The sequence below is a fragment of the Cololabis saira genome, chromosome 15, assembly GCF_033807715.1.
Source record: "Cololabis saira isolate AMF1-May2022 chromosome 15, fColSai1.1, whole genome shotgun sequence".
NCBI lineage: Eukaryota > Metazoa > Chordata > Actinopteri > Beloniformes > Belonidae > Cololabis > Cololabis saira.
In genome coordinates this window covers 7,411,305-7,533,189 of record NC_084601.1, presented here as the reverse complement: position 1 = coordinate 7,533,189, position 121,885 = coordinate 7,411,305, and the positions used below count along the sequence as shown (strand labels likewise).

Here is a 121,885-nt window from a genome sequence, read left to right as displayed (position 1 = left end):
CGACGCACAGCAGAAACAGGCTGCAGGAAGCCGCTGCGCATGCTCAGCAGGCTCATTTATATACTTTGCATTGCCCATTCATGGTAAAAAGTGGGCGTGTAGAGGGCGGGATATGAGGCAAATTCACGTGCGCAACCTGGACTGTGATTTATAAAGGGAACATTGCGTGCAGATGTGCGTGCACACGGTTTTATAAATCAGGATTTTTTTGTGCGCACGCCATTTTCGGCTTTTGAGTGCACGTACACTTTTATTATGAATCCTACGCACTCTTTTATAAATGAGGCCATAAAGCTCTTTTCGAGCTTTGTTCGAAGCACTTCTACGTTACTATCCATGTTGTCCTATCCTATTCTATGGTCTTATAGCAATTCTAATTTTATACAGTTTTTTTAAAAGATCTATGCATCCTGATGTGTGTGTACAATACACATTGCCCATCAGGAGCAATGTGAAGTTTGGTGTCTTACCCAAGCTCTGTTTGACATAAGGACGGTGGATAATTGCTTGTTTAGTTTCATTTACACTGACATTTCACATACTTTACCTCTATTACAATTATAATGCAGTGACTGATACCAGTAAACAATAATGAAGCAACCAGCCTTTTGAAAGGGTAGGCCTGTATTGCTATTTTCTAATGTCATATTGCTGGTGGTTGGAGAAGCTAATATTTTCTGAGATGGTGTCAAATGTTGTGTCACCTTTTAGTCTTGCAAAATAACAACAAAAATCAAAATTGACACTTTGTCTTTATAAATTATTAATTCAGCCTAATTCAAAAAATAATAATCAATTTCTAATAATGTACACGGTATGTATAAAGTTTATGGGTCAAACCATAACAAATGGGATGTGCTTTGTAACCTGTTATACTAGATGGAAAAAGCAAAACATTTGCGACACAGACATTCACAGAGCCTAAGGACATTCAGTCACACACTTAGATCCCACAGGATAGCAGCTTTCTACATGTCTGGTCATTTCCAGGACACTGACAATTAAGTGGTGTAACTACCCTTTAATTAGAGGAAGGAATAAATAGTGCCCTCATTAAGAACATAATTAACTCAGTCAATGAATGCTAAAGAGCAGTGAAACAGCAATTAAACTCCATATACAGTATATGAGCAGGACCAGGATGAGTTATGCTGGTGTGTGTGTGTGTGTGTGTGTGTGTGTGTGTGTGTGTGTGTGTGTGTGTGTGTGTGTGTGTGTGTGTGTGTGTCTGTGTGTGTGTGTGTGTGTGTGTGTGTGTGTGCGTGCGTGCGTGCGTGTGTGTTTTCTGAGGTAAAAGAGGCAATACTGGCCTTGCACATCAGGATTTATATAGTAAATTAATTAATAGAGGGACATGTATGTACCATGTACCATACACTTGTTTTTTTGTTCTCCCCATAGTTTCCATTCCCCAGAGCTGTGGCAAGAAAGTACAGGTTGTCTCATAAATTGGACAGAAAAGGTTTTGATACAATAACTTAGAGAGGAAATGTTTAAGATCTCCAGCATCATTATTACAACCAATCTGTTGTGTTTTCAAAAAATCTTCAAAAAGATATTCCTCAAATATTTATGAGGCTCAGTAGCAACATTCAAACATGCTATGGATGAGACTCTTCTCTGTTATGTGTGCATCTTTGCGAGGCCTACAGTTACAGCCAAACTGCCCGAGTAGCCTAAAAATAAGACAAAAAGCAGTTGCCTTATTGCTCTTTGTGTCTGGACAGCTATCACGTGTACAAGATGAGGATGGCAAGACTTCTGTCCTACCTACTGCTTTAAAATCTAACATGTGAAGATGAATTAAAGAGAGAAACAGGTTGTATCAGAAAGGTAAGATTATTCCTGATCTCTTGTCTTTTTTTGCTCTTTTCTCGTGGCTCCCTTATTGTCACACCATAGGAACGATGTATAGCTTTGTGGGAAATTGTCTTGGGAGATTAGCGTTGTGCACGTGTCCATGCGTGTGCGCGCCAGTGTGTGTGTGGAGATTAGCAGTGTTTGGCATTAACTTCCATAACTCCAGAAAGCTTTGTTTGACTTTTTCACAACAGGAGGTCTTGCTTCAATCACATACCCCCCGTGTATGTGTGTGTACATGTTTATTGTTATATTATTATATGTGTGTGTCTTTTAGCACTTTTTTGCCTGCAGTTACGTTTGTGTGCCTCTTATTGTGCTCAGACTGCACTTGCAACATGTGTTATTATTTGCTATCTTGTATCTTGAGTATGTTTGTGCACACACACACATTATATACTTAAACGTGTATGCGTGTGTGTGTGTATGTGTATGTGTGTGTGCTTCTACTTGCACGCTAAGCATTCAAGTGTGTGTGTGCGTCTATATATATGGGTGTGTATGTGTGTCGTCCAGGGAACATGTAAATGGATTAGCCGTCATGCTTTTATTTCTGTAATGGAAACATCAGCCTCAGAGAGAAGTGGGGCTGAGACCAGGCAGCGAGCGTGTACCAGACAGAGGGGGGGGGTGCACTTTGAGAGGGTAATCTTCCTTTGCTTTAGATCACAGTGTTAAACTGAAACTCTTTTGTTAAAGGATCTCTCCAGGATCACACATTTTACAAACCATAAGTGAGTAAAATGGTCATCTTTCCACTTGACATTTTTCTCTTATTATTATTATCATTAATAGGGCCCGAGCACTGACTGCGAAGGCCCTATTGTATCTGTAGGAGTTCTCGATTTTATTTTTATCTTTCTTCTGATGAAATGAGGGCCTTTTTGCCCCCCTAAATGTGCCCCAAAAGTCACCAAATTTTGCAGGCAAGCCAGGCCTGGCGATAAATTTGATATTTCATGGTTTGCATTAATGTGCGTGGCCTAATGGCTCAACAACGCCCCCTAGAAAACTTCGTGCCTCAAGCCCCACAATACGGTTTGACGTACATGCACGAAAATCGGTACACACCTGTATCATGTTGCAACCTAAAGAAAAGTCTCTTGGCGCCATGGCCGAAACCCAACAGGAAGTCGGCCATTTTGAATTCAGTGTCATTTTGGCGCAAGTTATGCTATTTCTTCGGCAGTTTCTCTGCCCGAACCGTAACGTGTACCCAGGTGTGTTATACATCAAAATGTGCGTCTCCATCCTGCAATGATCCGCATTACTTTTCTCAGTCAATAGCGTTACCGGGGCGATGATAGACGCCAAAAAGCACGCCCCCCCTTCATCTGATTGGTCCATATTTAATAGTTCCTACTTTCTGCAATAACTTTTGAATGGTTTGACATAAAGACTCGTGGGTGGTGTCATCAGACTCGGTTTCGAGTCCTTGACCTTTATTGTTGAAAATTGCACGCGCAAGGGCCCGTTCATCGCTGCTTGCAGCTTTAAATATTATTGTTTCACTCTGTCCAAGCATTTGAGATTGGAAAACATAAAAAGAATATTCTGACGCAAACTTGCATCCATGATCTTTTTAATCCAACTGAGATGAGCTCATGATGTTTCCACACACAGTTGAGATACTCCTCCTGTTTTGTGTAATAACACAGTTTCAGGTGCAGCGGCATCCACAAGTGTAACCTTTTAAAACCATTGTGTGAATGACAGAGGTATTCCAGGTTCCTCCCAAACCCTTGTGGCTTTTATTGATTGCAGTGGCATGACAGTTTCTCACGCAGCGGCACCTGAAGGGCTCAAAGGTCACAAATATCCAACACCAACAGGGGTTTCTGGCCACGGCCTTTACACACTAACAATACCCCTTGGTCTTACACAATGTAGTGCATTGTAGATCTTTGCTAATTTAAAGAGAGTTTTTTTTTAACTAATGACTATGTGATTAATTGTGGCAGAAAGTGATTAGCCAAAATCGCAGTAAAGAGCGGCAGGCCGGGACTTGAGCCTGCGCCGCCTGCACGAGGTCTAAAGCCTCTGTAAACGGTGCCTGCTCAACCCCCTGAGATATCCAGGGTCAGATATTCTATTATACCCAGTTCTGAGACCCTCATCTATTCATTTCATTTGATTATTGTACACTGCAAAAACTCAAAATCTTAACAAGAATATTTGTCTTATTTCTAATTAAAATGTCTCATTTTTAGTCAAAAAAATCTCATTACACTTAAAACAAGACTCGTCACTGGAAAAAACAACAATTTTAACCTGTTTCAAGTAGATTTTCACTTAAAATAAGTAGAAAAATCTGCCAGTGGAACAAGATTGTTTTGCTTGTAATGAGAAAATAAAGAAGGAGATTTTTCTACTTATTTCAAGTGAAAATTTACTTGAAACAGGTCAAAATTGTCAAATAAGTTATTTTTCTGGGGATGACTCTTGTTTTAAGTGTAATGAGATTTTTTGAATAAAAATGAGACATTTTAACCAGAAATAGATTTTGAGTTTTTGCAGTGTACGGTATATATTTACTATTGTACATAAAATCTTCCAGAACAATGTTAATTGTTTGTTTTATTAACTTACCCAGCCTTTGTCCTCATAATTATTTTATTTTGAGAGAACCACAGAGCTTTTTTGCAATGCATGGAGATATTACTGGAGTGTGTGTATCTCTTAAGTCATGTAAAAACAGCAATGGGTGAGTGAGTGTGTGCACTATCACAGTGTTTGACTTGATGAACGTGTGCGTTGAGAACATCTACAGGTTTGTTTGACAGACAACATGACAGTAAGCGACATGACAGCGTGACGGCAGGGGGTGTGATAACAGGTCACTGGACAATGTGTCTTTAGTCTCAGACTCCTGTTTTATTTGTGCGCAGGGCCAGATGTCCAGGGTCCCATGCTACAGTCAAGCTCATGCATGTGTGTGTACGCAAGACTGTGTGTTCATGTGTGTGAAACGATGTGCGGCAATCAACTCAATATCCTTCCCTTCACTGATTTGTGACATCAACATTGAGTGACTGTTGACATGATTTCAGTCCTTGTTTAAAAAGTGATGCAACAACCTGACAAGCCAGAATTAGTGAATCTCATTGCACATAAAGTGGAAAGATAATAGTCATATCAGCAAAGATCAAATTAGTGCAGGATAAAAAAAAAAATAATCCCACATGACCCCTGTAGTTCTCTAAATCCTCATGATTTCACTCCAAACAAAAACAGCAGGAGTCAACAGGTATAAAGTCCTTTTGAACGCAACAAAATACATATGTAATCCCCTGCGGACCTTATCAGGAAACTCGGTGGCGCTGAAGTCCAAAACACCAGAACTTCAAGCAAAACACGATGACAAAATGATTGTTTAGTTGTTTTGTGTTTCATCTGTTCTTCTATCAGCTCAGCCACAATGGATATGATGAGATAATATAACCAAAGTAGCAAAACTTAACTTCTCAGGGGAAATTCATATTTCACACTTTATTTCACACTATATTAACTTATATTATTAATAGTAGTAATATAAGTGACATTTCATTCTACAAGTATTCGTATCAAATATAATTGGCCCAACATTAGCAGTGACAAGAATGATAAAAACCAAGCAGTCATGTTTTGTAGTGGTCGCAGATATTTCTGATTTAATTGCATAAAGCAGCTGCGCCACCTTGTGGTAAATCTAGGATACTGCACAAATGGTGGTATGCAAAAGGGTTCACTTTATCAATTCAGTATTCTCCCACACATGGAGTCCGAGTCCGTTATCAGTGATGGTTATGCTTAACTTGTCATCAAAATAACATGATTGAATGTGAGCAATTTTATGTTTTAAAAACGAGACTTTATCTTTGTATTTTTCTTTGAATAAGACGTTTTAGTTTGTATTTTTCACTTCTGCTGAATCTTTGTTTTTTTCAGATTAAACGTTTCACGAATGTTCAGCACAAATATCACTATGCAAATATAGAACAATGGACAGAGTCAATATCAAAGTCCGGGCACAAACAGAGAGTGAAGTTATTTTGTTGAGATTATGTGATTAATTATTGCCGTTTAGAACAACAACTGAATGTCCTGACATTTACTGCTGCAGGAGGAACTACATTCATCTGGGAGGAAAAGGCAACGACTCAACATTATGTGAGGATTATTCACGCATTGATATAGTCTCATAATGATTGTATTGTTTTGCCGTTCCTGTAAAATAACTATTAGTCAAAGCCAGTGAGTCAGTGATATTAAAGTTTATCATCAGCCTGGGACAGAATATGAGGACTTTGTTTATAGCAGAATGTCTTGAAAACTATGTATAAAACATTAAAAAATAAAAAACATGAACTCAAACAGGAACCAAAGTCAAAAGCTGTTCGACTACAGGACTGTCTCAGAAAATTTGAATATTGTGATAAAGTCCTTTATTTTCTGTAATGCAAAAATGACATACAGTCTGGATTCATTACAAATCAACTGAAATATTGCAAGCCTTTTATTATTTTAATATTGCTGATCATGGCTTACAGCTTAAGAAAACTCAAATATCCTATCTCAAAAAATTTGAATATTCTGCGAATCTTAATCTTAAACTGTAAACCATAATCAGCAATATTAAAATAATAAAAGGCTTGCAATATTTCAGTTGATTTGTAATGAATCCAGAATGTATGACATTTTTGTTTTTTTAATTGCATTACAGAAAATTCAATTTAGACTTTATTTTAGAAAATAAAGAACTTTATCACAATATTCTAATTTTCTGAGACAGAATCCTGTATATCAGAAACTAAACAAAATCAATTTCCTCTATTTGTTAACCCATTCATCACCCACATACCTGTGCATAAACGCTGTAAGTTAGTCACATGGCTCCCTAGAACCCCTAGACAATCCCATGTGGAGTCCTATTTACAGCTCATATATATCTCAAATAGGCCTCACATTCAAGTGAAGGCTGGCGTGTCAACAGAACAGTTTAGAGTCAGTGAACTTTGTACAAAGTTCTTTCCCTTAAGACGTTGCCAGTAAAAAGACAAAGAACATATTCAGATCATGTTCCAGGAAGTGATGGGTTACAAGGAAATTGACAAAGTGGTGGGAAACAGCTGACAGTTTCCAGCATTTGAGATCCATCTCATCTGTTTGTTTGTCTGCAGACTTTATAATAGGTTAACCATAGGTTAACCAACAATGGGGGGTCTATTGCAGGTTAAATACACTTTTAAAAGGGATCTATCTTTTATTTGTCCCTGAAAAGGCCAGCAAAAGCAGCATGATATGCGTTTTTTCAGAGGGGAGGAGTTTGTTTTTGTGTTTTAACCCTATATTCTGCAGCCAAGTCATCACCTGGCCAACATGTTAAAATGTTGAAGAATGTTGATGTGTGTTGGGGGGGCAGCCTAGCTTAGATCTTAGGTGCCAACATCTGACAGATCCCCTGCTCTGTTGTTCTATTTATCTATTTTATCTATGGTCTTTTTGCTTTGTTCTGCTGTTTTACTTATATTTTCTTTTTTCTATACTAATTTTTATGCAGTATTCCATCAAACTGCCCAGGGACTACAGGTGGAAAATAGCAAGTTGCTACAACCTGGCACAATGCATATTCTCTTGCAAAAGATTCATGTTTTATTGTGCACTGTTCCTGTTTTGAAATAAATAAATAAATTACAAAAAAATAAAATTACGTATGTTGACTTTATGTTTCAATTTGGCACCCAAAGTAAAGCTGACACGTTCTTATTCTCCTTTTCCTTAGCCGTGCAACATAACGCCATAAAACTGGTTGGAGTACGAGTCAGTTTTACAAGTTGAATAAGCTCTTCAGGTTTATGATCTTGGCTTTATCATCCCACGTTTCACATTGGTGAGACAGCCAGGTTACGTAAAAAGGTTACATACGTTACGTAAAATAATTGAAAATATAAACAATATCTTTTAAATATATTTCCACACTCTGTGGCTTATGCAGTACTTGTTTTTGTTCATCATTATCCTTACATCTTAATGTTAGAACCTTTTTTTTCCCTTTTTAGCTGTCAGTGCACTCTTGTAAGTAGTAACCCAAATGACACTTATGTGGAACGCAACGCGTATTCACTAGAATATAAAAATAAATGCATTGCACCAGAGTGTCTTGTTTGTGAGGGTTGTGTTGTTGTTTTTTTTGGATCCCCATTAGCGGACACAAAATGCCAGCTAGTCTTCCTGGGGTCCATGAAGATTAAAAGTACATTCATATAAAAGCACAATTATATATATACTTCATATAGTACTTTATATTTTAAATGTATGAATACATAACTAAATACATAAGTAAATACAATTTCATCACTCCATTAACCCCCCACCCACATCATTGCACTAGCAACATCACCGTAATGGTAACCAGTGCTGGAGTTAAGGGGGGATGGCATCCCCCCCTGAAATAAAAATGGTCAAAATCATCCCCCCTGTAAAACTGCCATCCCCCCTTTCCATCCCTTATGTCATTTCGTCAATGAATGTGGTTTTACTGCTATTTCAACATTTAGAGTCATCACCAGAAAAATAACTTATTTGACAATTTTCACCTGTTTCAAGTAAATTTTCACTTAAGTAGATAAATAAGTAGGAAAATCTGCCAGGGACAAGATTTATCTTCTTATTACAAGCAAAAAAATCTTGTTCCACTGGCAGATTTTTCTACTTATTTCAAGTGAAAATGTACTTGAAACAGGTGAAAATTGTTGTTTTTTCCAGTGATGAGTCTTGTTTTAAATGTAATGAGATTTTTTTGACTAAAATGAGACATTTTAACTAGAAATAAGACAAATATTGTTGTTAAGATTGAGTTTTTGCAGTGATCCATTTTACTTATCCTGTGAAGGACAGAGGCATATTGATAAGTTCAGAAAACTTTTTTATAGTTGTGTTTTGATGTATTTGATGTAAGCCCAGTGGATATTTAAAGCTTACAGAAGGCTGCATTTAACTACTACTATGTTATTCCTGCAGTATTTGTGTTTTGGTCAGTGCTATTATTTGTAATATATTATATTATTTGTAATCAGCACAAATTATCTGTCCCCATATGATAAAATCCACCATCCCCCCTGATTTTTCTTTACAACTCGAGTACTGGTGGTAACCATCACAACCTGCAAGTACATTGAGCTGTATATTCCAAACAATAAATCACAAAATGTATATCAAACATATATATTAACCATTGTTTATGACTGTGCCCAAAAGTAACCTTTTTAGTTGCTTTGTGCTGTGTGTTGCTCCAGTGCTGCAGAAAGCCCAGCAGGCTGCAGGTGAGCGCTTTTAACCTACACAGGTGTAAAGCGCGAGCCACGTGTCAGCCAATCACCATCCAGACTCCAGACTTTTCTCAAACTTATAATAACTGAGACCAGAGCTTACAGCTCAATGTCACTTCAGACATACATTGAGACTGCACCAACCTCTTCCCTTTTTTTACTTTAATCGTTCACAATTCTTTAGAGAGGTTTTTACGGAGGTCTTTAAGATGTTCTCGCTGCTTCTCCTTGTTTCCCTGTGCTCCGGCCGGGGTGTGTTGGCTTCAGCACCGGCTCCGGCCGCCGTGGAGGCGGTGGAGGCGGCGTACCTGGCGGTGGTCGGCGTCGTGTCTCCGGGGCAGACGCATCTGACCGGGGACTCCCTGCGCTCCCTCTTTAATACACTCGGGAACCGTGTGCAGTGTGGCGGAGAAGTGCCGTGTGGAAAGGTAGGTTTTATGAGGGGAGCAGGGCCCGGCCGGAGAGCGAGGTGCCGGGCTGCAGGTGAGAGGAGGGCGAGGTTCAAGAACTGATAAAGACCTGTACCTGTTCCAACAAACCCCTGATAAACCGCTTTAACTCTTCTTTTTTTATGTGATAAAAAAAATGTATAACAGCTGTTTGACACAAACTTTTAAGACATGTTTACACTGAATCAGATTAAGTGTTTCTCTGTAGGTTATTATGAAAACCAATACCATGCACTGCAAAAACTCAAAATCTTACCAGGAATATTTGTCTTATTTCTAGTTAAAATGTCTAATTTTTAGTCAAAAAATCTCATTACACTTAAAACAACACTCATTACCAGAAAAATACCTTGTTATTTGACATTTTTCACCTGTTTCAAGTAGATTTTCACTTGAAATAAGTAGATGGAACAAGATTTATCTTCTCATTACAAGCAAAAAAATCTTGTTCCATTGGTAGATTTTTTTCTACTTATTTTAAGTGAAAATTTACTAAATCTAAATCTACTACCTATTTCTAATTAAAATGTGTAATTTTTAGTCAGAAAAATCTCTTTACACTTAAAACAAGACTCATTGCTGGAAAAAACAACAATTTTCACCTGTTTCAAGTAGATTTTTACTTAAAATAAGTAGAAAAATCTGCCAGTGGAACAATATTTTTTTGCTTGTAATGAGAAGATAAAGCTTGTCCCACTGGCAGATTATTCTACTTATTTGAAGTAAAAATTTACTTGAAACAGGTGGAAATTGTCAAATAACAAGTTATTTTTCTGGTAATGACTCTTGTTTTAAGTGTAATGAGATTTTTTGAATAAAAATGAGACATTTTAACTAGAAATAAGACAAATATTCCTGGTAAGATTTTGAGTTTTTGCAGTGCACCGTTTCTCCAGGATTCGCATACTGCAGTCATGGGCCTTTTTATTTGTTACAAATTACTAGATAAATTGTAAACTTTTTTTAAAAAACATAAGGTTAAAGGTAGGGAGGTTGTAAGTTGTCATTTGTTCATTTCTTTATTACCTTTATGTCCTGTTACTTTTTACCAACGGGACATAAAGTAAGTTTTCTTGTGAAAAACTAAGAAAGTAACTATTCATAAAAGCATAACAGAACTGGCATTAAATTAATACATAAATACATACATACATCGTAGGTCTGCATAAAAATGTAATAAACAAAAAGAAAGAAAGAAAATGGGTATACAAAGTTCAAATTGTGACCATTCCATCAGAAGTTTAATATTGCACATTAAACTAAAGATACAATTGCGTGCAAAGCCTCTGGGCATTTTTTGTTTGTTTGTTTTGAAATGATGTCTTTGCAAAACCATATAGAAAGAAACCATATATATATATATATATATATATATATATATATATATATATATATATATATATATATATATATATATATATTTATTTTTGTCAGAACTAATGTAAAGTCCAAATGAAATGATTTAAATCAAAGAACAAGATAAGAACCATCCTGATCTCTTTATTTATCTATAGATTTAATTACTTTTCTCCTTTTCAGTGTGGTCATTTCATTAGCACCTCAGACAAAACCTCTATCAAGTGGACGGATGTAAATTACTAGAACATATAGTGTGACTGATGAGTATCCTTCACTGGCTGCAGGTGGACAAAAAAAGGAAATAGAGATGGAAATGTGTTTTAATGTTTACTTGATCCCATGAGCTTCATATACTATTGTTGATCTAGAACTAAAAAAACTTTAGAAATGTTCAGAAAGGTAAAAGCAAATCATAGCCTACAAAGGTAGATACCGGTATGGCAGAATGAAAGTGAAATGTATCTCTTTATCTTTCATTATTATCGTCTACCATCATCCCAGCACAAAAGAGCAGAATGGAATTTAATTAACTGTAATTAAATTCCTTGAAAAGTTTAAAACATTTTTTCCGGACAAAAGTGTGTTAAACATGCTGTTCAGTTTTCACGGGAACTATAGAGATTCAGGGAATATCTGCTTGGTTGCAAGTACAGTTTAAAGTCAGATTAAAAAAACAGATAGAGGTATTTACAAAAACATCATCATCACAATAAAGTAAACTCTCTTGCATCTTAATTGTACGTGGAAGTCAAATCTGACATTAATTCCTGGAAAATGCTACTAAAACTATCAATATGAATGCAATCACATGAATATAAGTGTATCTTTTTGTTGAGCCAAACCAAAGTTGATAAAAAGTCTGCTCGGGTTCTCTTTGCTCTCAGTCACAGGTTGTGGATCACGATAAATGATCAGTATTTTAGGATGGTTTCCTCCTTTTATATTACAGTACAACTTCTTCTCTGCATGTTCTTTGAGAATGTTGCGTCTAATGAACAAGAAATAAAAGGTTTCATATTCATGAGATTATAGATTAGACTGTGGGTTGCCATTTATTCTGTTATTTTCAACATATGCAAGCAATGGTGAATAACAATTGCGCATTCTTGATGTAAAAAAAAAAACTATCAAAGAAATGTGTGAACTTTGATTTGTGTAATTCAGACCTCCAAGCAGTAGAATCTGCTGTTTTATGTTCCTGTAGATGGAATTAAGGGACCAAATTAGTTTGTGTAACTGATCTATGCTCCCCGTTTTTGTCTTTTTTTATGTTGCACAGTGCGATCTGGCAGGTGCTGTTCATCAGCTCATCGGAAATCACTCGGACCATGGGTTGGAAGAAAGCGTGAAAATCGGAGACAACGTAACCGTCAGCGTGTCTCAGTTCTCTCCTCTTGCCTCCGGGAGCGTCCTGTACCTTTCTTCTCCTGGCCCAGTCTGTGTTGCCTTAAGCCAGGGAAAGTGGGCAGAAGAGACCGAACATTTCCTACACAAATTCACACATCACGACCACGTTAGAGAGTCGCACGATGACCACGGACACAACCACATGGACGTGCATGGGTTGGAGAGTGTGCTTCGAGAACTGCACCACCATTATAAGCCCTCAGACAATCAGGTAAGAGTCAGACATTAAATCCAACAATAAATGTCAATTTCCTGACCTGTGGTTAAACATGAAGCCATGACATTACCATACTGAACTTTGAATTTGTTGGTACATTAAATCCAACAATAAATGTCTATTTCCTGACCTATGGTTATACATGAAGCCGTGACTCTACCATACATACTCAATATTTGGGTATTTTACTGTCATATAGTGTAGTACTCTAACCTTTACTTAAACTGGAAAAGTAGTTTTGCGAGCATGCCTTACTAACATCAAATACTTTTAACCCATTTATTGACAAACTCTTTTTTAACAAGTATATGTACTATGGAGGTAGATTTGTGTCTTAATTATTCAATCAAAAAATATATTTTCAATTAAAAAAAATTCACTTCAATCAAAAAAATTATTTCAATCAAAGAAAAAAAGTGTTTGAATGCAAACAAATATTTGAGACTCAAAAAATTGCATTTGAACACTGTTTTTCTTTTATTGGAAATAAAAGGTTTTCTTTGATAGAAGTGAAGTTTTTTTTGCAACTTTTTTGATTGAAGTAGTGTTTTTTTGTGTTTGCGCCATATTATGGGTTATTTGTGTCTTTATCATTTAATCAAAAAAGAAGTTGCTTCAAAAACAAAAAAATATTTTCAATGGAAAAAAATCACTTCAATAGAAAAAAACGTTTTTAATCAAAGAAAAAACATATTTGAGACCCAAAAAATTGCATTTGAACACTTTTTTTTGGATTGAAAATATTTTTTCAATCAAAGAATCAAAGAAAAACAGTGTTCAAATGCATTTTTTTGAGTGTCAAATATTTGTTTGCATTCAAACACTTTTTTTCTTTGATTGAAGTGAATTTTTTTTTAATTGAAAATATATTGAATTGAAGCCATCTTTTTTTTGATTGAATAATTAAGACACAAATCTACCTCCATAATGTACCTTTTTAATTATAGCCAATATGAAGCTTCTTCAGGAAGACTCAGAAAGCTTTAAGATTTTTAAGATTTAAGTGGCTGCACACGCACACCTTGTATTTGTCACTTAAACCATAATCATTTTTACTTTTTGGAAGCAACAATAAAGTATAAGACCTTACATATGCATTTGGCAGGAGGTATCCTTGTCCCTGCAGGTCCTGGTACATCTGCAGTGGTTTCACTTTTCAGTCCCAGAAACTGTTGTTTGAAGGGAACAACCCAACGTCTCCTGTTTAACCCCATTGTAAAGACATATAAGTGGGAGAAGTGGAGGTCATATTTCATTACAGCCTACTTAAATTAGAGAGTGCCAAAAGATTAGTTCAGATTTTTCAAGACAGCCTGTTCCAATTTTAGACAAAACCTGCTTTTGAAAATGTAAAACAAGCTAAAACAAGCTAATATTTACTTAAACTGAAAAAGTACTTTTGCGAGTATGCCGTGTATGAAACCAGGTACAGTAGCTTAGCTGGTTCAGCAAGTTCCCCAAGTACAGACGCTTAACAATGCAGCCAATTTACCTTTGAAACATCCCCCTTCTTCCCCATCTACTGTACTTCTACATTTTAGTCATTGAGTATTGCCAGATACAATAGATGTATTCACTAACCTCTAAATCCTGCTCTGTTTATAAAACTCAGTATGCTGTTGAATGACAGCAGCTTTCATGGGAGCGTTTTGAAATGTGGACTCTTTATTGCTCTGCCCCTTCTCATTATTTTTTTTTATTATTTTGTATTTTTGTCGATGGTTATCAGAGCTGTGTTACAGCGAGCAGCATCATGAAAGAGGTTGATCCGACTTCAGCAGACCAGATACAGGAAGTGGGAGCAGTGTTGGGCCGGGTCCTGTACCACGCTCTGCTGGGTCACTGCTTCAGTCCGGCCCTGCCGGAGAAGAGCTTCTTCCTCGACTACATCATGCACCATCTGGGCTCAGAAAATGTCACTGTTAAAGGTACAAAGTGACACGTGTATATACTTCCCTTAAAGTTCAGAATCTGTAAATTCTGTAAATTGATTAAAACATTGTAAGCTATTCACATTCACTGCAAAAACTCAAAATCTTAACAAGAATATTTGTCTTATTTCTAGTTAAAATGTCTCATTTTTAAGTCAAAAAATCTCATTACACTTAATACAAGACTCATTACCAGAAAAATAACTTGTTATTTGACAATTTTCACCTGTTTCAAGTAGATTTTCACTTGAAATAAGTAGAAAAAATCTGCCAATGGAACAAGATTTATCTTCTCATTACAAGCAAAAAAATCTTGTTCCATTGGCAGATTTTTCTACTTATTTTAAGTGAAAATCTACTTGAAACAGGTAAAAATTGTCAAATAAGTTATTTTTCTGGTAATGACACTTGTTTTAAGTGTAATGTGATTTTTAAAAATTAGACATTTTAACTAGAAATAAGAAGTCATCTTTAGGATTTTGTTTTTGTGTTCATCAGCACATCATATAATGACTGTTTTGCTGTACAGAACTGGAGGTTCTCATGAGCAGCTTGAAGATTGGACCAGCACACGATCACGATGACGGACATGGTCATGAACACGGACACAGCCATGAAGAAGATGGACATGATGGACATGATGACAGAAGACTGAGACGGAGGAAGAGGAGCATCCATGAACGTCATGAGGGACATGAGAGCAACAACACCTGGGAGCATGTATGAAACAGAACAGAACACACACGAGAAAATACCTTTCAGGTTTATCTGGTCTCTCATGATGTGCCTGCAACACAGATGATAACCTGAGGAAACAGAGCTCACATACATTTCATTAAATTGGTTTTCAGGTTTATTTTATTTTATTCATACATTTGTATGCATTGTTTAATTTCTTGTTGTGCATCATCGCTGTCGTATTGGCTGATAACCTTAATTTATATTTCACTTGATATTAGTGTGTGATATTAGTGTCTGTAACATTAGATTGACAAGTTCTCTATAAAAACTAGAGAATTGGCTAGTAAGGGCTATGACTACGTTTACATGCAGTTCAAAATCCGGGTTATTGCTAATATTCTGGTTACTGAAACATTTGGAATATTCCGGTAATTAATCATTTGGGATATCTCGATCAAACCAGCGATGCACGGAAAACGTCTTGACGCAATTCCTGTCATTTCCGCTTCTTCTTCCTGTATCCAAATTCAAAACAAATGCTGCTTCGCGCAACTTTTCACTTACCTTCTTGTAAATCTCGCTATCTCCGTACTTTCTACCGTCTACAAATGCAAAAATGTTCATATCCTTCATTACATTTATGAAGTGATTAGTCTCCTCCTGGTCTTGCGTTTCTCCGTGTTTATAAGAACTTCCTGGACTCAAAAGACCAGGATTCATTGTGAACAGAGCATGTGCAGAAAACAAATTCATGTTCCGTTTGATGGGGATATTACGTTTGGCGTTTACATGACCCAATATTCAGGTTTTAAAAGGAGTAACCCAGGGGTCATATTCAGGTTTTTAAAAACTGGAATATGAGCAAATTTGGGTTATTCAAAGGGGTTATTGCTAACAATCTGGTTTTAAAAGGGTTATTGACTGCATGTAAACGCAGTCTATGTGTACATATGTAATTAGTTTGCCATCTTTGAGTTCTACTTTTATATTATTCACAAAGGATAGGTGAAAAAAAACTCAGACAAAGTTCTTGAAGGCTTTGTTTTGTGTGTTTTTTCCTCTCCCAGCACTGTTTCTCTGCTGACGAGCTGGTCCTTATATACGGTGTGAGTGACAGCAGCAACTCCACTCTGGGCCGGTCTGAACTGGGTCAGCTCAGTCCTGCACTGGTGCAGCAGATCCTGAGTGGGGCCTGTGCAGAAACCCCAGAGGAAGTAGCACAGGACGGACTCACCAGGACTGAGAGTAAGTCTGTTTTATACTACAGTGACAAATGTTTGACCGTCATGAAAATGAACAATGTTAGTCCCTCCACCGGGCATTAGGAACAAGTTATACGCTTGTTGTTACTGTAGCTTCAGTCAGAAGATGGTGTTTGCAGTATTGAATTCTCATTTCTTTCATATTTTTTTTAATTAACAATGTCCTGAGGTCTTAATGAAATGTATGTGGCATTCTTTTTTAAAAATACCCCAGATCCAAAGTACAACAGCTCTTCTTTAAATCTTGGTTTATAACAGTTGATCAGAAGGAGATGAAGTGACTCCACCCTCATCTTCTGTGGGAGAGGTTTTACTGTTTTACTTCTCCATGGAGATACATCATAACCTTTTAATCACATTGTAATTGTTTGACAGAGAGCAAACAGTATCTCCTTAGAGCGCATACACAGCAAATCTAGCCCACTCTGCTTTACAGTATATGTAAGCAGGCTGATAAACTGGAAAATACTAGACTTGCAGTTTTATTCTCAAATACTTACACTGCAGTTCAAACATGAACAGTCATTACTGATCTCTGTTTTAGACGCACGTCTTCATGAGTCATGCCTTGCACCGGTCCAGATTGTTAAAAGCTGCACCAGAGATAAGAATACTGAAATGACTTAGACTAACAGCAAACTTGCAGTTCAAAATCATATAAATCCTCTGTAACATGTGAGTTTGATGAACTCTGACCTTTAATCTCAGTCTGTTCTTCTGTGCTGTGTTGAAGTTTTCAGAGCCTACTGTATCTGAAATAATTATTCACCAATTTATAAATGTTTTGAAATTGATTTTGGGTTTAGATCAGGGGTCGGCAACCCAAAATGTTGAAAGAGCCATATTGGACCAAAAACACAAAAAACAAATGTCTGGAGCCGCAAAAAATGAAAAATCTTGTATAAGCCTTAGAATGAAGACAACACATGCTGCATGTTTCTATATTAGTTATAACTGGGGGAAGATTTTTTTTTTTTCATTATGCACTTCAAGAAAAAAGTCGAAATGTCAAAAAAAGTTGAAATTTCGAGAAAAAAGTTGAAATGTCAAGATTAATGTTGAAGTACAATCTTGAGAAAAAAGTCGAAATGTCGAGGAAAAAAGTCAAAAGGTCGAGAAAAAAGTCGAAATGTCGAGGAAAAAAGTCAAAAATGTCGAGATTAAAAAGGAAAGGAAAAAGAGGAAAAAAAGAAGAAAAAAAGGTCAAACATTTTATAAAAAGCTCCAGGGAGCCACTAGGGCGGCGCTAAAGAGCCGCATGCAGCTCTGGACCCGCGGGTTGCCGACTCCTGGTTTAGGTGCTACAAAGTAATGAGGCAACAAATGAGAACTCAGACTTTAAATGACTGGACTGGACAGGATGCTTTAACCATCCTTTAACTTCCATCCTTTTCCTTCCTCTCCTCCGTGTGTAGGATACCTTTATGCCACCCTGGCCAACGTGGTAATAACCCTGGCAGCCATGTTCGGCATCGTGGTGCTGCTCTGCACCTCGTGCACTCAGGTCTTCCAGATGAGTATCCAGTTTTGCGTGAGCATGGCAGTCGGTTCACTGACCGGAGACGCGTTACTGCACCTGCTACCCATGGTGAGGGATCTCCACATTTAACACCTGACAGGAATTTTTCTAAATTGAATTTAATCATTTCTGGCTTCGTAAACAGTCTTGAAAATAGCTCAAAAGACTTGACATTTTGTCTTCGTCTTGTCCAGTTTCTGGGTTTGCATGTGCACGTACCTGGCAGCAGCCACAGTCACGATCACGACGAAGGACTTCCTGATTACTTATTAAAGATGCTGGCAACTATCGGTGGGATCTACTTCTTTTACCTGATGGAAGCAATTTTCTCTCTGATCACACATAAAAATAAGCATCATCATCATCAGCATCACCATGGGGTAAGATAAAACGCCAAAACATAATATTTGTACTGCATCTCTGTGGATTTTAACATGTATAAATCCAATTCGTCTTGATCTTAAGGCTGAATTCATGAATTATTGTGTCCATTTCTCCTTTCAGGAAGAATCTGATCCTCACCACTGTGACCACGGTAGAGTATTAGAGATGTATCAACAGGAAGAGAAACAGAAAAAAAAGATTAAGTCATCATCCAAAGCAGACTTGGTAAGAATCACATGACACAACTTAAAAGGTTTTAAAGAAACACTCTAGAGTTAAATTACTCCTAAGGTCTATAATTTGATACTATGGAGTTTAAACTTTCATTAGGGAACAAACATTGTGAATCAAAGACGCTTTGAGTGCGAAGGGAATATGTATTTTCAGGTCACTGGTGATTAATATTAGCATCTGGAGGAGATAATAGCTCCATCAAGATACATATAATAAAAAGAAAAGTCATTTTAAGTCTCTGACAAGACTCAAAACTATAATTCCACTTATCGTGGAGTCTGTTGACAGAAAACTGCTGTCAACAGACTCCAGGGGAGGAGAGTTCACGCCTCTGCTTAGTATTAAGTGTTGTGCTAACATCAACTGCCATTTTACTGCAAACATGTTCTGTTTTCACTCAAAACTTATTTGATTAACATACTGTAGTTAATAGATCAATAATGATATATTTTACTTCTTACTGTAAAAGGCCAGGCAAGTTTATTTATGTAGCACAATTCAACAACAGAGGGATTCACAGTGCTTTACAGAGACATTAAAACATATATAAGATGCATGATTTGAAGTTTAAACAAAAATAAATTAATAATAAAATAAAACATAATAGGATTCACAGGATTCAAACCTGAGGACTCTAACCCAAACATAATTTACAGGATTTAAAACTTGATTACGTTTTTAAACTCAAATTTAAAAGTACCAGTGTAGAAAAAAAAGCAAAACAGACATCACTTAAAAATAATTAACATATGAGATGCAAGAAATAAAGGTTTCAGTGTATTATGGTGCATGACTGAAATGCAGCAGTAAATACAAAGGTTTTCAACCTGGATTTAAAGCAACTGAAAGTTTCCGTAGCTCTGATGTATTCTGGGAGTTTGTTTCTATGTAAAAGACATAGTTTTCTTAAAACTCATGAATGTTCCTTTAAGCTGAATCAGTTGAAGCGAAAGGTAAACAGATATTATTCACCTGCACAGAAAACACATTCAGCATTTCAGTACAGTCACTATTATAACACCAGTCGAATCTGCTACTGTATCTGACCGAAACATGAGCAGGATAGCAACAACTACCAAGTCACTTGCTAAGCAAATAATTTCAGAGAAGACTTGGCAACAGATAGAAGATTTAAGGCATAATCTTAGTGTCACTTGGAAGTGGAGCAGGTAATGTGACTGAGGAAATGAAGCTGCACCGATCACAACATACATAACATACACAATGCGAGCTGGATTTTGTCAAGTAAAAATCTTCAGGTGATTTGAAATCTAAGAATGACCGTGACTCTTAGTCTCCTAGACAACATATGTATTTAAACTAATAGCAGGTGTGAGACAATTGAATCCAGTCAAAATAACCAAGACCTTCAGACATGACTGCAGCTTGTTTATGTTTGTTCTAAAATGATGGAACTGCATTACATCACTAGTTTCATTCAACCTCTAGTGCACTGCAGCTACTATTTCCTGTTTCCTGACTGTTTCAACTTGTTAAACAGTCACTTCTCACTATTTCAGCCAATATCTTAGAGGCTGTAAATCTCTTCAAAATCAAACACACTTGATACAATTGCTTGCTGTATTTATGCATGCATTTCAGTTTCTTTCTGTATTTAATTATTATGCAAATCTGCATTTCAGGTTGACAGTGATGACAAAGAAAATACTTTATCAGAGATGAATGCGAGCAAAAGAGGTGAGCAATGTTATCTCCAACACAAAACAAGCATATCATCACCAAATTGGGACAATTACCACGGCTGCTCCTGCACACGCTATAATCTTCACTCTTCTTGCGTCTACAGAGCTGCGTCTGCTGCCTTATATGATTACCATTGGCGATGGGATTCACAACTTTGCGGACGGATTAGCGATAGGTGCAGCTTTCTCCTTGTCGTGGAGGTCTGGGCTTTCCACATCGCTGGCGGTTCTCTGCCACGAACTGCCACATGAACTTGGTAATTATCACACACAATGTCTGAGTTTATCTCTATTCAGGGAAGGGCCATGAACATAATGGTGTTGCTGTTGTTTCTCTGCAGGGGATTTTGCCATTCTGCTCCACAGCGGCATGTCTGTTTGCAAAGCATTGCTTCTCAATGTTGGCAGTGCCTTGACCTCGTTCATCGGCCTCTATATTGCTCTGTCAGTTGCCACTGACATTGCAACCCAGCAGTGGATAGCTGCTGTTGCCGGGGGACTCTTTCTGTACGTGGGACTGGCTGATATGGTGAGTGTTATTGTTCATGGTAAACTACAGGACTGTCTCAGAAAATTAGAATATTGTGATAAAGTCCTTTATTTTCTGTAATGCAAAAATGTCATACATTCTGGATTCATTACAAATCAACTGAAATATGGCAAGCCTTTTATTATTTTAATATTGCTGATCATGGCTTACAGCTTAAAGGAGCTTGAGGCAGGATTTATGAAAAAAATGTGTATACGTTTTTAAGTTTTCTAGTAATAATGTCAGATGAAGCAGGCTGTGTGCTGCAAAATGTGCTGCAATTGTGGGGGCCGAATTTCCCGCGCTGTCCTGCGGATGTGACGTCACATGACGCTGCATGCACGTTCTCCCCGTTCTCCCGTGCCGGCTTCGCTGTTGGCTGCAGTACCCCTGACGGCCGTCGTGGCGAAGGGTGGCGCTAGAGAGTCTCATTTCTTAAAAGGAGCCTCATGCTCCTTTAAGAAAACTCAAATATCCTATCTCAAAAAATTAGAATATTCTGGGAATCTTAATCTTAAACTGTAAATCATAATCAGCAATATTAAAATAATAAAAAGCTTGCAATATTTCAGTTGATTTGTAATGAATCCAGAATGTATGACATTTGTTTTTTTTAATTGCATTACAGAAAATAAAGAACTTTATCACAATATTCTAATTTTCTGATACAGACCTGTATACCTGGTAAACAAGACAAACAATGTAGCTTGCATTAAAACAGGACAAACCGTTTCACTCCATCTTTGTTCTTCCAGCTGCCTACGTTGATCCATGTGAACAGCAAGAGGCCGTGGCTGATGTTTGCTCTGCAGAACCTTGGACTTCTTACTGGGTGGAGTGCTTTGCTGTTGCTGTCAATTTATGAAGAACAAATCAGCTTTTAACAGTTTTCATCTTACACCGCTGCCTGCCGAGTTGGTTCATCTTGTTTCTGGGGTAAAGCCTTTGGGCAACAATCACAGACATGACTAGGAGTTTGGACATCTATTCTGTGGCCAAAAGGATGAGGCAGGTCCTCCAGACTAAACATAAAACTTCACTAACAAGTCAAGTAATGTTTTGGAAAAGAGATTAAAGTGGACTTTTAAAGTGATACAAATACTTTATAAACTCAGTGCACTCATGTACATTTTTGACTGTGTGTAACAGTGAAACCACAACGAGCTGGAGTGTTTTGTAATAAGTTTTAGATGTACCAAAGAATAATGTGAATTTGCAATCTTATTGTTGTATTTAAAATAATTATTGTCTGAATGTTGAGAAATAAATGTAAATATAATGCAAAATTAACATTTTACCAATGCCTATGTCTGTCTTTACTGTTTCGATGGTCTTCATTAACCCTTTTCCTTGAAAACACTGTTTGTTAAACACTGATGTTTCTAAAAGCAGAGACTGTTATCAGAACCTGACAGCCTTCAAGTGGCAATAAATTCTTATAATAATATTATCAGTTAATATTCTTGACATTCATAGATTCATAGGTACTATGCTAACTGAATTGAAAAGAGAAAATGATAAATATTCTTAACACATCACCAATTTGTTCCTCAAACAGTAAAATATCAGATTTATATTCAATACAGTGCTGGGACTACAAGGCATGTCACCGACCACATTTAACTTGGTTTCAAAATACCAAGTTGAAATCATTTGAGTTAATTAAAGATAACTAACTAATGTTGCAGGGTATAGATTGTACAAATACCCATCTGTGTTTGAAAGCACATATTTTGGTGTTTAAAGTGAATATCCTCTCAAAAATTCAAACATACTACAGTTGTGCATTTACTGTATCCTTAAAATAAGTAGTGGAAACACTTAATCCACCCCTCAAACTTCTCGGTATAAACAAAAGGTGTACGGACATGGTTTAAAATGTGGCTTTGCACTGCATTCTTTTGGTATTTTTTCCCAGGAAATGTCACTGATATTTTGTCAGGAAATTGTGCTGCACCTTGAAAAAAAACATGTAATGGGATCGTATGCATCAAAATAAGTAAGTTTCTGAGCAGCAGTAAGAGGCTGCTTTGCATTACTGGGAGAGGAAAAAAATACATACATCATTTTTCTTTATTTCCTGCATTTCTTTATTTCCTGAAATGCCCACTGTGTAAAATGTAAATAAAAACAGAATGCAAATCTCATATTTTATCCCCAATAAAACATAAACAAGATAACTTGTTGAAACAGACATTTTGCCATTTCGTAGTGCTCACTTTGAATTTGACTTCTAAGAAAGTTAGAACAGGGGCAAAAAAAGACTGGAAAAGCAATCGGCACTAATCAAACATAACTGGTGGAGCATTTGATAACTAACTAGATTAGCTGCCAACAGGTCAGTAACATGACTGGGTATAAAAGGGGGATTTCAGAGAGGCATAGTCTCTTAGATGAAAAGATTGGTTAAAGTTAATCAATCTAAACACAGAATGTGGCAGAAAAAAAAACGAACAATTTCAGGAAAATGTTCCCAATGTACAATTGCAAAGAATTTCAAGATCCCACAATTAAAATAGATGTGTGCTGTCGCTCTGATGTATCCATTTCTGAACCTACCATCGTCCTCACTCCCACAGAAACCCTCAACATTAAAACCTGCTACTTCCAACTCTGCCCCGTCTTTTCCTCAGTGCCACAGTCTCTAAACCAGGACTGTCAAACTCCAGTCCTCAAGGCCCGCTGTCCTGCCTCTTTTAAATGTTTCCCTGCTTCAACATGCCCTGATACAAATGACCGTCATTTACAGACTTGTGCAGACCTTGATGACATGCTGAGGATGCACATTCATTTGAATCAGGTGTATAAATGCAAGCAGACATCTAAAACATGCAGGATAGCCGCCCTTGAGGACTGGAATCAGGCCTGTGCTCCAAACCATTAATTAGGGCCCGAGCACTTACAGTGCGAAAGCCCTATTGTATCTGTAGGAATTGTTCTCGTTCTCATTTTTATTTTTATTCTGGTTTTTCTTCCGACGAAATGAGGGCCTTTTTGCCCCCCTAAACGTGCCCCAAAAGTCACCAAATTTTGCACGCAAGCCAAGCCTTGCAGAAAATTTGATATTTAATGGTTTGCATTAATGGGCGTGGCCTAATGGCTCAACAGCGCCCTCTAGAAAACTTTGTGCCTCAAGCCCCACAATACGGTTAGACGTACATGCACGAAAATCAGTACACACCTATATCATGTCGCAACTTAAAGAAAAGTCTCTTGGAGCCATGGCCGAAACCGAACAGGAAGTTGGCCATTTTGAATTAATCGTGTTATTTTGGCGCAATTTATACTACTTCGGCCGCTTCTTCGCCTGAACCGTAACGTGCAGCCAGTTGTGTTATACATCAAAATGTGTGTCTCCATCCTGCGACGATGTGCATTACTTTTAAAATCGTCCACCTTCTTTATCTCTGCTCCCTGCAGCCTCACCGTTCCACTTGGGTTCCTCTCATTCACACACCTGTATTCTGTTTTACATAAACACAGATGACACAAAACCAGGACTACTAGAGTCCAATGACGCCTCGCCTGCAGAAATAAAAACACAAACAAGTTTGTTTAGCCTTGCAAGCCACCAGCCAAATCTAACGCCAGCTTATCAAACCTTAGCTGCATTTGATTAATATTCTACAGACTATCTACAATCTATACAGACAATCACTAATGTAAACAAGGCTTTCTCGTTAAACCAAAGAGTAAATAGATAACCTTACCTGATACAAAGTGGGCCCTGCAGACGCTAGCATTTTCTGGTGTTGGTGTCTCCCTGCAGCTTAGGTCTGTAGCAGCGGATCTACAATGAAGCTCTGTTTAAGACCAGCTGCTCTAGTCGTGTCCTGTAGTTGCAGCTATGACTACTGGCCCTAAAACACTAGAGTTTACACTAACTATAGGCATTAATAAAGAGAAACATTTTAAGTTTGGTTTTAAAGGTGAAGGTGGTGTCAGCCTCCTTAACCCAGATTGGAAGTTGGTTCCATGTTATGGTGCCTGATACTGTAGCAGAACGCCTGTCCTCCAAATCTACATTTCGGTACTCTAGGGAGAGCTCTATTAGGAATATAAGATACTATTAGGTCTTGCAAATATCATGGTGCTAGGCCGTTTCGGCTTCATACGCAAGTAATACAATTTAAGATTTTAAGTTTTAAGCCTATGGAGGGCCGTTAACACTGTAAGACAGTGGTCCTCAACCTTTTTTCAGTGATGTTCCCCCTGTGAAATATTTTTTCAGCCAAGTACCCCCTAACCAGTGCAAAGCACTTTTGGTTGTAAAAAAAAGATCTAAAACTGATCACTGTGCCATCAGTAACTGATTTATTAAACATAAAAATATTGCTGCTACGCTTCAACCACGACTCCATCGTTGGTCCAAGTGATTGACAGGTGAAGCCAGGTGATTGACAGGTTAGGTGGAACCATCCTGGTGTGGGGGATACTCTGCGGTTTTAAGATAATAAGTTGAATAGCCTACTCCTGAAGATAAAATTCATTTTATGAATTTCGACTTATATTTTCCTCAATTATTTATGAAACATTTATTTTTAAAGGATTTTTGCATGGATGCTACTTTTTAAATATATGTATATTTTAAAATCTCACGTACCCCCTGGAGTGTCTTCACGTACCCCCATTTGAGAACCACTGCTGTAAGACATAGTCTCTTTTGTTGATTCCTTTTTTTTCAGTAAATTACTTGGACATCCTGCTAATAACACATTGCAGTAATCTAGTCTAAAAGATACAAACGTGTGAATTAGTTTTTCAGCATGATTCTGGGAGAGGATGTTCTTAATCTTTGCAATAATATGGAGATGGGAAAAAGCTGTTTTACAAACCTGATTAATATTTGGTTTAAACGACAAATCCTGATCGAAAGTAACACCAAGGTTTCGCACAGTAGCACTGGAGCCCATCACTACACTACCTAATCTCTTCCTAAAGTGTTTGGAACCAAAAATAATAATCTCTTTTTATCGGAATTTAGAGGCAAAAAATCAGGTTCTGTTTCACCCGGCTTCATACACAAATACAGCTGAGTATCATCAGCATAACAATGAAAATGTATGCCGTGATTCTGGATTATACTTCCCAATGGCTGCATGTATAAACTGAACAAGATTGGCCCTAGCACTGAACCCTGCGGAACACCATCGCAAACTACAATGTTATAGGGGTATTTTTGGTAAGATTCATATCTATCCATCCATCAACTTCTACTTATCCACGGTTGGGTCACAGGGGTAGCCTAAGCAAAGAGGCCCAGGCCTTCCCCCCGTACAGCTCCAGCTGCTCTGGGGTAATACCGAGGCGTTCCCTGGCCAGTTGACAGATATAATGATATAATCTATCCAGAGTGTCCTGGATTTATGTGGCCTCCTACCGGTTGAACATCCTTGAAACACCTCACAAGGGAGGTTTCCAGGGGGCATCCTCACCAGATGCACAAACCAGCTCAAATGGCTCCTTTCTATGTGGAGCACCACAGCACAACACAAATTAAAAATGTTTAAAGAGGACCTATTATGAAAAACAGGTTTTTTCTTGCTTTAACATATATAAAGTGGTCTCCCCTCAGCCTGCCAACTCAGAGAAGGAGGAAAGCAACCAAATTCTGCAGTGTCTGTACAGCCGCCCGGATGAGCCATCCAGTGTCATGTGCCTTCTATGAGCCAATAAGATTCTGCTCCCGTTGTGAGTCACGACGGGAGCGGATTTTCATAGGTCGGCCTCCGCTGCGTGAAACCACGCCCACAACTAACTCCCCCGGGACAAGAACTCCGCCATTGTTTTGAACTGTGGTTTACCTGTTTAGAATTCAATCAAAACTTCCTGTGTGAATTAGTGTGAAGACGAGGTGACCCGGTTCCCCCTTCAGGGAACTAAAGGCTGATTTATGGTTCCGCGTTTCACCAACGCAGAGCCTACGGCCTAGGGTACGTGTCGGTTTAACACAGAACCGTAATTCAGGCTTAACATCCCAGGGAGTCGTTTGCACTGTGTAACTGCACGCAAGCGTCCAACTATCGCGTTGAGCTGCGTGACATCAGACGCTCTCTGTCCACACTGAAACTGTTAAACTCACGGCCAGTTAGGACAGTCCAATAGAAAATAAATAAAGCAATGGAATTGATTTTGTCGCTGACGCTCGCTCGCATGGGACACGCTTTAATAGTGTACGCAGCCGGCTGCTCTTCTGCCCAGAGAGGCTTTGTGCCTCCCCTGCTACGCATCATTCAGGCACCCAATCAGCACAGAGCCTCATTATCATAGCCCCCCCTCCCCTCAGGATCCAGCATAGAGAAGGTTAAAAGCGGTGAAACTAGAGACATGGCCCACAGGCTGAATTTCTAATTTATGTAGAAAAAACAATCAAAAGATTGTTTTTAGGACATTCAAGGCCTGTTTAAAATATACATTAAATGCCATAATAGGTCCCCTTTAAAGTTATATCAGACAAGTTACAAAATGATTTACAAATGTGTTAATGCAGTATCTGATGAACAGTTATATTGGACAGGTTCTTATCAGAATATACACTATATAAAATCGCCTTCCCTAAACTTTGAACAGTTATTTCTTTTTTTATATTTTTATTGTACATCAGTGTCTCTGTGCTCCAGTTGTCAAGTACCGCGGCCCTGCATGTTTAAGGCGTTTCCCAACACACCTGATTCAAATGAGTGGAAACACTGTTTAACCCTCCTGTTGTCCTCGGGTCACCATGACCTGCCACTGTGTTTAAAAAACAAAACAACTAAATCGTTTAATTGATATTTTTTTAACTTGAAATTTGACTTCCCCAGCTAGGGCAAGTAAGAGGAAGAGATGTCAGTTCTGCACTCAAAAGAAAGACTATACTGTGTGCTGCAGGTGTAATAAATATCTGCAAAAGGCTGCACACTTGCATACTGCCCTATACGTCATAATTAGATGAATGGGATGTTATATTTCATATTATACATTATCAAAAATTGAGTCATTGGGATGAATAAAAATGCATTCAAAACTCCCTTTTGCACATTTCTTTCTTTACCTATAGAAATAAAGAAGATGAAAAAGAGGGAAAACTTAAGCATTCTCACATTTTGTGATGAATGACAAGTTGTTTCTTCAAGCAAGATGAAATTTGGTGTTTAAAAGTCAATTAAGCTGCTTATAATGGGGGTTTACTGAAGACTGGTCATTTTGACCCAGAGGACACGGATGTATTCAGAAAATGAGGACAACAGGAGGGTTAACATGTTTCTAAAACAATACACTTATTTAAAATAAACAAATCACCTCAGGTTGTCATCAAACTCATCTGATAACTGATGTATTTGAGCCTGGTGCGTTTGAGTAGAGGAACATCTAAAGCATGAAGGATAATGGGTGTGAGAACCAGGATTGAGGAACACAAACAATACGTATAATTACATGAACATCCTGACTAAGGACAGAGTCCGATGACAACTCACCACACGCACGCACGCACACGCACACGCACGCACACAGGTGGTTATCACTTTGGGTAAGACTGTGCATTCCTACAACGACTATTTGCTGCATGAGTGACATCAAGGATGACCTGTTAAACTCACCCATTTAATGACATCAGTTAAAGCGTCTACTGAGCCTTTTGTGCCAGAATAATTACAGAGATAAGAGTGCATAAATGCTGACATGGAAAACAAATGTTCCAAAGGTCAGTTTAAAAAGCTGTCCAAAAAGAATTAATCTCCCATATATATATATATATATATATATATATATATATATATATATATATATATATACACAGGACTGTCTCAGAAAATTTGAATATTGTGATTTTCTGTAATATTAAAATAATAAAAGGCTTGCAATATTTCAGTTGATTTGTAATGAATCCAGAATGTATGACATTTTTGTTTTTTTAATTGCATTACAGAAAAATAAAGAACTTTATCACAATATTCTAATTTTCTGAGACAGTCCTGTGTGTGTGTGTGTGTGTGTGTGTGTGTGTGTGTGTGTGTGTGTGTGTGTGTGTATATATATATATATATATATATATATATATATATATATATATATATATATATATATATATATATATATATATATATATATATATATAAGCCTTTTGCAGATATTTATTACACCTCCAGCACACAGTATAGTCCTTCTTTTGAGGGCAGAACTGACATCTCTTCCTCTTACTTGCCCTAGCTGGGGAAGTTAAATTTCAAATTAAAAAAATATCAATTAAATGATTTAGGTTTTTTTTTTAATATATATATATTACACGTTTATGGAAACATTTAAGACATTTTTATGAGTTTCAAGAACCCATTGACTTACTGTGCCAATAAAACATGTTGGTGGCGACGGACAGGAGGAAAAGAAAAAGAGAGCATTGTAATGTAAATGAATGTCATAATAAACGCCAATAAAAGCAGCCCATTAAAACATGCAGCCAGGTCTTATACAATAAACTGTTATTAAGTCACAGACATGGTCTTTAGTAAATGAAGTGGGGACTTCTCAACCATCCGTAATGTAGTTTTCAATATAGGTGACACTTAGATGAAGTTATGTTGTGGGAGAGTTGAAACTCAATGACCGTTATCAAGTGAACTTAATGAGAGATGGATGTCCAGGAAAGACTATAACTGTTACTGTAAGGGCTCCGGCGGTAATATGAGTCACACCAAGTGTGAGTTACGACACGAATGATAAGCACAAAAGCTCTTAAGATTGAGCAAAAACATATATACATATTTCTTTTAACTATTGATGCTGAAAAGGTATTTATAGTGCCTTGTGGGTAGGAGGAATGAAATGGCTTAACTAATGAAACAAAGTGAAAAAAAAGTTTTGTTATGGAAAGAGAGAGAGAAAAAAAAAGGATTTTTTTAAAAAATAAACCATTAAATCAGTGCTGCATCTTCCACATGGCTAAAATACTCACCAAAAAATAAATAAAAACCTTCAGTTAAAGTCAGCTTGTAGCAAGACAAGAAACTTGCTGGATGAAATGTCACTGAATATTTTTTTTCAAGTATACCATTTATAATCTGTCATACCAACTTTAAATATGTTCAAATAATGAGAGACAAAACAAGTATAATTAAGTGTGAGTTACAGCTCCTCATTTCTCGGTTTAGCCCTGAACAATCAACCTTTGTCAAAACAGAATGCGAAATATAATACTGTTGGAAGACATTTACCAGAAATATGATGAGGTACATCAGATTACACAATCTCAACTCAAAGTGAATGTCATAAATAGTTTTGTTTTGTTTTTAAAATCATTCGAACCATAAAAGAAAGTGCAAATTTCCATTCACAATTTAACAGATCAGTTTTAACTGTTTTACTTGCTGTATGTGGGATAACTTTTGCAGTTCAAAATAAGAATGAGTAGTTTCCAGTGTAACAAATAATGGCAATCCAAAATGACTAATAGGTATGACATTATCAGCCGGCCGGTGTCCTCGTGAAGCGCAGAGATAGAGGATGGGCGTTCACTCGGTCATGAGTACAAGCTGCAAAGACAAGTTGACATAATGCCGGTCACAGATTAACAAGTTTACAAGGTGAAATAAGTCTCTGCCTCTGCTGCAGTTTATTTGAAACTGGAAGTGGTTCCTTTATGGCATTTCTCAAGTTTACAGCCTTTTTGTGGCAGTTTCATCTCTAGAAACCTTTAACATTTCAAATGAAGCAGGACTCTGTGGTTCAGATTCTCACCGCTCACAGATTCATTCAACCATCGGCGACTGGTGAAGAACAAGAATTATAAAGCTTTAGAGCGGCCAAGTCTAAAGAAAAGTGCTAAGAAACTGTGGAGGGCCTCTCAAATATGTCCTTTGAGCTTGATTTGGGGGAATTAAAAAGGTGTCAAATTCAAACAGTTGAGCAACAATGTTTTAATATCCATAGATATTCCCACTGAGGAGGCCGAATGAGAAAAATAAAAAGTTGGGCCAGTTACAACTAAAAATACTAATTTCTCACTAAAATCTCCTGGTGTCTTGTTATTGATCCTCTAAGCACCAAAAGAAAAGGGTAAAACTTATCCGGGAATGTCTATTAAAGGAGCTTGAGGCTCCTTTTAAGAAATGAGACTCTCTAGCGCCACCCTTCACCACGACGGCCGTCGGGGGTACTGCAGCCAACAGTGAAGCCGGCACGGGAGAACGGGGAGAACGTGCATGCAGCGTCATGTGTCACATCCGCAGCCCAGCGCGGGAAATTCGGGACCGAATTGCAGCACATTTTGCAGCACACAGCCTGTTCAAGGCAACGGAGAGATACACTAGAGGGCTCATTATTTTGGGTTTGGAACGCTTCATCTGACATTATTACTAGAAAACTTAAAATGTATACGCATTTTTTTCATAAATCTTGCCACAATCCAGCCTCAAGCTCCTTTAACTGTAGAATTATGACTCCAATTACATTGTAAATTAATTGATCTTATATAACACATCAACCTTATCCCAGTCCTTCAAAACCATGCATTGGCCATTCACACTACAACAACTCTAATCACAGAATTTACAGATTTTTACAATCACAGCCCGATTTGCACACAAAGGAACAATGTGGGGTTTCCTACATAACATCTGACAAATCGAGGAATTAGTATGACTTAATCAAGAGAGGACAATCACCACTGTCCACTGAGCCACACCTACGCCTCCACAATTAGACTTTTTCCCGGAAAATGCTGACGTGATGACCTAGTTTACACCACTTTCAGAGAAGTGTGATGTCATGTTTCTGCTGCGTGAGGCTGAACACTCACTGCAAGTCTTTCATTAACCAGGATTACGTTTTTATCTGGTAAGGGTTAACCTCTATTATGCAGCAGTTTCTTTTTTTAAAGGACATATTCTATACTTTTTTTCTTTTTTACAAGTTCACATAAATTCACATGGTCTTCATAAAATATCTGTAACATGTTTTTGTTAAAGTACGACAATTAAAAAAGACCGTGAATGAAAACCTTGAATTTCATGCCTTTTTTCCTCTTCTGGTTTTATGGGGTGCAGCGAGCCACCCGACTCCATACCACCTTCACGATGGTATGCTTTATTTAGGACCGAATGTCTTCCAGATACCATTCAATTGCAAATTTGGACAAAAGTAACACTCATTAATCCTTTGATTGCATTATTACTACAACAGTCTACAGTTCCTATCCTGTAGGAACAGTGAAAACCAAGCTCACACTATCACACACCAAACTGATTAAAAAAAGAATACTGAAAAAAAACAATACGTGAGATAAATATACTCCTCATGTATTAAAAGTGAACTGTTCACTCATTTCATTACCTCCAGTGCAACATAATGTTTGCTAAAATTAAGTAGATGTAAAATAAATTAAAGCTGCAAGCAGCGATGAACGGGCCCTCGCACTCACGGCCACCGCCCCCCATAAGTATCAGAAATGACACCACCCACGACTTCCTATGTCAAACCATTGAAAAGTTATAGCAGAAAAAAGGGACAACCAATCAGAAGAAGGGGCGGGGCTAATTCAGGCCAATGAAGGTCAAGGACTCCATACAGAGTCTGATGACACCACCCACGACTCTCCATGTCAAACCATTCAAAAGTTATAGCAGGAAATAGGGACAACCAATCAAAAGAAGGGGCGGGGCTAATTTTCACCAATTATGGTCAAGGACTCAATACCGAGTCCCATGACACCACCCATGACTCTTTATGTCAAACCATTCAAAAGTTATGGCAGAGAAAAGTTTTCCGGGGGGTGCTGTTGAGCCATTTTGCCACGCCCATTAATGCAAACCATGAAATATCAAATTTATCACCAGGCCTGGCTTGCGTGCAAAATTTGGTGACTTTTGGAGAACTATCAAATATGGACCAATCAGATTAAGGGGGCACGCTTTTTGGCGTCTAGCATCGCCACGGTAACACTTTTGAAAGAGAAAAGTAATGCGCGTAGTCGCAAGATGGAGACGCACATTTTAAGGTATAAGTCACCTGGATGCACGTTACGGTTCGGGCCGTATTAATTGCCGAAGGAATGGCATTAATTGCGCCAAAATTACACAATTAATTCAAAATGGCCGACTTCCTGTTCAATTTCGGCCATGGCGCCAAGAGACTTTTCTTTAAGTTGCGACATGATACAGGTGTGTACCGATTTTCGTTCATGTACGTCAAACCGTATTATGGGGCTTGAGGCTCAAAGTTTTTTCCCTCTGAACCAATCAGATGAAGGGTGGGCGCACTTTTTGGTGTCTAGCGTTGCCGCGGTAACGCTTTTAAATGAGAAAAGTAATGTGCGTCGTTGCAGGACAGGGACGCACATATTGATGTAGAAAAAAAAAAATTGCTGACAAAAAAGTGTGGATACTGCGGGAATCGAACTCTGATCTCTGACTCCAAAGACGGGAACACTCTGGCTGAGCTAAGACTCAGCTTGTCATTTCTATTTGACCTACTGACTTATGAGAGACCAACATATCGATATTTAGTAATGTAAGTCTGGAGCTGTTTTTTCTAATTTTTTTAAATATTTGTAAGTTATAAATATTAGTAAAACCCTACTATTTTAATTATTACTTTTTCTGTAACCATTCTGCCAAGGTTGTAACCGGGCTGAGCGGGGAATATTTCTGACGTCACCACATTACAGGGAGCTGATTGGTCGGGGGGCGGGGCCGTCATCACCCTACTCGCCACCGATTGGTCGGGGGGCGGGGCCGTCATCACCCTACTCGCCACTGATTGGTCGGGGGGCGGGGCCGTCATCACCCTACTCGCCACCGATTGGTCGGGGGGCGGGGCCGTCATCACCCTACTCGCCACCGATTGGTCGGGGGGCGGGGCCGGCAGACGTTTGAATCAGGAAGCGGGAGTCAGCGCGAGAGCGACTGGCGGCTCGTGGCGATTTTATTATAAAAAAGGGACAACCAATCAGAAGAAGGGGCGGGGCTAATTCAGGCCAAAGAAGCTCAAGGACTCATTGCAGAGTCCCTTGACACCACCTACGACTTCCTATGTCAAACCATTCCAAAGTTATAGCAGAAAATCGGGACAACCAATCAGAAGAAGGGGCGGGGCTAATTAAGCCCAACGAAGCTTAAGAACTCATTACAGAGTCCCATGACACCAACCACGACTTCCTATGTCAAACCATTCAAAAGTTATGGCAGATAAAAGTATTCTAGGGGGCGCTGTTGAGCCGTTAGGCCACGCCCATTAATGCAAACCATGAAATATCAAAGTTATCACCAAGTCTGGCTTGCATGCAAAATTTGGTGACTTTTGGAGAACTATCAAATATGGACCAATCACATGAAGGGGGGGCGCGCCTTTTGGCGTCTAGCGTCGCCACGGTAACACTTTTGAAAGAGAAAAGTAATGCGTGGTGTCGCAGGATGTAGACGCACATTTTGATGTATAACACACCTGGGTGCACGTTACGGTTCGGGCTGAATTAACTGCCGAAGGAATGGCATAAATTTCGCCAAAATGACACAATTTATTCAAAATGGCCGACATCCTGTTCGGTTTCGGCCATGGCTCCAAGAGACTTTTCTTTAAGTTGTGCCATGATACAGGTGTGTAGCGATTTTCGTGCATGTACGTCAAACCGTATTGTGGGGCTTGAGGCACAAAGTTTTCCGGGGGGCGCTGTTGAGCCATTTTGCCACGCCCATTAATGCAAACCATGAAATATCAAATTTATCGCCAGGCCTGGCTTGCATGTCAAATTTGGTGCCTTTTGGGGAACTATCAAATATGGACCAATCAGATGAAGGGGGGGTGCGCTTGTTGGCGTCTAGCGTCGCCACGGTAACACTTTTCAAAGAGAAAAGTAATGCGTGTAGTCGCAGGATGGAGACGCACATTTTGATGTATAACACATCTGGGTTCACAATACGGTTCGGGCTGAATTAATTCTCGAAGGAATGGCATATATTGCTCCAAAATTACGCAATTAATTCAGAATGTTCAAAATGGCCGACTTCCTGTTCGGTTTCGGCCATGGCGCCAAGAGACTTTTCTTTTAGTTGCGACATGATACAGGAGTGTACCGATTTTCGTTCAGGTACGTCAAACCGTATTATGGGGCTTGAGGCTCAAAGTTTTTTCTGTCTGAAGCAACGAGATGAAGGGTGGGCGCGCTTTTTGGCGTCTAGCGTCGCCACGGTAACGCTTTTGAAAGAGAAAAGTAATGCGTGTGGTCGCAGGAGGGAGACGCACATTTTCATGTATAACACACCTGGGGGCACGTTACGGTTCGGGCTGAATTAACTTTCGAAGGAATGGCATAAATTTCGCCAAAATGACACGATTAATTCAAAATGGCCGACTTCCTGTTCGGTTTCGGCCATGTCGCCAAGAGACTTTTGTTTAAGTTGTCCCATGATACAGGTGTGTACCGATTTTCGTGCATGTACGTCAAACCGTATCGTGGGGCTTGAGGCACAAAGTTTTCAAGGGGGCGCTGTTGAGCCATTTTACCACGCCCATTAATGCAAACAATTAAATATCAAATTTTTCGCCAGGCCTGACTTGGGTGCAAAATTTGGTGACTTTTTGGGCATGTTAAGGGGGGCAAAAGGGCCATCACTTTGTCAGAAGAAAAATAATAATAATTAAAGCTGCAAGCAGCGATGAACGGGCCCTCGCACTCACGGCCACCGCCCCCATAAGCATATCAGAAACGATACCACCCACGACTTCCTATGTCAACCCATTCAAAAGTTATAGCAGAAAAAAGGGACAACCAATCAGAAGAAGGGGCGGGGCTAGTTCAGGCCAATGAAGGTCAAGGACTCATTACAGAGTCCCATGACACCACCCACGACTCTTTATGCCAAACCATTCAAAAGTTATGGCAGAGAAAAGTATTCTAGGGGGCGCTGTTAAGCCGTTAGGCCACGCCCATTAATGCAAACTATGAAATATCAAATTTATCGCCAAGCCTGGCTTGCATGTACAATTTGGTTACTTTTGGAGAACTATCAAATATGGACCAATCAGATGAAGGGGACGCGCGCTTTTTCGCGTCTAGCGTTGCCACGGTAACACTTTTGAAGGAGTAAAGTAATGCGCGTAGTCGCAAGATGAACACGCACATTTTGAAGTATGACACACCTGGGTGCACGTTACGGTTCGGGCCGTATTAATTGTCGAAGGAATGGCATAAATTGCGCCAAAATTACACAATAAATTAAAAATGGCTGACTTCCTGTTCGGTTTCGGCCATGGCGCCAAGAGACTTTTCTTTAAGTTGCAACATGATGCAAGTGTGTACCGATTTTCATGCATGTACGTCAAACCATATTGTGGGGCTTGAGGCACAAAGTTTTCCGGGGGGCGCTGTTGAGCCATTTTGCCACACCCATTAATGTAAACCATAAAATATCAAATTTATCGCCAGGCCTGGCTGGCATGCCAAATTTGGTGCCTTTTGGGGAACTATCAAATATGGACCAATCAGATGAAGGGGGGCGCGCTTTTTGCCGTCTAGCGTCGCCACGTTAACACTTTTGAAAGAGAAAAGTAATGCGCGTAGTCGCAGGATGGAGACGCACATTTTGATGTATAACACACCTTGGTGCACGTTACGGTTCGGGCCGTATTAATTCTCGAAGGAATGGCTCATATTGCTCCAAAATTACGCGATTAATTCAGAATGTTTAAAATGGCCGACTTCCTGTTCGGTTTCGGCCATGGCGCCAAGAGACTTTTCTTTAAGTTGCGACATGATACAGGTGTGTACCGATTTTCGTTCATGTACGTCACACCGTATTCTGGGGCTTGAGGCGCAAAGTTTTTTCGGTCTGAACAGACCAGATGAAGAGTGGGCGCGCTTTTTGGCGTCTAGCGTCGCCACGGTAACGCTTTTGAAAGAGAAAAGTAATGCGTGTTGTCGCAGGATGGAGACGCACATTTTGATGTATAACACACTTGGGGGCACGTTACGGTTCGGGCCGTATTAACTGCCGAAGGAATGGCATAAATTGCGCCAAAGTGACACGATTAATTCAAAATGGCTGACTTCCTGTTCGGTTTCGGCCATGTCGCTAAGAGACTTTTCTTTAAGTTGTGTACTGATACAGGTGTGTAGCGATTTTCGTGCATGTACGTCAAACCGTATTGTGGGGCTTGAGTCACACAGTTTTCCCGGGGGCGCTGTTGAGCCATTTTGCCACGCCCATTAATGCAAACCATTAAATATCAAATTTTTCGGCAGGCCTGACTTGCATGCAAAATTTGGTGACTTTTTGGGCACGTTTAGGGGGGCAAAAAGGCCTTCCTTTTGTCAGAAGAAAAAGAAAAAGAAAAAAAATTCCTACAGATACAATAGGGCCTTCGCACTGAAGGTGCTCGGGCCCTAATTAAAGCTGCAAGCAGCGATGAACGGGCCCTCGCACTCACGGCCACCGCCCCCCATAAGCATATCAGAAATGACACCACCCACGACTTCCTATGTCAAACCATTGAAAATTTATAGCAGAAAAAAGGGACAACCAATCAGAAGAAGGGGCGGGGCTAATTCAGGCCAATGAAGGTCAAGGACTCCATACAGAATCTGATGACACCAACCACGAATCTCTATGTCAAACCATTCCAAAGTTATAGCAGAAAATCGGGACAACCAATCAGAAGAAGGGGCGGGGCTAATTAAGGCCAACGAAGCTTAAGGACTCATTACAGAGTCCCATGACACCACCCACGACTTCCTACGTCAAACCATTCAAAAGTTATAGCAGAAAAAAGGGACAACCAATCAGAAGAAGGGGCGGGGCTAATTCAGGCCAATGAAGGTCAAGGACTCCATACAGAATCTGATGACACCACCCACAACTATCTATGTCAAACCATTCAAAAGTTATAGCAGAAAATCGGGACAACCAATCAGAAGAAGAAGGGGCGGGGCTAATTAAGGCCAACGAAGCTTAAGGACTCATTACAGAGTCCCATGACACCACCCACAACTTCCTATGTCAAACCATTCAAAAGTTATGGCAGAGAAAAGGGACAACCAATCAGAAGAAGGGGCGGGGCTAATTCAGGCCAATGAAGGTCAAGGGCTCCATAAAGAATCTGATGACACCACCCACGACTCTCTATGTCAAACCATTCCAAAGTTATAGCAGAAAATCGGGACAACCAATCAGAAGAAGGGGCGGGGCTAATTAAGGCCAACGAAGCTTGAGGACTCATTACAGAGTCCCATGACACCACCCACGACTCTCTATGTCAAACCATTCAAAAGTTATGGCAGAGAAAAGTATTCTAGGGGGTGCTGTTGAGCCGTTATGCCACGCCCATTAATGCAAGCCATGAAATATCAAATTTATCGCCAGGCCTGGCTTGCATGCAAAATTTGGTGACTTTTGGAGAACTATCAAATATTGACCAATCACATGAAGGGGGGGCGCGCCTTTTGGTGTCTAGCGTCGCCATGGTAATGCTTTTGAAAGAGAAAAGTAATGCGTGGGGTCGGAGGATGGAGACGCACATTTTGATGTATAACACACTTGGGGGAACGTTACGGTTCGGGCTGAATTAACTGCCGAAGGAAGGCATAAATTTCGCCAAAATGACACGATTAATTCAAAATGGCCGACTTCCTGTTCGGTTTCTCGACATGACGTCCAGAGACTTTTCTTTAAGTTGCGCCATGATACAGGTGTGTACCGATTTTCGTGCATGTACGTCAAACCGTATCGTGGGGCTTGAGGCACAAAGTTTTCAAGGGGGCGCTGTTGAGCCATTTTGCCACGCCCATTAATGCAAACCATTAAATATCAAATTTTTCGCCAGGCCTGACTTGGGTGCAAAATTTGGTGACTTTTTGGGCATGTTAAGGGGGGCAAAAAGGCCATCACTTTGTCAGAAGAAAAATAATAATAAGAAGAAAAATTCCTGCAAATACAATAGGGCCTTCGCACTGAAGGTGCTCGGGCCCTAATAATAATAATAATAAAAATTCCTGCAAATACAATAGGGCCTTCGCACTGCAAGTGCTCGGGCCCTAATAATGACAAAACCAAAAAATTACAAACTACTTCATGAGTAATCCTTTGCCATTTTTTTTTCCAAACAATTGGCCGACATTAAAAGAAATTCCAGTCAGCACAAGTCATTATTAGCTTTCTTATCAACTTACCTAAGTCAACAGTTATAATGATATGAATGAAGGCCAGAGTGATAATTCCCGCTCTGCTTTCACTCTCTTTCTACTTCTGCATTCAGGTTTATCTCAGATCAAACGTCTTCTTTGTGGGGGTTGAGTGCTGGGTCATTGTAGCCTTCCAACCCAATCTCTTTTATCTTTTAAAATCAAAACAAGATGACTCATAAAAGTATTAAAAATAGAAAAAAAATCATCATCATCATATGCTCTCAAGGTCTGAAGATACAAAGCAGCTCCCTCCAATCCCAGAAAACCATAATGCTGCTCTCAAATGCTCCTTAGCCGAGCTTAATAATAATAATTAGCTTCCACTCTTTCCCATAACTTCTGGTACGGCTCATCAACTTTATTTCTCTGTAGTTGCCACAACTCTGCACGTCTCCCTTATTCTTAAAAAAAATTGGCAGCAGCACACATCTCAATTCTTCAGATATCCTCTCACTCATCACCCAGCTCTTTTTCTGATCAGATGTTCCAGAACTTGTTTTAAAAATAATGCCACTTTTTAAAAAGGTTAAATTAGAAAAATATACGTTTTTATTGAATTGGGGTCGACATACAATTGACAAAAATGTATAAAACAAAATGAAACCTCACATGGACTGCTATGACAAAAGCAAACATTTGAAGAGCCTGTTTTGTGTGCGAGCTGTGCACACAGATTATTGTGGGTGGATTGTTTAGTATGTGTGCACGGTTTGGACGGATCACTTGAAGCGAATGATTTCCTGAGTTGCCAGTCTGATGAGTTCGTTGAAGTCAAACTGGATGTATTTCCTCCAGTAACGTCTGTCTCTGCCGTATATTTGAGGAGGATAACACGGACTGCCTGCAACACAGATTCCTTTCATTTAACATCCAAAATTGATGAATACACTTTAGCTTGTTGCACGGGGAAAAAAAAGGAGAAAAGTTAGTTTCTGTGTTTTCCCTTTGGCTGATGAGTCATAAAAACAAGCTATAAAATATGTAGTGTAACAATTAGAAGTAAATACAAAACAAAATATGCCTGTTTCAAAGATAAAAACAATCCTAGGTTTATTATAAAATAATGAGAAGTGTAAACCTTCAACTCAAAAACGTCTTTTCACTTGAGGATGTCAGTACAGGTTTTGTGTTTCAGATGTTTCTTTGCTTCAACACAGGTGTGTTGGAGTATCAAACGTCATAACGTTTCGAGCGCATTTTGCTCTTCTTCAGACTGAAGAAGAGCAAAATGCGCTTGAAACGTTACAACGTTTGATGTGCTAAATAAATCTGCACTAGGGAGCAAAAGTGTGCGGTCTCCTCTCTTGTTTTTTCCTGCATCTATGTTTTGGGACCAGCACCTGTTGAGATATTGGATGTGCGCGACCTGTTTTACCATTTGTTCCTGGAACATTGACTTGGGAAAGTCTAAACGGGATCCCTACAGACAAACTAAAGTGACTTTAAATTAACCATTGACCATTAAATTACCATTTGACTGCAATCATATACAGGACTGTCTCAGAAAATTAGAATATTGTGATAAAGTACTTTTTTTTCTGTAATGCAAAAAAGTCATACATTCTGGATTCATGACAAATCAACTGAAATATTGCAAGCCTTTTATTATTTTAATATTGCTGATCATGGCTTACAGCTTAAGAAAACTCAAATAATTAAACTGTAAGCCTTAATCAGAAATATTAAAATAATAAAAGGCTTGCAATATTTCAGTTGATTTGTAATGAATCCAAAATGTATAACATTTGTTTTTTTAAATTGCATTACAGAAAATAAAGAACTTTATCAAAATATTTTAATTTTCTGAGACAGTCCTGTACTCAGTTCTAACTCAAAACTTTCAAATGCTCCACAAGGCAAGTTTATTTCTTTACAATTAAACAACAAAGTGATTCAAAGTGCTTAACAAGAGATATTAAAACATTGCATAAAAATAAAAAAGCATGATTTAAAATGTAATCAAAAAAAGAACCATAGATCAAATCAGTAGTTTAAATATGATGAAGTTTTGGAGCTGCAGATTTGGAGCTTTATTCAGATGCAGCTGAGAACAGGTGAGTCTTCAACCTGGTGAGTCTTCAGCTGATCTGAGGTTTCTGGGAGTTTGTTCCAGACATGTGGGGCATAGAAGCTGAACGCAGCTTCTCCATGTCTGGTTCTGACTATAGGAACTGATAAAAAACCAGATCCAGACGACCTGAGGGGTCTGAAGGTTCATACTGGGTCTTTGGTCCTGAACATTCAGAGCTTTATAGACCAGCATCAGAACTTTGCACACAAAACATCTGCCAATAGATAAGAGCCATACGTCTATATTGGATTGCTAATCACAGTGCCGTGCTACCGTGGCAACAACACACCTGTTTTCTGGGCAATAAACCTACTCAGCAAGAAGTAATACATTGGTAATAAAAATAATAACTGTGAATGTGAGAGGGGAGGACTTTTAAACTAGAGAGTTGGAGTAGACAATAGTTCTGCTTGGATATGATCTGTTAACAGTAACACACCTTTAAAAACTATTTACAACTATTCAGTGAGTGAATTGAAAAGATCAGTGCACGTGATTGTGTCAGACAAGATCAAACTGAAGGGAAAAAAATTACCATGTTTAAGATGCAATGCTTTTCATAATTCACTGATGTACAGGACTGTCTCAGAAAATTAGAATATTGTGATAAAGTTTTTTATTTTCTGTAATGCAATTAAAAAAACAAAAATGTCATACATTCTGGATTCATTACAAATCAACTGAAATATTGCAAGCCTTTTATTATTTTAATATTGCTGATTATGGCTTACAGTTTAAGATTAAGATTCCCAGAATATTCTAATTTTTTGAGATAGGATATTTGAGTTTTCTTAAACTGTAAGCCATGATCAGCAATATTAAAAAAATAAAAGGCTTGCAATATTTCAGTTGATTTGTAATGAATCCAGAATGTATGACATTTTTGTTTTTGTAATTGCATTACAGAAAATCACAATATTCTAATTTTCTGAGACAGTCCTGTATATGAAAAATAAAAAGTAAAAGTGATTGTCAAAATGTTAAATCTACACATTGAGAACCAATATGATCTCAGAGTAACTAAACACAAAATGTTTCTGAAGTTGATCTCTAGTGGCCTCTAGAGGTCTAGAGATTCAGTTATTTTGTAGAACATGTGTCTGACGTCTGTAAAATGCTCTATACACGGGAAATATTCAACAGATACCACTGGATCCTCAAAAAAAGACTGGCTTCAGTGCTTTTACAGCTCCGTTATACCGTATGGTGTGTGTGTTTGCTCACCTATGCCGTGCAAGATTCTAGCGACTGCTCTTCCAGAAAACTTCTCATCACTTCGGGTGGAGAGAAAACTTCTGATGTCAGATCTGATCTGAGTCTCCCAGTCCAACAGCTACCAATCACACACAAAGACACATAAATGTATATATATATAAAAATATAAGCCGCAATAGTTAAAGATGTCCAAAAATGCCAGTTTTACCTTATAATTGTCAAGCTCTTCCAGTTGCAAGGGTTTGAGTGTGAGGTCTTTGTCCCGCCTCTTATCGAAGTATTCAGAGAGCAGCTCTTTCAGCTTCACGCTGCGACTCCCGTCCAGTTCATCCACACATGAGGTCACATTCTGGAAGGCAACACTGGAACACAAAACACAAACTTTAACACCAGCAGCCGGACAAGAGGACTGTACTGCCCTTTTATATTAATACAAATACTTAGATATGGGGTTTGTCCCTGTTTTGAAGTTACAACAGCTCCCACTCTTCTTGGAAGACTTTCTACAATGTTTTGTAGTGTTTTTGTTCATTCGTTCTCAAGCATTTATGACATCAGGCATTGGTTCAGAGACTCTCGGTGCGTCTGAAATGCCATACTAAACAGTATATACTAAAAAGTATACTTAAATTCAGCACACTTTTGAGTAGATATCAGTAGTGTGCATTAATTCGGATGTACTATTAAGAGCGCACACGTCACTTCCACTTCCAAGAGAAATCTAGTGTATATTTTGTGATAGAATTTCCTTTTTTTACTTTTTTCTTTTTATTTTCTTTTTCTTTACTACCTCTTTAGGTTTGCTTTTAATTTTTTGTTCATGTCCTGAACAACTTTCGTCCCATTTCCAAACTTCCATTCCTGGCCAAGGTTTTAGAAAAAATTGTTGCAGAACAGGGGCCTCATGTACAAAGACTTGCGTGGATTTCCTACTGAAACATGGCGTACGCTTAAATCCAGAAAACGTTCTACGCACAAAAAAATCCAGATGTATGAAACTGTGCGTAGGCATGAATCCAAGCACATTTCCTTTGTACATCCCAATCAACGTGGAATTGAGCGCACATGTAGGAGTACCAGACTCCTCCCTGTCCACGCCCCCATTTAAATATGCAAATGTATTTAAATAGGCCCTCGAGGGCGGGTGTCCCTGTTTAATTGCACCGTGATACAAGGAGCTGTGTCATCAACACAACTATCCAGACTTTGATGACAAGCTGGTGATGATCATTAATTAGAATCAGGTGTGTTAAAGCAGTGGAACATCTAAAACATGCAGGACACCGGCCCTTCTGGGATTCACTTTGACACCTGTGACATATTTTTTTATTTTTTTTTTTAATATTCTTTATTTCATTCAAAAAAATAAAATAATTCAATACAAATGTTCTTAACTAGTGTATGAAAAGCAAGCAGAAAGAAGAAGAATTTTATCTGATCTTCCCCTTTTTCCAAGAAATAACTTCACAAATAACATAAATTAATCATATAATCTGTACATTAATGTAATGAAAATGCTTCGTGTTAACGTACACATATTCATCCAGTGATGGTGCTTTTATAGCAATGTGTGTGCAGTCGATAGCTCCGATTACATTAGGAAAACCAGCTAAATATTCTTTCTCTTCTTACTGCGCCATTGGCGCTTTCTTCTAACACTGCCAAAGCTGCCATTGTTGTTAACGGTATTTCTGCACCACTTTGCGCATGCTTTAATATCCACTCGTGTAATTGCAGACAGTTGAATGTGTTAATTGTTCTTCAGTGTGTCTCTGATGTGCACATCACTCTGAGAGGTAATTGTTTTCACATTATTAACAGTTTCCCAGCATCACCACTAAGTGTCGCCAACGGACCAATAGCTGTGGAAACGTGCGTACGCCAGCCATGAAGTTGGCGTCGGGCACCGCACATTTCCACGGTCATTTCACTCTTGAAACATCTTAACGTTTGCGTGGAAAAGGGCGTACGCCATGTTTTTGTGCGTACGCACCCTTTGTACATGAGGCCCCAGGTGATCTCATTTATGACCGGAAATGGCCTATTTGAAAAATTCCAGTCTGGCTTTAGAACGGGCCATAGCACAGAGACTGCACTCCTCAAAGTGCTCAATGATCCCCTTTTAGCAGCTGACTGGCCATTCATCTATTTTAATCCTTTTTAGATCTCACTGCAGCTTTTGATACCGTAAATCACCTGATTTTATTGGAACGTCTCAATAAGTGGGTTGGCATCTCTGGCATTGTTTTAGACTGGTTTTACTCATATCTCCACAATAGGACTTTTAATGTTGCTATTGGTGACTGCAGATCTTCCACAGCATCTCTGTCTTGTGGAGTACCTCAGGGGTCAGTCCTTGGCCCGCTGCTCTTCTCACTCTACATGTTACCTCTAGGTCACATAATCCGCAGACACAATATTAGTTTCCATTTTTACGCAGATGACACACAGCTTTTTTTCTCTTTCGACCCTACCATCAACCATCAACTACACACTCTCAAAGTATGCCTAAATGAAGTACAAACCTGGCTGTCTAATAACTTCCTTCAATTGAACCCGGACAAATCCGAAGTCATTATCATAGGCCCAGACACCACACACAGTCACATCTCACCACAACTTGGTTTATTCTCCACCAGTATTACCCCCAGCTGCAGAAATCTTGGTATCATCTTCGACAGTAATCTCAACTTTAATCAGCATGTTAAAGCAACTGTCCAGTCTTGTTTCATTCAACTACGCAGAATCTCCAAAATCCGGTCCTTTCTGTCTCCCAAGAACCTGGAAATTGTCATTCATGCATTCATCACATCCCGTTTAGATTACTGTAACTCACTCTACTCCTGCCTAAGTAAACATAATCTCTCCAGACTTCAGCTTATCCAAAATTCTGCTGCCAGACTCCTCACAAATTCAAATAAAAGAGTACACATAACCCAGATTTTAGCTTCATTACACTGGCTACCTGTGCGTTTTAGAATTGATTTTAAGATTTTAATGATCACTTTTAAGGCCCGGATGGGACTGGCCCCTGAGTACATCAAAGACTGCTTAGTCCCATACGAGCCAAGGTGTAGCCTGAGATCCTCCGGCGGGTCCCTATTAGAGATTCCTAGATCTCGACTAAAAACTAAGGGCGACCGGGCCTTTGCTATCAGGGCCCCGTCGCTCTGGAATGACCTGCCGGAGGAGATCAGGCGAGCCACATCTCTGTCCATTTTTAAATCTCTTTTAAAAACACACTTTTTTAGTTTGGTCTGTAGTTTGTTTTTGTTACTATTTTATATTTTTTCATACTGTTTAATTGTTTTTTATATTTTGTACACTGGTGTATGCTATGATTAACATGCCCATGCCTACTCAAAATATTTGTAATTGACATGCAGCATTTCACCTTTTTTACTTTGTGAAAATTTTAATAAAAAGATCTTGAATTAAAAAAAAACACACTTTTTTAAATGTGCTTTTACTTAACATCTAATAATGTACTTTATAATATCCAATGTTATTATTTTCTAATGTTTTATTGTATTTCTATGTTCTTATGTTTTTATATTTTTGTCATTTTATTGGATTCTGCCTTTTAATTCTGCTTTGTAAAAGCACCTTGTAACTGTGTTTGGAAAGGTGCTATACAAATAAAGCTTATTATTATTATTATTATTATTATTATTATTATTATTATTATTATTATTATTATTATTATTATTATTATTATGTGTCGGACCCCAGGAAGAAAAGCTGCAGTTCTGCTGCAGCTAATGGGGATCCAAATAAAACTATAAACTATAAACTTAGCAACCAAACACCACTGCATTGCATTGTGGGAAGTTTCTGCTTAGCTAGTGTCCATCAATCCACACTAATACATTTCTCCAGAATGAGTATGGATAGCGCATACTATTGAGTACGTTCTAATGTTTCGGACGCACTAAAAAATCTTGCATACTCATTTTGCATACTCATTAGGGGGGAAGGATGGGATTTCACACGCAGCCTCTCTTCCAGTTTATGCCAGAGGTTCCTTTATGGGGGATTGGTGTCTGCATGTCAAGTTCTTCCAAACCAAACTCATCAAACCAGGTCCACATAGCCCTTACTTTGTGCACAGTCACGCTGGAATAGACAGAATGTTTCCACAAAGTCAGAAATCCTTGTCAGCTTCTATACGCAATCCTCGTTATCAGTCTTTTACCCCCCTGGTTTTCTGCAGCTGAGTTTCTGTTCTTATAGTTTCTAATAATATTCCTCCCAGTTGGCCGTGGAACATCTGCCGGGAATTAAATTTCACGATCCGCCGTGCAAATGCAGCTTCCTGTCATAGCACCGCGCTTGAAATCATCGTCTTCCTCAGTGTAAAATGATGGAGGGTCGGCTTGATCCGTAATATTCACTTTAATAACAAGCACACTTCATCTAACTAACCGGCATAAGAAGAGTGTCTCTGTAACCAAGGCAACAACACATTAACTGCCACTCAAAATATTCTACGTTACAATGTTACCGTTACTGTGGCAATGTTGGTTCAGCTATTTTCACCATCCATTTTGTATCACAAAACGAGACTGTGCGTAACTAAGTACTTGATTCGAAAACACCCGGGTCAATGGGTTTGACTGAAACACCTAAATTCAATCATTTCCAGGTGTGGCCAAATACTTTTGTCCATATTTTGTGTACATTACATTTAGTGAGTGCCCAAATTACCATTTAATCCCTAATATTGATCTAGAACGGGGGTCGGCAACCCGCGGCTCTAGAGCCCTCTTTAGCTTTTGGCTCTTTAGCGCCGCCATGGTGGCTCCCTGGAGCTTTTTCGGGAATGTTTGACCTTTTTTTCCTTTTTTTTCTCTTTTTTTTCCCCTTTTTTTCTTCCTTTTTCCTTTCATTTTTAATCTCGACATTTCGACTTTTTTCTCGAAATTTTGACTTTTCTTGAGATTGGACTTCAACATTGATCTTGAAATTTCGACTTTTCTCTCGACATTTCGACTTTTTTCTCGAAGTGCATAATGAAAAAAAAAATCTTCCCCCAGTTCTAACTAATATAGATACATGCAGCATGTGTTGCCTTCATTCTAAGGCTTTACATTTTTTGCGGCTCCAGACATGTTTGTTTTTCGTGTTTATGGTCCAATATGGCTCTTTCAACATTTTGGGTTGCCGACCCCTGCTCTAGATAGAACATTACATAACTCTCCTCGACCTCCCATACGCCACTAGATCTCCTTGTGGAATAAATTCAACCACGAAACCCACAGAAAAAAAGTAATTTTGAATAATTAAAGTCCTTTGAATGATTCAGGATGTGAATTCATGCAAAGAGCAACCTGCAAGAAAAAGTATGTTAAAATCTAACCACCTGCACCCACAAGCTTGATCTACTCCCACAAATGATCTTTCATCCTTTAGCAGAATAAAGTTGCAATATCCACCACCTTAATACCGGTATGAGACACATTTGATGGCTACTTAAAAAAAAAGAACCACTGACTTTACCTCTTAAAGGCCTTAAAGCAAGCTGTGAGCTGATACAGCCGAGTTCTCTCTTGTTCCTGCACTCTGTTATTGAGGAACTGACAAACTCTGTCCATCTCCTCATCACTCAGGTCACCGCAGGAACGGAAGTAGAAAGAAGGGGAGGAGAATTCAACAAGGATGCCACTTCGTCCGCCTGAAACGTTAAGACACAACTGCTTCAGAGAAACAAAAGCTTTGGGATCATGTGCAACAAAGTCTCATAGCTGGATGTGGGCTGAAAGCATCCAAGAGCAAGGGATAAGAGTATATTAACAAGACTAAAATCAGGTTAAAGACTTTACCTTGATAGAAAAATCGACCCTTCTGGTCTGAAAATATTTTAAAGCAATACATTAAAGGGGACCTATTATGGCATATAATACCTATTTTAAACAGGCCTTGAATGTCTTAAAAACAAGCTTTTGATTGTTTTCTCTAAATAAATTAGACATTCAGCCTCTAAACCATGTCTTTATCTTCCCATTCTCTAACCTCATTATCTATGCAGGATTCTGAGTGGGCGGGGCTATGATAATGAGGCTCTGTGCTGATTGGCTGCCTTAATGACACGATACACCGATACGAAAAATGGCAGAAGCTCCGGCCGGTGGAGTTAGTTGTTGTTCCGGCCAGAGTTAGTTGTGGGCCTGGTTTCACGCATCGGAGGCCGACCAATGCAAATTGCATTTTGGTTACGTAACGAAAGAGAGCAGAATCTTATTGGCTCGTAGATCCACATCACACTGGACGGCTCATCCGGGCGGCTGTACAGACACTGCAGAATTTGGTTGCTTTCCTCCTTCTCTGAGTTGGCAGGCTGAGGGGAGACCACTTTATATATGTTAAAGCAAGAAAAAACATGTTTTTCATAATAGGTCCCCTTTAAGTGAAAAAGAAAAAAGAGGACGGTTTGTGCAAACTGTCAGAGTCTCATCAACAAACCTCTATCCGTGCTCCACTGCAGCTGTCTGAGTCCTCTCTTCACGAGAGGAAGCTGCCATCCCATCGTGTCCGCCACCTCCACGACGTCAAACTCCACCTGACTGCACCGCTCCACCTGTTCCCCCGCCATCCTCATCCTGGCCAACACCACCGCAATCGGAGCGCAACTGGTGGGGAAGAATGAAGCAAAGCAATCGTTTTTCCAGCTACACCCGTCCCAAAAAGTTTTTTTTTGTCTTTTTTTTTTTTTAAATAAACATTCATACTAATTGAGATTATCCAAGGACTGAAAGAAAATGTGAACACAATACAACACAGACAAGCAATTCTCACAGTTTAGTGATTTTCTGCAGCTGTTTCGGTCCGTCGTAGCAGCTGACTTTACACACGGACAGGGTCGGGTGGAGAAGCTCCACGAAGCGCTGCGGGTGCAGCTCCAGGTAGCACAGCAGCGTCTCTACACCTGAACACACAAACACAACTCTGATTATTTTATGTTCTTTTCAAACCAATTGGATTTTAGCAGGTTGGCTTTGAACAATGTTTAACCCTTGTGCTGTCTTTGGGTCAAGGGAGGGTGAAGGGAGAAAATATGGAAGGAAGGAAAGAAGGAAATAAGGAAGGAAGGAAGAAAGAAGGAAGGAAGTAGGAAAGGGAGTAAGGAAGGGAGAAAAGATGGAAGGGAGGAAAGAAGGAAATAAGGAAGAAAGTAGGAAAGAAGGAAGGAAGTAGGAAAGGGAGTAAGGAAGGGAGAAAAGATGGAAGGAAGGAAAGAAGGAAGTAAGGAAGAAAGGAGGAAAGAAGGAAGGAAGTAGGAAAGGGAGTAAGGAAGGGAGAAAAGATGGAAGGGAGGAATGGAAGGAAGGAAGAAAGGGGAAAAGAAGGAAAAAAGGAAGTAAGTAGGAAAGGGAGTAAGGAAGGGAGAAAAGATGGAAGGAAGGGAGAAAGGAGAAAAGAAGGAAGGAAGTAGGAAAGGGAGTAAGGAAGGAAGGGAGGAAGGAGAAAAGAAGGAAAGAAGGAAGGAAGTAGCAAAGGGAGTAAGGAAGGCAGAAAAGATGGAAGGAAGGGAGAAAGGAAGGAAAGAAGGGAGAAAAGGAAAGAAGGGAAGAAGGAAGGAATGGAGAAAATAAGGAAAGAAGGAAGGAAAAGCAAAAAAGGTAATAAAGGAACGAATGACAAAAGGGAGGTAGGAAGAAAAAGGAGCAAAGGAGGGTAAAAAAGGAGGAACAGAGGAAAGGAAGAAGGAAGGAGAGAGCATGGCAGGAGGAAAGAAGGATAAAAGAATTGGGTCATTTTGACCCAAAGACAGTACAACGGTTAAAATCAAAGTCCCCGTCCGTCAATACCCAAGACAGTTCTTAAAATATTTGTGTTTTCTGTGTACGAATGGATCCATGATGTGGGCTCCAAACAAATGTACTCACCTTCTTCTGTGATATCCAGACCCTGCATATTCTCTTCGATGGGAATCGCTCTTTCATGAGAGTGACACACTCGCTCCTTCGGCCAATAATAAGTCTCCACTTTTGGGCTTTTCTGACAATCAGCTTCTTTGTCCTTAACTGTCACGTCTCCATTCCTCTCGCCCTCTTCTTTCTTCTCCTCGTCTTCACGTCCATCCTCTTGAGAGGATTGCCTGGCTGAATCAGGATCTGACATCTTGCAGTAAACATATATTTAGTCTTAAGTACTCCTTCCCTTTAGAGAGAACTGAACAATGTGCACACTCGTAGATCAGAGTAAGTTGGAATAGGAGGAATAATATTTTATAATCTAATTTTTCTCAAACATCTAAAGACAAATAGAAGATCTTCTGCCCATTTTTGCTCAATGACTCAGCTATTGATGTTATTACACTGCAAAAACTCAAAATCTTAACAAGAATATTTGTCTTATTTCTAGTCGAAAAATGTCATTACACTTAAAACAATACTCATCACTGGAAAAAAAACAACAATTTTCACCTGATTCAAGTAGATTTTCACTTAAAATAAGTAGAAAAATCTGCCAGTGGAACAAGATTTTTTTTGCTTGTAATGAGAAGATAAATCTTGTCCCACTGGCAGATTTTAGCTTATTTCAAGTGAAAATTTACTTGAAACAGGTCAAAATGGTCAAATAAGTTATTTTTCAGGTAATGACTCTTGTTTTAAGTGGAATGAGATTTTTTGACTAAAAATGAGACATTTTAACTAAAAATAAGACAAATATTCCTGGTAAGATTTTGAGTTTTTGCAGTGTATATTGCAGGCCGAGTCGTACCATGCTGTATATATTGATAAACTTTGCTCTTTTGCTGCAGTCATATCTGCATTTCACTGACTTTTATCAAGATTAAGACTTTCCCTTTCAATCACCTGTGCATCAGAAGGTTCATGCAGAACGTTTTGCTGAGAACCACAGTTGAATTTGCTCTCCTGATCACAGACATCAACGGCTTCCAACATCTCAGCGTCTTCAACATCCTGGAAATACAACAGATCAAGGCTTTTTAAGAGTATAGGACATTTTGGAACAGCTTGGAACTCAGACAGATAAAAAAGATTTACCTCCCAAAGTTCCTGTTGTTTCTGGTGTATTTGTTTACATTTGCATGCAGGGAAAACTTTCTGGACGAGTCGTTTGACTGTGTAGAAGTCCACTGTGTCTCCATAGATGTGCCGACGAAGCTCATGGAGATCCTCACCCTGAAAACCCCAAAACACTCCCAGTGAATCATTTAAAACTAGGACAAGAAATAAAAAGAAACATTAACAAAAATCAACTCCAGAAGGCTTTATAACAAGACATTTAAAACACATCCATCTATTCATTATTTCAGCTCCATACAGGTGGCTGGGGGCAGCAGCCTAACCCTGCGTTCACACTGAAAGCGTCACGGGCGTCATAGGCGTCTGGCTGCCATTCATTGTCTATGAAAAACGGGCGTTGGGAATTTCTTAAAATAGCTAAAATTTCACTTTTTCCATGTGACCGTACACCCATATGGAACAACCCAGACATCGTGAAAAATGATAAAAAGATGGTTAACTTCGTTCAATGGAGGGATCAAGGAATACGGTACTTACAGCACGTAATTGTAGGAGGACAGTTTGTACCTTTCAATACACTTATTGTTCAATACGGAGTTAGCAGGAATACATTTTTAGAGTATCAACAACTTAAGGCAATAATAAATAAAACATACAAAATTAGCCAATTAGATTTACAACTTCCCGCTAAGATAATAGATTTATTGAATCTAAGCACTTTAAAGTTGTTATCAAAACTCTACAGGTTAGTGTCTAAACTGGACGATTCAGTCTCTCTCCCGATCTCCAAATGGGAGGCGGATCTCTCTCTGAATACTGACCAGTTTTCTTGGTCACAAATATGCTTAAATACTTTTACTATGACTAAAAACCCAAACCTACAACGTATACAGTACAAAGTTCTTCATAGAATACATTATACTGGACAAAGGATGTTCCAGATGGGCTTTGTCACCTCTAGTATCTGTTCACAGTGCACAGAGAACACCCCAGATAATTATATGCATGCTTTATGGTTCTGTACACCGGTACAGAGGTTCTGGAAGGAGATTTGTGAGGATTTATCCACATGGATCAACCACAGAATCCCAGTGTGCCCCACGGTATGTATATTAGGTCACCTGGGAGACACTCAAAGGGGTGGCTGGGGAGGGCTCGGGCGGGGGGGCTGTGGCTTGGGCGTCTCCGGGCCTCCCGGGGGGGGCTGGGCCGTGGACGTGGGGGTCCCACCCGGAGGGCCCGACCCTGCCTGGGTGGGGGGTGGCTGTCTGCGCTGGGGGGGCATTGCTGCCTTGGTCCTCCGTCGCTGGGCGGGGGCCAAGTGCCCCTGCGGATGTGGGGACTCCGTGACCCTTGGGGTGTCCGCCGGGGTGGCCTCGGGGGGGGGTGGGGCCGGGTCCGGGGAGCGGGCCTCCCCTGATCGGGGGGTGCACGGGCGGGCGCGACGGCGGGGTGGCACCATTCCCAGGTATCTATGTCTTATGTTGTCAGTATGAATGGGAGGATGTTGGACCGTTTCCCCCTCCATCTGGGGGCTCCGGCGGCGCCGGGGGCGCCCGTGGAGGTACGGTGGGGCCTTGGCCCGGCCCGGAGGGCCGCCCCCCGTCTACTGGATGGCCGGTGGGGGGACGCGGGTGTCTTATCAGGGCCGGCTTTGCTGGTCCTGCTTCCTGGCTTCGGCCTCCGCTCCCCCTCTTTCCCCCCCCCTACACGATTCATACGTACATAGGCGAAGGGCGGGGGGTCCGGGTCGTGGGGGGCACCGTCCCGCGTGGCCCGGCACTCCCCGCCTCACGGTTTTAACAGCAAAATAGACACTGCACATTCAACACTTAATAAATACATTTGACAAGGACACGTAGTTCGGGAGGGGGGGGGGGTCGGTGTCAATCGATACTTGGCCCTCCCCCCTCCCTGTTTTTATGGCATTAATCACACGCACTCAACACCAGGGGCGGGAGGGGGTCCCACATCACCCGCGTTCCCTCACCGGCCTGGGACGGGTGGGTCGGGTTACCCGGGCCTGGCGGGGCCCGCCGTGCAGCCTGGGGTGCCTTCTGGCGGTGCTGGACCCCCCCGGGGAGGGGGAAACGGTGCGTGATTGTATGTCTGTGTCGGTGAGAATGCGGTATGGAAGGGTCCTGCCATGGAGGATCTGAGCCTCCATTGGCAGGACATCAAAACTTAATAATTTATGAATATTATATTATACAAAGATGGTTATTATTATTATTATTATTATTATTAGTATTATTATTATTATTAGTAGTATTATTATTATGTATAGTATATTATATTATTATTAGTATAGGTATCGGATAGGTGAATGGATGAATGAATGGGATGCCTGGGTCTGGGGCCCTCCGTTGTCGGGCCTGCGCGGGTGTCGCCTTGTTGGGGGGTTCCCTCTCTCCGGGCCCGTCTCCGGTCCCCCCCGCTGCCTCTGCGGCGGGGCGCCCCTCTGGTCTTGGAGGGCCACTTTCGTGGGGGACGGGTGCGCCTGCCCGCGTTGGCGGCCGGGGCGGCTCTGTCTCTCCGGGCAGGCTGGCCCCCTGCCGGGTGGGGGTCGTTGGCCTGAAGGATGAGGGCCTCCTGGCCGCGTGTCCGGCCCGGACCGGGTGGCCGGGGATTGTCTGGGTCGCGGTCCGCCGCCGCGGGATCCCTGGCTGCTTCTTCCCGCGCCGTGGGGGCCCCGCCCGCGGGCCCCTTCGGCCGCCGCCGGGGGGGGGGCCTCGCAGGCGGTGGGTTGCCTCCCTCCTACTTCTCCCCTCTGTGGGGTTGCCGGTGGCCTGGGTTCCGGGCTCTTCCGTGTCGGCCTCTGGTCTCGCGGGTGGCGGGGTTGCTCCCCCCCTCCCCCACTATAGATACACTTCAGGTGGAGCTTTGTTTGGTTTACACACACACACACACACACACACACACACACACACACACACACACACACACACACACACACACACACACACACACACACACACACACACACACACACACACACACACACACACACACACACACACACACACACACACACACACACACACACACACACACACACAGGCTTGTTCACCTGCATGCCGGCTCTCTAGTTTTTGGGTTTAGGTAGCGGTAGCGATAGCTTAGCTCAGACTGCGATCAGATCTCAAGATTTAGGTCGATTGCTGTTATTGTTTTGGTTGGCTCCGTGCCGGTTTCGTGCTTTGTTTGTGGGTTTTTTTTTTTTGCAGATTTCCAGTGCTTGACGTGTGTTTCCGTGTGTTCCTGCTTCCTGGATTGGCAGTGGATGTCGTCACCCCCCCCCCCCCCCCCTCCAAAAAAAAAAAAAAAAAAAAAAAAAAAAAAAAAAAAAAACACAACACTGGGTTTGTATGTGTATATTTATGTATGTGTACGCATGTGTGCGTATATATATGTATATATATTAAATATAGTAATAATGCACATATATACACTTTTGGTTTCTACCGTCATGGTATCAATCAATAATATGTGTGCAGACAAGGTAAAGAAAAAAAAAAAAAAAAAAAGAAAAACGGGCGTCGAGAGGCGGCGGGGGCGGCGGGACCGGTGGGAGCGGCGCGTCAATTTAAAAGTTGAAAAATCTGAACTTTATGCAAATGAGCAGCAGCGACGCCGAGGCGTCGTCCAATCACACACCGGGATTCCCGAAGCGAGAACTCTCAATGCAGATTGTACTTTCATGTAGACACAAACGTACACTGATTCACATGCGTACAGGAGCAGAGCTGTGCACTTACAAACTTATTTTATCAGGAATTAATATATTTCATTCAGCAAAATTACATTTTTGCTGGTTTGACTGCCGTTTTACCTGAACTGATCACGTGAAACAGTAACTGATGGTTGAGGAGCTGGATGGTCAACGATTTTATTTGCTACATTTGCCGCTTTTGCACTAGGACTTACTTGGCCCGACTCGGCTCGGCGCGGCTTTACACGGCTCCACACGTGTGTTTTAGCACTGCCAGGGGAGAAGTGGGGGGGGTGGGGTGAAGCTGCTGTGACGTACTCGATTGCGCAGCACCTTTGTTCATGTCGGCGCTGATGAGAAATCAGCTGGAGCCGGGAGCGGCTGAGAGTAAAACAGCCCGTCTACATCGCTTTTTTAATTTTTTCTCGACAGCCACCAGGTTTATGAACATCTGCTCCTCAGAGTTGGATCATGAAACAGACGTTTTGCGCTTTATAATAAAATCACCTCGCGCTGACTCCCGCTTCCTGATTCAAACGTTTGACGGCCCGACCCCCCAACCAATCAGAGGCGTGGAGGGTGGTGACCTCAGAAATAGTCCCTGCTCAGCCCGCAAAGAACCTGGCTGAAATGGTTACAGAAAAAAGTATCGACTTGGAGCGGCTCTACCCGTCTCAGCCCTAGTGCGAAAGCTGAGCTGAGCCGAGCTGAAGTACTAATGCAAAAGCGCCAATTGATCCAACGAAAAATAATTAAAACCTGTGCTTATTAATCACAAAACACAGTTTAAACATCATGACCAAATCCGCTCCAACCCGGTGTGTCAGTATCAGCGCAGACAGACTGCAGCTTCGCCTGAATTATGGTTCTGCGTTAAATCGACGGCGTAGCCTTCGGCGTAGGGACGCGGTGCGGTGTGCGTCGCCGCGAACCCTACACCGTCGGTTCTGCGTTGGTGTGACGCGGAACCATAAATCAGCCACCGGGAGCAAGTGCTCGCTGGGTTGATGTTGATCCAGGACCAAACTTGTTAAGGAGCATCAAACTCACTCTTATCTACGCGGAAATAACGCTAAAATATAAAGAAGGCGTCCCAAAGTGTGATCTATGGTGAAATATGAAAATTAAGATGTGTACGCTATATGTGTAGGCTGTTCCCACTGTTCCCTTCAGTTCTGCAGCGCAGCTTGAAACCCCGCCCACCCCCGCCCCGCTGCAGGCACTGACGCTTTGTGTGTGAATGCACCAAGCGGCGAGATGCTGGCGTCGAGACGCCCGTGACTCTTTCAGTGTGAACGAGGGGTAAAGCCGAGGACACACCAACCCGACGTCACCCGCTGTTGGCCGACTGCTGTGTCGCATCGCGTCGCCTGTGTCGGGCTCAAAAAGAAGCACTTGAACACACCGCAAAGACGACACCCAACGGCCAACTGGAACTAGAACGTATGTTCTGCGCATGCGTGATAGGTAATTCCCCTCCATACCAGCAGGCAGCGGTAGTCTGTATTCACTCAAAAACAAGGGAAAACCGGAAGCTCGGGGAAGCCGTAAACAAAACAAATAGGCTTCATATTCACACCACATTTCCACACCACTCTCGCTACCACAATGCGTAAGAATAAAGAATCGGCACTGGCGTTGTCAGCCCTCGGCCTTCAGCTTGTGGAAGAAGAAAAGAGGAGGCGGAGGCGAAAAATAAGAAGAAACCGTACTACATGGGTGAAATCATGGATACAACAGCGACAGGCTCAAGGGGTTTCTCTTCTCGTGCACTGATTCGCTACCTGAACAGCCAATCACAGAGTGAGCCGTTTGGCCGACGGCCGATGCCGAATCGGCTGAAAAGCTGCCGATGGGCGGCCGACCTGTGGCGAAGTGCGGGCGACCCGGGGAAACTAGGCCGACAGACGAGCACCGACGCTCATCAACGGCCCGACGGCCGACAGTCGGCTTGGTGTGTCAGGGCCTTAAGCACAGACACCTAGACTCTCCGAGATCGTTCAACCCTTCCAGGTGGATACCAAGACCGTCCCAAGCCAACCTGAACAACATGTCTTCTCTAGCATGTCCTGAGTCCGTCTCAGGCCTCCTCTCAGTTGGATATGCCTAAAAGACTACTCCAGGAAGACGTCTAGGATGCATCTTAATTAGATGTGTGTTTCACCTTACCTGGGGCCCCGTTTACACGTAGCAAAAACGGTGGTGTTTTCATGCGTTTTGGCCGTTCGTTTACACCAAAACGAAGCTCAAAGTCACCAAAAACGATCGTTTCTGAAAACTCCGGCCAAAGTGCAGATTTGCAAAAACTCAGTTTTCACGTTTGCTTGTAAACGGAGAGAAACGGACATTTAGGCTTCAGAACGTCACATTTTGCCACAGAAACGTCACCAGCGTCATGTGTGCTACCTGTGCTTACAATTTGTTTTGCCACCGTCAATATTTTCTTGTATTTTACCTGTTTTATATTCTAAAGTCACACTTAAAAGTAACTCCACTTCTTTGTCACTCCAAACGAAAGACTCTCGTTCATCTTGGAAGTAACTGGAAGTTACTCGTGTCATTTGTTGATGTTTTTTTCCAGGATTCTGATTGGCTAACATGACTTTATGCTTCTCGTTACACTGCCCCCTGTAGGTTTGGCTGCTCATAGCACCTTAACAGTGTATTTATGCGGGTTCGTGTAAATGATGGTATTTTTCAAAACGTAGATGGGGAAATATCCGTTTTTTGTAAATACCCGGCTATGTGTAAACGTGGCCTGGGTCTTCATTATGTGGTGGAGCAGCAACTGTACTTGGGAGTTCCTCCCAAAAAACTAAACTTTCCATTTCCTGTCTATGAGGGAGATTCCAGCCATTTTGCAGACAAAACTGTTTTTGGCTGTTTGTATCCAGCATCTTATTCCAACCACAGACTGAGAGCCTTAGCTTTTTCTTCAGTACCATCTTCACCAAAACAGACCGATACAGAGTCCACATTACTGCAGACGCTGCACCGATCTCCCCGTCAACCTCCCGCTCCATTCTTCGTTCACCCATGAACAAGATCACAGGATACTTTAGCTGCTCCACTTGGGCCAGCATCTCACTCCCAACCTGAACAGGGGATTCCTCCCTTTTCCAACTGAGAACCACGATCTCAGATTTCAAGGAGCTGATTCTCTTTCACAAACTGCAGAAAGAGCCACAGATCGTGGCTCAATAGCGTCAAGAGGACGACATCATCTACAAAAAGCAGAATATGGAATCTTGAGACCACCTAACTAAATCTCCTCCGCCCCTTGGCCACACCTAGAAATTATGTCCATAAATGTTATGAACAGACGACTTAGCAACACCAATGCAGACCAAACATTTGCTCCGACTGTAATAAACTGAACATCCCATAACAACAGAACCAGCTCCCCTGCTCCAACAGTAACACCAACTAAGTACCCTGAGGGACACCAAGGGTCAAATGTCTTCTCCAAAATCGACAAAGTCCATGTAAGCTGCTTGGACAACCCCCCAAGCCTGTCCAGGAGCTAGTAATGGCATAGTCACAAACTACATATTAAAAAAAAATGTGTGCCTAAATATGTGAAGGATATTATTATGAACACTATTAAAGTGTTGAAATATTATCCTCTCAATCATGTGTTCAAAGCTTTATTTAGTATCAACTCCACTAAAATAAAGTCACTGCAGGAAAAACACACATATAAACACATAAACTTCTCATTATTGGCAGGAAAGTCTCACCTGAGGGTCAAGGAAGAGGTGGCAGTGAGCCGGATCTCCATCTCTCCCTGCCCTCCCAATTTCTTGAACGTAGTTCTCAAAGCTCTGGAAAAAAATGTGCGTCATGGTAAATTTTAATTGGAAGTCTATTTATTGAGATTAAGATGGAACATCACATTAAACGCCTCTATTAAATATATTGATGGCCTGTGGTGATTTTCCTGTGTTAACCGCCTTACAATCTTCCTCCATTCAAATCAAAATATCTAATCGTGGTTTTAAATTTAATATAAAAATAAGGTAGTTAAGATAAATGAGTCCACTTCCTACCTTTGGCATGTTGTAGTGGATGATACCGCGAACATCAGATTTATCCAGACCCATGCCGAACGCCACGGTGGCCACCACGATCCTCAGCTCTCCACACATGAAGTTGTTCTGGACGCGTCGGCGCTCCGACCCCGACAGGCCAGCGTGGTACGACTCGGCCTGCCACTTCAGCGGCTTACGAATCTTCTTCCGTGCTGAATATAAAAGGGAAAAGATGTTAGAAAAAGGTTAAGTTAAAGAGAGTAAAGTAACTGTTTTTTGTTTTAAAGAAAAATAAAAAGAGACTTTGGAAAAGTCTGGATATCCAACACAAGCAAAGCCAAAATATCCACAGATTTAAATTTCTATATAAACACATGGTCTGGTCAAATTATAAAGAGAGTGGGTGGTAACACGATGTTAAATCAACTTCGGTCTTGAAATGTTTGTGTAATTGTTGTTCCTCATTTAGTAAGTATGTATTATCCATTACCTTCTGGTACTGTTGTTACCATATTGGTATTATTGTCCTTACCATTGCTGGTATTTATTATAAATATAAGTCAACGGTGTATTATAAATATAAGTTAACGGTTAACTGTCACCCGTGGTGACAGTATAGATTGTTCCTGGATTTGCACGCACTATGGTTGTGAAATGCATCTGCATTTCACAACCATAGTGCGTGTAAATTTAGGTGAGGTGAACTGTAAAATAATTTCTATTATAATTTGATATAGGTCTTTTGTTCATTGTTTTGGTTTAAATGTTGAGACAGGAGGAAGCCTTAAAAAAATCTGTTAAGTTGTTAATGAGTTGAGGAAATATTAGAGATACATTTGCATTTAGAGCCAAAATTATTCCTATTGGGTATTTACCCAGCTAATTGTAACATAAGAAAGAAACACCAACTATTTTCAGATATAGGCTTGCTGTTGGCCAAGAGAGTCATTGCATTAGCTTGGAAAGAGGTGGATAGACCAAGAATTCATGGATTTCAGTCACGTGACATTTTTTGTTGTCAGCGCCATCTTGAGGACCGACCGAGGACCTTTCCGTCGCGCAGCCAATATGACGTCTCACCTAATAACTCACTTAACTCCCGAAGAACAGCAACGGTATCTACAGAAAATTGACACTTTAGGTTTCGATCCGTATCTAATATTTAATCAATTACTGACTCCACTCCAATCTGCCAAAAACCTTCCAGATTTGTCGTTTGCGGACATATATATCTACCTGGTCCACAATCCTTCTCCATACACCGGCAAAGCTCTCAAAGCTTTTAAAGTACCAAAGCTTACCGCTACTTCACATCATGATGGGTTAAAGATGCCAAACTTCATCATGTGGACTCGGAGGCCAAAAAAATGTTGGTGGTAACAGGAAAGGTAAGTGACAGTCTGGTGATGAATAGCATAAGCATTGAATTGCCTGCACAGGTTACGTTTATGTAATGAAAAGTAAGAAGGCAGTTCACTTTTTCAGTAACGTTACTACTCTAGAAAGTAAAAGCATATCATCATGTCACCATAAAACTTTATTAAAACATAAAATATAAAATATGATTTATTATATTATTAATGCAAATGTTCATCTTGCGCTCCCGATCTCCTGCGCGGTGCGTCCCGTGACGTCTCCATCACCAAGCGGCTCTCCCAAATCCAACTCAGCCTGGATCATTTCTCGTGTCCTCTGCTTTTTCCCCACATCTCAGTAATGATCTGACATGCTGACATGTTTGCTGCATTTAACACCACGAACACGCCGCTCATTCCACGCTGTTCGCTGTTTGATTGCGTCACCACACGCAGTTATTAATTGTTTTGTTTTCCCCCCCACTTACAGGACCTTTTCTCTCCCTCCCGTCCGATGTTCTGGGACCTATATAAAAATAGGATATTATTTATTTCTGCCACTTTATTGTGGTTTTTGTGGTGAAATGAGGAGGAATCATAGAGATAACTTCTCATTTCAACTAACTGGATCAGCCGTTCCTCATCGTGACTGTTTCCTACAGCGCTTTCAACCGGCTTTCAACACGAGTGAAAGGAAGAAAATAAAAGAACATTTAAACATCACAATATCCCACGGCCCACTTAAAGCACTGATAAAAGGTCAATCCCGTTTTTTTAGACTTATTATTGTCGCATCCCACGGCACAACAGATAGGCGGCATGCTGAAAGTCGGTCCTCAAGATGGCGCTGCGAGTACTGTGTGACGTCACATGAAATCGATGAATAGGTAAGTGCCCTTAGAAAAGATCACGTTTACAATCAGGGGTAAGCAGTCTTTCTTTCATCTGGGGCCCATTTAAAAACTTTCTTTCCAATAAAGACTTGTCTGGTTTGGTGGAAACACATGGGGATGATCCATAAGTAGCCCTCTGTAGCTTCAAAAAGGTTTACAGTCTTGTGTTGAGTGATTGTTGTCAATTTTATGTGCAGTGCAAACTTGTATGAGAAATGTATGATTGGTTTTGTTTCTACTCTCCCCATTTCCCTTTCCTTTTTTTTTTTTTTTTTTATTTGATTTTATTAACTATTCTATTGTTATATATTTCACTTACTCCAGCAATGTATAATTATTTCATTACGTATTGAATTCCTGTCTTTCGTTAGGTATTCATATTTATTATTTGTATTATTTGTTGTTTTGTTGTCACGATTTGGTTGTGAATTGAGGGCATGGGTTCTGCACAGTTTGGGGCACATGTTTTGAGTCCCATGGGTTATACAGTGTGTATGTACTTTTATGTTTTGAAATAAATAAATATATTGTTGGAAAAAAAAAATTTGTTAATGAGAAACAGGGGTGGGATTAAATACGTTTTCTTCTTCCCACTCCCTTTCGAGTGTTAACGAATTAATTTGTATTTTGAACCTGCACCTGATAAAAGGTATTTGTTTAATTTTCTGTTGCACGCAGGTCACTTATGTTATGTTGTATTGCTCGAAATAAATATGAATTGAAAAACACTAACCCAACTCCTTCTTTTTCTGTGCCACAGGGTTGCTCTGCATCTGACTGCTGGCCCCTGCTTGCTTGTTTTCTTTCAGCAGCACTCCCTGCAGGCAGGTCCTCAGCAGCGCCGCCACGCGGCCAGTCTGTTCCCGTCTGGTGCAGTAGATGATGATGGAGTCCAGACAACCAAAACGATCACCTTTCAACAGGGAAACTAAAGCCTTGGAATATACACATGTGAGACAGACGTAGGGGAAAATAAAAGAATTGCATCATCATTATTATCGCAAGACAAGACACATGACCAACCTGCATGAAACTGGTGATACCTGATCCTTTTCTTTGTCCGTGGACACAGACAGATTGAGGTTTGGAGGCACGGCTGCAGATCTCACTGCAATCCCGTCCTCATCAGTGATGTCCAGATGCTGAGCGATGTCCATGGCCGTGGACAGAGTGGCTGTAGCTGTGAGTCCCAGCAGGCACTGCACCCCCAGACGCTCCCGCAGAACCTACGGACAAGTTTCAATTTGTGGTTGCTGATGTTACTATAGCTACATTTCAAAATTTCTCTCGAATTAGTGTGTGGTTTGGGCTGCCGGAAAAAAAGAGATTTTCATATGATTTTACACCAAAAACAACAATGAACAATAATGTATAACATTTCTGTTAACCCTGTAAACTGCATTTTAACTCAGTCTTTGGAAGACCTTTGGCAGCAGATGTTTGCACACAAAAAAACAGTTCTTGTCAATTAACCTTATTTTTAAAATACAGGACTGTCTCAGAAAATTAGAATATTGTGATAAAGTTCTTTATTTTCTGTAATGCAATTAAAAAAAAACAAATGTCATACATTCTGGATTCATTACAAATCAACTAAAATATTGCAAGCCTTTTATTATTTTAATATTGCTGATTATGGTTTACAGTTTAAGATTAAGATTCACAGAATATTCTATTTTTTGAGATAGGATATTTGAGTTTTCTTAAGCTGTAAGCCATGATCAGCAATATTAAAATAATAAAAGGCTTGCAATATTTCAGTTGATTTGTAATGAATCCAGAATGTATGACATTATTGCATTACAGAAAATAAAGGACTTTATCACAATATTCTAATTTTTCTGAGACAGTCCTGTATATAAATATTGGGTGAGATACATCAGAATGTTTACTGCAGTTCTCTTCACTCTGTAAATTCAATACAACTGCCAAACTCATATATCTTCTTTAATTATACTATATAGCCCCAAAGGGGAAAAAAAAAGTCAAACTTATATTTTGGACAATCTTTAATCTGTTCAGATTTCTCCAAAATATTCTATTGGTGATGGTCGACTCTCACTGGGGTTACGGTCTGTACCATGTGGCGGCCAATATACGTTTGGTCTGTGAAACCTTCTTCAAAATCTGAATCCGGCTCTGTTAATTTGGAATATGCCATCTACTGAATGAAAAATCAGTTTATCCAGTTTTTGTCGTAACGCGACCCTCACAGACTTGCACAGTAGGGATTAGGCATGACGGGTTCTTTGTACCTTGCCATCCCTTTAAAGCAGGGTAGAGATGGGGCTTGTGAGACCACATGATTATTTTGTTCCTCTCCAAAGTCCAGTCTTTATGTTCCCTGACAACCTTTTTTCCCCCAATTAATTTGAGTTTCTCAAGGCCACATACTTCCAATAGCTTGGGTTTTGGGCATGGAAATGTTCTTGTTTTCACCACCAAACACTGTTATGACTTCCGTTCATTTTATTTAATTTGCTAGGTATTTATTTCTCTGCTCATGAGCATCCGTGGCTTTGTGTTTTCCTCAAAGATGATGATGGCTCATTGAAATCCCAACAGGTTTTAACATGTTGAACCCAATTTTAGTTTAGCAATCTCCTCGGTTGTTTCAATTACTGACAACAGACAATAACCTGAAACAGAGCAACATCTGCTCCACAGAAAGAAGAGGAACTACTGACTGCAGCTGCACTTGATGCCAATTGAAACATATTAATCAATTAAGCTCGTTGCCTCCGATCTTTTTGCTCCGTTAAATTCAGGAGGTCATCATTTTGCCCAGGCCTTATGATTTTAATGTCCATGCACTGTTCCCTAATTCAGGAATGGACAAGTTGAAGACAGCTGGGTGTCAGTCCAGGCGTCCATCCCCTCATCCACCCACCTTACAGAGCCTCAGGTAGCAGGGTCTGAAGTTGTGTGACCACTCTGACACGCAGTGAGCTTCGTCAATACAAGCGAAGGCGACCGGCGGCAGCTCCTGGGCCGAGGGCAGACACCCCGCGCTGGAGCCGCCTCCACCCACCAGAGCCTCCGGAGAGAGGAGCAGCACACACGCCAGGCCAGCCTTCACCTGGAAATAAAAACAGCAGGAGGAGAACACACAGCATATTACTAAATCACATCAGTAAAGTTTATTACTCTTTTTGGTTTTAAAATCTTACAGCAGGACTGATATTCAGAGCTCAGAGCTATCCTGTCCAAAGATGATCATCCCCTGTTCAGCTTTTTTGCGAGAAGTGGCAGAAGTAGAAGCTTCTTTTGCCCAGATGCTCCACAGAGAGACTTAGGAAGTCCTTTGTTCCTGCAGCAACCAGACTTTTTAATTTGGACTGCTGATGTCATGTCTTGCTGCTATACTAAGCCACTCTTTAGGCTGTCATAACTTTAACTTGCTGCTATACTTGTCCTGCATATTGCACTTTTAAATGGATTTGTATTCTTTTATGCATTTTTTTTTATTTCCCTTTTTTGGGGGGTCATTTTTTGGTTATTTTGCTGTTGTATTGATCCACTGCTGTCCCTAGGTGGAGATATTGTTAATGTGTATTGTTGATTGTCTTATGTTGTATTGTTGTGGCCATGGTGGCAATGAAGTTTCCCCTTTGGGGATTATTAAAGTTGAATCCAATCCAATCCAATATTATTTATGCTCATTTGATACTGAATCTGCAACAAATGATTAAGTCATCTGCCCAAACTAATGCTTTCATTTTCTCACATCATGAATCACTTTTTGGAACTTGTTGATGAACCAATACAACTAATAGATCACATAGTAAAGGCTGGATTATGGTTCTGCAACAAATCGACGCCGAGCCTACGCTGCAGGTTGCGCCGCGTCGCACACCCCACACCCCACGCCACGCCGTGCCTGACGGGCACCTCCCACAAATTGTAACTACACGTCAAGAGGTCGCAGACCAACGCAGACCGAGAGGGCTGTGATTGGTTTGCTTGGTAGCAACACATTTCCTGTTTCCGGTTCGTGAAGCGGTCGTGAACTTTCAGCGCTCTTTTCTTCGTGTGTGTGTGATTTATTTTGTTTTGTTTTTTTGCACAATAGTTATCCTTATCTCTTTGATTCACTGTGACCAGAAAAGTCGGATAAACCATTCAGGAAAAGATTGCACCCCCCTAGCGCTCGCGGGGGGTTTTGCACCACGGAGAAATGGAGTGACAGAGAAGTCCGGAGGATTCACAACGGCATCACGGCAACGGCGTAGGCTCTGCATTGGTGTAAAGCAGAACCATAATCCAGCCTTAACACATAACTGCTACTGACAAACATAAAAGGGCTGCTTTAAGTGTGAATCTGCCATGTCATCAATAAAACCTCAGCGACCTCCATGTCTGGGTGCGTTACCTTTTCGATTGCAGCTTCTCTCTGTTTCATTGTCATGTTGGAGTGAATACAAGCCGCCTTCAGTTTAGCTGGCACACCAGAAAGCTGTGTGCACAAATCACACAGACTCAATTAATTTCATTCACAAATGTATTAGCTTTTCATGCATGTACCAGAAGCTGAGGGTTTACCTGGTCGTCCATCAGAGAAACGAGAGGGGAAATGACCAAAGTGATGGATTTTGATCGCTGAGCGTACAGATAAGCTGGGAGCTGATAACACAATGATTTACCCATTCCAGTCGACAGCACGACGAGGGTAGAGAGACCTAAAAATAAAGAGATTAAATTGGAAATGCTCTGTAAATACATTATGTTCAGATGTTTGCAGGTACATATGTTTTACACAAATGTGTGCACCTGACAGGATCCTCATGATGGCCTCCTCCTGCCCCGGTCTGAACGACTGATAGCCGAGGTCTTTTAGAGCAGCATGGACTTCATCAGGGGCGTCTGAACATACGGGAAGATGCACAACAGAGTAAATTGCAAGGGAAATGTAAGGGCCAGTCCCAATCTCCCCCCCTAATCCTACTTTTCAGCACTACCCCTAAATTTTGCGCGTTCCCGTGAGGGTAGTGGTGTCCCAATTTCTCTTTGCATCTAGGGGTAGTGGACATAACGAGGGCTAGTGAGTATCAATCTAGCCCTTCAGAGCGAGGGATTTCAGATGCTGACATTGCGACGGAGGGGCAGAAAAATTTCCCAGAATGCTTTATCATTTGCAGACTGAATCAAACAAAAAAACATGGCGGACATTTCAAATTTCTAGTGAATAAAATCAATATTTTGAGTTAGTTTCTGTATTAAAATGCGTTTTGATTACATTTCTTGCGAGAAATATCTATTTTACTTTCATAATATTCATGAATATGAATGTACATAATCATCATAATCATAATAATACGTTTTTTCAGATTTCGCCAGAATAAAGGCTGATTTATGGTTCCGCGTTACACCAACGCAAAAGCTCTGCGCTTTTACGCCTGAAAAATATTAAAACTTAATAAAGTGGCATATTAACAGCGCTACAGCTGAAATTAAAACAGCTTCTAGCTCTCGGCTTCCTGATATGGTGTGACGTATGTGCAAACGTAACTACGCAGTCGCTTACGTACCTGAACGTAAACCACGCAGTGACGTAGCAAGTGGTGTCCCAATCCCTAGGGAAGATTACAAGGGCCCTAACCCTGTGGCTTCATTTTTAGGGCTAGTGGTAGAAAGTAGGGGGGGGATTGGGATTGGCCCTAAATCTACTTTTATTTAGAAGATTTACCACTTAAATACTTGACAAAGGTTGACAGTGTTTACCCTGGACCTTCCCAGTATCTGTGAGAGGATAAAGAGGCTCCATGGGCGGTGGAGCAGCAGGACGCTCGTAGTCGGGACGAATCACGTTCAGCAACGTCTCATCGTCTTTGTTGCTGTCCGCTCCCTTCTCCAGCTGGTGCTGTTCCTCTTTAACACTGGGATATGCCACTGAAACATACACAAATTAAGTCAAGCAGAAAGAAAAAAATCTCATTTACATGCAACTTTGACAATTTCATGGATAGTAAGTCATTAAAAGGGATGTTGAAAGAGGTGCTAAAAAGTCCAATGATAGTATTTTACCCTACACCCCTGCTTCCACAGTTCCCCCTTCCTTCACACTCCGTCTTAAACCCCTCCAACTAGACGAGCAAGGATCACTTTGTACGTATTAATTAAGAAACTGGAACATCATCCTCTTTGATTGATCCTTTCATCCCAAGCATCCTAGCCCTTGGAGGGATTTACAGTAGCTGCATCGTCTCTACTTAACCTCCTTTGGTCCCGCTGGATCTAGTCTCCCATTGAAAGCTACATTGTCTAAACCCTGAAAAGTGGAGGGAAAGAAATAGATTTCTCTAAGCCCCATTTTTACTACAGCACATGAAAATATGAAAGTGAAGTATTTATGAACCATCTTCACACCTACAGTCTACCAAATACAAGTAAATGTAAATGTACTTTATTTATATAGCCCTTTACAGCCACCTCTAAGTGAGCCAAAGTGCTTTACAGAATAAAACATACAGAAATACAACGTACAATCATAAGACAGACTAAAAAATAAGTAGAATAAAAGAAAAAGAGTAAAAAGTGTCACCACACTACTGGGTATTAAAAGCCATTCTAAATAAATAGGTTTTAAGCCTTGATTTAAAAAGGCCCAGGTCAGAGATAGTGCATACAAGTAGTTATAATATTATAGGAAAAAATTACAAAAGTAATACAAACCCATTGGGTGATCTAGACATAAATTTCATTTGTTTTTTTTTCCTATGCAGTGAAAACAAGAAGAAAAAAAGTCCAGAACATTCCAGAATATCGATGAAATACTATCATCTATAGAGAATACATACATATGCATACCATAACCACATGTTATATATAATAAACAATGTTGTCATGAACAAACTTGTTGATGAAGCAGGTTGGGAGTTAAACGAGTGTACCTAGTGACTGAGGTTGCAGCGTTCCCGTTGCCCGGGCAACCTCCTCCAAGGTGGGAAGTTCAAATGGTTCCTCTTCAGCAAACTTGTCGTCGGGACCGGGAGGTGGAGGAGCTGCAGGGATCAGGGGAGGGGAAGTAAGATCACATGACCTACACCCATCTATTTTTGCTCCTACGACAGCTGCAGTAAAACTATTTAATACCATATACGTACAAAAGGAATCTGATTTTTAATTTTGCTTTCATGTTTTCAGACAATTTAGCTGAAAAAGCAACTGACCTGCCCAATCTGTGAATTAAACAGCTTTTTGGTCCCCACATCTCTAGAGCATTGTCTAAATCAGAGGTCGGCAACCCACGGCTCTAGAGCCGCATGCGGCTCTTTAGCGCCGCTCTAGTGGCTCCTGGAGCTTTTTCAAAAATGTTTGACCTTTTTTATCCTTTTTTTCCTTCTTTTTTTTTTCTTTTTTCTCTTTTCTTCTTCTTTTTCATTTCCTTTTTAATCTTGACATTTCGACTATTTCCTTATTTTTTGACTTTTTTCTCAACATTTCAACTTTTTTCTCATCATTTCGACTTTTTTCTCGAAATTTTGACTTTTTTCTCAACATTTCAACTTTTTTCTCGAAGTGCATAATGAAAAAAATAATCTTCCCCCAGTTATAACTAATATACAGTGTAGATACATGCAGCATGTGTTGCCTTCATTCTAAGGCTTATACAAGACTTTTCATTTTTTGAGGCTCCAGACATATTTGTATTTTGTGTTTTTGGTCTAATATGGCTCTTTCAACATTTTGGGTTGCCGACCCCTGGTCTAAATGTGTTCAGGAGAATACCGTTTAAGATAGAGCAGAAAACCTTGTGCTGTTCTACCTGGTCCCTTGCAGTCGATGGCCCAGTGTCCGGTCCCTCCACATTTGTAGCAGCTGTCACCTTGACGACTGAGCCCCCCCCTGAAGCCACCCCGCCCCCCCCAACCCCCCCGACCGCGGCCGTAACCTCCACCGCCAAACCGCTCTCCTTTCAGCTGGAACTTATGCATGTGCATCTAGAAGACACAGACAGACGCACGTGAAATCTGAGTCGCACAACAACAACAAATAAAACACATTCACATTCACATTTGTACTGCTCTGCATCTAATTTTATCATAAATTCAATTTTCACTTCCTTTTTTTTTTACCAGAATGTTGACAACAGTTTTGAATTATTACCTTTTTTTTAATTGTTTATTGATCATTTTATGATCTGTATTATTCTAAATGATCAATAAACAATAACATTTTCTAAGATATTAAAAGAAATAAAGCTGCAAATGAGTGTATTTTATAACTATACAGGACTGTATCAGAAAATTAGAATATTGTGATAAAGTTCTTTATTTTCTGTAATGCAATTAAAAAAAACGAAAATGTCATACATTCTGGATTCATTACAAATCACCTGAAATATTGCAAGCCTTTTATTATTTTAATATTGCTGATTATGGCTTACAGTTTAAGATTAAGATTCCCAGAATATTCTAATTTTTTGAGATAGGATATTTGAGTTTTCTTAAGCTGTAAGCCATGATCAGCAATATTAAAATAATAAAAAGCTTGCAATATTTCAGTTGATTTGTAATGAATCCAGAATGTATGACATTTTTGTAATTGCATTACAGAAAATCACAATATTCTAATTTTCCTGTATCTCTTAAATCCTCTCGTGACTTACATCCATAGTAGCTTTAAGACGATCCAGCTTTACCATTTTCATTTTGGTTTTGACTGAACAATAATTTCTAAGAAATAGCAATGAAACACGCCAGTGTTTGTGACTAATTGTGCGTTCAGATGATGGCAAACTCCATCGGTTCAGAAAACGTACCTGTTTGCGTAGCGCCATCCCTCTCAGGGCATAACCTTTGACATGGGATTTCTTCTTCAGATTTATCTTCACAAAGTTCCCCTCTGCATTTTTTGCTGAACTGTTAAAAGAATAAAACAGTTAAACAGGCTGCAGTTCTTCAAATGGCGCTCTGCTGCTCAGGTACACAGTTCTTACCTGGATTTGACAGACTGTGTGGGATATCTTCTTTTACTTCTGAATTCTATTTCATCTATTTCTCCCAACAAGTTCTCCGTTGGAGCCTTAAAACACATGTCGGTAACTTCAAAAATCTGCACACGATGCATTTTACACAGCATATATGAGACATGAGTTCACTTACCTTTTTTGGTACTTCTGGTTCTTTTGCATCTTCATCCTCTTCGTCTTCTCCCTTTTTCTTGCTTCTCTTTTTCTTTGCTCTCCCTGCAGTAGTTGAGTTTGTGTTTGCAATAGGGGTCTCCTCTTTCTTTTTACTATTCCTCCGTTTCTTTTTTACCATTCCTTCTTCAGTAGTGTTATCCTCCATGTCATCCCCCTCTCTCATCCTCTTCCTCGCCCTCTTCTTTACAGTTTTTGTTTTGGGGCTACTCTGATTGTCATCATCTGCTCTAACGACCAATTCTGGTGCTCTTTCCACCTCCCCATCCATCTTCTTCTTCTTCTTCTTCTTCTCTTTTCCTTCCCCTCCTCCTTTGGCTTTTCCCAGGGACTGTTGAGCAGATTGCGATTCATTTTCTCCAACTAATTTATCCCTTATGACAACTGACAATTTTCCATCTCTTTCAAAAGATTCTTTTTCTTCTACATCTTCTTTTCCTGCCGTTTGCACTCCCGTTCCCGGCTCTCTTTCTTTTTCTATTCTTTTATCCATTTTTATGTCATGGTTACCTGCTCCAGGTTTTTCTTCAGCTTCCAATTCTCCAAACACCTGACACCTCTGAAGCCACTTCTTGTCGACTAAAGTCAACCTTCTGGCAGGAGATGGCCGTCCTACCGATCCCTCTTTGAGTAACGGCGGACCGCCTTTAAATCCAGCTGAAATCCCAGAGTCAATACTCCTATCTGGATGTTCTAATGAGACCAAATTCTCTTTTTGGTCTCTTAAAGATCCTGTGTTTTCATTTAACTTCTCTTTGGCTCCAGAAACTTCATTCAATGTTCCAAAGGTAGATTTAGGAGATAGAGATGACAGCAGGGAAGAAGGTGTGGTTGAAGTTAACCTAGTTGGACTGAAATGAGAACTACTGTCTTGATCAATGCTTTTATAACCATTACTACTGAAAGAACTGACAGAATCTGGAGTTTCCGCCTGAAAGGGTTTAAACTGGTCTTCAGGCTCCTCTGGGGGAGCGGGTTTTGAAGTTAGTGACCTCTGGCATGCCTTCATTCTTCTACACACACAAAAAAAAACACAAAAATAAGGATCCAGAAGTTATTAAATAATCACTGTTTTAGGTATTAAATATACTTTGTTATAGAAATAAAAAAATTTAGTAAAAAAAACTAGTGGCAGCATTAATAAATGGCACATAATGCAAAAGGAATCTGGTCTACAGGTTAACTGACATGATGCTGACAATTATTTCAAATAAAAGGTGGCCAAATGAGAATACCAGCAATGATTATGGACATTGCAAAGTACTCAAAACTACTGAATTTAAATGGGCATGCAACACAACACATTGTTAAGATTTTTATATTTGGCACTTGGGATGTTGTGCTGTTTGAGAAGTTTCTGCTTGCTCTCCTGGCATCTCGTATGATGAGTAACTATGACAACAGGGGACTTGTTTACATGTGTAAGTAGGGCTGTTCGATTAATCGATTTTAAATCGTAATCGCGATTATGTAATTAGAATGATGTTAAAACGTGAAAATCGTAAAATCGATTTTACATTTTTTTTTTTTTTTTTTTTTTTTTTTTTTTTTTTTTTTTTTTTTTTTTTTTTTTTATAACCTTGTCTGCACACATATTAATGATTGATACCATATTAATGATTGATGGAAATACCTCTCAATACCTGCGACAAGTGCCCCATCGGAGAGGCTCTTTAGTGTAGGAGGGGGCGTTGTAACATGCCACCGGGCATCCCTCAAGCCAGATGCCGTAGACCGGCTCGTGTTCCTTGCAAAAAACTTGCAAATGTGAATAGCAAATGTAATGAGTGACATTACACACCTCTACCTCCTTCATGGGTTGCATTATTATTTAGCATGCAAAGACCCAGTTTAGTTAATTAGAAAATGTCTTGTTTTATTTAATTGGAAATCTAACTTACTGTATGTTTGCAAGTGCTGATTTGCTGATTTTTTTTTTTCCAGAGATAAAACTTTATATTTTATTATATTTTTTAAAACTTTTTTTCAACTTATTTTACAGAGTTTAATTAGATTTAATAAGAGCAAAGTTTGCACTTAAAGCCCAATGGGGCAAATGTTCAATAAAAAAACAGCATATTTGAAATCATTTCTTTGCCTTTTGTGAATTCACAAAATAATCGTAATCGAAAATCGGATTTTGAGAGAAAAAAATCGAGATTTTATTTTTGGGCAAAATCGAACAGCCCTATGTGTAAGCACTTGATTAACATTTAAAAACTCAAACAAATACAAAAAGAAAATCCCCCAAATGTCCAATAGGCTGTAGACGAGAGCAGCTGAAGTGCCGGAGCAAAACAGAGAGAGAGGAATTTAAACTATTTCTTTTCTAGATCATCATAGGAAATAAAAGATTGCAGGAAGGACAGGCAGTGATTACACGAGCCTTTAAACCTCTAATAACAAACTTTTTGTTCGGAGAAATCACTTTTCAATCTGTGTGAAGTTTATGTTATAGCAGTTACCAAAAAAATTAAAAATAAAATCAATTATATGATATTATATATCACTGACAAAGGCCTGTGAAAGAGTTTTCCTTTTCATTACCCTGGTGAGAAGAGGCCGGGTGCTTGGCCAGTGGTTGAAGTCTCTGCAGCTGCACCGGAATTTGGACTATTTTTTGATATAGTTTGTCCATCTTTTAAATAGTTCAGAGGTACCCGACCAGAGATGTGCGATTTCTTCAGTGAAGTAGGTCTTTCCTTCAAATAATAGATCAAATAAATTATCAGTAAATGTTGGTCAAGACCCTTACTTTATGACCGATCTTGGGTGTATTTACGAAGTGAGTCCTACCTTACTCAGCGTAGCCAGGTTATTTTTAAGCTTAAGCCCATAGTATTGGGAGGAAGCATTAAGATTCTCTCTTTCCTGGCAATTTAGTGTGGGAGAAGATATTGGCATTGCTTTGCGATTCAGATGAGTCCCCCAAAAATCTGACTCCTAAATAAACAAAAGAGTAAATGTAGAAAAAAAAAACAAAGAACAGATTGATGAATAACAGAGAAAGGAACAGCAACAGAGGATGATAAACATTTGAGGGCAGCAGCACAGAAGTTGTCATGTAAAGCATGCATGCACAGTAACAGACCTCCTTTGATTCAAGGACCTTCTGGGTTGATTTAAAATCAGCTGGGACTGTTGCAGGACCAGGATCACTTGTTGCAGGACCATGATCACTGGTTGCAGAACCAGGATCACTGGTTGCTGCTTCTCTGCTGCTTTTCCCTTTGGCTTGTTTCAACCTGCTGTACTCCTTATAGAGCTCTGGAAACAAGAGTCAAGGTCATTTTACTTTTACTCATTTTACTAAAACTGAGGCATACCCAGTACTGGAGTTGAGGGGGAAAGGCTTCCCCCCTGAAATAAAAACGGTCAAAATCATCCCCCCCTGTAAACCTGCCATCCCTCCTTTCCATCCCTTATGTCATTTCATCAATGAATGTGGTTTTACTGCTATTTCAACATTTAGAGTCATCACCAGAAAAATAACACCAGAAAAATAACTTATTTGACAATTTTCACCTGTTTCAAGTAAATTTTCATTTGAAAGAAGTAGAAAAATCTGCCAGTGGGACGAGATTTCTCTTCTTATTACAAGCAAAAAAATCTTGTTCCACTGGCAGATTTTTCTAATTATTTTAAGTGAAAATCTACTTGAAACAGGGGGAAATTGCTGTTTTTTTCCAGTGATGAGTCTTGTTTTAAGTGTAATGAGATTTTTTTTTACTAAAATGAGACATTTTAACTAGAAATAAGACAAATATTCTTAAGATTTTGAGTTTTTGCAGTGATCCATTTTACTTATCCTGTGAAGGACAGAGTCATATTGATAAGTTCAGAAAACTGTTTTTTATTGTTGTGTTTTGATGTATTTGATGTAAGCCCAGTGTATATTTAAAGCTTACAGAAGGCTGCATTTAACTGCTGCTATGTCATTCCTGCAGTATTTCTGCAGGGGTTTTGGTCACTGCTATTATTTGTAATATATTATATTATTTTTAATCAGCACAAATTATCTGTCCCCATATGATAAAATCCACCATCCCCCCTGATTTTATTTAACAACTCGAGTCCTGGGCATACCTGATACATGATCATAAATTAAAACATGTTCAGTACTCACGCCTAGTCTCCTCTGGAGCTTGATCAATGTCCTCCTGGAAATTATTTTTAGTTTTATTCAGCTTTTTTGAATTGAAAGTAGATTGACAGAAAACACCAACAGTATCTTTTTTTAGGTGTATAAACATACGTCAACACAAACGAACTCACAGCATCATTTTTGTTATATTTACGGCAATATTCGTGCCACGTGATAACATTTAAATCACCTACCTTGTTAGGTTTTGTCTTATGCTGTTTGACAAAGTCCTGCTCCCAATTTTTCAGTAAAAGTTTCACCTCGTTGTAGCGATCCATGTTACAGGATAATGGAAACACTTCTCATGACGTTATTTATCTTATTTTCTTATAGGCGCTGAGAAAACCATGGCGTTAGCAATAACATGTTATGTCTTAAGAAAGAAATTTATATTTCTAACGGGGAAAACAGATGTATTTTCATAGCACATTACTACTACGGAAGAGCGTTGTGATGTTTAGGATCTTCCCGCGACAGACGACAGCCCGGGTTGCCAGGTTTGTTGCCGTATCCTCCAAATTATATAAAGCCTAACTCTTGAAATACACGGCTGTATTTTGAGATATATGTAAAATTCAGTTTATTTAACATACGACTTTTTTAGATGGCATTGATAAAAATCAAATGTATAGGCAATAATAGTAAAATATTAAAATGTATACTGCATGACAGTAGACGGTTTGGAAACAAAAGTGGCACTTCCGGAGTGGGCGGAGCTTGAGTCTTAAAGGGACAGGACACTCGCAAGGACGTGGACTGCAAGAAAAATAAATGATAAGAATAGGATCGATATAATTGCTTTTTCCTCTTTTGTAGCTCGTAGACGTATTTTAGAGAAAATTAAATACGGTATTAGGGGTTGCTCTGATAAGTTTTCTCATATTTGGGAACCTATTCTTTCTCTTGTTAATTCTTTGGCATCCTTGGAAGATTAATTTCATTTGATTAAATTTAATTATAGGGAAGTATGATATTGCTAACCATTTCTATTTTATTTTTATTTAGGGTTCCTCTTATGTCTGTTTATTTTATTTTTTATTGTTTTCTATTTATTTCATGACATTTTATTTTATTATTATTTTTGTTGTTGATTCGTGTGTCCTGTATTTTATTTTATTACTTTATTTTTCCTATTATTGTCTTCAGTCAGAGTTTGATTGGTAATTGGTACTTACTTTGGGACTCGTTTATAATTATGTATTTTATAGTGTGTGTTTTGGGGGGTTTGTTATGTTAAGTTTTGTGTCTTTATTTATTTACTTTTGTGTGTGTGTGTGTGTGTGTGTGTGTGTGTGTGTGTGTGTGTGTGTGTGTGTGTGTGTGTGTGTGTGTGTGGTAAAATATAAAACGGGGTAATTTGTCGAATCCTTTTAAAAATGTTTATTGTGTAATATGCATTACATCGACTACCCAAACACGAGAAAAAAAAAAAAAAAGAATAGGATCGATTTAAATTAGATCAGCTACCGAATTCCAATTGACCATTTTTGTAATGAACAATTATTTTAAAAACATCTAATTATTAATTATATGCCATAATTATGGCTATGAAAAAAAATACCTGAAATAAAACAGGTCAAAATCAGAATTAGATCAAAAACCCTTTATTGTCAGTGATGGTTAAAAGGCATACAGCTCCAGTTCTTCCAGTCAATGAATGAGTCCAAAAATTTTAAAAAGTAATTACAACCTATTGCACGTGAGTTATAAAGGTAACACAAGGAATAAAAAGAAAACAAAACATATCTTTCCTGTGTACTTCAGTATCTTTGGTTAAATATCTTAGTTCAACATTTGTTTACATGTTAGTTCAACATTCATCTTTTCAAAGAGGGCAGCATGTCAACCAGAAGGTTTCCTGTGTCTGAGATGGTGACTAGGGATCCGCCTGGGTAGCAAGTGTTGGCAATCTCCATCCAGGGAGAGAGGAGGACAGACATTTTTAGGGGCTGTTCATCAGCCCATGCAGAGCCTTCTGCATCTGCTAAACACAAATACCAGTCTGGGATGCAGCACACCCAGACACCAATCAGTAAGGGCTCACTACACCTTTTTATAACCTGAGGGAGCTTTTGTCCTTTGTATCGAGGTGTTAACAAAGAATGTGAGATCATAATTAACATGGGAAATCATATACACTAGATTTCTTTCCCCCTCTTTTTAATGAATATATTTTCTAAATGTACCGTTAGAGCTTTTTCTCACAAATGCTGAACGCGGGTAGCAGGATTGGTGCTGGATTTGACCAGCTCTGCAGTTTAATGCAGCCTACATATTTCTACATAAATATATTTGTAATTTTGTGCAAGCAGTGGCATATCTGATTATCAAGTAATCTTTTGAAGCATCTAAGGCAACCTGAATTACTTTAGCAAAAAAGTCTATTTTTCTCCCAAATTCAAATCCAGAATCTGTGCAGGGTTTTTTCTAATTATCTAAATCAAAAATTGTCAATTTCTGATCAGAGTGCTTATCATGCATATATTAAGAGTCGTTCTGTGTGGCACCGTTTTTCTACCCATCATCACTGAAGCTTTGATTATATTTGGTACCTACTTATCAAGTTACTTTTTATCTTATTTTGAATAGTCAAATTATTGTGACCTTCTGCTTTCTGATTAAAAGTGCACTGCAGTTCAGCTACTCTGAAAAAAATGCATCAATTAATTAAATGGGACACAGCAGTGTAACAAATAAAAATACTTTATTGTTGGAAGCACATATAAAAATGGAGGCTGTGGAGGTCAAATTGTATCAGAATTATTACAGCTTTGATAGCAAGGATTGACATAATTTGCATTTTTTATGATGATACATCAGTTCATTCCAACTGTGACACCTCATGGAAGTAGGCACCTAGCATCTTGGTTCCCTGAACGTAGTTTGATCTGGAAATGAAAAGATGAAAAGGTTCTTTATGACTGAAAACCTTCACATAAACTTATATCTGCCCTTTAAGCTGAGTGAACTAACAAAAATGCAATGTATAGATACAGTTAAATACAGCCATTCCTCCTTCACCTACACATTTCTCTAAAAAGAATTAAACAGTATATTGACAAACCTGTTGAGCTTTTCATTCTGGGAGTGAGCTCCATCATCAGAGGAGCCTACAGGGAGCAGCATGACGTTCCGACCGGTGGCCTCCTGGAAGGTCAGGGTCACAGGGATGCTCCCGCCCTCACGCGTCAGGTCAGGCTCAACTCCAAACACTAAAACACACGAGACCAAACACTCAATGTGACCAAACACGTTATATTATTTTCACCATTTTAGAAGATGATTAAATACTAAAAAAGAAAGATTAAGAAGTTATAACATATATATATTTTTAACAAAATGTTCACTACCTGAGAAATGTTTACTCCCCTTATTTTTTTCCCTTTTCAACCAATTGCTTTGGGGATTTATTTTTTGTGGTTACCTAACCTAAGGCCCTTTTTTGAATCCGTCGGTGAGTCCGAAATGCCATACTAAACAGTATATACTCAAAAAGTATACTCTAGTTCGGCAAACTTTTGAGTAAATATCAGTAGTCTGCATTAACTGGGACGTACTACTCAGAGCCACACGGCACTTCCTGCCGTTGGGAGGGGGAGTCGTTACCGTGGTAACAACTCCTGTCACAGCAGCACCGCTCCGCTCTTTCCCATTTATCCTGGCCCAAACAAGATGACATTATATAATATTATCATATACGAATATTAATATTATATAATAATATTATACTTATGACATATATCAATCCACACTAATTTCTCCAGAATGAGTATGGATAGCGCATACTATTGTGTATGTACTAATGTTTCAGACGCACTAAAAAATCTCACACTGTTTTTGCTACTCATTAGGGTGTAAGTATGGGATTTCGGACGCAGCCATTAGCTGATCTTTGAAATGCTAATCAGTTGCTTCAAGATGTTCCATGACAACTTTTTGTTGTCATGGCTACTGATCATTACGTTTAAAAGAGCCAGAACCAGTAGAAATCTTCCAGGCACAACAGCATCCCAACCAGAATGGAACACTTTCTATATCATAATTTAAATTCAACTCAAAATTCTTTATCAATCCCAGAAGGGAACTTGATTAAATGGGTTAAAGCTAAGCAGAAAAGGGGAAAAAAAATTGCATGAGATACGAAGAAAGACAAACTGACCAAACCACAGCAACAGATTATTTCCAGAAAAAAATATTGGGAAAAGAAATGCTATTTCCTCCATTCTAGAAAACTATAGGGGAACAAAAAGAGCTAAAAATGACAAACGTTCTTTTGTGCTGCTTCAAATCCCCTGCAGACTATCACTCCGTCTCACCTGTCTTCATAGCCTTTCGGCCAGCCATGTAGTGAGGGTGGTTGAAGTCAGAGACCCAGGCTTTGGCTCCATGACCCATTTCCACTTTCAGTTTGTTGGGACTTTCAAGTTCCGCAAACTTCTTCTGTAAATGCTCGATCACCTTCACAGTTGAAGAGAAAACTTCCAGTTCAATTATCAAACCTGAACATCCGCCACACTGGGGTCATAGTCAATGTAATGTTACCTGTTTTTCCACCAAATCAGGGTCCATGTCAGGTACAAGGCGGATGGAGAACTTTCCAGTGACCTTGCGGGGGATAACAGTCTTGGCTCCTGCTTCAGAAAAGGCCCCTTCAATACCATGAAGAGAAAGAGATGGGTACCTCCAGCGGTGCATGAGGATTTGCTCCTACAGCAAATGAAAAGTACAACAAACAAGTTAGTGATTCAGATCATACAACACTTTCTTTTAAAACTAGTGAGCATTTAAAGTAACAAGTCATTTCCTTACCTTTGTATCATACAACAGCTTTTTAACTCCCACATCTTTGCAGTATTCACCCAAGTCAAATTCAATGTTCTCATACAGCTTCTCCTCCTCTTTTGTCAGAGCGGCCACATTGTTGTACATCCCAGGGACCAAAATCTTTCCCTTCTTATCAACCAGGGAACCTATGACAAAAGTAAGAAATACAAATTGGTAATGAAACTCCTTCCAACACCAGACTTGGATTATCATGATGCAGCACAGTCATGAGCATCATTTACCCATAAGCGCAATGAGGTCAGTCATAGCCTCATGAACCGAGCCACCAAACACGCCTGAGTGTAGATCCTTCCCACCGCACTCCACCTTTAAGTTAAAAATGAAATCAAATAGTCTCATAATATACCACACAAGACATTGTCCTGTAACTGTTTGCAGCATCACAGTAGAACTCCACCTCAATGAAAAAATAGCAGATTCCTCTCAGACCGTAGGTGATGCAGGGTTTGGTCTTGCCCAGCCAGTAATTGTCAGAGATGCAGACATAGTCGACGCCTTTTAAAAATTTGTCTTTTTGAGCAAACACAAGTTCATCCAGGCCCTCAGATCCAGACTCCTCCATCCCTTCGAAGCAGAATTTTATGTTGATGGGAATTTCCTGCAACATAGACATGTGAAAATTATCAATAGTCTTGCACATAATCATAATCTCTGGATTTCAAACAATATAAAACGTCTAAGTATTTTACACTTGCAAAACAACATCTTGGGTGTGTTGACTGTTCCTAATTAAAGCTCTGCATAACCTATAAGCGTAGGAAAAAAAAAAACATATAGAATGCAAGATGTATACATGTATAGAGACTGAACAATTAGATTTGCACATCAATACAAATCAATAAAAATAAAATTATATTTAATAGATAAAAAAAACATCTGTGTGGTGATGATGAACCACATCAATAACTGCTGTTGCACACAAAATTATATAGCAAAAATTGTGCATTTCCAGTTATAACTAGAAGCCTAAAAACATACAGTCTCCATCTACAATGGGATGCACCATCCTGAATCAAACATGTTGCATGGCAAATAAGCTCTGCACATGCAAACTCAAGTACAACATCAGATAAGTGTCAGGGAACCACAATAGTTTCTGCTATACATAAAATAAGTTGCGTTTCTATTAGCTCTAGAAAAGTAAATCAGACAGCTACAGCTAATCTAGAACGCTGAGTTCTCACTAAAACTAAGTAGATCACATCAGTCCAGTTCTGAGGTCCTTACACTGGCTCCCTGTATCTCAGAGGAGAAACTTGAAATTCCTCTGTTAGTTTATAGATCACTGGTCGATCTAAATTTCAGTGTTAAGTGAGATACTGTCAATATCCACATCATCATAGTAAACAGTTGCTGTTTTACCTTTTATTCAACAGCAATACTTATGTATCAATCAAAAAGGTCAGTCATACAGTATGTGCAATAATCTGTCGAAATCACAAACTTCCAGAAAACTGCAGGAAACTTGAAAAATAGATGTACAGAAAAAACGGTCACGTGAAAAAATGGTGGAATATTGAGGTGATAAAAAAAAAGTCATATAACCCTCAAGTCCTTTAAATCAAGGTTAAAAACTCATTCATTTACAGCTGCCCTTTGAATTATTTAAGCATGCAAAAGGCATGATGCGCTGTCAGTCGTACCTGATCTTACATGTGATTGAACTATACTTTACCAGATACATGATAGGTTAGAAGGGGGAGGTGTCCCTACCCCCGAGCTGTTTGGGTTGGGTTTGTTTGTTTTTTTTTTCCTCGAGTGTGAGTTTCAGAATTTCAAATTGAACAGTGCCATATTTGAAACTCTGAAAATGTAAGCCTGCAAAACAGCAAGGGTGCAACAACAGGTTTGGACCTCTGAAACTTTGAAGCTGAAACTCTGAAATGTTGCACTTGCAAAAAATAAAAATGTACAAAATTACAAGTACAAAATTATGTTTGTAGAAATTCAAAACATTTTTCAGACTTTCAAAACTTTATTTCAGGTTTTACATTTTCAAACACTGATTATCAAGCCTTCAAAACCTTTTCTTTCAGTTCCAGATTATGCAGTATTCTCACCTCATACCGAATTACCTCTAAAAAGGTCATTTTATAATTTCTTTCAGCAAATAGTAATAAATCATGCTTTAATGGCAAAGAAGCAAAACAGAAGCAAGAACTGTACCTGTTTAATCTTCTGATGGGCCTCAATGCAGTTAAACCAGGCCAACACTGGGCCCTTATCATCAGTAGATCCTCTTCCAAACATCTTTCCTGCAAAGGATCAAATTCTTCTCACGTTTTGTTCAAAAACAAGATAGTTTCACGAATATGACAATCATTTTTTCATTCATCTACATTTATCAATGGGAATGAATAACTAGCGTGATTAGATAAGTTCATGTTCACTAAGAAAAGTTGGAGGCAGATATAATCAGTGCTGACCTGGCACAAAATACACGAGAGGAAGTAACTGCAAAATTGTTTGTCAGCTGACTGTCTCCAGATACCACGTGAGAAATGTTTCAGTGCCAGTATTAGTGAACCTCAAGCTTTAAATGATTTGAGCTGCCATTGTGTAATTATTTCAAGTGTCTCACATAAACTGAATTGCAAGTGTCTCTTAAAAGCAAAGTTTGCAGATAAGACAAAACAGCTGTATCCTAAAAAGGGCTGGACTTTGGAAATATGAAGCAAGAGGTGATATGATAGTAAGTATGAAGCTGATAAAAGCTCAAAGATCATGTAAATGTGAGTTAAAGTTTAATTAATGATGAGATCAAAATCTCTAATACATTTAATCATTGTGTGACTGCTCATGATTACTCTGAGGTGTAAACGATGTGCTTTCTTTAAAAGGTCGTACCTTCAGTACATTTAATCATGATTGTGTCATTATTGCATCATTCAGCTACTTATTTCATCATAACTAGCCACACTGACACCAGATCTTTTTTCTTTTTTTTTTTTGAAAATATGGCTCAATAATTTCAGGGAGATGTGTCTGCTAAGCCAAAATGGAGATAGTGTACCATTACAAAGGGAACTGGTAACAGAAACTTTGAAATGAATCAAGTCACGTCTCGTCTTACATCTCCAGTGAACACTTCAGTGAAATGCCAGGGCCTTCAACACAGCTGTTCTGTTTCACTTTTAAGGTCATGTTACTGAAAATATCAAACCAGAAGTAAAAGTTGTTCTGCTCTTACCATCCTTTTCCACCAGGGTGAAAGGCTCCGTGTCCCAGCCGTCATCAATGTGGGCTGGCTGGACATCAAGATGACCATAAATGCACACAGTTTTCTTCTTGGGGTCTGAGCCCAGACACCCCAGGACAATGGGAGGGAGGGGGATCTCCTCTCCAGAAGGAAGCTGCAAGAAAAAGTCATAATTTCAGTGAAGATTTGTGTAAAATATAAGCACACAAACGGGAAATAAAGTAATAGATTTCCTCCAACCTTCTGTTTGCCAATGTCCACAAGCTCTACTGTCCCCCCCAGCTTCTCAATGTCTTTGGCTGCCATTTCCATCATCTTCTTGATCTCCCCACGTTTCTCGGGCCATGCAGACACGCTCGGGACAGCCACCCATTCTGCAAGGCGCTGGAAAAGAACAAATTAAATTTATATACAGAGAAAATGCCTTTTGCAAACATGCAGTGGTTATCTCTTTAATCATTCAGCAGGGCAATCAGCTGACGTGATTAAAGCTTTAGAGCTAATCAAAGTGTAACTTCAGCCCCAGTTAACATGTGACTGAAGTTGATTTCCTCAAGTTTACTGGTTCTACATTTATGACATTTGGCACATACCTCGTGCCAGCTCAGTCGAAACGAGCAAAGTCAATGATTTCAGGTAAAGTTAGTTTTCTGTGTACAACTTAATTGCTACAATAGACAGAAGAGCACATTAATAAGATCCTGAAGTAAGTAAAGTAAAGTAAGTAAAGTGTCTCTCAGAATGATCATACCTGCACATATAGGTCCTGGTGTTCGTCCACATACTTGAAAAGCGCTGGAAGATGAGACATTTTTGCAAACAGCAGGAGCTGAGGGTTTTAGAGGCAGAATGGTGAGTGTGGCAGTGTTTTACTGTCTTATCTGGCTGAGAAACCCCACCCTCCGGAAAAACTGCTTACTACTGCTCTACGTCTCCTTTCACATGCACAATTGCACAAAGTGCAAAGTTGTCAGACTTTGCATTATGCCATTTCTCACTTCTCCCTTTACAACTACATTGCCATGATCAATATTTGTGAGAAACAAGAAAAAGGCTGCACCATGTAAATGCCACCTTTACCAGTATGTAAGTGATATAATCAGTACTGGAGTTGAGGGGGGATGAGGAGGGATGGCTTCCCCCCTGAAATAAAAACGGTCAAAATCATCCCCCCTTTCCATCGCTTATGTCATTTCATCAATGAATGTGGTATTACTGCTATTTCGACGTCTTGTTTTAAGTGTAATGAGATTTTTTTACTAAAATGAGACATTTTAACAAGAAATAAGACAAATATTCTTGTTAAGATTTTGAGTTTTTGCAGTGATCCATTTTACTTATCCTGTGAAGTACAGAGTCATATTGATAAGTTCAGAAAAGTGTTTTTTATTGTTGTGTTTTGATGTATTAGATGTAAGCCCAGTGGATATTTAAAGCTTACAGAAGGCTGCATTTAACTGCTGCTATGTCATTCCTGCAGTATTTCTGCAGGAGTTTTGGTCAGTGCTATTATTTGTAATATATTATATTATTTGTAATCAGCACAAATTATCTGTCGCCATATGATAAAATCCACCATCCCCCTGATTTTTTTTACAACTCGAGTACTGGTTATAACATAAGACCAAAGACAAATCAACACATTGAAGCATTAATTTGAGATTTTTCAACTTTAGCACAATTGCCTGATTGCCTTTTTTTTAAATAAAGCATCTCTCAGTGATGAAACCACAAGAGGACCGCTTAAAATGCACAATACAAGAGAATGCAATAAGCTTTGTAGTCCAAATATTGGCTGGTTAAAACAGCTGTTACTTTACATGCGGCAGACTGGAAAATCTGATGTTTCTGCACGATATTCATTAACCTGAACTAAAGACTTACTTCGTATTTAAACCGGTTCTGCTGAGTTCCACGGGACTTTCTTCACCTGGCAGTCTCTTCCTGTGTTTAACAACAAAAGCCAAATATGTGGACTCAGTTCAAAATGAAGCAGTTTGTTCAACACGGATCAGAAAGTGTCAGTTTAGCATTTTAGCCTCGCTGAAATCAGCTGATGAGCGAGGGACGCAAAGCATTGTGGGTCATCGGCAGATGCTGTGTCACTTTAACAACAAATGGTTAAAAGATTTTTAAATAAATTACCTCTGTCATACTTAACCATATGATAATTTACGCAAATCTCCTAAATAAAATAAATAACAAAACTAGACCAAAAACAGTCATGTTGACCGGGTCCTAAATTATTCCACCTGTAAAAGTTCCACCAAGTTTGATCATGTGGCCGTTTATTCAAGGAGGAAAAAATAAATAAATAAAAATACTAATGTTTTCTTCCTCCCTGCCAATGCAGGAACCATGAAATAATTAAATATGCAATTAAAAAATGAAACTACGGAGCCCCTCTGGTGACATTTGAAAAAAATAAAATAACTCGTGGCCACCCATTAATAACTCGTGGCCACGAGTTAATCAATGCGTGGCCACACATTATTTTACTCGTGGATGGCATTATAACCTACTTTCTGGACTTCTTGGATGCAACTTCCTTGGTGGGATGGTTATTTATCATTAATAACGGTAATTATAGTCTGTTTATATTAAAGAGCAAGAGTATTGTCATGGCGAGTGTAGTAATAACATGTGACATTTGAAAAAAATAAAATAATGCGTGGCCACGCATTAATAACTCGTGGCCACGAGTTATTAATATGGAGGATTTTTTGTGCCAAAATTAAATAAATAAATACATCATTAATTAATTAAATTGGGAATGAAATATATCATTAATTAAATGTGTCATTAATTAATTAAAATTAGAATGAAATATGTCATTAATTAATTAAAATACAATTCATTTTAAGTAAAAATATATATTTATTGTTTCAGCATTTAATTAATTAATGACACATTTAATTAATGATTTCGTGTTGCGTGAGAATCATGAAATGTAAAACTGCATTTAATTAATTAATGACACATTTAATTAATGATTTTGTGTTGCTGAATCATGAAATGTAAATATAAAACTGTCAGTTTCACTCGTCAAACTCAGTGGGCGGAGCTAACGCAAATCTAGTGGAATCCACTGCTTTGGTCTGAAACTGGAGGTAGAAGAGGAGCCTTTCTAAACATGACAGCTGTGAGTCGCGTGTTGTAGAGAGTTGCGTGATGCAGCAGCAGGTATCTGCTGTGACGGAGCCGCTGGAGCCGGAGGAGTTCTGCTCAGATCTTCTTCAATTAAACTCGCTGCTTCTCTCAGGAGCTCTGGGCAGGATTTTCACATTTTGTAGGCTATGTACAATCTCTGATGTCACGTCAAAAACTATTATTTGTAGTTTAAGTGTTGCAAATTCATATTACAAATCATGTTTTAATAGCAGAAAAAAGGGCCGCACCACGTACGGTGCGGGTCGTGTACCCTACGCCGTAGGCTCTGCGTTGGTGTAACGCGGAACCATAAATCAGCCTTCAGTCGCGCTGTGAGCCTGAACCTGCAGCCCGTCAGCTCAGGAGGAGAGGCTGCCAGTTGTTCATTGTTGGTTCGTTTTGTTAACTCTGAGCTTTGTTGGTTGGTTGGTTTGTTAGTTTGCTGGTGGTTTTGTTCTGAACACCTTTCTCTGTTTCTCATTTTGCTGGGACGCCGGGTCCCTCCGCCGAGACACAACTTTTGCGGTATGCGTTCATTTTTATGTCTAAAAATGATGCGCAGTGCCGACCCAATCAGAAACGGTACAGATATTTTGGGATTTTTTACTATATATTTTTATATTTTATATATACGTATATATATTTATATTTTTTTATATATATAAAAAAATACATGACTTCACACAATACACGCGCTGGGTGACGCCTCCGCTCCGACGTCGTTGCTACGGCAACCCGTCAGATCAGTCAATGATGGCCCAGTCTGAACAGAGCCAGATCCAATATAGACACTAAACACAGTGTGGACAGTCAGCCCTGAAAATCGGATATGAGAAGGAATCAGATATGAATCAGATTTGCCTGCAGTCTGAACGCGGCCCTAGTTTATCGGAATGTGTCCCGAAGCCCTGCAACAATCCATTATATGGATTCGATTTGCCTTGACTTGATGTTCAGGGGAACCAATGAGGTGTTTGGAATCCGCCCACTGAGTTTGACGAGTGAAACTGACAGTTTTACATTTACATTTCATGATTCAGCAACACGAAATCATTCATTAAATGTGTCATTAATTAATTAAATGCAGTTTTACATTTCATGATTCACACGCAACACGAAATCATTAATTAAATGTGTCATTAATTAATTAAATGCTGAAATAATAAATATATATTTTTACTTAAAATTAATTGTATTTTAATTAATTCATTTCATATTTCATTCTAATTTTAATTAATTAATGACACATTTAATTAATTAATGATATATTTCATTCCCATTTTAATTAATCAATAATGTATTTATTTATTTAATTTTGGCACAAAAAATCCTCCATACTGAAAAGGAAACGGCCTATTTTTAATTAAATTCGGTTATTTGGCTGCAGAGACGGAGAGGGAATAACGGAGCAACAGCTCCCCCCGGTGGTCAGATGGTGCAACTGCAACAGTTCAGCTTTCAACTCTAATGGGTTTTAAATTTAAACCGTGCAAATCCTGTTGGAAACACAGACATGTTTGATGACAGAGATGTTAAACCCTCTCCTTCAACTCCTAATGGTTTCCTCTCATGTAATAAACAGCATTGTAATTATTTTCTGAACAAAAACATCAGCACAGGATTCCAAATATGTTCAATCATTGTCTTCGTTATGAATTCTCGCTTCAAACTTCCTACAGAGTGATTTATTTAACTTCGTTATGAAGTCTTGCTTCAAACTTCCTACGGAGTGATAAGTTTTATTTTCAACAGTCGGTGGATAAATGTATTTCTTCATTCAAACAGAACTGAGAGCAAAGCAAAGCAATTGTATGTATTCACAGTTGTTCACCAAGACATTAAAACGTACATAAAACACATGATTTAAAAATTAAACAAATAATATTTAATAAGAATAATAAGTTAATAAAGTAAAATAAAACATAAAAGAATTTACAGGACTCAAACCTGAGCGACTCCAACCCAAACACACTTTACAAGATTTAAAATACGAGCCCCCCCCAGCGAGGCTCACCCCCCCAGAGAGGCTCACCCCCCCAGTGAGGCTCACCCCCCCAGTGAGGCTCACCCCCCCAGTGAGGCTCACCCTCCCCGCTCACCCCCCCCAGCGAGGCTCACCCCCCCAGCGAGGCTCACCCCCCCCCCAGCGAGGCCCACCCCCCCAGCGAGGCTCATCCCCCCAGCGAGGCTCACCCTCCCCGCTCACCCCCCCCAGCGAGGCTCACCCCCCCAGCGAGGCTCACCCTCCCCAGCGAGGCTCACCCCCCCAGCGAGGCTCGACCCCCAGCGAGGCTCACCCTCCCCAGTGAGGCTCACCCCCCCAGTGAGGCTCACCCTCCCCGCTCACCCCCCCCAGCGAGGCTCATCCCCCCAGCGAGGCTCACCCCCCCAGCGAGGCTCACCCCCCCAGCGAGGCTCATCCCCCCAGCGAGGCTCACCCCCCCAGCGAGGCTCACCCTCCCCAGTGAGGCTCACCCTCCCCGCTCACCCCCCCCAGCGAGGCTCACCCCCCCAGCGAGGCTCATCCCCCCAGTGAGGCTCATCCCCCCAGCGAGGCTCACCCCCCCAGCGAGGCCCCGCCCCCCCAGCGAGGCTCGACCCCCAGTGAGGCTCACTCTCCCCAGTGAGGCTCACCCCCCCCCAGCGAGGCCCCGCCCCCCCAGCGAGGCTCACCCCCCCAGTGAGGCTCACCCCCCCAGTGAGGCTCACCCTCCCAGCGAAGCCCCCCCCCCCAGCGAGGCCCCCCCAGCAACCCCCCCCAGCAAAGCCCGCCCCCCCCAGCGAGGCTCACCCCGAGGCATTAATTTCAACTGTCATTTCTGTTTTATTCGGTAAACCATAATTAACTATGACCCAAATACATTTTTTATTAATTTGCACAGTTAAACATTATACAAATAAAAGTACCAACTTTACAAATTTAAAGTGCAGGAAGAGGCGAAAACTCAAAGAGCTTATCAGGTGCCTCCACCTATAGTTAACATAAAATTTAATATCATACTTATAAAAACAAAATGTACAAATGAGCAGTTAGAAATAAATAGATGATAGAAATTAAAGGAAAATGACAAAGAATTTACACAAAAGAAAAATGATTGGATATATGAAAAACGATAGAGTACAATTTAATAATTAAGAAACAAACAAAAAATAAACGACTAAATAACAAACCAAATGAACAAAAACAAAAAATAATTTCAAGGAGATTACACAAGACGATAAAATGTTTCAGCACATCCATTACTTATACACATATATAACTTACACAATGTTCCAGTGACAATTTGCAAATCTAAAGAACGGCATGTATGGAATGCCAAAGCTGTCATTAAACCCATTCACACTACATACCTGGCCTTAGGCACCTGCTCCCACGTGGAGAAATGCAGCCGTAACAAGAATATAACTTAAAGCAGTATATAGACATAGGGCTGGGCGATATATCGAGGATAGCCGATGTATCTCGGCTTCTACTCTGTGCGATGTACAAAATGACTCTATCGTGTATATTCGAATATAAATTTTCACGCATTTTGCTTTTAGCCGCGGGCATTAAATTACAGGCTTTTCGCACTCCGTCTCGTCTCTCCTCTTCTGAGACATAAAACAAGCGCACCCTGTTATACGTCACACACGTGCGTGCCTCGTTAAACCCCCCCGCCCCCGCAGAAAGGTAGCTGCAGTTACTGAAACGAGGGAGAGAATGGAGGAGGAATTAATTCCGAAGAAAAATAGCACAGGATCCATCGTCTGGCGTTGGTTTGGGTTCAGAAAAGAAGATGTTGAACAAAAAACGGTGATATGCAAAATATGGCACAAAAGCGTCGCCACAAAAGGTAGTAGTACCACAAATTTATTTCACCATTTGAAAATCCACCCGCTGGAAAATGAAGAGTGCTTGAAACTCCGCACAATGCCCGGCGCTACATCAAAGAAAGTGCCGACGCAACCAGCACCCACACAATTAAGTCTGGCGTCGTCCTTTTCCAGAGCAACGCCGTACGACAAAAACAGTCTTAAACATAAGGAAATAACGTCCGCAGTAACCCACCACATAGCGAAAGACATGGTCCCAGTTAGTGTGGTTGAAAAACCCGGTTTCAGAAAACTCATCAATACACTTGACCCAAGATATCATCTGCCGGGTCGCAAATATTTTGCAGAGACAGCTCTGCCTGAGCTGTACATAAAAGTGAGAGAAGAGCTGGCCGGTCATCTCACAAATGTGACCCATTTCTCAACAACTGCCGATATGTGGAGCAGCAGAACTTGTGAGCCATACCTCAGTTTGACGATCCACTACACCGACAATTGGGAGTTAAAAAGCAAGTGCCTTCAGACGAGCTTTCTGCCTGAGGATCACACTGGCGAGATCATCGCACAAGGTCTGCAAGATGCTCTCATATCATGGAGCTTAAATGAAGCTCGTCAGGTGTGCATCACCACCGATAATGGTGCTAACATTATCAAAGCTGTGAGCCTGAATCGGTGGACACGTCTACAGTGTTTTGGCCATCGCCTGCATCTCGCAATTGGTGAGTTTTTACCCCTGATAAAATAGTAATCATATTTATTATGAGCAATGTTGTAACAGCATGGTCATAACACAGAGAACGTAATAATGTTATATCTATGCAATTAAAGTGGCAATTAAAGTGTGTGTGTGTGTGTGTGTGTGTGTGTGTGTGTGTGTGTGTGTGTGTGTGTGTGTGTGTGTGTGTGTGTGTGTGTGTGTGTGTGTGTGTGTGTGTGTGTGTGTGTGTGTGTGTGTGAGAGTGAGTGTGATTTTTCAAAAAAGTACATTACTGTGTGTCTTAGCTGAGGCACCCAAGAGTTTTTATATATATTGTCTTACATGTTAGTTTTTTCTTTTTCTGCATTAATGTGTCAGTAGAGTAGACTGCTCTTTATAGTGCATTTTTTATATTTTGAAACTTATATTTTTTTAAAGCATCTTCACTTCTACACATTACTGTATAAAAAAAGAATTACCAAAATTAGTTTTGGTGTTAGGCTGAGTGGATATCTTCACAATTACTATAACATTTTAAATTATTCTAACATTTTTAATTTTTGTTTTCATTCTCAGAGAGAAGCATGAAGGACCCCCGTATTGACCGTGCTGTTGCTGTGTGCAAGAAGGTGGTGAGCAGCTTCTCTTTCAGTTGGAAGAGGAGGAGAGACCTGGCCACAGCACAGCAAGAGCTGAATCTCCCTGCACACCAGCTGATCAGTGAGTCTCCTACCAGGTGGGGATCCCGAGAGAAGATGATAGAGCGGGTGCTGGAGCAGGAGAAGGCCATTTCTCAAGTGTTAGCTGCAGACAAAAAAACCCGGCATCTCGTTCTCACCTGGCAAGACCTGGAAGTCCTAGAGTCAGTGCACAAGGCTCTCAAACCCCTCCTGGAATTCACTGACGCTCTATCCGGTGAGAGCTATGTCACAGTGTCTTATGTTAAGCCTGTGCTCCATCTCTTCCATTCCAGCCTCTTGGCAAGTCAGGAGGATGACACTCCACTGACTCAGTCTATCAAAGCCTCCATCCTTGATTACATGAGGGAGAAGTATTCTGATCCTTCCACTAACGACCTGCTGGACATGGCAGGCTTAGTGGATCCTAGGTTCAAGATAACATACTGCACAGGAGAAAAGGTGGAGGACATCAAGAGCAGAGCCATAACTGAGATGGAGGCAATGCTGTCCAAGTCTGATCAGGGACTGTCTCAAGATGCAACAGTCTCACACCCAGCTCAGCCACCGAGGAAGAAATCCCTTGGTAGCTTCTTTAAAACTGCAGCAACACCCTCTGCCACAATATCACAGAGAGAGCGGATTGAGAAAGAGTTGTCTGCCTACTTGCAGTCTGAGAGTGTTGACAGTGAAGCAAATCCATTGCAGTGGTGGAACAACCATGAGGAAATGTTCCCAAACCTGAAGAATGTGGCAAAAAAGTATCTGTGTGTGCCTGCCACCAGTTCCCCATCGGAAAGGGTATTTAGTACTAGTGGGAATATAGTTACATGCCATCGAGCATCTCTCAAACCAGACGCTGTTGATAGGCTTGTGTTTTTGGCACAAAACCTCTAAACAAAATACAAAACTAAAGCTGTGAACCTTTCAAAAATGAACCTCATTCACCTTTTGTGAATTCTTTGTTTAGGCATTGTGGCTGCTACCATAGGATTGTGATTCTTAAATACATTTTCTTTTTCACCATTTTATTTCCTATTATGCAGCTATTTTTTATTTTACTGATTTTGAAATTACATGTGTGATATCCTGCAGAAAAGTGCATTATATATTTATTTTAAAATATCCTAGTGGCATTATGCACAAGTGAACTTTAATTTAGTGTTTTTTTGAAATGTCATCTTAGGGACATCATGCACAAAAGTGCATTATTTATTTATTTTAAAATATCCTAGTGGTACTATGCACAAGTGAACTTTAATTTAGTGTTTTGAAATATCATCTCAGGGACATCATGCACAAAAGTGCATTATTTATTTATTTTAAAATATCCTAGTGGCATTATGCACAAGTGAACTTTAATTTAGAGTTTTTTTGAAATGTCATCTTAGGGACATCATGCACAAAAGTGCATTATTTATTTATTTTAAAATATCCTAGTGGTACTATGCACAAGTGAACTTTAATTTTGTGTTTTGAAATGTCATCTCAGGGACATCATGCACAAAAGTGCATTATTTATTTCTTTTAAAATATCCTAGTGGCATTATGCACAAGTGAACTTTAATTTAGTGTTGTTTTGAAATGTCATCTTAGGGACATCATGCTCAAAAAGGCACTTTATTTGTTTTAAAATATTGTAGTGGCATTATGTACAAAAGTGTACTTTAATTTTGTTTTGAAATGGCATGTTAGTTACAGCATTCACAAAAGTGCACTAATGTCTTGTTTTGAAATGTTGTCTGTGTGACAATCTGTTTTTTTGTTTTGAAATGACAATTTTTATGTTGTGCCACCCCTTACTTAGTAGCTTTCTTAATAAATACAGTTTTGGTAAACTTGACTTATTTGTGATTTCCCCCTTTTTGCATGAATGTTTAAAATTACCATATAATAATGCAAAATGAACAAGAATGTTTCAATGTAGACATATAGAATCATCATACTGGTTTTATTGTATGCATCAAAGTGTTAATTCAAGGCAAAGGCCAAATATCGAGATATATATCGTGTATCGTGACATGGCCTAAAAATATCGAGATATTAATAAAAAGCCATATCGCCCAGCCCTATATAGACATATTAAAAAAGCTTTTCTAGCAGCTGATCAAACATGGAAGGTCCTGCATCGACCTGGTCCAGTGGGTGTGTCCTGTCGCTCACCCCCCCAGTGAGGCTCGACCCCCAGCGAGGCCCCGAGGCACCCTTTCCCTCCCGGGGGGGTTCTGCACCCTTTCCCCCTCCCCGGGGGGTCCAGCACCGTTTCCCACTCCCTGGGGGGGTCCAGCACTGTTTACCCCTCCCCGGGGGGGTCCAGCACCGTTTCCTCCTCCCCGGGGGGGGTCCAGCACCGTTTCCCTCCCCGGGGGGTCCAGCACCGTTTCCTCCTCCCCGGGGGGTCCAGCACTGTTTCCCTCTCCGGGGGGTCAAGCACCGTTTCCCTCCCCGGGGGGTCCAGCACCGTTTCAACACAAGGACTCCCTCACTGTTTGACATCTGCACTCCCTCAACCCTCTTTTCCTGTCCGTAACCTGATCCTACCCAATAAAGGTACATAAGGTACTAAATAGCTAGCCAGCCTAGGCCCTCTGGCTCTGGACCTCCAACCACCATGTGCCACCAAGCTCTACTTCACCACTAATGCTGAGAAGGAAGGCTTCATGTCCAGGCTACAGACAGCCAACTTATGACATCGGTCCAAAAACAGAACATCACTGGGGTTCATATCAGAGTTGGTTCCTCCCAGTCACACCCTTACAGGTGTCAGTGTCATTGTCCACGTTTGCACATAAGTCCCCCAGCACAACAAGGGAGTCCCCAAAAGGGCCAGTCTCAAGCTACCCTGCAAAGACTCCAAAAAGTGTCGGTACTCTGAGGTAGTGTTTGGTTCATATCACCATGATCGTTAGGGCAATTTAAAAAAGCAAGTTATGACATTAATTTCAACTGTCATTTCTGATTTACTCGGTAAACCATAATTAACTATGACCCAAATAACTTACACAATGTTCCAGTGACAAGATGCAACTCTATAGAACGGCATGTAAGGAAGATAAAAAGCTGTCATTACACCCATTCACAGTACATTCCTGGCCTGCGGCTCCTGCTCCCACGTGGAGGAATGCAGCAGCACAAAGGATATAACTTAAAATAGTATATAGACATATTAAAAAGGTGTTTCTAGCAGCTGATCAAACATGGAAGGTCCTGCTTCGACATTGTCCAGTCGGCGTCTCCTTAAATAATGTGGCGGTTTTGAATAATGACCAGCTCTCAAGTGTGTCCTGAATAACTTGCACAACATTTCTTAAATTCTCAACGGATGACAGTCTTTCAGGAACCAGAAACTGGTTTTTCAGCAGCTGACCTCTAAACTCTGCACATGAACATTAAAGTAGCTGTTTTCAACTTTATATTCTGAAGAACATCACTGGGGTTCATATCAGAGTTGGTTCCTCCCAGTCACACCCTTACAGGTGTCAGTGTCATTGTCCACGTTTGCACATAAGTCCCCCAGCACAACAAGGGAGTCCCCAAAAGGGCCAGTCTCAAGCCACCCTGCAAAGACTCCAAAAAGTGTCGGTACTCTGAGGTAGTGTTTGGTTCATAATCACCATGACAGTTAGGACAATTTATAATTGCAAGTAATGGCATTCATTTCAACTGTCATTTCTGTTTTATTAGGTAAACCATAATTAACTATTACCCAAATACATTTTTTATTTATTTGCACAGTTAAACATTATACAAATAAAAGTACCAACTTTACAAATTTAAAGTGCAGGAAGAGGCGAAAACTCAAAGAGCTTACCAGGTGCCTCCACCTATAGTTAACATAAAATGTAATATCATACTTATAAAAACAAAATATACAAATGAGCAGTTAGAAATAAATAGATGATAGAAATTAAAGGAAAATTACAAAGAATTTACACAAAAGAAAAATGATTGGATATATGAAAAACGAGTACAATTTAATAATTAAGAAACAAACAAATAATAAACGACTAAATAACAAACCAAATGAACAAAAACAAAAAATAATTTCAAGGAGATTACCAAGACGATAAAATGTTTCAGCACATCCATTACTTACACACATATATAACTTACACAATGTTCAAGTGACAATTTGCAAATCTAAAGAACGGCATGTATGGAATGCCAAAGCTGTCATTAAACCCATTCACACTACATACCTGGCCTTAGGCACCTGCTCCCACGTGGAGAAATGCAGCCGTAACAAGAATATAACTTAAAGCAGTATATAGACATAGGGCTGGGCGATATATCGAGGATAGCCGATGTATCTCGGCTTCTACTCTGTGCGATGTACAAAATGACTCTATCGTGTATATTCGAATATACATTTTTAAAAAAAGCCTTTCTAGCAGCTGATCAAACATGGAAGGTCCTGCATCGACCTGGTCCAGTGGGTGTGTCCTGTAGCTCACCCCTCCAGTGAGGCTCGACCCCCAGCGAGCCCCGCCACCCCCAGCGAGGCTCGACCCCGAGCGAACCCCGCCACCCCCAGCGAGGCTCGACCCCGAGCGAGGCACCCTTTCCCTCCCCGGGGGGGTCACAGCACCGTTTCCCCCTCCCCGGGGGGGTCCAGCACCGTTTCCTCGTCCCCGGGAGTGTCCAGCACCGTTTCCCCCTCCCCGGGGGGGTCCAGCATCGTTTCCCGCTCCCCGGGGGGTCCAGCACCGTTTCCCTCCCCCGGGGGGTCCAGCACCATTTCCCTCCCCAGGGGGTCCAGCACCATTTCCCTCCCCCGGGGGGTCCAGCACCATTTCCTCCTCCCCGGGGGGGTCCAGCACCGTTGGGTCCAGCACCGTTTCTCCCTCCCTGGGGGATCCAGCACCGTTTCTCCCTCCCTGGGGGATCCAGCACCGTTTCCTTCCCCGGGGGGTCCAGCACCGCTTCCCCCTCCCCGGGGGGTCCAGCACCATTTCCCTCCCCGGGGGGTCCAGCACCGTTTCCCTCCCCGGGGGGGTCCAGCACCGTTTCCCTCCCCGGGGGGTCCAGCACCGTTTCCCTCCCCGGGGGGGTCCAGCACCATTTCCCTCCCCCGGGGGGTCTAGCACCGTTTCCCTCCCCGGGGGGTCCAGCACCGTTTCCCTCCCCAGGGGGGTCCACCACCGCTTCCCCCTCCCCGGGGGGTCCAGCACCATTTCCCTCCCCGGGGGGTCCAGCACTGTTTCCCTCCCCGGGGGGGTCCATCACCATTTCCCTCCCCCGGGGGGTCTAGCACCGTTTCCCTCCCCGGGGGGTCCAGCACCGTTTCCCTCCCCCGGGGGGGTCCAGCACCGTTTCCCTCCCCGGGGGGTCCAGCACCGTTTCCCTCCCCAGGGGGGTCCACCACCGCTTCCCCCTCCCCGGGGGGTCCAGCACCATTTCCCTCCCCGGGGGGTCCAGCACTGTTTCCCTCCCCGGGGAGGTCCATCACCATTTCCCTCCCCCGGGGGGGTCCAGCACCGTTTCCCCCTCCCCGGGGGGGTCCAGCACTGTTTTCCCCTCCCCCGGGGGGTCCAGCACCGTTTCCTCCTCCCCGGGGGGGTCCAGCACAGTTTTCCCCTCCCCCGGGGGGTCCAGCACCGTTTCCCTCCCCCGGGGGTCCAGCACCGTTTCCTCCTCCCCGGGGGGTCCAGCACCGCTTCCCCCTCCCCGGGGGTGTCCAGCACCGCTTCCCCCTCCCCGGGGGGTCCAGCACCGTTTCCCTCCCCAGGGGGGTCCAGCACCGCTTCCCCCTCCCCGGGGGGTCCAGCACCGTTTCCCTCCCCGGGGGGTCCAGCACCGTTTCCTTCCCCGGGGAGTCCAGCACCATTTCCCTCCCCCGGGGGGTCCAGCACTGTTTCCCCCTCCCCCGGGGGGTCCAGCACCGTTTCCCTCCCCGGGGGGTCCAGCACCATTTCCCTCCCCCGGGGGGTCCAGCACCGTTTCCCCCTCCCCGGGGGTCTAGCACTGTTTACCCCTCCCCGGGAGTGTCCAGCACCGTTTCCCTCCCCAGGGGGGTCCAGCACCGTTTCCTCGTCCCCGGGAGTGTCCAGCACCGTTTCCCTCCCCGGGGGGTCCAGCACTGTTTCCCTCCCCGGGGGGTCCACCACCGCTTCCCCCTCCCCGGGGGGTCCAGCACCATTTCCCTCCCCGGGGGGTCCAGCACTGTTTCCCTCCCCGGGGGGGTCCATCACCATTTCCCTCCCCCGGGGGGTCCAGCACCGTTTCCCCCTTGCCGGGGGGTCCAGCACCGTTTCCTCCTCCCCGGGGGGGTCCAGCACTGTTTCCCCCTCCCCCGGGGGGTCCAGCACCGTTTCCCTCCCCCGGGGGTCCAGCACCGTTTCCCCATCCCCGGGGGGTCCAGCACCGCTTCCCCCTCCCCGGGGGGTCCAGCACCGTTTCCCTCCCCAGGGGGGTCCAGCACCGCTTTCCCCTCCCCGGGGGGTCCAGCACCATTTCCCTTTCCCGGGGGGTCCAGCACCGTTTCCCTCCCCGGGGGGTCCAGCACTGTTTCCTTCCCCGGGGGGGTCCAGCACCATTTCCCTCCCCCGGGGGGTCCAGCACCGTTTCCCCCTCCCCCGGGGGGTCCAGCACTGTTTCCCCCTCCCCCGGGGGGTCCAGCACCGTTTCCCTCCCCAGGGGGGTCCAGCACCGTTTCCTCGTCCCCGGGAGTGTCCAGCACCGTTTCCCTCCCCGGGGGGTCCAGCACTGTTTCCCTCCCCGGGGGGTCCACCACCGCTTCCCCCTCCCCGGGGGGTCCAGCACCATTTCCCTCCCCGGGGGGTCCAGCACTGTTTCCCTCCCCGGGGGGGTCCATCACCATTTCCCTCCCCCGGGGGGTCCAGCACCGTTTCCCCCTTGCCGGGGGGTCCAGCACCGTTTCCTCCTCCCCGGGGGGGTCCAGCACTGTTTCCCCCTCCCCCGGGGGGTCCAGCACCGTTTCCCTCCCCCGGGGGTCCAGCACCGTTTCCCCATCCCCGGGGGGTCCAGCACCGCTTCCCCCTCCCCGGGGGGTCCAGCACCGTTTCCCTCCCCAGGGGGGTCCAGCACCGCTTTCCCCTCCCCGGGGGGTCCAGCACCATTTCCCTTTCCCGGGGGGTCCAGCACCGTTTCCCTCCCCGGGGGTTCCAGCACCGTTTCCTTCCCCGGGGGGGTCCAGCACCATTTCCCTCCCCCGGGGGGTCCAGCACCGTTTCCCCCTCCCCGGGGGTCTAGCACTGTTTACCCCTCCCCGGGGGGGTCCAGCATCGTTTCCCGCTCTCCGGGGGGTCCAGCACCGTTTCCCTCCCCCGGGGGGTCCAGCACCATTTCCCTCCCCGGGGGGTCCAGCACCATTTCCCTCCCCCGGGGGGTCCAGCACCATTTCCTCCTCCCCGGGGGGTCCAGCACCATTGGGTCCAGCACAGTTTCTCCCTCCCTGGGGGATCCAGCACCGTTTCTTTCCCCGGGGGGGTCCAGCACCGCTTCCCCCTCCCCGGGGGGTCCAGCACCGTTTCCCTCCCCGGGGGGTCCAGCACTGTTTCCCTCCCCGGGGGGGTCCAGCACCGTTTCCCTCCCCGGGGGGGTCCAGCACCATTTCCCTCCCCGGGGGGTCCAGCAGTGTTTCCCTCCCCGGGGGGGTCCATCACCATTTCCCTCCCCCGGGGGGTCCAGCACCGTTTCCCCCTTGCCGGGGGGTCCAGCACCGTTTCCTCCTCCCCGGGGGGGTCCAGCACTGTTTCCCCCTCCCCCGGGGGGTCCAGCACCGTTTCCCTCCCCCGGGGGTCCAGCACCGTTTCCCCATCCCCGGGGGGTCCAGCACCGCTTCCCCCTCCCCGGGGGGTCCAGCACCGTTTCCCTCCCCAGGGGGGTCCAGCACCGCTTCCCCCTCCCCGGGGGGTCCAGCACCATTTCCCTTTCCCGGGGGGTCCAGCACCGTTTCCCTCCCCGGGGGGTCCAGCACTGTTTCCTTCCCCGGGGGGGTCCAGCACCATTTCCCTCCCCCGGGGGGTCCAGCACCGTTTCCCCCTCCCCCGGGGGGTCCAGCACTGTTTCCCCCTCCCCCGGGGGGTCCAGCACCGTTTCCCTCCCCGGGGGTTCCAGCACCGTTTCCTTCCCCGGGGGGGTCCAGCACCATTTCCCTCCCCCGGGGGGTCCAGCACCGTTTCCCCCTCCCCGGGGGTCTAGCACTGTTTACCCCTCCCCGGGGGGGTCCAGCATCGTTTCCCGCTCTCCGGGGGGTCCAGCACCGTTTCCCTCCCCCGGGGGGTCCAGCACCATTTCCCTCCCCGGGGGGTCCAGCACCATTTCCCTCCCCCGGGGGGTCCAGCACCATTTCCTCCTCCCCGGGGGGTCCAGCACCATTGGGTCCAGCACAGTTTCTCCCTCCCTGGGGGATCCAGCACCGTTTCCTTCCCCGGGGGGTCCAGCACCGCTTCCCCCTCCCCGGGGGGTCCAGCACCGTTTCCCTCCCCGGGGGGTCCAGCACTGTTTCCCTCCCCGGGGGGGTCCAGCACCGTTTCCCTCCCCGGGGGGGTCCAGCACCATTTCCCTCCCCGGGGGGTCCAGCAGTGTTTCCCCCCCCGGGGGGGTCCATCACCATTTCCCTCCCCCGGGGGGTCCAGCACTGTTTCCCCCTTGCCGGGGGGTCCAGCACCGTTTCCTCCTCCCCGGGGGGGTCCAGCACTGTTTCCCCCTCCCCCGGGGGGTCCAGCACCGTTTCCCTCCCCGGGGGGGTCCAGCACCATTTCCCTCCCCCGGGGGTCCAGCACCGTTTCCTCCTCCCCGGGGGGTCCAGCACCGCTTCCCCCTCCCCGGTGGATGTCCAGCACCGTTTCCCCATCTTCGGGGGGTCCAGCACCGCTTCCCCCTCCCCGGGGAGTCCAGCACAGTTTCCCTCCCCAGGGGGGTCCAGCACCGCTTCCCCCTCCCCGGGGGGTCCAGCACCATTTCCCTTTCCCGGGGGGTCCAGCACCGTTTCCCTCCCCGGGGGGTCCAGCACCGTTTCCCCCTCCCCCGGGGGGTCCAGCACCGTTTCCCTCCCCGGGGGTCCAGCACCGTTTCCTCCTCCCCGGGGGGTCCAGCACCGCTTCCCCCTCCCCGGTGGATGTCCAGCACCGTTTCCCCATCTTCGGGGGGTCCAGCACCGCTTCCCCCTCCCCGGGGAGTCCAGCACAGTTTCCCTCCCCAGGGGGGTCCAGCACCGCTTCCCCCTCCCCGGGGGGTCCAGCACCATTTCCCTTTCCCGGGGGGTCCAGCACCGTTTCCCTCCCCGGGGGGTCCAGCACCGTTTCCCCCTCCCCCGGGGGGTCCAGCACCGTTTCCCTCCCCGGGGGGTCCAGCACTGTTTCCCCCTCCCCCGGGGGGTCCAGCACCGTTTCCCTCCCCGGGGGGTCCAGCACCGTTTCCTTCCCCGGGGGGGTCCAGCACCATTTCCCTCCCCCGGGGGGTCCAGCACCGTTTCCCTCCCCTGGGGGTCCAGCACCGTTTCCCTCCCCAGGGGGGTCCACCACCGCTTCCCCCTCCCCGGGGGGTCCAGCACCATTTCCCTCCCCGGGGGGTCCAGCACCGTTTCCCCCTCCCCGGGGGGGTCCAGCACCGTTTCCTCCTCCCCGGGGGGTCCAGCACCGCTTCCCCCTTCCCGGGGGGTCCAGCACCATTTCCCTCCCTAGGGGGTCCAGCACTGTTTCCCCCTCCCCGGGGGGTCCAGCACCGTTTCCCTCCCCGGCAGGGTCCAGCACCGTTTCCGCCTCGCCGGGGGGTCCAGCACCGTTGGGTCCAGCACCGTTTCCTCCTCCCAGGGGGGGTCCAGGACCATTTCCCTCCCCCGGGGGGTCCAGCACTGTTTCCCTCCCCGGGGGGTCCAGCACCGTTTCCCTCCCCGGGGGGGTCCAGCACCATTTCCCTCCCCCAGGGGGTCCAGCACCGTTTCCCCCTCGCCGGGGGGTCCAGCACCGTTTCCTCCTCCCCGGGGGGGTCCAGCACTGTTTCCCTCCCCGGGGGGTCCAGCACCGTTTCCCTCCCCCGGGGGGGTCCAGCACCTTTTCCCTCCCCGGGGGTTCCAGCACCGTTTCCCCCTCCCCGGGGGGTCAAGCACCGTTTCCCTCCCCGGGGGGGTCCAGCACCGTTTCCCACCCCCGGGGGGGTCCAGCACCGTTTCCCCCTCCCCGGGGAGTCCAGCACCGTTTCCCTCCCCGGGGGTTCCAGCACCGTTTCAACACAAGGACTCCCTCACTGTTTGACATCTGCACTCCCTCAACCCTCTTTTCCTGTCTGTAACCTGATCCTACCCAATAAAGGTACATATGGTACCAAATAGCTAGCCAGCCTGGCCCCCTTGGCTCTGGACCTCCAGCCACCATGTACCACCAAGCTCTACTTCACCACTAATGCTGAGAAGGAAGGCTTCATGTCCAGGCTACAGACAGCCAACTTATGGCCCTGGTCTGTCTTGCTGCAGTAACATTTTTAACACCCAGGAAGAGGCTCCATTTCCTGGATAAAACCTGCGCCATTTTTCTGAGTAGTGGGAGCCCGGTATCCTGACCAGGGTGGACTCTGCTGACATGCGAGAAAATCACTGGGGTTCATATCACAGAGTTGGTTCCTCCCAGTCACACCCTTACAGGTCTCACTGTCATTGTCCACGTTTGCACATAAGTCCCCCAGCACAACAAGGGAGTCCCCAAAAGGGCCAGTCTCAAGCTACCCTGCAAAGACTCCAAAAAGTGTTGGTACTCTGAGGTGGTGTTTGGTTCATAATCACCATGATTGATAGGGCAATTTAAAAAAGCAAGTTATGACATTAATTTCAACTGTCATTTCTGATTTACTCGGTAAACCATAATTAACTATGACCCAAATAACTTACACAATGTTCCAGTGACAAGATGCAACTCTATAGAACGGCATGTAAGGAAGATAAAAAGCTGTCATTACACCCATTCACAGTACATTCCTGGCCTGCGGCTCCTGCTCCCACGTGGAGGAATGCAGCAGCACAAAGGATATAACTTAAAATAGTATATAGACATATTAAAAAGGTGTTTCTAGCAGCTGATCAAACATGGAAGGTCCTGCTTCGACATTGTCCAGTCGGCGTCTCCTTAAATAATGTGGCGGTTTTGAATAATGACCAGCTCTCAAGTGTGTCCTGAATAACTTGCACAACATTTCTTAAATTCTCAACGGATGACAGTCTTTCAGGAACCAGAAACTGGTTTTTCAGCAGCTGACCTCTAAACTCTGCACATGAACATTAAAGTAGCTGTTTTCAACTTTATATTCTGAAGAACATCACTGGGGTTCATATCAGAGTTGGTTCCTCCCAGTCACACCCTTAAAGGTGTCACTGTCATTGTCCACGTTTCTAATTTCCCCAGCACAACAAGGGATTCCCCAAAAGGGCCAGTCTCAAGCCACCATGCAAAGAATCCAAAAAGTGTCGGTACTCTGAGGTACTGTTTGGTTCATAATCACCATGACAGTTAGGACAATTTATAATTGCAAGTAATGGCATTCATTTCAACTGTCAGTTTTACTCGGTAAACCATAATTAACTATGACCCAAATAACTTACACAATGTTCCAGTGGCAATTTGCAAATCTAAAGAACGGCATGTATGGAATGCCAAAGCTGTCATTAAAGCAATTCACACTACATACCTGGCCTGCCGCACCCTCTCCTAGGTGTAGGAATGCAGCAGTAACAAGAATATAACTTAAAACAGTATATAGACATATTAAAAAAGCTTTTCTAGCTGAAGTGTCTCTGAAAATATTTAAATCAAGAATCAAGCTTTTATCAACTAAAAAAACATGTTAAATTCAGAAAATGCACTTTTATTCAGATATTCCCACCAGTTTGAACATTTTCTGCCCCCAGGTAATCTAACGAGGGTCATTCATTAGCAGAGGGCGGTTCCCACCAGGCAACTCCACAGGGCACTCAACCTCCTCGTCACTTCTTTAGGGCGTGGAAAGGAGCGCTGATGGACATAAAAACAGACAGGCAGAGACGGAGAGGCAGAGCGGCATCTTCCATCAAGGTACCATCTCTCCAACAGCTGCAAGATCATCTTCATCAGAGCTGCAGAAGGCGAGGCAGCGGAAAGCTGACTTAAACAAGTTTGTGGGTTAGACTTCTTTAACATCCGCTCACTGGACAAAGAAATATTTTTCTAACCAGGATCAGAGTTGAGAAAGTTTAAATATGTCCTACAGGTCTCATTTTTGTCCAATGAGTGCATTTACATGGGAAGTTTCATTCCTCTTTAATTCAGAATTAAAATTAAATCTGATTTAAAATGAGTAAAATTTACCATGTAAACACCTAATTCACAATGAAAATGGCCATTCTGAATTAAACCTAATTCCGAAGTAAGTGGCTGGTTTATTCTGAATTTAAATCCGAATAGAATAATTCCACGATCATGTATATACTCATTCCTCTTTAAATTAATTATTTATGCGCTGCTCATTCCTTCGCCCGTCTGTCTCCATGATGCTTATATTCCACGCTGGGGTTGTTTTCCAAACAAAGTTTCAAGATGGCAGCACGCAGTAAACGCTGGTCAAGAGCAAAGACCATTTATTTAATAAATATAAATCATTAAAAGAACAGATGGAAACAGGAAACATCAAAATCGTGAGCTTTTCAAAGTTGTAGCAGCTAAGTTTGTTTTTCGGAATTCAGAATTATTTAATTCGGAATAATTAATTCCAAATTAAAAAACATCATGTAACCATGGCCAATGTGGTTTTTTATGAAGAGCTGCAATTAACTGATGTTGTTGTTCTTATTTCCTGCAGAATCAAGAGGTTCCCCTTCATCGGCAACACAGGTTTGTTTCACGGCAACATTAATGTGTTTTACAGTTTCTGAGTTTAGAAAGTCAGGTCTTCACTGCTCTAACTGTCGTCTGTCTACTAATGCTTTGCCAAAAGCAGTTTAAGATGTTTGAGTGTGACGTGATCAGAGTGTGATCAGAACTGCGCAGCTGCAATTGATCGTGTTTCTTCTGGCTGCTGAACAATTCAGTATCTGACCATCACTGAGCTTCACTCTCCAGCTTTTTTTTTCGTCCAACAGCTCTCTGTCGGGTGATCCGCCGCCTCCAACATGTTCCGTCCCCTGTTCTACCTGAGCTTGCTCGTGGCCCTGACAGGTAAGTCAGACACTCGCTTACTGCTGGAGACAGAAATATCCAACACTTCCCTTCAGCAAAAGTCCTACAAGTCCTCCGTTAAAGCAACTATTCTTACATTGAGAAAGTTAACTTCTGCTAAAGTTTGTCAGCATCCCACAGTAAATGTAGCTACTTCATATATTATCTATCATTGGTCCAGCATTCTCAAAAGAGCCGGATTTGACTGTTGCGGTCAGATGTTTCTGATGTAGATGCATCAAACCTCTGGAGCCACTAGGGCGATACAAGACCAACCTTGATGTGCAGCTTTTGGAGAAGAAATAAAATGACTGTTCATTTCATGATTTTTTTGCACCTTGACACTAGGTATTAATACACAGTGTGAAGATCCTTTTTTTCCTCCTCCATCCCAGTGTCATCCTTCTTCTAAAAATGGCGTCCGTATTAATGGTGCCATCGGTGTGAACCGGAGTCAAGTTCTCTTGTCTGTTTTATGTCTGACTTGGCAGTAAAGCTTTTTCTGATTCTGATTCTGATTCTGATTCTGATGATATTTGAGCATTAAAGTCTTTCACTGTGGAGATCTTAAATTTTTACTCAGATATGTAACATCTGTCTTGTGATCCAAGAGTCTTTCTTTCAATTTATGGAAAATCTGAGTTTTTGTTATAATAAATATTCAGGGTTTGTTCAACATTTGCAAAGTTATGGCAATACATTTTAATTTTCAAATGTTTTTCACAGGAATTTTCAAACATTTTAAAAACATTTGTATTGTAAAAGACCCAAGAAATTCAGAAAATTGTATTTCCGTTTCCTTCAAAAGGTTTTCCATTTCTAAAGTCAGATATTTGGGTTTTTCTTGTACCTTTGTGTTTGGTGTTGGTTCATAAATGTCTTCTTTCCTTCCTGCAGTTCCACTTCATCTAACATCAACAGAATAAACGTGAAGGTTTACTCTGTTAGCTAGAGGTTGAACTTTATTTTCTCACGTTTAACTTGTTTCCATCTCATCCATCTGCCTGTCCTCGGATCATCTCAGCTTGGTTTCTGCAGCTTTACTTGTCGTCCTCAGACTCAGACCACTTCCTGTTTGTGTCTCCGTCTCTGCAGGTGCCGATGCGGGGGGTTCAGGTGCTCCTAAGAGTTTTTCTCTGCCACATACGTACAACTTCAGCTCATGTCCCCTCAACTTCTATGGGATCAAATACACCTCTTTCACCGTGAGTAGGATGAAGATGATCTTGGCACTTTTTAATCCTCCACCTGCTGGCGTCCAGATTTAACAAGCAGATAACAGTGGGAAAGTAAAGATCGTAACTGTTGCTAAGGAAAATAGTTCAAGTTACATCAGAACAATAAAAGTAGTTGTAGCACTTGCACTTAGAAAATTGCAAAAGAGTATAGGCTACTAAGACCTGGCTTCTCAGGAGCAAGAAAGTATATGGTTATAGTAAACAACTGACAATTTTATTACTGTAACAAAATGCACAATATATATATATATATATATATATATATATATATATATATATATATATATATATATATATATATATATATATATACACGGGGAATGTAAAGATTGTAACTGTATCTAGGGAAACTAGTTCAAGTTACATCAGACCAATAAAAATAGTTCATACAGTAAATGCTGATTCATCAATTCTTTTGTAAGATGGTGGATTCAGAGTTGAAACCAAGTCTCATTAGAGATTAAAGATGCTCAAACTGCCGCGTGCACATATTTCCACCCATGAAGGTCCAGCGATCACCACACATATATTCAACTCCACAAAACTACAACCAACTCCCCTCACATCGTAATTGAAGTGTGTCCTTCAATTATCAACATGTTTGAAAGTAAATCTCTGACTAGCAGGACTGTTCCGTTTGTGTGCAGCAGACATGGATCCAATTAGTCTCTGCAGGAAACTTTCAGACGAAACTTCTTGATTTGATTTGTGTCTTTGATTTGCAACAGGCGGAAAAATTCGGCTCGACCATTCGTTTCTGTTTTGGCTTAAACTGCACTGATGCAATGACTGATAATGATGGCTCTGGAGATACTGGAGTTACTTTTCAAACTGGACAACCTGATGATGATCTTGATAAAGCAATAAAGGAAAAGATGTCCACTAACGAAGAACAAATGAAGTGCTTTTTGAAAATGACTTATTCTACCCATAAAGGTTCTTGGGTAAGTATTGTTGTTTGGTTATAACTTTTATCACACTTATTAAATATTTTTAGTTTCCACTGTTTAATATTTTAAAAAAGCTAAAAAGAAGAAACTGTGACCTGCTTCCTGAAACACTTAAGATCAAACTTTCTCTTCACTCGTTTCAGAACACTTTTTTTTTTGTGCAATACGAGACCCGATCATTTGTGGGAGTTCAGAACAGTGCCACCAAACCAGATGATTCTCTTGTGAGTTGTGTGAATAAACAGTTTCAGTCTTTTGAAATGATGCAATGAAGAACATTTGAATATTTAAGTCAAATCTAAAGTTGACTCTTTAGATTAGACTCTTTAGATTTATTTGGTGTTTTTTACACTGCAGTTAACAGGAGATCATAACAAATTACTTTCTGAATGTAATTAAAACTTTTGTCTCTTCTCATCTTCATTTGTCTCCAATCTGTTGATTCAGCTTCATGGTTGTGATTAATTGATTGTGTTTGTTCCCGTTTAGGACAATGCTCCTTCTTTAGACGTGGTCTTAGACATGAGTGGATGCAGAACCGAAGCAGGTTGGTAAATGTTGGCTCAAAATAACATTTAAGGGTTCCGTGAGTCAGATATTTAATATTTTTGGTTAGTTTGTGTTTTCATCCGGAGAGCTTTTTTAAATTAATACAAACATCCCTTTTCTCCTCAGATGTTTTTATCAGCCCTGGAGAGGAGGAGTACGATGACGACACCTGTGTAACTTACTCTTGCAGTTCTGAAAGCGTCTTATCAGTTAAAGGTTGTCCTGAAAATCACCATTGTGATGGTAATGGCACGTAAGTATTCTGACTGTGAACTAAAAATCAAATCTGATTGAGCAGAGATTCAGTGAGCATCGTAATCTCTTTAGAAGACACTATTGTGGTGAAGCAGCAGCAGATGGAGGTGTTGGTTGACCTCATCAGTGAGTTCAACCTCTGAACAGATCGAGATCAGTAGACAGAGAAGATAAATGATTCCCACAAGTACCTTCAATAAACACTTGTATGAATAAGGAACAAATAAAGTATGTTCTGCTTATATAAAGCTGCTGATGGTACCTGAGATAGAACCTCCTGGTGGACACGTTCCTCAACAGCAGCTCCTGATGTTTGTGCTCCTTCTCCATCAGGTGCATCCCGTACAGGATCTGCACTTTGACCGGACCCACTGTGATCAACGGCGACGGCGACGTCACCACTGTGGAGGATCGCTGCACGTACACTCTGATGTCAGATAATGACCTCGTCTCAGAATTTGAAGTGCTGGCCAGCTACAAGGACCGACGTCGCACAGATGTGAGCTTTCTGGACAGTGTAACACTGAAAAACGGTGTTGAGGTTCTCCTGGAACAAGGTGGGACAGTCAAGGTGAGCTGCCTTCCAGCACAGTCCTGGATCCAGACCGGGGTTTTTTTTATCAGAAATCTTCCTCAAGTTCTCTGCTCTCATCGTTCCACACGGTCACATTAGAACCACATTTGTGAACTCATTTGTGTCCTTCACCTTTCACCTCCACTGTGATGCAGGTGGACGGTTCAGCGGTGGAGCTCACCAGTTCATTGCAAGACCATGGTGATGGTGTTAAACTCTCCAAGACCGAAGCTGGAGTCTTTGCCAAACTGAAACTGAACGATTCGGTAGAAGTGACTGTGTTCTTTGATGGAAACACTGCGCAGCTCAAAACTACATCAGGTATCAAGTTAAACGTGTCATTCAGGACATATGGTTTACTTTAGTGAGTCTGAAGGTTCGTGCTCTTCTGACACGTTCTTTCCTGAACTATTTCAGGATTCGGTTATTATCCACCAGGTGGTTTGTGTGGAGACGACGACAAAGCATCTTCAACCAACCAGACCGCGTCCGGCAGGTACCATGTCCCTCTGACCGAATCTGACGCTGTCTGATCAATGATTCGCAAAAAAACAGTGTGTGTGTTATGAAAACAACTGGAACTGAGGCAGTCCTGATTTCAGTTTAGTTTAGTTTAGTTGCACATAAAACAGAACCCGTGTAAACAGTAAAAACAATGGTCAAATGAAGCATTTGTGATGGAAAGGTTGAAGCCAAAAAGGCTCATGAGAATGCCTCCCCTTTATAAACCAAACATAGCAATAACAGCAGTAGCAGCAGCAGCAGCAGCAGCAGTAGTAGTAGTAGTAGTAGTAGTAGCAGTAGCAGTAGTAGCAGCAGTAGTAGTAGCAGTAGTAGTAGTAGCAGTAGTAGTAGTAGTAGTAGTAGTAGCAGTAGTAGTAGTAGTAGTAGTAGCAGTATTAGCAGTAGTAGTAGTAGTAGTAGTAGCAGTAGTAGTAGTAGTAGTAGTAGTAGCAGTAGCAGTAGTAGCAGTAGTAGCGGTAGTAGTAGTAGTAGCAGTAGTATTAGTAGTAGTAGTAGTAGTAGTAGCAGTAGTAGTAGTAGTAGTAGTAGTAGTAGCAGTAGCAGTAGTAGCAGTAGTAGTAGTAGTGGTAGTAGTAGTAGTAGCAGTAGTAGCAGTAGTAGTAGTAGCAGTAGTAGTAGCAGCTAACTTCAAAGAAAAAAACACTATATAGAAAAGCATAATGTAAAACAGAATGATTTTAGCATGAAAAAGAAAAACAATACCAGTTATTGAAAGATGAAGAATAAGTTATTGAAGAAGATTGAGAAAATGATGAATGAATGAATGTAGGTTAATTGCATGAAAAAAGTACAATTTAACAACTCCAGAAGTGTTTCTGATCTTAACTAAAGATTGATTTTTTCAACTGTTTTTTGAACAAAGCCAGTGAAGATATTGATTTTAGTGATGTAGGTAAATTGTTCCATAGATGGTCTTCTGTATTTTAAAGTGCGGTGATTGTGTGAAGTCCGGCATAAAGGAAGGTGAAAGTCCTTTGAGTGTCATGTCTGATATGAATGGATGTCTGAGGAAAACTTAAAAAAATGTCCTGGTGTTTGTCGCCCCCTAGCTGTTGGAATATGCCCACAGAAACCAGTAACCTGCCAGTCGACTGTGACGCAATTAAGGAACGGTGAGCAGATTCTTTCAGACAACGGGACACTCAGTCTATGTGGAGATCTGATCTACATTTCCTATTAATCACCTGTTGGGTCATGTGACATCAGATGGAAGATAAACCTCACATTCTGTCTCGTCTTCTCTGTTGGAGCAGCTGCAACATCCTGATGAAGGAACCCTTCTCCTCCTGTCACGCCACCGTCAACCCAGCGCCCTACATAACTGCCTGCAGTGACACCGTGTGTCAATATCCTGATGAGGACGGCCTCATGTGTCAGTTCCTGGAGGCCTACGCCAGAGCCTGCAGCCTGGTGAACATCCAACTGGAGGAATGGAGGTCCAACCAGAAGTGCTGTAAGACTCAGCCATTTGCATCAAAACTCATACCCGTCTTTTCCCTTTTATTATGGGCATGCCACTATTGCAATCGTCCAGAATGGCCCAAAGGGCAATGTTGCTAGCATTTTGCTAACAAGCTAAAGTCGCACAAGTCCCACTGCGCATCAACGGGTGTACAGTATGACCCTGCTCTGATGTGGAAAAAAAAATTCCCCAAAAAATAAAACACACCTGAAAAAACGAGGAAAAACATGAAAATGAAGGCGATATATTAGTATACAGAAAAGGTTTCCCTTTTTTTCTTCTTCTTATGCCGCACTCTTTTTTCGTCCGTTAATACGGCCCGAACCGCAACGTTGCACAGATGCATGGTAACCATGGTTGGATGCGTCTCCATCGTGCCTCGATGGGCATTACTTTTCTCAGTCAAAAGTGTTACCGTGGCAACGCTAGATGCCAAAAAGCAAAAAAAAATGGCGAAAATTCGGACGCTTATTGCTCGGCCGAACTTTATCATAGAGACATCGTTCAAATTTACAAACACTAGGCCCGATTGGCACTAATGGATCGTACAACCTCATCATGCTAATTATTACGGTTTTTGCGATATTTAACTTTTTATTTTGAAAAAATGTCCATTTTATTTTGGACGCTTGTTGCTAGGCAATGGTTTATCGTACAGACATCATTACAACATCTAAAAACCTGGGATGCGTTGTACTACAACATATTTCATTCTGAGCATGCTAGCTATTACAGTTTTTGAGATATTTAACTATTCTAATTTTTAAACTAACGGAATGGACGCTTATTGGTAACACGATATCGCAGAGACATCGTTCCAACCTTAAAAGACTTGGGACGATGTGGACTACAACATACCGTTTAGGCTATCGTTTACAACTTTTGAGCTATTCAAGCCAAATTGTCCCATTCTATCCTATGGAGCTTGTTATCATGGCAACAAAACCTATGCATTTTTATGGGGGAGAATATGAATAAATCATCCGTAACTGTGACCCGAACTGCAACGTGCATCCAGGCCTTGGTTTGGATTATTGGCCATTATTAATAACCCCAAACATGGCCAGAACCACCTTAAACACAACCAAAACAACCTTAAACACAACCACTACAATCCCAAACCAAAGCAGCGAGAGGGGACGAATGGGCAGTAGGGCATGTCCATATCAAAATTTCCTTTGTTCATTTTGTAGTTTGTAGTTCATGTTATAATTAGTAATGTGCACGTGTTTGAACTAACTTTGTGCCCCCTGCAGCTACGTCTCAGATCGTTTGTGAGAGTCCTTGCAGTGATAATGAGTTCTGTGGACTGGTCAGCGGTAGCCCCACCTGCCTCTGTAGATCCATTTTTGCCTCCGCTTACAGAAGTTCAAACAATCTGGGTAATGCAGCTTTTATAATGACCAAACAGGAGCGAGGGATTGGAGAACAACATTTAACTGTTCTTTTAACACAATATTCTCATGTTCAGGTGACCCGACGGTCTGCATAGGGGACTCAGCTTCACTCACTCTGGTGGGTTGTCTCCTGGCGGAGAAAGGTATTGACTATTCCACCTTACACCTCAACAACAAAACGTGCACTGGTGTCATGGACGATGAGAGCCACATGGTGACCTTCAGCTTCGACAACGACAACTGCGGGACGTTGGTGGAGGTGGGTTCCCTATCCACAGTCTCCTCCAGCCACAGCTGGGCTGCTTCTCTGGCTCCTCCACTTTAGGATCTACAGATGTTTGCAGTCATGTTGGTTGTCTGTTCAACACATTTAGGGACCTGTACAACTTTAACATTCAAGCTGAGCTACAAAAATAAACCCAGATACAGTAACTGACATAAATCCTGCTGATGCTAGCTATGGTAGCACAACAATGTACGAGGGCCTGTCATTACCCGATTTGAGTCACACATGCGCAGTCACGTCTAACATCGTCGGCCATCTTGGAAAGCAACATACGGCAACACCACTTGGACAAACTACAGTTACGTCGCCAGACTTGATAGACAAGATCTGAACACACACTTAAATTAAAATGAGCGACTTTAATTTTTTCCATCAGCTCCATGCCTACATGGAATCCGTAAAGTTTCATCCCAGTTTGGGAAAAGCTGACAAATGGAAGATTACTCGTTCTATGAGTAATTAGGAAAAGCAATCATGTAAATAATAATATCCCTAACTTATTGTGAGTAGTGTATATCAAAACAAGTGTGTGTTTAGATCTTGTCTATCAAGTCTGGCGACGTAATCCAAGTGGTGTTGCCGTATGTTGCTTTCCAAGATGGCCGACGATGTTGGACACGACTGCGCATGTGTGACTTAAATCGGGTAATGACAAGGGCCTTTTGAAATAAAAACTAAGTGAGAATGAAAAACATTCTGGATTTATAAAGAAGAAAACACTCTTACATCATAAACAGACGACACATCGGAGGAATAATTTAGGTATTTCAAAGTGCAGTTCTCTAATGTTTACATTTAGGTGTCTATAAATAAACCAGGTTCTTATCTTTGCTAAATACTGAATACGTAAATGAAAGGGGAGCTCCGGGGCCCTCTAGTGGCTGCAGGTGGCTTCTACATCTGTGTTGTCACATACAGATAGAAGCGGCTCCGAGTTCATACAGACTGTTAACATATAGATGAACCGCAACATGACGGAGGTGGAAACATGACTGAGCCCCTTCACTCAAACATCTGAATGTGATCCTGCAGAAAGAAGAAAGCAAAGTGTCGTACAAGAACACCATCCAAACCACGTCCAGCTCCTCCTCCTCCGTCATCACTCGCCACAACGAGGTCAAGATTGACTTCTCCTGCATCCACGTTGAACCAAAAATCAAGACTATGAGCTTCACAATCAAGGACAGGTGTGTCCCGGCTGCTGGTTCGGTTCTACTTCTGTTGTCGGCTGGTTTGTGAGGCCGACGGGCTGACGTTGTGCTTGTGTTTGCTCTGCAGCTCCGTCTCCCAGGAGGTCACATCTGAGGTGGCTTCTAGTTTCACGGTGACGATGAGCGCCTACACGGACGCCGAACACACACAAGCTGTGGACTCCGACACCGAGGTGCTGCTGGACCAGAAGATCTGGGTGGAGCTGACGAGCGACGGGCTGGATGAAAACTTGGTCGCCATGGTGATCGACTCCTGCTGGGCCACCGGCCAGGAAGCGTCTGACAGCGACGTGAAATATGACCTGATCAAGGACGGGTGAGTCGTGTTGTGAAGAGACAGCTGCTGCGCTGAGACTCCCCGGGGCGGATTCATGGACCATCGTTCTGCTGTTGGCCACTGCTGACCAAAGGGTGTTTTCTTGTTTTTGGACAGCTGTGCAAACAAAGACGACTCGACGGTGCAGGTGGAGGGAAACGGAGAAGGAACCTCCAGCTATTTCTCTTTCAGCATGTTTGAGTTCACGGGCAGCTCTAGTGCCGTCTACCTGCACTGCCAAATCCACCTGTGCGTCAAAGACAACAACAACAACTGTTTGCCGGTACGCCTCGCTGCAAAGCTTCTAAACTTGGTCAAGTTTTGCTGTCAGCAGCTTCACTCCAAATAAAAGAACCCATGTTTGTCGTCTAAAGTCTCTCCATCTCTAACTTCCAGGATTGTTCTGGGGGAGGATCTGGAAGAAAGCGCAGATTTGCCTTGTCCAGATCCAGATACGGCAGGTCAGCTCGCAGGGCTGTGGCTCCCGCCTTCATCAGCATGGCATGGACTAAATAGGTGAGCCTCTGCCGGTGATGACATCGTTGTGCAACTTGTAATGACGTTTATTTGTTTTGTGTGCTGACTTTCAGTGGTGTTTGTGTGTTTCAAGAAGACCAGACTGACTTGAGCTGTAAAATCAGACAAAAGCGTGCGTGGTTCAGATAAGATGATTGTAATCATTATTGCAGCCTGACAGTCACAGATCAGGGACAACAAAAGCTCCCAGTCTCAGAAAAGGAAGCTGAGGAAGCTGAGTGATTGAAAAGAAGCCAGAGATGTGAAGAAGACCGGAGGGTTTGTAGAAGAGACACGAGTCACATTTTCATCCTGTCATTTCATTCTGTCTTCACAGGTGGTTACCATGGTGATACGGACTGACTAACAGGCTGCCGACCCCCGTCTGGATCCCCGACTCGTGTCTGGTCCTGATCCTGATCACGGACGTGTGAAAGGAAGAGCTCAGATCCTGCTGCTGCCATGAAGTTTTGTTAACTCGTAAAGCAACAAAAAGCAGCCACGAAAGACACAGAATTATGAGAACAGGACCAAACTGTCATCAGACACATGTCACAGACCCTCTTTTATCTCTTTTAGTCGTAATTGGTGAAGGGAAGTGTGTTACATTTGATTTAAACCAAATCTACATTCTACCATCCAGGTAGAATCAGATATTAATCAGATATGAGATTTATTATCATATCCTATTAATCAATACCTTCATATTAATCAGCTTTTAGAAAGGTGTTGTTCAGGGTGAAACTATTAAAAAGGGTAGTAATACAAGTTCTTCTTACTTTTAGGACACTTTACAGTAAACACAGACCAGTTCATTATAGTCTAATTAAGAATCAGATATGAGATTGATTATCATATCCTATTAATTAATACCTTCATATTAATCAGCTTTTAGAAAGGTGTTGTTCAGGGTGAAACTATTAAAAGGGGTAGTAATACAAGTTCTTCTTACTTTTAGGACACTTTACAGTAAACACAGACAAGTTCGTTATAGTCTAATTAAAAATCAGATATTAATCAGATATGAGATTGATTATCATATCCTATTAATCAATACCTTCATATTAATCAGCTTTTAGAAAGGTGTTGTTCAGGGTGAAACTATTAAAAAGGGTAGTAATATAAGTTCTTCTAACTTTTAGGACACTTTACAGTAAACACAGACCAGTTAATTATAGTCTAATTAAGTACAGATCAATTAATTCCAACAGACTGAACCACAAACTGTAGAAGTGAGTGTTCTGATGTCCAGGGACAGAGACACTCGCTGCATGAACCGCAAAACTGTCAGCTTCTTAAGGTGGACATACTTTTAGACCGGAAAGATTTAGTGGGGTGTCGTCTGCATAAAAGGACATTCATCATTTATTACATACATTTTCTGCTCAGCAAGACTTTAATCTGCAGCCGTGCAGCGATCATTGAATGATTCATCTGGAACACAAGTTCAGTCCTTCTTCTCAGAAAGATTCTCAGAGAAACTTCAAGGTGCTTTTTTAGCAGTAGTTTCATTTTTCTGGTGTTTTGAAACAAGAGCGTCTGTTACAGTTCAGTTGAAGCTGAAACATGTCACTGTTTCTTCACGCTTTTACTTTTCTTTATCATTTTTATTGTTTGTTCTGCATCCAAAGACCAAAAAAAAATAAAAAGGTGGTGGTAAAATTCAAAGAGTTTTGCTCCTTCTTGTGTTGCCTCTCACATGTTTTCTGTTTTTGTTTTTACATTTTATAAATGTTTCATGGAAATGAATCGCTCCAGAGCCATATATATAAAAAGTCCCACCCGACCAAATCAAAAGCCTTCTCCGCATCTAATCTAATATTATTACTTCTAACTGTTTTCTGGTTGTATTTTGCAAGATATGTTATTTGCGCCTAATGTTGTCCTGTGTCTGTCTCTGTTTAATGAATCCAGTCTGGTCCTGATGAATTAAATCCGGTAGAAGAGAAGTGGAAATGGAGGAGCATGTGAAAGTTGTCGATCCAGTGAACAGGGAATTTATATTTCTAAAACGCCCCGACGGCAGCATTGGTGAAGGCAGACTGATATAAGTTCTTGGTGGAAATCAGAACCAGGATCAGAAATAATTATATTGCCAAGTAGTTTAAAGCAGCACTATGTAACTTTTCCAGCTTAATCTAATATTTCATCATCATCATTGTGATGGAACATCAACTTCCAACAGGTTTAATGAACCTCTGTCATGTTCTGAGGGGTCTGTATCGCCTTCACTGGCACTATGGAACTTTGAGGAGCATGGTAGGAACCCTGCCACACTAAAAAACGACACATTTTTACGGCTTTGACTGCTTTACGGCATACGTCACTTCCCCCTCCTTCCCCATTCGTAGTCCAGACCAAAGCTGGGCGGGGCGTGGAGCGCAGAGCTCAGCAGGAGCTGGTATCATGGCGGAAGCAGCGGAAAAACCCAAGAAGATAAAAGTTTTATCGGAGGAGGTGAAAAAAGAAAGCGGGAGAGTAACAAGCTAAATGCCCGGTGGAGAATAAACATTGGCCCGGCGTTCACTCGCTAAAAGCCCCTGTAGCCGTCGTCTTGGACAAGAGATGGTTGAAGGATGTAAAGACGTTCATCACCTCCAGGTATGCACTTTTGTCAACACCTATGTCAGTGTGTTTTACAAAAACAATTATCCTGAAACTACTACAGCTGGTGTAAGTGTTGCTACTGTAGCAAATGTCAATATCTATGTAAACCATGTGACTCTGGAGGTCTCTGTATACAGATATGTATACACTGATGGTAGAAGCAACACATTTGTAGATACAGTAAAATATAGCCAGAAAAATGAAATATATAGGCAAATATACACTCCCAGATAAAAAGAATACAATATAAACACTATGTAAGCATATAAAATAAATCTACTTTGTTGGAATTATATTAAAATAATAACAAGGGTAGTTTTATCTTGTGAGTGTATAAATATATACGGTAAATTTCTCTAATTTTTCTATAGCTATACATTACTTGCTTTTACTGTCTGCGTAATTACGGTGACTTCAACAACGAAAAAATTCAAACTTGGGATCAACAAAATATGTTGAATGATTTATAGGCAGTACTGGCGTTGAGGGGGGATGAGGGGGGATGGCATCCCCCCCTGAAATAAAAACGGTCCAAATCATCCCCCCCTTTCCATCCCTTATGTCATTTCATCAATGAATGTGGTTCTATTTCGTCCCTACTGACCGCCAGGCGGTGCTGTAAGCACTGGATATCTCCCCTCGCGCATGCGCATGTCGAGTACAATACCAACAATGTCACGTCACCCGTGACCCCTGCATGACCCCCGGAAGGGGTATATCTTCCGGGGTCAAGCATGGGATCGGCTCCTCATTCTTCTCGCATCGCGCTGAAGTACAGGACGGAAATAGAAGGCTGGTTAAAAGCTTCTTCCTTTCCTCCCTAAAACCGCCGGCCTCTGTGCAGCTTCGTGCCGTAAGGTAGGAGTAACGATCTCTGTCGTCCTCCGAGGGGCTGTGGCCACGCGGTATTTATTGGTGTTCGTTGCGGCGGCGGCGGCGTCTCCCCGCCCCGCCCCCCTGGGCCAGCTGGCAGAAGGTAAGCTGTTGGCTGCGCCCGACACCTGAATATTCTGTGCAGTTATTTTTTCTGCAAAAAAAAAAAAAAAAAAAAAAAAAGAGAGACAGAAAGGGATTATTTTTTTCTAAAAAAAAAAAAAAAAAAACACCTTTTTTTGTCCTTCTTACAGCCGTGGTGAAGGCCACGCCCCTCTCCCACCGGCACACTTGTGGTGACGGCAGCGTTTCGCTCCCTCTCCCACTTTATTAAAGTGACAACATTATTTTTTTCCTTGCAGATTATTTTTTCTTTGAAAAAAAAAAATAATATAAGAAAGGAAAAGAACAGCGCCTTTTTGCCTGTTTTGCGGCCGTGGTGACGGCAGCGTTTCCGCTCCCTCTCCCACCGGCTCGTTCAGGGTGACGGCAGCATTTGCTCCCTCTCCCCCTTACTGATGTGATATTGTTATTTTTCCTTGCAGTTATTTTTTATTTTTTTCTTGAAAAAAAAAAAAAAGGGAAAAGAAACAAGAGAGGATTGTTCTCTTCTTTTTGAGTAAAGACGCCTTTTTTGCCTTTTCTCATAGCCGTGGTGACGGCAGCGTGGCTGCTCCCCTCTCCCACCTGCATATCGGTGGTGACGGCAGCGTGCTCGCTGTGGTGACGGCAGCGTTTCCGCTCCCCTCTCCCACTGACACACCCGTATTGACGGTAGCGTGGCTGCTCCCCTCTCCCACCTGCATATCGGTGGTGACGGCAGCGTGCTCGCTGTGGTGACGGCAGCGTTTCCGCTCCCCTCTCCCACTGACACATCCGTGCTGACGGTAGCGTGGCCCTCCCCTCTCCCGCCTTCATATTGGTGGTGACGGCAGCGTGCTCGCTGTGGTGACGGCAGCGTTTCCGCTCCCCTCTCCCACCGACACCTACGTGGTGACTGCAGCGCGTCCGCTCCCCTCTCCCACCGGCACATCCGTGGTGACGGCAGCGTGACCGCTCCTCTCTCCTGCCAGCACATCCGTGGTGACGGCAGCGTGTCCGCTCCCTCTCCCACCGGTCCCTGTGATGGAGCGTTCATGCCCAGGGTGCATGGCCTCCCTGGATCCTGCGGTTGACCAGGACCTCTGCGTGTCATGCCTGGGCCCTGAGCAGCCGGGGCCGTCGGCCAGCCTCCCCTCATCCCAGCCGGGGTCTTCGCTGAAGCGATCGGCGAAGAGAGTGGTGGGGGCCCCCAAACGACGGCGGCTGACGAGCCAGCTCTCCTCGAAGGTAGATCGCTTGGCTGCCGACATGGAGCAGATGAAGGCGCTCCTCCTCAATCTGCAACCTGGTACTGGCCAGGTGGAACCTGCCGTGCCAGAGTTTGCTCTGGGGTCGCCACCGCCGCTGCCGGAGGACGCAATCTCCATTGCAGCCTCAGCGAGCCACTTCAACGTGTCATCAGGGGACCCGGCCTCACAGCGCTCGGGGTTCTCCTCGCACTCATCTGCCCAGAGCTCTCGGGAGGGGACGGTTTGTTCCTCCGTGCAGAGCATTATCCGCACTGCCCTGGCACACTTGCAGCTGGATGCACCGCGTGCGGAGGTGGCCTCTAGCGCCTTCCACAGGCGCAATCCTTCTCCGGTGGAATTCACCATTCCGCCTTCGTCGGATTTTTTGAGGGAGCTGCACTCATGCTGGAGAGATGTCACAGCCCTCTCCAGGCTAACAGCTGATGACCGTGCTCTGACGGCGATGGAGGACGCTGCAGTGGCTGGTCTCCACCACATGCCCCCCATCGAGCCCTCCATTGCAGCACTGATAGTGGCTCCTGATGAGGCTCTGAAGCCAGATCCCAAGTGCCCCTCTACCCAGTGTAGGGTTACTGATGGGCATATTTGTAGGGCTTATGAAACAGCGGCGCGCATCGGCCGGCTGGGGAACACCCTTTCTCATCTGCTACTGGCCCTCTCCACCTCCCTGCAGGATGCACAGGTGGATGATTCCACACGGGACTTGTGTGATGTGTCCCTACAGGCTTTTGCCTCCCAGACGAGGGAACTGGGGCGGCTGATGTCCACCCTGGTGCACACGCGCCGTCATGTCTGGCTGGCGCAGTCACCCCTGACAGAGACTGCTCGTAGGGTTCTTCGTCAGGCACCGGCAGAACCGGGGGAGCTGTTTGGGGCAACTGCCCTGGAAGCTCTGAACCGCACCGCCCTGGCCGATGAGACCAGGCAGCGATTGGTGCACCTTCACAGGAGGGCGCCCGCTTCCAGTACACCGAGGGGCCCTTCGTCCGCCCCTGGACGTCGCCCCCAGCCTCCTGCCCGCAGGAGCCAGCGCAGCTCCCAACGGCCCGTTGGACAGCCTGCCGGGGGGTTTCGCCCCCCTGTGCGCGGACCGCCCCAGCAGCGTCGGGGTGTTGGCCTCGACCATCGCCCCCCCGGCACGTCCAGAGGCCGGGGGAGACGGCGCTAGGGCCACGGGGCCGGTCGTCGGCTGCTTTTCCCGGCAGCAGCTCAGTCACTGGGCTGCCTGCTCGTCGGACCCCTGGGTAATTTCCACCTTAACCCACGGGTACGTACTGCAGTTCCGACACCGGCCCCCTACCTCCGGCCGGGTCAAGATGACCGTCATCAGAGACCCGGCGAACATTCTGGCTCTGACTCAGGAGTTGTCCGTCCTGCTGGCCAAGGGCGCCATTGTGCCGGTAGACCCCCTGCTGCAGCCCCAGGGGTTCTACTCAACCTACTTTCTCGTCAGCAAGAAAGACGGCGGCCTTCGTCCCATCTTGGACCTGAGAGGCCTCAACGGGTACATGAAGGCCCTGCCCTTCCGGATGCTGACCACAGCAGATGTTCTGCGTGCGGTCGGTCAGGGGGAGTGGTTTACGACGGTAGATCTACAGGACGCTTACTTTCACGTGCCGATTGCGGCACAGCACCAGCGGTTCCTGAGGTTCGCCTATCAGGACCGCCATTACCAGTTCAGGGTGCTCCCGTTCGGGCTCTCCCTGTCCCCAAGAGTTTTCACCAGGTGCGTGGCGGCAGCCCTCGCTCCCCTGCAGGCACAGGGTATGAAGGTTCTGCCGTACCTGGACGACTGGCTGATATGCGCGCCGTCCCGAGAACAAGTGGTGGCAGACACGGCCCTCCTTTTGTCGCATGTGGCCAAACTAGGGCTCACAGTGAACAGAGGGAAGAGCTGTCTGGCTCCCTCCCAGCGAGTCGCCTACTTAGGATTGGTACTCGACTCGGTGACCATGAGGGCCTGTCTCTCACCGCGGCGTGTGAGCGACATCCTGCGGCTCCTCCCCCGATTCAGGAGGGGCAGACGGCTGCCTTACCTCCAGTTCCTGCAGCTTTTGGGCAGATTAACAGCCGCCTCGGCTGTTGTGCCTTTGGGCCTGCTGAGGCTACGCCCCCTGCAGATGTGGCTGAACAGCCTTCGCCTGGATGCCGAAAGGCACAGGCACAGGCTAGTCAGGGTGTCGCGGGTGTGTGTCCATGCCCTGGCACCCTGGAAAGACGGGACATTCCTGCTGGGGGGTGTGCCCTTGGGCACTATCACCTCCTTCCGGGAGACTGTCACCGCAGATGCCTCCCTCTCGGGGTGGGGTGCTGTTTGGCGCGGCAGGCCTGCCCAAGGGCAGTGGTCTGCGCGGGACCGCACACGCCACATCAATGTGCTGGAGCTCTGTGCTGTACACCGAGCACTCGAGCACTTTTTACCTCACCTATGGGGGAGGCACGTACTGGTTCGGTCGGACAATGTGTCCACTGTCTCCCAGATCAACCACCAGGGGGGCACCGGGTCTGCACAGCTGCTGCAGGTGTCTCGGGGCCTTCTGACGTGGGCCGCTCCTCGCCTCCTCAGCCTGCGGGCGATATACCTGCCAGGGGTCAGGAATCAGGTGGCAGACTTCCTGTCCCGACACAAGCCTCCCCCAGGAGAGTGGCGGCTTCATCCGGAGGTAGTGGGGATGATTTGGGTCCTCTTCGGCAGAGCGGTGGTGGACCTCTTCGCCTCGGGCGTCTCGGCTCACTGCCCCCTCTGGTTCTCCTGGACAGAGGAGACCAGTCCTCTGGGTCAGGATGCCCTAGGGCACGAGTGGCCCGACGGGCTCCTGTACGCGTTCCCCCCACTACCTTTAATCCTTCCGACGTTGCAGAGGGTCCTCCAGAGAGGTCACAGGCTCCTCTTGGTGGCCCCCTTCTGGCCGGGGAGACCGTGGTTCCCACTACTCCGGAGGCTCTGCTGCGGCACGCCATGGCGCCTACCCGACCGGAGGGACCTTCTGTCCCAGCTGGGGGGTCGGATTTGGCGTCCCGACCCCCGTCGCCTTCAACTCTGGGTCTGGCCACTGCAGGGCCCGACCCGTTAGTGTCAAGCTGTACTGAGCCCGTCAGGGCTACCATCTTGAACGCTCGTGCGCCCTCCACCCGCCTCCAGTATGAGTGCAAGTGGAGGAGATTCTCTGCCTGGTGTGCGGACAGGGCAGAGGACCCTATGCTTTGCCCTGTGGCCACGATCCTGGAGTTCCTTCAGTCCCTCCTGGATGATGGCCGTGCTCAGTCCACCTTACGGGTGTACGTGGCGGCCATTTCATCACGACATGCCCTGGTCGAGAATGCCACCGTGGGGTGCCACCGGCTGGTTTCTCTCTTTCTTAGGGGGGCTCTGAGGCTGCGCCCCCCGAGGACCCCAAGGGCCCCGGTGTGGGACCTGTCTATGGTACTAGGTGCCCTCTCTTCTCCACCTTTTGAGCCCTTGGCCCAGGTGGACCTGAAGTGTCTTTCTATGAAGACGGCTTTTCTCCTCGCTATGACGTCAGCAAAGCGAGTCAGTGAGTTACATGCCCTGTCAGTCAGCGGGTACTGCCTGAGGTGGAACCCGGATGGCTCAGGGGTTACGTTGTGGCCGAACGTGGCGTTCCTGCCCAAGGTCCTGCCACGCGATCATGCTAATCGGCCTATCCAGCTTGCCCGGTTCGACCCCGAGCCTGCGGA

The 121,885-nt window shown here is 42.5% G+C and overlaps 4 protein-coding genes across 6 annotated transcripts; 2 read left to right on the top strand and 2 right to left on the bottom strand.

Annotated features, from left to right (window-relative positions):
- Window positions 1-9,267: 9,267 nt before the first annotated feature.
- On the top strand, window positions 9,268-22,143 carry slc39a4 (solute carrier family 39 member 4). Its single transcript, XM_061742375.1, has 12 exons — window positions 9,268-9,595; window positions 12,255-12,593; window positions 14,329-14,527; window positions 15,060-15,250; window positions 16,279-16,456; window positions 17,889-18,061; window positions 18,187-18,372; window positions 18,497-18,601; window positions 20,254-20,308; window positions 20,418-20,570; window positions 20,655-20,842; window positions 21,598-22,143. The coding sequence occupies exons 1-12, from the start codon at window positions 9,377-9,379 to the stop codon at window positions 21,724-21,726; spliced, it is 2,115 nt and encodes a 704-aa protein (XP_061598359.1). The 5' UTR covers window positions 9,268-9,376; the 3' UTR covers window positions 21,727-22,143.
- Window positions 22,144-39,519: 17,376 nt separating this feature from the next.
- recql4 (RecQ helicase-like 4) lies at window positions 39,520-75,013 on the bottom strand. Its single transcript, XM_061742374.1, has 28 exons — window positions 74,744-75,013; window positions 74,532-74,565; window positions 73,497-73,672; window positions 73,202-73,348; window positions 72,953-73,107; window positions 70,368-71,418; window positions 70,202-70,287; window positions 70,025-70,124; window positions 69,029-69,203; window positions 68,154-68,264; window positions 66,985-67,152; window positions 66,034-66,126; window positions 65,806-65,942; window positions 65,636-65,719; window positions 64,154-64,342; window positions 62,307-62,489; window positions 61,997-62,198; window positions 59,034-59,227; window positions 58,725-58,808; window positions 51,291-51,428; window positions 51,099-51,206; window positions 50,166-50,400; window positions 49,075-49,204; window positions 48,742-48,908; window positions 47,779-47,953; window positions 42,488-42,641; window positions 42,289-42,397; window positions 39,520-39,834 (listed from the first exon to the last, which is right to left on the bottom strand). Exons 1-28 carry the CDS (start codon window positions 74,825-74,827, stop codon window positions 39,713-39,715), a joined length of 4,791 nt encoding a protein of 1,596 aa, XP_061598358.1. The 5' UTR covers window positions 74,828-75,013; the 3' UTR covers window positions 39,520-39,712.
- Window positions 75,014-77,234: 2,221 nt separating this feature from the next.
- On the bottom strand, window positions 77,235-84,639 carry LOC133461452 (cytosolic non-specific dipeptidase-like). Its single transcript, XM_061742372.1, has 12 exons — window positions 84,478-84,639; window positions 83,345-83,422; window positions 82,834-82,977; window positions 82,585-82,747; window positions 81,561-81,649; window positions 79,792-79,992; window positions 79,616-79,700; window positions 79,359-79,519; window positions 79,092-79,256; window positions 78,866-79,007; window positions 77,614-77,761; window positions 77,235-77,437 (listed from the first exon to the last, which is right to left on the bottom strand). The coding sequence occupies exons 2-12, from the start codon at window positions 83,402-83,404 to the stop codon at window positions 77,371-77,373; spliced, it is 1,425 nt and encodes a 474-aa protein (XP_061598356.1). The 5' UTR covers window positions 83,405-83,422; window positions 84,478-84,639; the 3' UTR covers window positions 77,235-77,370.
- An 18,282-nt stretch (window positions 84,640-102,921) lies between these two features.
- LOC133461451 (pancreatic secretory granule membrane major glycoprotein GP2-like) lies at window positions 102,922-115,022 on the top strand. Of its 3 annotated transcripts, none has more exons than XM_061742369.1 (20): window positions 102,922-103,035; window positions 103,720-103,751; window positions 104,000-104,075; window positions 105,171-105,280; window positions 106,042-106,257; window positions 106,407-106,487; window positions 106,753-106,810; window positions 106,939-107,065; window positions 107,401-107,638; window positions 107,797-107,962; window positions 108,059-108,137; window positions 109,216-109,278; window positions 109,420-109,619; window positions 110,885-111,010; window positions 111,100-111,284; window positions 112,344-112,498; window positions 112,590-112,838; window positions 112,956-113,121; window positions 113,235-113,354; window positions 113,692-115,022. In XM_061742369.1, the coding sequence occupies exons 3-19, from the start codon at window positions 104,030-104,032 to the stop codon at window positions 113,352-113,354; spliced, it is 2,385 nt and encodes a 794-aa protein (XP_061598353.1). In that variant the 5' UTR covers window positions 102,922-103,035; window positions 103,720-103,751; window positions 104,000-104,029; the 3' UTR covers window positions 113,692-115,022. The 3 variants fall into 3 exon arrangements, with proteins under 3 accessions (XP_061598353.1, XP_061598354.1, XP_061598355.1); XM_061742370.1 differs by having other exon boundaries at window positions 102,935-103,043; XM_061742371.1 differs by having other exon boundaries at window positions 102,942-103,039.
- Window positions 115,023-121,885: the final 6,863 nt, after the last annotated feature.

Coding starts and splice junctions, on each gene's coding strand:
- slc39a4 (XM_061742375.1), top strand. CDS start 9,377: ATGTTCTCGCTGCTTCTCCTTGTTTCCCTGTGCTCCGGCCGGGGTGTG. Junction 9,596..12,254: donor GAGAAGTGCCGTGTGGAAAG/GTAGGTTTTATG, acceptor TATGTTGCACAG/TGCGATCTGGCAGGTGCTGT. Junction 14,528..15,059: donor AGAAAATGTCACTGTTAAAG/GTACAAAGTGAC, acceptor TTTGCTGTACAG/AACTGGAGGTTCTCATGAGC.
- recql4 (XM_061742374.1), bottom strand. CDS start 74,827: ATGGATCGCTACAACGAGGTGAAACTTTTACTGAAAAATTGGGAGCAG. Junction 70,288..70,367: donor AACCAGAAGTACCAAAAAAG/GTAAGTGAACTC, acceptor ATGTGTTTTAAG/GCTCCAACGGAGAACTTGTT. Junction 42,398..42,487: donor AAGAGCTTGACAATTATAAG/GTAAAACTGGCA, acceptor TGTGATTGGTAG/CTGTTGGACTGGGAGACTCA.
- LOC133461452 (XM_061742372.1), bottom strand. CDS start 83,404: ATGTCTCATCTTCCAGCGCTTTTCAAGTATGTGGACGAACACCAGGAC. Junction 81,650..82,584: donor CACCCTGGTGGAAAAGGATG/GTAAGAGCAGAA, acceptor GATCCTTTGCAG/GAAAGATGTTTGGAAGAGGA. Junction 79,993..81,560: donor CCCATCAGAAGATTAAACAG/GTACAGTTCTTG, acceptor TCTATGTTGCAG/GAAATTCCCATCAACATAAA.
- LOC133461451 (XM_061742369.1), top strand. CDS start 104,030: ATGTTCCGTCCCCTGTTCTACCTGAGCTTGCTCGTGGCCCTGACAG. Junction 105,281..106,041: donor TCAAATACACCTCTTTCACC/GTGAGTAGGATG, acceptor GATTTGCAACAG/GCGGAAAAATTCGGCTCGAC. Junction 112,499..112,589: donor AGCTTCACAATCAAGGACAG/GTGTGTCCCGGC, acceptor TTTGCTCTGCAG/CTCCGTCTCCCAGGAGGTCA.